At 37.5% G+C, this 125,015-nt stretch overlaps 3 protein-coding genes across 7 annotated transcripts; 2 read left to right on the top strand and 1 right to left on the bottom strand.

The window, feature by feature from the left end:
* Positions 1 to 23,286: 23,286 nt before the first annotated feature.
* Positions 23,287 to 59,710, top strand: MLF1 (myeloid leukemia factor 1). 5 transcript variants are annotated; one of them, XR_006207548.1, is made up of 8 exons: positions 23,288 to 23,464; positions 44,362 to 44,509; positions 52,294 to 52,377; positions 53,695 to 53,823; positions 55,523 to 55,682; positions 57,481 to 57,619; positions 58,370 to 58,432; positions 59,589 to 59,710. XR_006207548.1 is itself a non-coding variant. In XM_007086264.3 (7 exons), exons 1-7 carry the CDS (start codon positions 23,418 to 23,420, stop codon positions 59,692 to 59,694), a joined length of 789 nt encoding a protein of 262 aa, XP_007086326.2. In that variant the 5' UTR covers positions 23,287 to 23,417; the 3' UTR covers positions 59,695 to 59,710. The 5 variants fall into 5 exon arrangements, 4 of the variants coding, with proteins under 4 accessions (XP_007086326.2, XP_007086325.2, XP_007086327.2 ...); XM_007086264.3 differs by lacking the exon at positions 58,370 to 58,432 and having other exon boundaries at positions 23,287 to 23,464; positions 52,318 to 52,377; XM_007086263.3 differs by lacking the exon at positions 58,370 to 58,432 and having other exon boundaries at positions 23,287 to 23,464.
* Positions 59,711 to 67,108: 7,398 nt separating this feature from the next.
* GFM1 (G elongation factor mitochondrial 1) lies at positions 67,109 to 112,746 on the top strand. Its single transcript, XM_007086260.3, has 18 exons — positions 67,109 to 67,318; positions 68,558 to 68,710; positions 70,251 to 70,383; positions 70,822 to 71,026; positions 73,437 to 73,553; positions 76,807 to 76,957; positions 80,691 to 80,848; positions 81,426 to 81,510; positions 84,600 to 84,737; positions 86,769 to 86,870; positions 88,494 to 88,550; positions 91,474 to 91,611; positions 92,493 to 92,575; positions 103,480 to 103,642; positions 105,288 to 105,432; positions 110,359 to 110,519; positions 111,509 to 111,562; positions 111,718 to 112,746. Exons 1-18 carry the CDS (start codon positions 67,229 to 67,231, stop codon positions 111,847 to 111,849), a joined length of 2,265 nt encoding a protein of 754 aa, XP_007086322.1. The 5' UTR covers positions 67,109 to 67,228; the 3' UTR covers positions 111,850 to 112,746.
* LXN (latexin) lies at positions 92,607 to 98,643 on the bottom strand. The gene is made up of 6 exons (XM_015539315.2): positions 98,322 to 98,643; positions 96,931 to 96,993; positions 95,689 to 95,866; positions 95,259 to 95,395; positions 93,192 to 93,254; positions 92,607 to 92,930 (listed from the first exon to the last, which is right to left on the bottom strand). Exons 1-6 carry the CDS (start codon positions 98,448 to 98,450, stop codon positions 92,832 to 92,834), a joined length of 669 nt encoding a protein of 222 aa, XP_015394801.2. The 5' UTR covers positions 98,451 to 98,643; the 3' UTR covers positions 92,607 to 92,831.
* Positions 112,747 to 125,015: the final 12,269 nt, after the last annotated feature.

Below are 125,015 nucleotides of genomic sequence, written 5' to 3'. Positions count from 1 at the left end.
AAAAACATTTTTTTTTAATTCTTGACAAATAAATTAATGATTTTTGCTTAGAGATCAGCATTTACGAAGTATTCCTTTTTAAACATGTTAGCAGATCCCAGCTCATTCTTCTAGAAATCATATGTTCATGCTAGACCTCCTCAGTTGACCAAATACCCAAGATGGGGAAATCATTTCTGAGGAAAGTGAAAAAGAGCTCTCATTTCGGCCTTACTTAACCAACTGCTGTTCCCTGCAGAGGAAGCCAGCTAATTGTAATTTTGATAAGGCTGTCTGTCATTGTAGAATATCTTTCTCTAGTAGCTGAATGAAAATCAACTATGCAGTCCGTGCTAAACATGCCAGAGATAAGATTCTCTAGACCTTGCCTTACAAAACTGGTTTTCAACAACTGCCATGAATATTTCCTTTCTATTTTGTTCTGTTTGGTCTCACTCTAATTTAGCCTCTCTGGAGACTATAACTCAGAATACAAGATACACACGCAAAGTGTTTGGGAGAAGATTACCAATATTTAGGACAGTTTAAAGCCATCTTTGTTATATTTTTGAGACTACTACAATTCTAATTCCTGTTAAAATTTTTTTTTAAATATTAAGATTCCAGGTGCAAAAGGTCTGGAAAATAGACTGATGACAAAATACTTGTTTTCATACAAGAATGGTTCACATTCTAAAATAGATGCCTGGGTTTTTTTTTTCTTTTAGCTCTCAGTAAAAGTGCCCAGCATAAACTAAGGTTTGTGTGGTTTTTAATATAGATAGACACGTTTTTAGTGACTAAAAAAGAGCTTACAATTTTTGAAATATTTTGTATTTCATTCTTTGCATAACTTGTAAACAGTAAAAGTACACCCTTTTGGAAAGTATACCTTAGTGGTCTAGGCAAGACTCTGGGTTGTCATTTGGGCCACTAGTTATTCTCCAGAGAGCCTGGACTAGGCATTTTTTTCTCAGTATGCCTAATGTTCCTTACCTGTAATATAGTGAAAATATTATTATATACTTTAATTACGTTTAACACCAGTGTTCCTTTGTGGCAAGTAGCCCAAATACAGAAGTTTACATTACAATTGATTTGTATTTTAAAGCTAAATACAGAGATAAAGAATCAAGTTTTTTTTTAATTAACTAAACTTTAGTCCCTGCAGAAACTCAATGACTATTCCCCTCTTTCCTGATTGCCAGTATGATTCATTTTAATATATTATTAACTTCATTTACTTACATTCCTGTTGAAGCCTACAATATTACCACACAAGCCAAATCAAATTTAATGAGAAAGACCTCAGAGACTACTATCAAATATATCACCATACTCAAGCTAGGTGATGCATCCTGGCTTTCTTTAATATCCTAATATAATGAGTCTATAAAACAGAATAATCCCTTTCATGTCACTTGACTAATGATAACAATTTGGACTTAACATGAGACCTCAGTGTTTCTTGAAGCATTGATTTCATACAAAATGATGAGTGCTAGTAATATAAGTTGGTTTTTCATTTCTGACTGCATCCTCAGGGAAAATGGAATAAGAACACTAAGTCACTCACCTGCTTCACTTCATCCTCACATTAAAATGAGGATGCTAATAGTGGACCTGCTTTCTTTGGGTTTTCAGTAAAATAACATAAAAGAATGCCCTTTAGGGGCGCCTGGGTGGCGCAGTCGGTTAAGCGTCCGACTTCAGCCAGGTCACGATCTCGCGGTCCGTGAGTTCGAGCCCCGCGTCAGGCTCTGGGCTGATGGCTCAGAGCCTGGAGCCTGTTTCCGATTCTGTGTCTCCCTCTCTCTCTGACCCTCCCCCGTTCATGCTCTGTCTCTCTCTGTCCCAAAAATAAAATAAAATAAAAAATTAAAAAAAAAAAAAAAAAAAAAGAATGCCCTTTATAGAAAAAGTATACTATTTTGTCAAAATAACACTCTGGCATAGTAGCCACCTTCATGAAATACGGAACAAATAGTTGCATGTTATGGTGCAAAAGCTACACCTCAACATCCATGTACTCCACATGTATGCGCTTGAAATGCCACAGCCAGTGGATTCCATCCCCTCCCTCCCTGCCAAGAACACAGGAAATCCTACTTGCTCTGCAGTTAACGACCTGCCATCTACTTACTGGAGGGACCTCAGGTCTTCTTCAGTCAAATTTACCCACTTATTCATTAATCTTTTTTTGAATACCTAGTTTGCACTGGACACAGTGCGTGCAGGTGGGTATACACACGTGAATCTAGTGGGGATCCTGCCTCCTCAAGGCTTAGTTATGAAGCCCAGACATGTAATATGATATAACTAATAGAATACTTAGTGGCAGAGGAGAGGGCATGGTTGCAGTCGAAAGAGAAATTACTCCAAGTTAGAAAATTAAAGAAGACTTCATGGAAGAAATCCCAACTGACAAAGACTTGACAAACAAGATAGCTCCTGGAGCCACAAGAACTCACAGCCACCCCGCTCCATCTTCCTAATAGTTGATCTAGAAGGCTGGGAACCATCACAGTGCTAATGCAGGGAAGAATCTCTCTCATGAAAGACCCAAGTGGCCCTGCCTCTCAAGAAAATATTTGAGGGGTGCCTGGGTGACTCAGTTAAGCAACTGCCTCTTGGTTTCAGCTCATGTCATGCTCTCACCATCACGAGATTGAGCCCCATGCTGGGCTCTGCTCTGACAGCACAGGGCCTGCTTGGGTTTCTGTCTCTCTCTCTCTCTCTCTCTCTCTCTCTTTCTCTCTCAAAAATAAATGAATAAACTTAAAAAAGAAAATATTTGAGTCTTTACAGCAGAACAGGAGTAAAAATGGAGGTAAGAAAGAACATTTTGTGAATTCTCTAATCTTCACCTTTTATCATAGGGATAGACAATCAATATATTTAATTCATGGGGGTTTTTTTCTAAATCAAAGAAAATGCTCTATCATCTATATTTCCAAGTTATTTTTACTATCATTGGATCCCAGCATCTAGCCCATTCCTGACACAAACAAGTCTTTCAATAAATACTTTCCAATGAAGAAAGAATGGATTTGTCCATGTTGAATGAGCAGTCTATTTAATAGTCTGGCTATTTAAATGAATCAGGCTATTGGGGCACCTGGGTGGCTCAGTTGGTTAAGTATCCAACTTCGGCTCAGGTCATGATCTCACCGTTCATGAGTTCGAGCCCCATGTCAGGCCCTGTGTTGACAGCTCTGAGCCTGCAGACTGCTTTGGCTTCTGTGTCTCCTTCTCTCTTGGTCCCTCCCCTGCTTGCACGCTCTCTCTCTCTCTCTCTCTCAAGAATAAATAAACATTAAATGACCCCAGCTATTTGGAGCCAGTACAATTAATCAATCAAAAAAAATTCTATACCAAAAGAATTAAAAGTAGGGTTCAAAGAGATGCTTGCACACCCATGTTCATAATAGCATTATTCACAATAGCTAAAACATGGAAGCAACCCAAGTGTCCATGGATAGATGAATGGATAAGTAAAATGTGGCCTATATATACAATGGAATGTTATTTGGCCTTAAAGAGGAAGGAAATTCTGAGTGAAATAAGTCAGAGAAAGACAAATACCATATGATCTCACTCATACGTGGGATTTAAGAAACAAAACAATGGAGAGGCATCTGGGTGGCAGTCCAACTCTTGATTTCAGCTCAGGTCATGATCTCAAGGTTCATGAGTTCGAACCCCACATCGAGTTCTGTACTGACAGCCCTGAGTCTACTTGGGATTCTCCCTCTCTCTGCCCCTCCCTCGCTCACACCGTGCTCTCTATTTCTCTCTCACACACAAAATGAATAAATAAACTTAAAAAAGGAAAAGAAAAAAAAAAAAAAAACAATGGGCAAAGGGGGAAAAAAAGAGACAAACCAGGAAATAGACTCTTAATTACAGAGAACAAGCTGGTGGTTACCAGATGGGTGAAATAGGTGATGGGGACTAAGGAGTGCCCTTGTCGTGATGAGCACTGAGTAATGCATAGAACTGTTGAATCAGTATATTGTATGCTTGAAAATAATATAACACTATATGGTAACTAACTTAAAAGGAGGAAGGAAATTCCACAATATACTACAACATGGATGGACCCTTGAGGACATTATGTTAAGTAAAATAACCCAATCACAAAAAGACAAACACTGTATGGTTCCACTTTTATGAGATACTCAGAGTAGTTAAGATCATAAAGACAGAAGGCATAATGGTAGTTGCCCAGGCTGAGGGAGGAGGAAATGAGCTATTATTTAATGGGTAAAGAATTTCAGTTTCACAAGGTGAAAAGAGGGGTGCCTGACTGGCTCAGTCAGTACAACATGCAACTCTTCATCTCCGGTTGTAAGTTCAAGTCCCACGTTGGGTGGAAGGATTACATTTTTTTTAAAAATCTTAAAAAATTAAAAAGAGGAAAAGAATTATGGGGATGGATGGTAGTGATAGTTTCACAGTAATGTGAATGTATTAGTACCACTGAACTGTACATTTAAAAATGGTTAAGATGGGGGCGCCTGGGTGGCTCAGTCGGTGGAGCGTCCGACTACAGCTCAGGTCACGATCTCACACTCCATGAGTTCGAGCCCCGCGTCGGGCCCTGTGCTGACAGCTCAGGGCCTGGAGCCTGCCTCTGATTCTGTCTCCCTCTCTCTCTGCTCCTCCCCTGTTCTCTCTCTCTCTCACACACACAAATGAATAAACATTAAAAAAAAAAAAAATTTTTAAAAAAAGTAAAAATGGTTAAGATGGTAATTGTTACGTTTATTATACCACAGTAAAAAAATTCTAAAATAAAATGTCATCAGTAGGTAGAAAGTGCTTTCTGTTGCATTTGGGACTCTGACAAATGGAGCAGAGTTTAAGCAAGGATCTTCCTAGTTCTATCCTACACCAGACTTTCTTGTCTAATTTTTTTATTGCTTAAATGATATTGCAACTGATGTGGATGTGGTCATTCAGGGTCCACCCGCTGGCTCCTATGATTGCTGTCCTTGCAAGGCCAGTGTTCAAGAAATAAAGGCTACCAATATAGTAATACACACCGTAAACTCAACAATGTACCGTTTTATTTTTAGATCTTGAGAAGGAATGGCAAAATGATCCTGCTACAGCTCTCAGACTGAATGATGGACTGAACTGACCCTAACCCTCTCTTAGCATCTTGCAACATGGTACTTGGGCTTAAATCCCACAGTGTAAAAGACATAGTAGAGTGCAGGCTCCCTTCTAGGTCTTTTTTAAAAATTAACTGCTAAAATCCCTTGTCTTCCATAAACTCCATAACTACAGTCTATCTGCCTGTGCTTATTCCACAAAAATTGTGCCATAAAATGAAAAATGAAATTGAAATTTTAAATAATTGACAAATAAATAAATGTTTTCCAAATGCCAGCACAATGACTGAATGACTATTGTTAAAGATTAGTTAGGTTTTTTTAAACAGATTCTGTCACTGGATTGTTTATTTAGCAGCACTGTAGCTTTTCTCTTTTCTCTTTCTGCTGTAGTAAGTCTAACTGACCTGGAGAAGATAACTCCTATGGCAACTAATTTATTAATAGTTTGAAAAATACCTTTTTCAAAATGCTGTGTATATGGGCCCAGCACACTTCCACTGCATGACTCTGCTCAAAATGCTGTGTATATGAATCACCTGGAATCTCAAGTGTGTGAGGTGAAAATGGAGAGGCATCTAAAACGATGATCTCCCATAAATATGCTTTTCTCCATGTTTATTTCATTAAAAAGAAATTGTAGGGATGCCTGGGTGGCTTAGTCAGTTAAGCATCCGACTTCAGGTCAGGTCATGATCTCAGGGTTCGTGAGTTCGAGCCCCACGTTGGGATCTGTGCTGACAGCTCAGCCTGGAGCCTGCTTCAGGTTCTGTGTCTCCCTCTCTCTCTGCCCCTTCCCCACTCGCACTCTCTCTCTCTCTCTCAAAAATAAATAAACATTAAAAAATTAAAAGTAAAATTTGTATACCTTCCATAGAGCATAATCAGCCTGTCCTGTGTTACTTAATAGCTATTCCACAAAAACAATTCAAGGGGAAGCCCTATTCACATTCACACTGTTCTCCTTACAACCAAGCTTATGTTTTAAGGTCATGTGGGCTACTTTCAGAAAAGATGCTCAGAGACTTTTAACTTCCCTTCTTTATAATTAATAAGAACAAATGTGTTAGCATTCACCACAGCCTAGAAAATACCAGAGACTCCATTTTTATTTGTTGTCCTTCACTTGAAATTCCAATTTTAAAGCATTTTCATCTTGCTATAATACCTGTGCAATGTAATTCCAAAGAGACGTTATTCAATTAATTTCTAAATCCCTTCGAAAGGCATTTACAGCTTAGCTTTAAAAGAGTTATAAAAATATGTTTTTATCTCTTTTTATTTATTTTTTTTTTTTGAGAAGCTACCTTAAAATTCTCACAATCTCTGGAAAAAAATGTCTGTCCTCTTACCAGCAAAGACAGCATGAAATTAAAATGTATTTTTACTTTGGGAGTCAAAAAAAAAAATGATGTAATATTTAAATGTTATTGGGGGATTTGAATATTGGATTCTAGTTCAAATGTGGAATGTGTACATTAAATGAATGGCCACTATTTTACTAAACTAATTCTGTTTCTAAGTACTTAAAAATTTTCTCAAGTTTCATGTATATGTTTTCTATAAATTATATAATTTAATATACCCTGCTAGCAAATGGTCTCATATAATTTATTAAATCTGCTCATTTGCTAGCCTTGCATAAATACAAGCAACAGCCTGATAAAAGAATATAGATAGTGAAAGTTATATCAAGAATTAACCTTTTACAGGGCACCTGGATGGCTCAGTCAGTTAAGCATCCAACTCTTGATTTCAACTCAGGTCATGATCTCACAGTTTGTGAGTTCGAGCCCCACCTCAGGCTCTGTGCTGACAGCGTGGAGCCTGCTTGGGATTCTCTCTCTCCCTCTCTCTGCCCCTCCCCTGCTCACATTCTCTCTCTCAAGATAAATAAGTAAATAAAAAGAATTAACATTTTTCTTAAGTGATATGTTCAACATTTTTGTGATTTGTGAGTTTTTTTCATTAAAAAGATTTTTTAAAAACAAAAGGAAAGTCAAGCCATCCGTATGCAACCAGTTTTTTAATGTAAAGAAATGTCTGCCCCTCCTGTTATGCCACTGCTTTGTCTTTCCCTGCAAAGTGACCATTGTTAACAGTCCTTCCCAACCTTGCCCTATGTTTAAAAATATATATCTCTGTGGAGATATTGGTGCATGGGCTCTCTTTTCAGACCATGAAAACAGATTGGTCTGTAATTAACTTTTTTCCCTGATATGCCGTCAATAACTTTTTTGAAGCAATACATCTACATGCCTCATTCTTTTTTTTTTTTTTAATTTTTTAACGTTTATTTATTATTGAGAGACAGAGAGAGACAGACCATGAGCAGGGGAGGGGCAGAGAGAGAGGGAGACACAGAATCCGAAACAGGCTCCAGGCTCTGAGCTGTCAGCACAGTGCCCGACATGGGGCTCGAACTCACAGACCAAGAGATCATGACCTGAGCCGCAGTCAGATGCTTAACCGACTGAGCCACCCAGGCTCCCCGACATGCCTCATTCTTTTTTAATGGCTGCATAGATTTCCTAAAAGTGAAATTGCTGTCACAGAATATGCACATTTCGCATTTCAACTATAACAGCACCAGTAAGTAAACAAATTAGATTATTTTATGCAAATTAAGATTGTATCACTCTCTTCAAATAATTTAAGAACTAAAAATAATTTTATAATCAGAATACATTTTATGTAGCTAGTTCCTTCCATATTCTCTTCAAAATAATTCTTCACAGTGTCCCAGGAGACTGAACTTTACAGACTGCATCACCCAGTTTCCCTTGCCCTCCAGCTTCTGGTTGGGTTCAGCCATTAGGAAGCACCAGCAGGACTTCAGAAGAAGGAGGAGAGAAAATCTATACCTTTGCTGGGCCATGTTTCAGTTGTGGCTGGTTTCCTAAGGCCATAGCTCTTGTAGGCTAGCCCCTTTCCCAAAGGTGCATCTCTCACTGTGTTATACTAACAGCTCCTTCCTCTCATCCCTTCAGACCCAGGGGCTGAAACAGTTTCCTGTAGCTACTACTGCCTGATTGGGGTCCTTAACCCTGCCCACATCCCACATCCCACATCCCTGTATTTAATACCTTCATTAAACTCTTTTTAGTATGTCATCTGTTTCCTGCTGAGACCAAAGCTGATAAAGTTATCTTCAAGGGCAGTGTATCAATTAGGACTAATTAAGTATATCAGTTTCATAACAATAGCATAACAGCAATAGCAACAACAAACCGGCTCAAATAAGAAAAATGTTTCTCTCTCAAGTAAAGGACATTTAAAGGCAGCTGTGATGGACTCATATGTCAGGCTCTTGGGCTCTTGTTCCACCGTCTTCAGTAGATGGCTTCCACCACATGCTTCAAACATGGCTGAAGCTGTATCCAACATTCTCACATTCCACATGCCCACATTCCAGGCAGCATAAAGGATATACGCTCTCCCTTTTAAAAAGACCAAGAAGTTAAAGTTAAAAGAGACTTGGCCCACAACCGTAGAGTGAACTAATCTTTGACAAAGCAGGAAAGAATATCCAATGGAAAAAAACGTCTCTTCAACAAATGGTGTTGGGAAAACTGGATGGCGACATGCGGAAGAATGAAACTGGACCACTTTCTTACACCATACACAAAAATAAATTCAAAATGGATGAAAGGCCTAAATGTGAGACAGGAAAATGTCAAAATATTAGAGAAGAATACAGGCAATAACCTCTTTGACTTCAGCTGGAGCAACTTCTTACTAGACAGGTCGCCAAAGGCAAGGAAAACAAAAGTAAACATGAACCATCGGGACCTCATCAAGATAAAAAGCTTCTGCACAGCGAAGGAAACAATTAACAAAACTAAAAGGCAGCCCACAGAATGCGAGAAGATATTTGCACATGATATCCAAAAATCTATAAAGAATTTATCAATCTCAGCACCCAAAAAACAAATAACCCATTTAAGAAATGGCCGGAAGACATGAATAGACACTTTTCCAAAGAAGACATCCAGATGGCCAACCGACACATGAAAAAATACTGAACATCACTCATCATCAGGGAAATACAAATCAAAACCACAATGAGATACCACCTCACACCAGTCAGAATGGCTAAAATGAACAACACAGGAAACAACAGGTGTCGGCAAGGATGTGGAGAAAGGGGGACCCTTCTTGCACTGCTGGTGGGAATGCAAATTGGTACAGCCACTCTGGAGAACAATACGGAGAATCCTCAAAAAAAAACTAAAAACAGAACTACCCTATAATCCAGCATTTGCACTGTTTGGTATTTACCCAAAGGACACAAAAATACAGATTCGAGGGGTACATGTACTCCAATTTTTATAGCAGCATTATCAACAATAGCCAAACTGTGGAGAGAACCCAAATGGTCAATGAATTATAAATGGATACAGAAGAGGCGGTATATGCTAAGCAAAATAAGTCAGTCAGAGAAAGACAAATACCATATGATTTCACTCACATGGATTACTTAAGAAACAAAATAGATGAACATAAGGGGTTAAGAGGAGAGATAGAAACAAACCACAAGAGACTCCTTTTTTTTACGTTTATTTATTTATTTTGAGAGAGAGGGAGAGCATGTACAGGGGAGGAGAAGAGAGAGAGGGAGAGGCAGAGAGAATCCCAAGCAGGCTTAATGCGTGTCTCGAACTCACAAACCGTGAGATCATGACCTGAGCCGAAACCAAGGGCCAGATGCTTAACCAGCTGTGCCTCCCAGATGCCCCACCACAAGATACTGTTAATGACACAGAACAAACTGAGGGTTGATGGAGGGAGGTGGGTGGAAGATGGGCTAGATAGGTGACGGACATTAAGGAGGGGACTCGTTGTGATGAGCACTGGGTGTTGTAAATGATGAATCACTGAATTCTACTCCTGAAACCAATATTGCACTGTGTATTAACTAAAATTTAAATTAAAAACTTAAAAGAACTTCAAAATTTATACCACACCAACTAAAACTTAATCAAATGACTACTTTCCTAGTGCAAGAAAGATTAGGAAATGTAGTGTGTTAGCTCATCATAGTAGAAAATACTCTGATAATTATGAATCATAAGATAATATTTCCCTTAAAAATATAGTAAGATCCTAAAATGGACTCTTAACTATAGAGAACAAACTGATGGTTACCAGAGGAGAGGTGAGTGGGAGGATGGATGAATGGGTGATGGGAATTAAGGAAGGTACTTGTCCTGATGAGCACTGAGTAATGTATAGAATTGGTTAATCACTGTATTGTACACCTGAAACTAATATAAATATAGTAAAATCCTGAAAAAACTCAGCTACATAGACCATCTACACATTCAAATTCCCATTAATTTAGAAAACAATTTTAAGGAACACAGCTGGGGGCGGGGAGGGGCATGTTCCCTTTCCCAGCTCTCCAAAGGCTAGATACCTTTTTCGTGAAGTTATATTAAGCAGTAACAGCAATAGCTTTATGTGCAAACATCTCAAATATGAAGTAAGTGGCATTTAGAGCCCAAGAATTCCTAATCACTATTGCTCCTTAGCTTTCTTCCAGGCCAATACTAATCAGTTAAGAGTAGTTCTCTGAGCCTGAATGTATCACCTTAAGAGAGATCTGGCATGCATGTTTCGGCTTGACTTTATGTCATAATGGTATGATCTCTTGGGTGAGGGTCCAGGGAAAGGAGGCACCAAATCATCAATTTAACTCTGGTTCCCAACCACCTCCTTTTACATTTAAGTACTTTCCATGTCTTTATTCAACTTTTTCTCCTCTAGAGGGGGGAAGAAAAGCCCTTTCATTCATCTTATATTGTAAGCACATGGAAAACGCTGAATTCAATTCTAATTCTACATTTATCAAGCAACCTTCTATCGGTGATTTCTGTCTTCACCAGCAGAGTCCTGTCAACAAGTATTTTAATTTGCTAAAGATTGAATTAACCAGTTGCATGATTGCATGTGAGTGAAGCAATAAATTTGAATTTTTTAGACTTCTCTTGCTCCTGAGAAACCAAGAGAAACCATCTAAGGTAAATGAGAGGCACAGTCTGCCTCTTTCTGTCCTTAGAAGAAATGGTTGAAAACAGGTCTACTAATGCTTCTACTTTTTCCCAGTCAATGTGTCAGGGGTAGCAGATCGTTTAGAAATTAGGGGCAGAAGCCCCAACTAGTAATAGAGGCCCATTTGCCTGAAGCATGCCCTTGCTTATAGGTCTGGAAACCAAGTGAATTGACAGAAGGGGATGGGGTCCAACAAGGGAAATAGATGAGAACCCCAACTCCAACATGTAAGCCAGAAATAGCAGCATGTAGTAGAGTATTTGTTTCCACTGTGATGGCTTTAAAACATGTCTGCAAATTCTTTGATACATTTCCTATTGAGGAGTGAGGGGCTAAGTCCCCTTCCTTGAATCTGGGTCAGTCTTAGGGACTTGCTTTTAACAAAAAGAATGCATCAGAAGTATCACGGCATAACTTCCAAGTATCCTAATTCTCAGGATACTCACCCTTGGAGCCCTGAGCTGCCATGTAAGATGACCAACTACCCAGGAGCTGCCCTGTTGTGGGAAAAGCCGGGCAATATGGAAAGTCCACAGGTTGGTGTTCTGGTTCTTAGTCCCAACCAGTCAATAACCCACCTGTAAGTGAATTCCAACATCTGAATCACCCTAACTGGGGTCCAGAGATTAGCCATCATCATTTCCCCGTCTAAATTCCTTACCCATGGAATCTATGAGTGTCATAGAATGGCTCTTCTATACCACACAGTTTTGGGGTGGTTTTTGCCTAGCAATAGTAGTCAGAACACCAATGCTATTGAGTCACTGAAAATCTGGTTGAACCACATACTGGAAAAGCACTGATGTTTATATGCAGGTCTGCCGAAAGCTGGGTGGTTGCCAACGTTGAGGCTGCATGGCATGGTGCTATGAACATGAGCTATCGAGTTAAATCTCTGCTCTGCTTCCTAAATCTCTGTTTCACGATCTATTAAACAGAAATGGTAATTCCTATCTTGCAGAGTTCCTATGCGGATTAGAGTTGATGTGTTATAAAACATTCAGCACAGTGCCTAGCAAAGACCCAGAATCGATTAAAAAAAAAAGTTTAAAATAGCAATGCTATTTTATGTTTTCATGTTTCCTGTCATTTCACTTAGAATGAAGCTTTATTCTCTTGTGAGTGATCTTACTTTATAAAGCCAACTCACCATATACAGCTAAGTTGGGACAGACAAACCTATAAGAAGGTTTGGGTTAAATGATAAATATAATTAGAAAATGAGAGTGCCATGTGAAAACAAATACAGGGTTATTTAGTGCCTTTAGCTAGAAATCAGCATGTCATATAAAACTGCCATGTGGAAGAGTGAATGAACCATAATCATCAAAATGACTGAGAATTAAGAAAGAAAATTAATTCCCAAAGGAAATCACTGTAGATCTCATTAGTTCAGGGATAACCTACCTTAGGACTTTAATTAAAAATAATATTTATTCCAAATAAATGAGTGCTGACAGGTTTCTGCAGAATCCACAATCTTGGTTATGCTAAATCTTCTTATATTAAGGCAGACATCATTAATCTCATTTGAGATGCCCTCCAGTCGGACAGCTCTTACAGCACTGGGGCAATTTCTTGCAGCAGCCTTTTTATCTTCACAAAGGAGTTATAACTCATGCAGATACCTAATGCAAAAAGGTCTAGGCAATTAGAGACATCACTCTGAGATCCACACTGGCATTTTATCACGTTAGAAAGCATCTCATAATGAGTTTGTTCTCAAATGGAGGCCAGTATCTCAACACTACCATCAAATTAACAGTGGTTATTTTATTATTTTATTTACTGTTACCATTCTTGCTTCCAGAAAAGCATCAGGTGTTCTATGAAAATTCATAAAATACAGCAAGATAAAAGAGAAATTTTAACAATTCAATGAATAAAATAGAGCAAAAGAGATAATGAGAGTGGAAAAGGTAGGAAGAAGTTGGAAGAAATCACGTTAATATCCAAAATGCCTACCATAAAGTTTTATGAAGGTATGCACTTTCAAGCTGCCAGCTCATTGTTGGCTTTTATTTCAAGTCGTGTTTAATGATTAATTTTAAGAATTTTGTTTTGTACCTATTCTGATTATTTTTGTAGAAATTACTAATAGATGTATGCACTGGGTTGAACAGTGTTTCCCCGAAATGCGCGTCCACTTCAAACCTGTGGTGCCCTTTTGGGAAATAGGCTCCTTGCAGATGTAATCAAGTTAAAATGAGGTCATTCTGGCTTAGTTTCGATCCTAAATCCAGTGACTGGTGTCCTTGTGAGGAGAGAGAGATTTGGATCCAGATACAGTGGAGAAGGCCATGTAATGGCAGAGGCAGAAATCGATGCAATACAGGGATAGCCAAGGAACACTGAGCACTGTCAACTAGGAAGAAAGAGGCAAGGAAGGACTCTTCCCGAGAGCCTTTAGATGGAACATGGCCCTGCTGACAGCTTGACTTCTAACCTCCAGAACCGTAAGAGAATACATTTCTATTGTTTAAGCCAACCAGTTTGTTGTTAGTCTGTTATGAGAGCCCTAAGAAACTGGTAACAGTGCTTAAATATTTTTTCCCCTAAGAACCTAGGATACATGCCCAGTGTGAATATTAAGATCTGAAAGAAAAAAAAAAAAAAAGAAGTAAAAGAAACAAAATTCTAACCATGTTGCCTAGTAAGCTTTTTGTTTAAAACCTATGGCTTTCCTATACACCCTGGCTAGAGACAGAACAAATGTAAGTAAACAAGTGACAAATACTAAGAGGAAAAGAAATCTTGGAAGCATCCAATCCCATTTAGTTTAACAGATTCTTTTTATGTGGATAAATGGGCTTTTGAAATTGTATTACCTACATTGTTAGATTCTAATTTTTCCAAAGCCATCCAGGGAGGATAGTCTTCAAAAAAGGGAAAATTGGAATACAAGTAAATAGTGCACAGGCAAGATGATTTCAGGACCACTTTAAGACTGCACAGAATTAGAGAGGCACCTGGGTGGCTCAGTCGGTTGAGCGTCCAACTTCGGCTCAGGTCATGATCTCGCAGTCTGTGAGTTCAAGCCCCGCATCGGGCTCTGTGTTGACAGCTCAGAGCCTCCAGCCTGCTTCACATTCTGTGTCTCCCTCTCTCTCTGCCCCTTCCCTGCTCACGCTCTATCTCTCTCTGTCTCAAAAATAAATAAAAACTTAAAAAAACATATTTAAAAAAATAAAAAATTTTTAAAAAGACTGCACAGAATTAGAAAGTTAATATAATACCCAGAACCTGATAACTTTATGCTGGACTTTTGCAAACCAGACGAAAATATTAGTTTGCAATCTAAAGATCCTGCAGAAATGAAACTACTGCCTCATGGCCCTGGTATTTTAAGATATGGGTAGCCAGCGATGTGGTGGTGACTGGTGTCCACTCACAAAGGCCTTTTGTGAGGAGTCAGGACACTTAGCTCTCACAGCACAAGACTTGCTGTCAACACAGTTCTGAGTTACGTTCAGAAGACAATATGTGGATGTTACCGGGCTCGGGTATCCTTTCATGCCATGAAAACTCACACTCTCCGTAACTAGATCACAGACTCAAAGCCTGCGGGCCAGATCCAGTCCACAGGCTTGTTCTGTTTGTCTTGCTCAGGTATTTTGTTTTTAATTAATGGCTAGCTTTTAAAAATTGGGAGATTCCATATGAAATTCCATATCACCAGTGGGCATGAATTTCTGCAGGGCAATCATCTGGAGCTGAATAGCAACTTCCCCCTTGGCTGGGGGGCAAGCCCCCCAGTGCCCCACCGTGCCCCCCTCCAGGAGCCCGTGGCCCTACAGCACAGGGTTAAGAGTGCGGGTTCCCGGTCCAGACTCCTGGATGTGTGACCTTGAGCAAGTGGTTTCTCCTCTGTGACCCTCAGCTTCCTCTCATGTAAAGTGGGTGTAATAACAGTGTCCATCCCATTAGATGGTTCAGGGGACTGAGGGAGTTAAAACACGTAAAGCACTTCGAGTGTGCCTGACACAATAGTGTTTGTTGTTATTTTGATTATTAATTCTTACCATCTTACCTATCCCGCTTCCCTCATTTTTATTCCTTGCCTGGCCTTTATTGTTGTGTTTTTGACTCCAGTTCCAGGTCATAGCCTTGCCATCATCTGGAGGGAAAGGAGACAGTCTACCATGTGCCAGCAAAGGTTTGCGTGGTGTATTAATAAGAGCCCAGAGTCTACAGTCAGACAAGCTGGCTTTCAATCCCAGCTCTACTTCCTGGCAATATGTCCTTAGACAGATTACTTAGCTCTCTAAAGCCTGTGTTTACTTACTTCTAGAAAAATAACAATGGGAGATATGAATGAAGGGGAAACTAGGTATCACTTGGAGCCACTTATTAACCCCCTGACGCCACTTCATCTTATTATCCCAAAATATATGCCCAGGATAATATTAAAACTTGCATGGCCTTGAAATTAAAAACAACTCTTCTAGGATGGAAGCACATTTTTTCCCCTACCATTTCAAATAGTAGAAGTATCTAAGCATAAGACAAACGGATGAAGGCATTTCAAGTTCTTGATGTTTTCCAAAGTAATTCCCTTAACCCCTGGACAGACTTCTCAAATCATTGCCTTCATAGTGAGACAGCCACCCACAGCTTGAATTCTCTCCAAATCTTATCAAAGATTTAAAAATAACTTTTAAAATAGCACTTTAGACAGTCACATTAAACAGTTCCTGAGAACAGATGACCTCAACAGTATTTCTTAAAGAATACTTTCTACTATTCAACTTGTTTTAGGCTCTATGATTCTAAAATTTTTCATTTTTTAGAAAAAGCAGCAATGTGTTTCTTCTACACACAAAAGAAATAGAGACAGTCACAAACATCAAAGTGTTGACTCAATAGAAAAATCCTTATAAAATTATTTCCTGTAGAGAAAAGTTTCCCAAATCTCAATGATGATAAGATTAAAAAGAGCTGAATGTTAAACTGATTTTTAAAATGAATCAAGACATGCACAAGAATGATCATATCAGCTTTATTCTTAAAAGCCAAAAAATGAAAGGAAGGAAGGTAGTAAGGAAGGAAGGAAAAGGAAGAAAGAAATGAAGGAAGGAAGGAAGAAAAGGAACAAAACTTGATCAACAGTAGGTGAGTAACTTGTAAATGCGTACAATAAAATACTTCACAGCAATGAAAAAGAATAAAGTACTGCTATATGTAACAACATGAATGATTTGCAGACATGATGTTAAGCAAAAGAAACAAATCTCAGAATACTGGTTACCTTTGAGAGAGATTGACTGGGAGGGATCATGAGGGAATTTCTGGGGTATTGGAAATGTCTTATATCCTCAACTGAGCTGTGTTTTCATTGTTTTATTTGTATGTAAAAATTTATTGAGCTGTATACTTAAGATTAGTGAACTTTGGGGCACCTGGGTGGCTCAGTCAGTTAAGTGTCCGACTTCGGCTCAGGTCATGATCTCACATTCCGTGAGTTGGAGCCCTGCATCGGGCTCTGTGCTGACAGGTCAGAGCCTGGAGCCTGCTTCACAAAAGGCCTCTCCATCTCTCTCTGCCTCTCCCCCTCTCACACTCTGTCTGTCTCTCTCTCTCAAAAAAAAATTATAAACGTTAAAAATTTTTAAAAGATTAGTGTGCTTTATCACATTTAAATTATACCTCAATTAAAAGTAAACTTAAAAAATGAATCAGGTTTTGGATGTGGATGTTTATCAACTACATATGGATCCATTAAGAGCTCTGTAGAAAGTTTGAGTTTTGTCACTACAAATAAAAATTAACATATTTGTATTTTACATTGTCATTAAAATTGCCCTTGGAGCAATAGTCTTGGTTTTATTCATTAAATAATATTTTTGTTGTTTGTTTTTCAGGAAAACCTCTTCATGTACTTAAACCAAACAATCTACATCAAAGTTTGAACAATCTTGGATGCCTCATGTTTATGTACTTCCATACTATTGAGTCCTTTTTTGTTTGAGAGCTGGCTATGGGTGTAGTGAGAAGAAAATGACCTTGAAATTGTTAGATCAGTATTGGAATCCTTAGGGGGGAAGCAAATCACTCCTGTCTGAATTTCTGTGTTCTTATCTGCAAAATGGAGATGATGCCTCCCTCATAGGGTTATTGAAAGAGTCCATTGAGAGAAAGTTTGTAAAACTCTTGGTACACACTTTTTAAATGGAAACTACTGCTAAATGAAAGAGAGCATTTATCTAAGTCTTTGTTTTAAAAAGATCATGATATATAGTCCCAAGTATCCAAGCCTCAAAGATTTACCTCCGAGAAATGTATGAAAAGCCAAAACTTTTCCCCACATATATTAACAATAGTATAATCTTTGGCTCAGCCCTGAGCCTACAGTGGGTCTTCACTTCCTCCACAGCCTTTTCTAATATCTCCTTCCTCTCTGGCCTTCCATTACTAAAACAAAACATTCCTTTGCTTCTCTCCTAGGAGCTTCCTGTCTACCACCTGAATGTTAGTCCCATTCCAGGGCCCGGAGCCTCTGCTTCTGTCCCCAAGAGGCTGCCTAAAAGCATCTTTCCACCAAGGCAGATAGTAGTTACCAATACTCCAGAAAGTGACATCTTCTTTACATTTTTTTCCAATAAAATAACTCAATTACAGTTTGTGAAAAATAAACAGCCAGCCATGAATGAATGTACACGTCCACAGAAATGGAAAATAAATGTAACTGAAAAAGTCTGCTGCTTGTTTATAGTTCAGTGTGAATAAAACTCCAGCCCTAGGCTCCGTAGCAGGCACCAAAAAGAAGTGAACATTGGAAAATTCTTTCTGTAAACTCAAACTTGCTTTGGATTTTTATGGCACTGGAGGATAAATGTGAGTGTTATTTCTCACAGAGATGGTCCTATTGGCATTTAGGGCAAGACAATTCTTCCCTGTACTGTATTGCGCGGCACATGGTGAGGTGCTTAGCGGCCTTGGCTCCAGGCAGTGAGGGGAATAAAGGACGCCTTCAGGGAGGCAGCATGGTTGAAAACCAACTACAGCTTGGCATTGTCTCCCTGGGGGTGGGGGATGTTACTGCCAATGAAATGGGAACTCAGAATGTAAATTAAGTTTAGTTGCAGGAAAATACATAATTTTTTTTTGTTTGAGAGGGACAGCGCACAGAAGGTGGGGGGGGCGGTGGTGGGGGGAGAGAGAGAGAGCCCATGAGTTTGTGGATGGAGCTTGGTACTCATTAACTCCCGTCTGGTGGAAGGAATTCAGGCTTGGGAGTGGGGCTGCCATGGGCAAATGTGTAACACCTAAGGGGACACCAAGCATATCATACGCACTGCAGGTTTGTGTATTTATTAAACAATTTTACCGTCAGTAAAGGTATCTTGAGAGAGAGGCAGCTGTTCCCAATTTGGACAATGATGCCATACTGACTAGAGTTCAAACTCCTGACAAGGTTTGAAGACCTTGGGATCTATGCTCTTATTAGATGTCACGTCATTTCTATGCACCATTCCCCCATCTACCATAAGAGGACGATGTAAACCTATCAGAGGCTGGTAAGACAGCTAAATGAAAAGAAGAGAAACGCTAAGAAGAAAATTAATCCCATCTTTTAGAGAAAACGTATTCATGACACAATTTTCAATTTAAAAACAGAAATTTGGAAAAATAAAAATCCTGGGGTTAGGACAGAGGTTTCCAAACTATCTCAGTCCATGAGCCCTTAGTGCCTCAGAGCTGTTTGGAAATACCAAACAATTCTGTTTACTATGTAGTAAGGTCCAAACAACTTAAGTCCTAAAAACTCAGGAGTATTTTTAAAAATAATGCACATAGGGGCGCCTGAGTGGCTCAGTTGGTTGAGCATCTGACTTCGGCTCAGGTCATGATCTCACAGCTTGTGTCGGTTCGAGCCCTGTGTCGGGCTCTGGGCTGACAGCTCAAAGCCTGGAGCCTGCTTCAGGTTCTGTGTCTCCCTCTCTCTCCACCCCTCCCCGCTTGCCCTCTATCTGTCTTTCTCAAAAATAAATAAACATTAAAAATTAAAAAAAAAAATAATGCACATAAATTGAAAGAAAAATAATTTTATGTCATTTTTTAATAATCATACTTACTAACAGATGTGTTCTACTCTAGCACAGCTCGCCTTCTCAAACTTTGGAAACAGAGTAAACTCTGCCACCGGCAATTCCTGTTCCACATGGATTTCCATGGGGTACTTCCTTTTTATCATAGTAATTTTTAAAAACCTAGCTTTCCAAAGATACGCATCATCTAAAGGAATATAGCACAATCTAATATTGAATGTGAACTATTTCAAGCTACTAGTTTGTGCAGTGTCCAAAAGATGTCAAGTTTCTCAAAATTTTAAGTGTCTCATGATGCCCCCTGTGAATTTGCTGTAACATCTCATTCCTGGAACACAGCTGAAGACAAATGGATTAGGACAATGAAACCCTAGATACATTGAAAGTAACTGCGGTAAAGGTGTTTATAATGACCTACCACTGATGGCTCTGGTGATCTATGATTAAGTCTGAAAGTCCAGCACTCAAGAGCCTGTTTATTTCTTCTTGGGCACTTGAGATAATGTCTTTGAAAGCGTTTTAAAAATTCTGAAGTGCTGTAACAATGATAATTGCAGAATTAGCTGCTGAAAGAGCTGTCTACTAGAATGTAAGCTCCAAGAGGCCAGGGAGTTTTGCATCCTCAATGCCTAGAACAGTGCCTGGTATATAATTGGTCCTTAATAAATAGTTGATGAATTAATGGATAAAAGAAAAGAGAACTCATTGACATTTTGACTCTTGGTGTTTTTAATAGCGTTGTAAGGTTAGTGTTGGTCTTATGCTTTTCTCTGTATTTTCTCAATTCAGTTAGTGATCTTCCTAATGAAACATAAGTTGAGGTGTGGTTAAAGATTACATATGTACATAGAAGTGCTCAGCAAATGATTGATTTTTTTATAGGGAGGCAAAGTAGGGTGGTGGCAAGGATATAAGCTTTGGGGTTGGACTAATCTGGATTTGAACTGACTGGACATTCACCAGATTTCTATGGGTCTCAGCTTTTTCACATGTAATATGGGTATAAACATCTTAGCATATAGGACTGCTGTAGGGCTTAAATGAGAAAATGTATGTAAAGAACTTAATGCAGTGCCTGGAACATAGGGACGTATACATAGGAGCTATTATCCCAAAACATAATTTTCACTTTACTTAGCTCATCTCATTCCTCTGAAGGTAAATTTCAGGACATATGAATAGATCGTATGTTATATATACCAGACTACCTCATGTTACATACACATGCTACCTCAGGACCTTTGCGTTGGCCTGGAGTGTTTTTCTGATAGATGTCCATTTTCTTCCACTGAGTCTTCTCAGATTTACCTTCTTGATGAGTCCTACACAGAATTCCCATTCATAATTCACAAGTCCATCCCCTTACACCTATCACCTTTTAACATACTACTTTCTATGCCATTTATTTTTTTTTTATTTATTTTTTTAACCTTTATTTATTTTTTGAGACAGAGAGAGACAGAGCATGAACGGGGGAGGGTCAGAGAGAGGGAGACATAGAATCAGAAACAGGCTCCAGGCTCTGAGCAGTCAGCACAGAGCCCAACGCGGGGCTCGAACCCACGGACCGCGAGATCATGACCTGAGCTGAAGTCGGCCGCTTAACCGACTGAGCCACCCAGGCGCCCCAATGCCATTTATTTTTATTCTGCTCTTGTCCTGGAATATAAATTCCAGGACAGGGATTTTTGTCTGTTTTGTTCTCCAATACCTTAGTGTCTAGATCAGTGCCCAACACAAGGTAAGCCCTCAATAAATATTTATAAAAATTGAATTGTTGGTTTAAATATATTTCCACTGAATCTTATGCTTTTTAGTTTGGACCCACTATTTAGTTTGTCAGTATGATTCTGAGAAATTATTACCTGCTTTCATTCTGCATCTTTCAGTGTGACCAGTCACCCACATTTCATGCGACCAGCCACACGAGGGAAAGTGCCAGGAATCCATCCCTGTTCAATAACTAGCTGTGTGAATCTTGGCGATTTACTTAGCCTCTCTGTTTCTTGGTTGCCTCACTTATAACTGAATATAAAAACCATCTCTACTCCACAAAAATCTTGTGAGGATTCAATGAGTTAATGCACATGAAGTGCTTACAATTAGCTATTGTGATTCTATTTATAGTCAAATCTAGGCCCCTCTCCCCTGTAACCCTGCTCGAGCCTCTACTGCTCCCTGTTGGGAAATTCATCCTCTCGTACTTCTTTCATTTCCCATATCTTACACATCAGGTCTGAAACTATGAGGTCTCTTCAGCTTCAACTCTTCTCCATTATTATTATGTTTTTTTAAAGCATTTGTTATTAGGCCCAAATTGCTTTTTGGATCTCCAGGTAACTCTGTCACTAACCTGTGCCTGGAATAAAGCTTTCATGTTTTAACAATGTGGGCCTAAGGAAAACCCCAGTGGAAACAAGGGGGAAATTTTTCCTCCAAGTAGCTTTATTCGACTTTAATCCAAAGCTATTTTAATACTTACTATCCTTTATCACCAATAATCTACCCCATTTCATTTAAGGGGGTTTTTGTTTTTAGATTTTTAAAAACCCTGTCCCTCCTTAACATCTTGGGTTGTACTATTTTAAAGAGAAAATAATTTCAAGTCTTCTAAAACATTTTTTTTTACCGTGAAACTAATTTATAAAATCCCTAACATGTATGTGCTCTTTGAACTTCATTCTGAGGCCAGAGGAGAAGAAAATATCCTCTTCCTGGAAGGGCTACGCTATCTTAACTTGGACAGCGTAAAATCTGCCTTACCTCACACCACCAGTCTCAGGAAAAGGAGGCTGCCAGCGAACTTGGCTAAAGGTGGGGAGGTAAGAGGTCCAAAGGATTAAATTTCCAGCTCCCAAAATAACCTCTGAGCACTCCTGCCACCTCCAAATCAGGTCCTGCATGCTTCTTCATGCTGGAAGAGTGCCACCTCTCTGGCCTGGTCCCAGGAAGCCCTGTGGAGCCCTGGATGGCCCTCTGTCTCCACAGAACAGCCCCCTAAAGAGTCTGGGGTGCGCACTGTATTTAAGGTAGACATACAAAGTGCATCTCTTCTTATACTCTTATCATTCTTCACTTTCTTTAATGTCCTCTTTTTCTTCTACCTTCTCCTCCACCTGCCTTTAGACTAGTGGAAGGTCTCAGGACAGTGTTTTCCAAAACTCAGTAATGTGAGTACCACTGTCCTACATCCTTCCCCTGCACCATGTCCGAATCCCACCTGTATTATTTCTTTAAGTTAGCTCACTTTTTCAGTTACATTTGTAGACACTAGCTATTAATGTATTGCACTGTTTTAAATTTAAAACCATTTTCCTTTGCCATAAACAGAAGGTTCACATGTAGATACAATTAAAACAAAACTATATAGTACTGGAATTTTAGTTGGATATGGGGGCTTGCTTCAGGCCTTATGACTGGGTCTACTCTGTTAGGTTAAGGAATTCTGGAGACGTATTAAAGACATATTAGTAGCAGAGTGAGACTTGTGCCTTGAAATGGAGACTGGAAAGAAGACCAAAACGAGAGCAACTCTCATCTTCTTTTGAAATGCCATATCTACATATAACAAGCATTCCCACTTTGGGAAATATTGCTTTGTTGAATTTTAGACTCACAAAAAGCAAATAAGTTTGTGAAACTTGATAAGTCTCATTTCTTTCAAGCACTGAGTACATTATTTATTAACTGTACTCAAAAACTTGTTGCACATTTTTTCTCATTATTTGTGCCCAGCTTTTGACCAACTACCACAGTGTTTTTGCATAGGACTCCTGTGGATCACAAAATGCAGCAAGTGAATGGATCTTTGGAAGCCATCCAGCCCGAATGCCGAGGACGATTTGCCCAAGGTCACACAGAGAGTGGTCTAATTTTTGTGTTCCTTGTTCCAAGGAACAAGCTATCTCGTCCCTCAGGAGTCTTCATGAAGGGCTGCCTGACTGGAGGGAAGCCAAACCTCTCGCCTCCACTGTGTTGACTACAGTTGCCATGGCAACGGCGCATTGTTCCACGCCTCGTCTTGGTGACGTCAAGATAACAGCATCCAATGGGAAAGCAGCTCGGCGTCATGCACCGCCTTTCCCGGCGGGCACCGCCTTCGCAGCCGGGAGAGAAGCGTTGACTGTGTGGGGAAGGCTGGCTCGGGTCGCGGCCGCGGCGAGTTACATCCTTTTCCAACCTGTCCGCGTCCGCCGCCGCCCGTGACGGAGCCGGGATGTTCGGGATGCTGAGCAGCAGCTTTGAGGATGATCCCTTTTTCTCGTGAGTGGGGAGGGAGGGGAGGGAGCCCACGGTTGAGCGGGAATTCAGGGATCTTGAAGGGAGCTATTTTAAGGGACAAGAGCGAGTTAAAACTCTGAAGAGGACGAGAGGGAATTTAACTCCGGGAGGCGGTCTGGAGAAGAAAAGGACTCGAGGGCGTGAGAGGGAAGGGAGAAGAGAATTTAGGGGTGTGGGAGATTGGGGAGAGAAGAATTGGGGGGGCTTGGGGGAGAGAGAGGAAGACTTGGGGGTGTATGGGGGGAGAAGACTGGGGGGCCGTGGGGAGGGAGAGGACTTGGGGACGTGCGAGGGAGGAGAGACAAGGATTTGGGGGCGTGAGGTGGGGAGAGGTGCGAGCCGGCCCCTGGCACTGGACTTCGGGTGCCCGAGCGAGTTCCCGCGTTCAGAGGTCCGCCTTGGCAGCCGCAGAGCTTTGCAGGTGACGGTAACTGCCGTTTAGGTGGAATTTCTGGTGAGAATTATGCTTAGAGGACCCTTTTCACACCTGTTTCGATCCCAGATGAGGGGCAGGGAATGTCTTACAAGATGACAATTGTTTGTAAAGGGAAACATTTTTAAAATAGCATTTTTCATAGTATGTGTTTATGAGAGCACAAGAAAGTTGGAGAGTTATGCTGTCCCTCACCACGGAGTGGTTGGAAGTTGCCATGTTCACTGTTTGGTTTGCTTCTGCTTGCTTTGCCACAAAGCTAGGCTTGTTTGTAAAGGGACTCCTTTTTCTGTCAAAGTGCAAATAGGACAGGGAAGCAGAGGGTGCATTTAACACCGCAGGTAAACAAGCATCAACCCTGTGGACAGTCCCAAGTGAATTAATGTGATGCCTTAGGAAGAAGGCATCCAGAACTTAGTTACTTCATTATAATGTAGTTTTCTTGGGGGTGGGTAGGTTGCCTGTGGGTTTTTTTAGTTCTTCCTTTGGCGATTGTATAAAAGTAGTACAATCTAGTTGAATTCCCAAGACAGGATGATTTGTGATACTTTTTTGCCCAAATGTTTTGCCAGTTTGAATTTTGACTTGGTGTCCTAATTTATTTTAATCAATTAAATTCTTTATGCAACTTGGAGACATTTTTTAAGAAGTTTAAAATGTTGACAGTTTACTACATAGATTGTTTCATTGTTTTTTAAAAAAAATATCATGGTGGCTTAAATGTGTTAGTAATATTTCAAACCAAATAACATGAAAATAATAATTGAAAGGATAATTAATGGTAAAAAAGATGAAATGATTAACATAGAAAAATATAATGATTAATATTTTATTCTAAAGATTATTCATTAAAATTAAGGAGTGTATGGATTCAGGCAAATTTATTGTGCTGTTGTAGTTAACTTGTTTGGGAGCTGTTGGGACATTTACAATTAATGTCATTTTAACAAATTTTAAATTTTGTGCTATATTATGATTTGCTTTTGTAAAAGCCTCTGAGAATAGGGACTAAATATATCCATAGATTAGTTGAGCTGTTGAAATGGTTCCTAAGTGATTGTGACAGCAGTACAATGGGTAACAGTTAAGAAGATTATGGTAGACAACTTTTGAGTTGTATTATGTCCTTGATTATATCAAAAAGAGCAATGGCCTTGACTAAACCATGAGTGTATAATTAGTACCTTCTTTAAAACGTCTCGCAAAAGTGTAATTTAAACTCTTGGGTAACTGTCTGAGCAAAAGCAATGAACCCAAGAGTCAGGGTCAGAAATAGTAACAGATCACAAATAGTAGGCATACATCAAAGAACACTCTTCTCCATGCTTAGGATGGAAAGGACCATCAGTTATAGCTCTCCATAGACTTTGTCAAATGCAGGCAGCCGTTTCATATAAATTGAGGATAAAACTATTGTAATTAACTTTATAAAATAGATGCATGCTTATAATTTCGTTGCTCCACATTTAACTATATAAAGAGTAAACATAATTGGGTGGGTAGGGGAGTAAAGAAGAAAGAGAATGTGAGTTCCTATTTATTTCCAGTAATCTGTCATTTGACACATCCCCTTGACCCCAACCCCAAACAAAATGAATATCCATTACTCAATATAAGTCAAACATAAGGAATTCATAAAGATGGCAGACTCCTTATCAAATCATCCACTGACCTTAACACAGAAAGGTTCTATGCCCACCATCTTTTGTACAAATATTAGCCCTATTACTAACATTATGTGTCATTGGGGTCCTTTGTTGCCAATTTAATGTCTGACATGTAGAAAGTATTCAGTAAATATTGTTTAATGATAATCTGGTGTCCTTTTACACTGTTTTGTAGTTAATCTGGTATTTAGCTGATTGCTGAAAGTATTTGCATTCAACATATGCTGTTGTTGATGTTGACACTCCCTACTTTGAACACTACCATTGTCTAAATAACCATTAGTTCAGTATCAAGGATACCAATATAAGCACACAGTCTAATTTGCTAATTATTCAAAAGTGAGCAAACAAAAAATACTTTTTGGATATAAAATTAGAATTATTAAATAATTTGAGACTGGTAAAATAGTGTAATCAAATTGTCAAATGTTTAAAAGATTTGAGTTAAAAAAACAATTAAAATCTATAGTCTTGATTCAAATATGTTCATTTTAATTTTTTTAATTTTTTAATTTTTTAGAGAGAGTGCAAGAGAGAGTGGGGATAGAGAGAGAATCTTAAGCAGGCTCGTGCCCAGCGTGGAGCCTGACTCAGGGCTTGATCTCATGATCTTGAGATCATGGCCTGAGCTGAAATCAAGAGTCAGACGCTTAACTGACTGAGCCACCCAGGTGCCTCCAAATATGTTCATTTTCAATGTTTACTATAAATGGTGTGTCTTAAATGTTTCATGAGAAAATTAGAAGGAAACTTTAAAAGTGATATGTTGAAGCTTAGTGTTTTATTTGGAACTTTTTTGGGGGGGGAATATCTGATGTTGCAAAACTGAAATTCAGTGAAAATTGCTGTTCCTTCTTAACTGAATAATACTTGTAATTTGGGTCAGAACATAAAAGCTGAAAACTGGCATTTCTGGCATGCAGTTTGCTTTCAAGAATGTCACTTTCCCTTCTCACTTATGTTTGCTTAATAAGAAATAGAAATACGTATGTATGGACAGGAAAATTAATTTGAGGTTAAAAGGGTTTTGGCATCTATACTGTATTCTAAAAGCATTGATTATTTAGTACAGAAGTTTACATATATCTGGTATATAGGTCTACTTTGTGCAGAAACATGAACTTTGAATCTTCTGAACTACAGAAGGAAATTCTGATCATGTAAGTCTACAAAGAACAGCTATGTTACCACATATCAGCCGTTAGATATTAAAGGCTCAGAAACAAGTTGGCAAATCTGTTGGCCTTAGTTTTAATTGTAAATGTTAGCCTTTCGGGGTGCCTTGGTGGCCCAGTCGATTGAGCATCCGACTTTGGCTCATGTCATGATCTTACGGTTCATGAGTTCGAGCCCCACGTCGTGCTCTGTGCTGACAGCTTGGAGCCCGAAGCCTGCTTCGGATTCTGTGTCTCCCTCTTTCTCTGCCTCCCCACCCCCCCCCCCATCATGCTCTGTCTCTCTCTGTCTCTCAAAAATAAATAAACATAAATAATAATAATAAATAGTTAGCCTTTCCTTTAGGGCACCATATGTGTTATGACCAGTCTTTGGTCAAAGAACTCCTACATATTTTCACAGGATGTTACTTCTTCCCATCTCTTTGCTCTCAGTAAGAGCTAAAACTTACATATCTATAATCTCTTTAAATAAAAAAAATTATTTTGCTCTTTGGAGGTAGTTGAAGGAAGTTGAAGGCTTTGACTTTTTTTTTTTAATGTTTATTTTTGAGAGAGAGTAAGCATGCATGAGCAAGGGAGGGGCAGAGAGGGAGGGAGAGAGAGAATCCTAAGCAGGTTCCACACTGTCATCATGGAGTCTGACATGGTGCTCAAACTCACAAACTGTGAGATCATTACCTAAGCTGAAATCAAGAGTTGGCTGCTTAACCAACTGAGCCACCCAGGCAGCCCAACCCTGGCTTTGATTTAGTCACTGAGTTGAAAGTGAATACATTCCATGGACATTTCATTGACTGATATTTTCTTGAATAAGAATATTGTCATAAAACAGGCAATAAAATAAAAGCACCTTTCTAAATAAGCTTTTGTGAACAATGAATGTTTGGGTTAAGGTTTGGATTTTCAGGATCCCATTTTATGTTAAGACCTAACAGCTATTGTGATTTTTAGCACCTAAAAGTTTGTTCTCAGAAATATTTTATTATAGACATTTAATATAGATATTATAAATGAACTTCACAGATTTTAAGATCATATTTGATGGAATGAGACACTATGAGCCTTGAACTGAAAGAATTTCTAAGGTAGACTTTTGGGGCATTCTGTGATTCATTAGGTACAAACCATCGAATTAGGAGCTAAGGAGCATAACATGATTATGACATAGTTGCTGGGTCAAGAAATGGCATTTGGTAGCATCTAATCATATCATAATGCTTAGTTTTATCAGTAAACATTGTAAAAATCCACACAGAAGTAGGGGAGTACTTAAAGGATGGGAGAGGCCATAGTCGTTCCTACAACCCTTTTAACATCAAAGGCTTCTGCCACATCACCATTTTAAACTGTGCTTCTAAACAGTGGGGAAATAAAGACTTGCCTATGGAAATGTAATTCATTCTTCAAATATTTCTTAGGTTTCTATTATATGCCTAATGCTGTGGACTGTATTATAAATTTGTAGAAGTCATGGCCCAAACCCTCAAGATTCTCTTTTGAGTGTAATATGCATTATTTCTAGTGTTAAAACTTGGATCACTTTTGGATTTTCTTTATGGACCTGTATACCTCACTGGAACTAGGGAACATTTCTTTGTTATCAAGAGAGCAGTAACAATCTGCTGATAACTTTTTTACCATCACTGTGTATAGTGGAAGGAAGGCATTCCCTTGATGAATGGAACTGCTGTGTCAATTATCTGAGACCCGTATGTTTAAAGAAAAATATATTCCTTTTTACTATATTATTGTACTGGCCAAATAAAATTGTAACTGGCCATATACATATATATATGTGTGTGTGTGTATATATATATATATATATATATATATATATGTATGTATGTATATGTATATGTGTATATATATATACATATACACATTCCTGAGAGAGAGAGAGTCTTAAAAACAGGAACTTATTTTGAAGTAAAATATGTTATCCATTAAAAAAAAAGCCTTTTGGGGCACCTGGGTGGCTCAGTCGGTTGAGCTTCCAACTTTGGCTCAGGTCATGATCTTGCGGTCTGTGAGTTCAAGCCCCACATCAGGCTCTGTGCTGACAGCTTGGAGCCTGGAGCCTGCTTCAGATTCTGTGTCTTCCTCTCTCTCTGCCCCTCCCCTGCTCATGCTCTCTCTCTCTCTGTCTCTCTCAAAAATAAATATTTTTTAAAAAAGCCTTTTATGTTGAAATTGTTCCCAATCTAAAAAAAAAAGAAATTATTCCCAGTCTGAGTTAAGTTAATTATGGTCAGGGGGCAAAAATTTATTTTTCCTAGCTTGTGATAGATAAATAATATGAAGTAGAAAAAGTACATTTGGTGCCAAACATCATTCTGTTTGGTTGTGGTTTGTGTTAGCAATCTTAAAAGAGGTAGTATGGCCATCATAATAGCATAAGTAAATTTTTTCTTATTTAAATGAAAATGTATCCTCATGGAAAATCTGAAAACTATAGAAAGTTTGGTAAAGGAAATCATGCAACCAAGATTTTAGCTACTATCATTTTGGTGCATTTCATTTCCATTTTCCATATGTGAAAAATATTTTCCAATATTAGAACAAAGCTTTATGGTCATAAATACACTCTTTTCCTTAACATATACCACAATCATTTTCCTAGTCTTTAGATATTCTTTAAAGCGTGAATTTAGTGTCTGCAAAGTATTGCATCCTGTGGATGGACAAAGAATATTTTTAAAATTTTATTTTAGAGAGAGCGCAAGTTGGGGAGGGAGTGGAGGGAGAGAGAAAGAGAAAGAAACAGAGAGAATTTCAAGCATGCTCCACACTCAACATGGAGCCCGACATGGGGCTCGATCCCATGACTCTGGGATCATGACCTGAGCTAAAATCAAGAGTTGGATGCTCAACCGACTGAGCCACCCAGGTGCCCGTTTGTATAAATCTTTGACCACGTTTCAAATTATTACTTTAAACTAGTTTATGTATATGAAATGACCAGTTTGTAATATATGAACTTTATAAGGCTTCATCATATTTCCAATTTATTTTCCTAGAATGAAACATCAGTTTTCAAGAGAATAATATGAATAGGTAGAAAAATAGAAAAGCAATTGACTTCTCACCTGAGAAAACAAACTCTGCATTAGGTTAATTTTTAAAATCATAAAATAGCTCCTTGCTACCACAAGAGATTTCGGCTTTAATAAAAAAGAATTTAAGGTTGAACAAGAGACCTTTTAAAGTCTTATCTCTGAGCAGCTGCTGTTCTGGGTAGACAAGAATTGAACTCACTTCAGGGAGGGCCCATCCAGATTTCTTCCTGAATGGTTCAGACAGGTGCAAAAGCCAGACTGTGAGCCCAATTTTGTCTTAATGCTTTTTCCAACAGGCAGCCTTTTGTTCATGTCACTCAAAAAACAAAGACGTTTTTAACAGTTGTTCTATATATAAATATATCTACTTTATTTAAATAAAGAGATATGGACAACATATTAAATGAGCCACATTTAGTTATTGAATTTGTAGCCCAATTATAATGCAATCAGAATAATAAATCTTACTAAATTTTATGTTTCTATAGGAAAATAATAGCTGTTAAATACTTATTCACAGAACAAAATCTAGTATTCTCTGAAGTATTTTTCTTTTTTTTTTTAAGGCTATTTTGAGAGAGTGTGTGCTCACATGAGTGGGAGAGGGCAGAGAGGGAGAGAGAATCCCAAGCAGGCTCCGTGCTGTCTGCAAAGAGCTCTGTGCTGTCTTCAAAAAGCCCCACGGCGGGCTCAGTCCCGCGAACCACAAGCTCATGACCTGAGCCAAAATCAAGAGTCGGACTCTTAACCAACTGAGCCAGCCAGGCACCCCTGAAGTATTTTTCTTCATTGCAGTTCAAGCTCATCCACGTATCTAAAGGGAAAGTTGACTGGTTTTCTCAAGTGACTGCATATTAATAAGAATGAATATTTTAATATCTACACTTGTACCCATGTTCTAAGCTGTAAATATCCAGTGAATATAGAGCTCTAAGAAAAAGGACTGTCTTTTGGATCATCCACTTTAAAACATCAGGTAGTGTGAAATCCTTTAACTCCACATAGTTCTTTTTCTTTTTGTTCTTCTAAGATTTTTTTTAATGAAAAATTTCAAACACATACTACAGAAGTATAACAATATTGTGTATTGGGGCACCTGGGTGGCTCAGTCAGTTAAGCATCTGACTCTTGATTTTCTGCTCAGGTCATGATTATGCACAGTTCATGGGATTGAGCCCCGAGATGGGCTTTGTGCTGACAGCGTGGAGCCTGCTTGGGATTCTCTCTCTCCCTCTCTCTCTCTCTCTCTCTCTGCCCCTCTCCTACTCACCCTCTCTCTTAAAATAAATAAACTTAAAAAAACTTAAAAAGCAATTCTGTGTATTTGTCACCCAGAATTTCAAAATTTATACCTGCTTTATCTGTCTCTATTGCTGCTGGTGTCTCTAATGTATTGTAAAGCAAATTCAGATTTCTTGTCATCTAACCCCTATGTATTTCCAAATACATTTCTGAAAAATATGGTCATCTAACATAAACACAGTACCATATCACATGTAATAAAATTAAAAGAATTCCAATTACTTGGTATCATCTGACATTAAGTATCATCTAGATATGAAATATTTTGGAATAACCTAGATTTTGAGCTAAGAATTAGAAAATCGTTTCTTAGACAACTCATTTATGGGTCTTAGAACTACTTGAAACTTGGGGCACCTGGGTGGCTCAGTCTGTTAAGCGGCTGACTTCGGCTCAGGTCATGATCTCACGGCTCATCAGTTCGAGCCCCGTGTTGGGCTATGTGCTGACAGCTGGGAGCCTGGAGCCTGCTTCGGATTCTATGTCTCCCTCTTTCTCTGCCCCTCCCCCACTTGCTCTCTGTGTCTCTCAAAAATAAATAAATGTTTAAAAAAAAAACGACTTGAAACTCTGTTCTTTTAAGTAAAAAGTGGAAGATCCAGGCACCAAATTCTGATTCTTTAATTATGAACTTAACTTGATCTTCATATCTTGTTTTTTGAAGCATAAAACAACTCCCTTTCTGCTCTCCATTGTGTTAAAACCTAAGGTGCTCATTGTATAAAATTGATGTATTTAATTTTTAAATTGTTACAACTTCCTTATAATGCTAGTTGCCTATACTGTTAAAATAGTGATTCTGAAATCCTTAACAGGTGGAAAATTTAGGAATAGTAGTCTCTAATTTTCTGTGCCTATCACTCTTGTCAATAAGACAGAAATCCCAAACTAAAAATGCCACAAGAATTCATGGAAAAATTACCTTATTTATGATATTTTCCTGCATTGTATGTATGATATCTTTACTTGTTTGTTTCTTATTATGTTAGTGTGTTTTTAGTTGGAAAGGATGAAATATGTATACTATCTAAATAAAGCTAATGTCTGGGGTCTTCATTTTATTTTACTTTCTGAGTGAATTTGGTACAACTGTGTTTTTTAAGTTACTACCTATCATTTATCTAAAACGACTATTCATCCTGAGCGATTCATTTACTGATTTGGTTAAGAATAGTTTAATTTTCCTGTAAAAATTTTTTGTATTCTGTTTCATTAAGAGTAACCTTAACCTGCACACACTGGAAAAAACACTTTCTTTTAGGACTTTGCATAAAATTTGTCAGTGAGCAAGGAAGAGGCTGGAAAATAGAGCAGTGTTACCAAGTGGATCGGTATGTAAAGGGTAAGAGAGTTATGGCAGGAGAGTAAATGGAGAAGTAAGAGTACTAACATGTTACAATTTTTTAGCATATGGATTTGTCAAACATGTTTTGTAAAGTGGTTATCAATCATCTAGACCAGCAGTGGTCCTAATGCAGAGATGGTTGGAAATTACCATGTTGGTAAGGTATGTAGAGGATCTGCTATTTTTCTGCTATATTTTTCTGTTTAACTGTCTCTTTACTCATTTGATATTGGGCAAGAATAAACAGATCTGTAGAATAAAACAGTCTGGAAATACTCTCATATATAGCCTCCGTATAGGTTCATGTAGACAATATTTATTACTTATTATTTTTAAGACTTTATTTTATTTTTTAAAATTTTTTTTAACGTTTATTTATTTTTGAGACAGAGAGAGACAGAGCATGAACGGGGGAGGGGCAGAGAGAGAGGGAGACAGAATCGGAAGCAGGCTCCAGGCTCTGAGCCATCAGCCCAGAGCTCGACGCGGGGCTTGAACTCACGGACCGCGAGATCGTGACCCGGGCTGAAGTCGGACGCTTAACCAACTGAGCCACCCAGGCACCCCTTTAAGATTTTATTTTTAAGTAATCTCTACCCATACCCAGCATGGGGCTCAAACTTAACCCCAAGATCAAGAGCCACACACTCTCCTGACTGAGCCAGCCAGGCGCTCCTCATCTTTTTATTTTTAATATTTTGTAATATTATCAAGTGTAGCTGGGCAATGGCACTGCTTTCTGAGAAGATTAAATTGTGATTATGGGATTATTGACACCTTGTTATTTTTAGTAAAACTTCACTGCTTAGATGTTGTGTTTCTGAACTGCAAAGCAGTGATCTAATTTACTTAAGCACAGTAAAAATCCTTTAGATAAGTTAAAAGCACTCACCTTTGCACCGTATATGGTAGAATCAATCATTCACAACATTCTGTGTAATAAATTTCTACATTCATTTTCTGGAATTATGTCCCAAGTTTAATTAAAGCAAAAAGGCCTCACAACTACATATTGTTTTGGAGTACAGTTTCTGCCTTAGCATATTTTTAAAACTAATGCCTAATTAATAACATCTGGGAAATATTAATTTATTACACAAAATTTAACAGCATCTCACCATAAACTTTGACAAGTTAATAACTTTAGGGTTTTCACAGAATAAGATAAATTGGCATACTTTATTTTACAGCATTTTAGTGGGATTTGCCAAGAGATAAGCTTTAGTACTATTAAGAAAGAAAAACGCATTTATACAGCCTGAAGTGAACATTTTCATTTGATTTGGAATTACAGAAGTCTTTTCTCATATCAATTTTCCATATTTACGTATGCACTATAAGACTTTTTAAAACTTTTTAAAACTTTTTAAATCTTAAAATTCAGTAACATCCAACATTTGGTAATTAATACCTTATTTTATAAAGTAGGTGCTTTGCATTTTCAAAAAGGTATTTTTGGAATATGTAATACATGCTTTTGGCAAAAACTCAAAATGTATAGAATACATGGACAAAAGACTCCCTCCTCACAATGATGTGAATATACTTAACACTAAACTGTGTGTTTAAAAATGGTTAAGATGGGGAAAAATCTCAGTAAATTTTATGCTTATGATATGTGCACTTTTCCGTATGTGTTGTCCTTCAATAACATGGCTTATTGAGACCTGGAAAAAAAAGGACTCCCTCTCACCTCTGGTCCTTTGTTACCCTCCCTGCATGCAACCACTGTAACCAGTTGGCTGCATTGCTTCCCAGGGATATATGCTATATATTTATAAGCATATATGCATGAACTTCTTGTACAAATGGAGGTATACTACATATCTTGCTAATGGAGGTATACTGTATATCTTGCTAATCCTTCCATGTCAGCACATAAACATCTGCCTTGCTTTTTTAAAGGTTGCATAATATTCCATTTAAATTCTTTTTAGAAGTGCTGAAAAGTTTTTTAATGACTTTTTTCCTATCCGTTTTTCATTATTGTTCCATCAGTAAAGAAACCTCTGTGTGCTAGGTAATTTTGGACAGGGAGTGAACAAGAGAGATCTGTTCCTTTTCCTCAAGAAGCTTTTAATCTAGTGGAAAAGACAAGCAATCTTTTCTGTATGTTATTTTGTTTCCAATAGTCTACTTATAAAGAAGGCTTTCACAAATAACAATACTATTTTTAGCATGAATTTTTAAAAAATGTCTCCATTGACTCTCAATAATGGTAACCTATGCCTTCTTTTTGAGGGAAAGAAAGTAGAAAAGAAGATAGTGAAGAGTACTTAAAAGAAAAATGATAAAATAGTTTGAATAGTCAATACTACTTAGAAGTGCTGGAATGGGATTAAAGCTGACGAAAGTAAATACCTACATTAGTTCAGTTGCAGAAAGCAAATTTACTCTGGTGACTTTAGGAAGAAACTTTAGGAAGAATTTATTACAGGACATTAAACAGCTTAGAGAATCGTTGTGATGGCTTAAGAAACAGACTCTAGATTAAACTTTCAAGAATGACTCCTAAAGCCAAGTCACAGATCTAGACCACCAAGGGCGTAATAGCCAATTCTCCCATTAGGAATTATTGAATTGGAAGGCTGCTGCTACTGCTGCTGGCTGCAAAGCCATGGTGTCCCTGCTAGGACCCATACTGGCAAAATGGATTTCCCTTTCCTGTTCCCCAATACTCATAAACTCTAGTGATCAGACATTTGGAGTTCTGCTAACACTGCTACGGAAAGACTGTGTACTTCTGTGATCATGAGTACCAAAAAAGAGAATAGTACATACAGACTCTTTTGCACTTCTACCTTCCAATTCTCAGATAATGGCCCGTAAGTGGCAGAACCTAAATCCAGAAACTTTGCTGTAGAGTCCACAAAATTGTCTTAAGCTAACACACACACATATATATATATATATATATATATATATATATATATATATATGTGTCTGGATATATATATATATATATATATATATATATATATATATATGTTTTATTTATTTATTTTGAGAGAGAGGAGAGAGCAAGGTGGGGTCAGAGAGAGAGGGAGAGAGAATTCCAAGCAGGCTTCACACTGTCAGTACAGAACCCGATGCAGGGCTCAAACTCACAAACCATGAGATCATGACCTGAGCCAAAACCAAGAGTTGGACACTTAACCAACTAAGCCGCCTAGGTACCCCAAGTCTTAAGCTTTCTAGTGTCTGAAGTATGGAAAGGCAGTTGATAAGAGGTTGAAATGTATTGAATGTGAAAAACTTTACATATGTCAGAGGATAGTGCAGTCATTTAAAAATAACCAGAGATACCAGAAATTAAATTTTTGATCTTAAAATGAACAAAAATGAGATAAGGAGAATTTTCACAAAGACTAGTAACATGGGAAACTGAGCCAAGGGATTTCTTCCAATATGCAGGACAAAATCACAGAGGGTTCAAGGTTCTACAAGGAAGGAATGGATAGAATGGCAAATATGCAAAGAAATATGTTGAGAGCAATTTCTGAAACTAACAAAATACTGAAATCCTTAGAACACATATTGAAAAGGGAAATTTGAGGGTTGACAGGATATATTTTTTAAATTCTATACCTGGACCAATAATAATGTAATTTTGATACATTAAAAAAATATATAAAGAATCATAGACCTTCCAGAGAGTATAGCTCCCTTAGAAAGAATGAGAACCAGATTGTCATCAGACTTCTCTTAACACTAAGTAAGGAAGATAATGAAGCAACATCCTCAAACTAGTGATGAGAAATGGTCAGATTTGTGTGCCCAGATGCCCATTGTTTGAGTGAGAAAGAAATCTAGACATGACTACTAAAAATATACTGTGGTCAAATTAATAGATGTTAGAATCCAGAAAAGAAATAGTAAAATTCAAGAAGTAATGATAATTAAGAAGCAAACCAACCTCAGCTTTTCTTGGTAGAGGGAGATTGATGGCACTTGCCATCTTCTTTATTCTTCCTATGGAACCAGAGTTCACCCTTTTCGTCTCTTGAAGCTCGCACAGGACAGATAAAAAACCCAACTAACATCCAGCCCATTCCTGAAGTTTTGAGTTTGGACGACTTGGAGAATAATGACTGTGCCTTTAATAGAAACAGGGACGTAAAGAGGAAGAAAGGAAAAAGTTGGGGGGGAAAGGCTAAGGAAAAAGTGTTGGAAATGTTAGGTTAAAGACTTACCAGGATAGAAATAGGCAAATGTCCAATAATTACTTTATCATTATTTGTAATTTATACTCCTGAGTATTTTGGAAAGTATTACAATGTCTTGGCCAATATGAAGTTGAAAATTGGCTTTAGCCCTACAAAGATCAGCTCTCTATCCCCACTGCCTGGCACAGTGCCTTTTACATAGGTATTCAGCAAATATTTGTAAAATAAATGGAGACCATTTGTATCAAAACAAGCAGAAATTGAACTTAGAAGTTCCTGATGAAATGGTTGAAGAGGATAGATTAGTGTTTAATTAGTGTTCATGTGAGGTTCTTGGAATGTCTGCATTAGAGTTAATAGAAATCCTTGCTTAAATGCAGGTTATTGGGCCATGCCCCAGATACAATAAATCAAAAATCCTTGGGTGTATGTTTCAGGACTCTGCATTTTAATAAGTACCTCCCGTGATTTTTAAGAATGTTCAAGTTAAAAGGAATAGTCCCACAGAAGCCAGAAAAAAACAAGAATGGATAAAGGGTAAAGCCTAGAGAAAGTACAGCTCTCCCTCAATTTACAGTGGAATTACATCCTCATAAACCCACTGTAAATTGAAAATAGTGTAATTTGAAAATACATTTCCTACACCTAACCCACTGAACACCATAGTTTAGCCTCCCCTATTTTAATGTGCTCCGAACACTTGCATTAGCCTACAGTTGGGCAAAATCAACTAATATAAAGCCTATTTTACAATAAACTGTTGAATATCTCATGTAATTTATTGAATCCTGTACTGAAAATGAAAAATGGAATGGTTGTATGGGTACATGATGGTTCTCAGTGTACAGGTTGTTTGCCTTCGTGATTGTAAGGCTGACTGGGAGCTGAAGCTGCTGCTGCTGCTGCTCAGCATCACTAGAGAGTATGGTACCACGTGTTGCTAGTTCGGGAAAGGATCAAAATTCGAAGGGCAGCTTCTACTGAATGCATAGCATTCTCACACCATTGTGATTCCAAAAATCGTCAGTCCAGCCATCATAAGTCAGGGACTATATGTCCTTAGGAGATGGTACTTTTCAACATTTTAATGTCATATACAATTAGAAAATATTTGCAAAGCACCTTGGGGTAGAAGAAGGAAAGTCTGATGGAAGCCGGAAGTAACCCGCGCCAGTGGCTTTGGCAGGCTTGGGTCCCACCCAGCTGCTTCAAGGCTGAGCGTGTCAACATCTTGACACGCTAGTTACGTTTGACTCTCTGGAAGCTCTGTCAAGAGTGAGAAGGAAAATGTTCAATCAAAGGAGAATTTAAAGGAGACATTTATCAAACAAGTCTCCAAAGTTAGATATGCTGCTGAGTATTCAAGGAACCGGAATGACCTTTGGGTTTCAGTAATTGGAAGGAAGGTTGAGGGAATCCTTGGCGTTTTAATGTGAAAGTGAAGGGAAGGAAAGAGGCATTTGTAAAAAAATAAAGCTACAAGGAAGTAAAGGATACAAGTATAGATGACTATTGGAAGATTTTAAGTGCTAAAGGGAAGAAGACAGTAGCTCAAAGAGTATCAGGAGTTGGGTTGGGTAGGGAGGGGAAGTATAGTAGATGACTTACTTTGCTACATTAAGAACAGAAAGTAGTTTTCATCAGTATGGATTTTGTTCTTATTTACTTTTTTTTTTAAACTTTGTGATCATTTAGTAGTCTTTTATTAAAATCTTTTTTAATGTTTATTTGTTTTTGAGAGAGAGCACAAGTGGGGAAGGGGCAGAGAGAGATGGAGACACAGAATCCCAAGCAGGTTCCAGACTCTGAGCTGTCAGCACAGAGCCCGACACAGGGCTCGAACTCCCGAACTGCGAGATCATGACCTGAGCCGAATGGATGCTTAACCAACTGAGCCACCCAGGTGCCCCATGTGATCATTTAGTAGTCTTAAGAAAGGACATCAAAAGTCACCTTGAATTATAAGAGGAAATAATAATTACAAATTAGGCCATTTAGTGCCGAGAGAATGCTGCCATTGGAGTGTACTTCAGGAGCTAATGCTTTCAAGATCTCTATTGACTTGTCATAATTTAGGTTTATATTCTGTATTACTATCTTAATCATCAGTCATAGAAATCCCATTCAGCATTCTAGTGCCAGGTTAATCACAGGCTGTATTTTCTAGCATTTTAATCTTCTGAGACTATTTTATGCAGACTAGGAGGAACAGTTGGAAATTGTTTTAAATACTGTGATTTTAGGACTATATCTGGACTGTATCTGAAGTATTTAGAATACGTCCCTTCCTTCCAAAGACGTCCATGTCCTAGTCCCCAGAATTTGTAAATATGTTATTTTATGTGACAAGGGGAATTAAGATTACAGATGAATTTAAGGTTATTAATCACCTTACAGTAACCTTAAGAGAGTAACCTTTATTACCCAGGTGGGCTCAGTTTAATCACAAGCGTTCTTTGAATGTAGAAGAGTTAGAGAGATTTAAAGATGCTTTGTTGCTGGCTTTGAAAATGGAAGGAAGGGCCACAAGCCAGAGAACATGGGCAGTTTCTAGAAGATTGAAGAGACAGGAAAGAAACAGATTTTCCCCTAGAGCCTGCAGAAAGAATGCAGCCCTGTCAACACCTTGATTCTGGCCCAGTGGTACCCATTCTGGGCTTCTGACCTCCAGAACTGTCAGAAAGTAAATTTTTTGTTTTAAATCACTAAATTTATGGTAATTTCTTACATTGACTAAACTAATATCCAACTTTTATAATCTTAATTTTAAAACATATAAGTCTCATTTTTGTGTCAGACTATATGTTCCTCTAGACCAGTAATCAACCTCTGTCCTTGACACTCAGTATACATGATAAATGTTTATTGAATTTGAACCATTCTGTATATCAGATGGTCTGTGCCATTTTTGGGGAGAGTTGTTTACCATTCTCCACTCACCTGGGTGCATGCTACGTAGAGAAGCATCTGTATTGCAATCAATATCTGCAGTTCTGAAGCTTTTCCTTAGTGACTTTTGATTGGAGAAAGGGTATTCATTTAAACCAGAGTTGGTTTTCTCTGGCTCAAGTGCTTTAATACATGAGACTTGTGTCTTCTAATCAACAGTTTCAAGGGCTTCTTGTGTCTGTTTCAACTGCTCTAGAGTAAGACCACCTGTCCGAGAAACCCCATCCTCCTGAGGTTTGTGGAAGTTTATATTTTAATTCATACCATCCCAAACATAGTCTCAAAATTTGGTGAAAATCAAAAAAAAAATTTTCATGATACCAAACAGACCTACAGACAAACTATTTTTATAGATTTGCATTCATTTTGCTCCTAGTCTTTAGATAAAACCAACAAAATTGAAGAATTAGAATGAGGATAGTTTTGGATGTGTTATATGCTGTGCTTTGGGATGTAATAGGTATTATTTATTGCTGCTATAATTTAGTAGCTTAAAACAACAAACATTTATTTTATCATTTCTGTTGGTTAGAAATCCAGAAACAGCTTTCTGGGTTGTTCTGGGCTGGGTGGTTCTGACTCAGGGCTTCTTAGGAGGCTGCATCAAGTTGTGAGTCAAGGCTGCCATCATTTCAAGGCTTGACCAATAGAGAAATTACCTCCAAATTCTTAAACGTGGTTGTTGACGTCTCAAAAATCTGCTTCTAAGCTCATGCAGGTAGGCCTGTCCACAGGGCTCTCTCACAGCATAGCAGCTGCTTGCCCCAGAATGAGTCATCATGCTAATACAGTGCCCAAGCAGAATCCACATTCTATTAGGGGCAAGTCAGTAAATCCAGCCCATACTTAAAGGAAGGGGATCACTGGGGGCCATCTTAGAAGCTGCCTACCACACATATAAATTAGTGAGTTCATTAGTTTACCAGAGACTAGATAATCAAGTTTATAATATTCCTAACTGAAATTAAGTTCAATAATGTCAAAAATTTTTGTAAGAAAACCTAAAATAAATTTCTCATATTAGAAGATATAAAATACAAATAAGCCTTTTAACTTTTAGACAGGAAATTCAGAAGGTACATTAAATAATCAACACAGTTTACTTTTTTTAACTATACTTCCCTCAGATTGTCTACTTCTATCAAACTTCCTGTTTCAATTCTTCCCTTCATTTTAAAAATTGTACTTATGCCTCATCTTCTAAAAATAATTGAAAGCAGCTTATAGAAATATATAAAATGTTTTGAGAATGGAAATTAGTTATGCAAAGATGATGACACAGAAAACTAAGTCAGAAATAAAACTACTACGCAAAGGTCTGGCGAAACTGAAGACCTAACAAAGATCCATGTGGCTGAATGAGTTGATGTTAAGAGAATGAAAAGGCAAGTCCAAGACTAGGAAGCAATACTTACAAGACAAACATCTGATAAAAGTCTTATGTCTACAATATATAAAGAACTGTTACAAGTCTACAACAATAAGACAAACAATCTGGTTTTTTTAAATAGGGAAAAAATTTGAACACATTTCATCAAATAAGATATATGAATGACACACAAAATAAAACCCCAATGAGATACTATTATACCACCATTCAAATGAATAAAATAAAAAAGACTGATAATACCAATTATCAAGCAAGAATGTAGCACAACTAGAACTCTAAGTTCACATTTTTTATAAAATTAAACAATCACCGCACAACTCTGAAATCCTATTGCTAGTTATTTTACACAAGAGAAATGAAACCATAGATACATAAAAAACAGTACATGAATGTTCATAGAAGCTTTATTTATAATAGCAAAAAACTAGAAACTGTTTATTATTACATTGTGACATAATCATATACATACAATGTACCTAGCAATAAAACTGAATAAATGGAACAACGTGGATGAATCACAGAAGCATTATGCTAAGTAAAAGAGGCTAGGCACAAAAGACAACATAATGTATGATTCCATTATATGAAATTCTGGAAAAGGTGAAACTATAGTGACAGAAAGCCTGTCAGTGGTGGGGCGCCTGGGTGACTCAGTAGGTTAAGCATCCAACTCTTGATTTCAGCTCAGGTCATGATATCATGGTCTGTGAGTTTGAGCCCCACATCGGGCTCTGCGCTGGCCATGAGGAACCTGCTTGGGATTCTCTCCTGTCTCTCTCTCTCTCTCTGTCTCTACTCCACTTGCTCTCTTTCAAAATAAATAAATAGGCTTTCTTTATCTTTTCTTTTTTTTTTAAGTTTGTCAGTGGTAACTAGGGTTAGAGGGAGCTAATTATCTGCAAAGAGGCAGGATGGAACATTGGGGGTAGAAATGTTCTACACCTTTGTGGTGGTGGTTGTTACTATATGCATTTTTCAAAATTCATCAAACAGTATGACTAAAATGGATAAATTTCATATTTAAATTAAACCTAAACAAAGCTGAATTAAAATGAAAACCTCTTTTATAACATAAGCATAATCCAGTTGAGTGGTTTACTAATCATTTGCACTTGAAGTTTTTATTATTATTTTTTTAACCTCCAAGGTGACAATATGACTCAATCTGAGCTCCTTTGAGATAGGGTTATGTATACAAATACTGCACAATTCAAAGGAAAGCTCTTTCTGCCTGAGACTACTGAAGGAAGACAGAATTTTTGAGCTTCCTCATGATGACATTAGAAGGTTGGAGTTTAGAATGAGAAGTGGGAAGGGTAACCCCAGGAGGATGAAACTAAGGTGGGGAAGTCTGAAAGGGGGACAAACTATTAGGGGGCTCCAACAGACTACAGGGAAGAGTAAGATTGCCTTGATAAAGTGCACTCCAGTGGTGATGTGCCTTAACTTCTAGAGTGAGCAGTAAGGAAGTGACCAGTGGGTCAGTGATTTTCAAACTGAAATGAAGTTAAGAAACCACTATAATAAGGCAATAAAATTTTACATTCTTTTTAAAAATGTTTTAATGTTTATTTTTGAGAGAGAGAGAGAGAGAGAGAGCGAGCATGAGCAGGGGAGGAGCAGAGAGAGAGGGAGACAGAATCCAAAGCAGGCTCCAGGCTCCAAGCTGTCAGTCCAGAGCCCGACACAGGGCTCAAACTCACAAACTGTGAGATCACAAACTGTGAGCCGAAGTCAGACACTTAACTGACCGAGCCTCCCAGGTACCCCTAAAATTTTACATTCTTGAATGGGACTTGGGGTGATTGGGATAACATCAGATTAAGAACACTGATATTTATACAAATAGAAAACAGCCTGGAACATGGTTATTGCTATATGTATTTTTAAATAAAATACATATCTTTTCTCAATGAGAGGTATTTAATATTAATAATAGAATAATAGGAAGTAGCATTCATACATGGGCTAAGAAGAGGAGAAGGTAAGGGAGATTAACATTTAACATATTATATGGGCTAGATACTGTACTTTGTGCCTTCAGATTACATGCTTTAATCTCAGCAACAGGGATGTGCAATATTATCCTCATTTTACAGCTATGGAAACAGGTTCAGAAAGCAGGCTTGGGTTCTAATTAATTTGGGTACTGTGTACACAGAAAGGATACTATTCCTCAAAGGTTGGTGAAAGGACTGCTTGAGTTAAGATCACCAGGGATGCATGTCCACAAATCACACCCAGAACTAATAAATGTGATTGGAATGTTGGGGGGGGGGGGGAGGACAGAAATCTGCATTTCAAACCTCATTACCTGCTTGGTAATTTCAAAGTTTGAGAACAGCTATCTTAAGACTAGAAAATATTTTTACTATGCAGTGATTTCTGATATTAAGAGTTCTCAGCAGGAGCACCTGGGTGGCTTATTCAGTTGAGCGTCCGACCCTTAATTTTGGTTTAGGTCATGATCCAGGGTCGTGGGATTCAGCCCTGCATCGGGCTCCACGCTGAGTGTGGAGCCTGCTTGGGATTCTTTCTCTCCCTTTGCTCCTCTCCCCCTCTCATGAATGGTCTCACTCTCTAAAACTAAAAAAAAAAAAAGAGTTCTAAGAACTTAAGAGTTCTTAGAAACAAAAGTTAGCCTCATAAAGGTGATCTGTAGCTTTGACTATTAAGATAATGTATATTTACAGTGTTGTAACATAGCTATAGTTCTCAATGCTCATATTTCATAAATAAGAGTTAAAAAATAAGTCAGCATAATTTTTTTTATGTTTATTTTTGAGAAAGAGGGAGAGAGGGAGACAGTGTGAGTGGGTGAGGGGCAGAGAAACCGAGAGACACAATCTGACGCAGGCTCCAGGCTCTGAGCTGTCAGCACAGAGCCCGTCACCGGGCTCGAACCCACAAATCATGAGATCATGCCCTGAACTGAAGTCAGATGTTTAACTGACTGAGCCACCCAGGTGCCCCAAGCCAGCATTCTTTATTAGTTCTCAGTAGAAGTTATATTGGTGGCTACCTAGAATGACCTCTACCTGGTAGCAAAATTTTCCAGTCCTTTTTTTTTTTTTTTTTTTTTTTTGCCATTTTTCTTATTGCTGGCTTAAGCTACCCAAGATGTGTCAGTTTGTGTTTGTCATTTTTATACAATAAAGGATAAATAAAGGTGTATTTATACATAGATGAATTATAGTAGATAGCAAATGGAACAGTTTCTGTATTTATGAGTTAGTGGGTCTTAGCGAGATAATTCTACTTACCTAAACTCTTCTTTTGTCTCTTCAACAAGAATATTAGACCAAAATAATTCTTTGTAGTATTTAGCTGCCTACGTATTAATTATTTAAATTCCAACACTTACTCTTGAATGATTATATGTATTTTCAACAGCGATTCTTTTATTGCACACCGAGAAAGTATGCGACAGATGATGAGAAGTTTTTCTGAACCTTTTGGAAGAGATTTGCTCAGCATCTCTGATGGCAGAGGAAGAGCTCATAATCACATGAGACATGATGATGGTGAAAATTCTTTGACTGTAAGTTCTTTATTTTAAACTTAGCGAGAAAGTCCTATGGGAATTTGAGGAAAATTATTACAGAAGAATATATCTATGATGTTAAGCTATTAATAATGTTTGTGTTATAGAGATAATTGTTATATATAAAAGGGGGAACCTGTTGGAAAGCTAAATTTTTTAACAATGAATTAACTCTATAGAATTCCACTGTGCTACCAAAACTTTAAGACCATAGGGTTATATATTATAAGCCAAACTTAAAGCAATATGTGCATATAGTTGTCATCTTAGAATTTCCTCCCATGTCTTAAGTTAGAACAGGTGTGGGGACTATCCTTCCTAACCTATGCAACACTTTTTTTTCCCACTTTAAAAAAGCAGCAAAAGCTATGGTGTAATACTTTATAGGACCAGGAAAAAAACAGACTTCTGCATGGCTTCCTTGGACCTTCAAAACTTAGATTAACTTTTAACTGTATCTAAAAATCTTGCGTAACTGCAGTATATTTTCATAAGTCTTATCTGAGAGCAAAGCTAGGGGGTTACAAACGTACTGAACTAAAAAATCTAGGATGTTTACATACCTTAACTACTTTCTTCCCTGTTAATTTCGTTTCTCTTGCTTTTTCCTTTAGAATGGCAGTTCTAGAATAAAAGTCCACAGCAGTTTGTTTTTGTTTTCTATTAATTAAGTTTTGCTATTACATAAGTCTTTCATACTTAGATATAAACATATCATATGTGTCACAACCTGGGGGAAAAAAGTGAGCCATATCTCACCAGTATAAATTATAAATATGTAGTAAAGAATAAGTTTTGGCTAAAAGAGAGGCTGAATATTTCAAGGGGTTTGAAGGATAAAATTACATTTGCCATTTTTTTTTTAATTTTTTAAGTTTATTTATTTATTTTGAGAGAGACAGAGACAGTGTGAACAGGGGAGGGGCAGAGAGAAGGAGAGTGAGAATTCCAAGCAGGCTCTGCACCATCAGCACAGAGCCCAGTGCAGGCTCAAACCCACGAAACCATGAGATACCATGACCTAAGCTGAAACCAAGAGTGACCTTAACTGACCGAGCCACCCAGATACTCCTACATTTACCATTTAAATGAAAATTTCACATTCTTTTTCATCTTATTCCAATATATATTACTTTTATTCCAATTTGTTTTTTTTCATTTAGTGAATATATATATGTATATATATATTTTAAAAATATATAAATATATATACATTTAAAATATATAAATATATTTTAAATATATAAATAATATATACATGTAACATACATTTTAAATATATATATATACTTTACTTTTAGGGTTATCAGTTTCTATGAAAGTCTAAAATTAAGATCAAAGGAAAAATTATCAAGGAGTGCAGAGAAAATCAATTAACACATTCTGAAATTTTATCTTTCATATGAGCATTGAAATATTTTGTATATCTGCTATAACCATAGCAAGACAAGAATAGGGCTGTATATAGTACTTTGTATGTATGTGCATAAATGAGCTATTTGTAGCTTTTATAGAAGAAGGAAGAAGTGGCAATTTTATTCCCAGTGGAGAATGACATTATATCCTATCAACTATCTTAGAATGCTAATACCAATCCACTTTTTGTTGTTCAAACTGTATAGAAATCCTTTGCTAGCCAAGAGTACTGAGTATTTTCCTAGGGAAGTAATAATTTTTAAAATATTACAATTTATAAGTTGTAATATAATTATAAATTATAAAATTGGTTACAGCAGATTTTTCCAAGGAACATTTAGCCTCTCTTTTAGCCAAGACTCATTTTTTTGTGTGTGTGCCTTTATAACTTATATTGGTGAGGATTGGCTCTCCTTATATCCTGTAGGGTGTATATATTTGACACGTGTATGTCTAAGTGTGGAAGACTAAATGTAATAGCAAAAATAAATTAATTAAAGCAAAACCAAACAAACAGTAGCAACAAAAGACCTCTCTGTCAGCTTGAACTTTTCTAAGTCAGTGTTTTATAACTATATGTGAAGGTAGGAACAAATAAAAATTGACTGCAGAAGATGGAAAAGACTGCTACTATCTGAAAAGAGCACAGCCAAGAAAACAGTAGGCTTTTTGAGCATGCTAGCTATCCTAGTCCATTTGAACTTTCATCAAAATTCATATTAAGCTTCTCTCTCTTCTCATGAAATTATAAATTTTTTTGATTAAGCAGTGAGCCATTAGCTGTTGCTTTTAAGCATAGTAGATGAAAATCTACATTTCAGCTAGACATCTTGATATTTTTTTTTAATTTTTGGCCCATTTCTTGACATTTGTCATCTCTATCAGCCATTTTATGAAGAAAGCAGAGACTCCTACAAAAGTAGGTGAAGCTAACTATGCTGTTTTCTTGTTTATATTATTAGCATTTTCTTCAGTTCGTGATAATTTTATGGGGATTTTTTATTTTTTTTTAAGTTTATTTTTGAGAGAGCGAGCACATGAGCAAATGGGGGAGGGGCAAAGAGAGAGAGAGAGAGAGAGAGAGAGAGAATCCCAAGCGAGCTCCGCACTGTCAGCATGGAGTCCTATGCTGGGCTCGAACTCAGGAACCTTGAGATCATGACCTGAGCTGAAACCAAGAGTCGGACACTTAACCAACTGAGCCACCCAGGTGCTCCTATGGGGATATTTTTAAGCCAGTTGTCCATTTTGGGAGGATTAGTTTTGTTTAAAACTAGATAATTTAATCTGTAAATATATTTAATTAAGCAATTTATAATTCAAGGTATGACATGTGACCATCAGACATTTAGATTGAGTGATGGCACCAGAGTCAATCTAAAATGTTTTTCTTTTAGGGGCGCCTGGGTGGCTCAGTCGGTTAAGAATCTGACTTCAGCTCAGGTCATGATCTCATGGTTTGTGGGTTTGAGCCCTGCATAGGGCTACTGTGCTGACAGCTCAGACCCTGGAGCCTGCTAAGGATTCTGTGTCTCCCTCTCTCTCTTTCCTTCCTCTGCTCTCACTCTGTCTCTGTCTCTCAAAAATGAATAAACATAAAAAAAATTTAATATTTTTCTTTGAAATGAAAAGAAATAGAGAAATTTTATTTGTGCATTCAGTGCACTTTGGAGATTACTCTTCTAAATATATAGTATACATATATATCATCCGATATAATTTATTATACAATTTAACATAAGTACACATTTTCTCTATTTTTCACCATAACTTACATAGGGAGAAAATTATCACTGAATGATGGTAAAACCTTACATATACCATTTACCCAAAAATTCAAATTTTACTTTCAATATTTGAAACCTCCAAGTAATGAAAATTTTTAATTTTTATATTTATCTGCCTAAATTTTATTTTTAATTATCTGTACATACTAAGGAATACAATTTGTGAACTATTAATTTTGATAATTCCATTTATTATACTTAACATTTTTTTATCAAAGACCCTATATATTTTTAAATCTGTGTTTGTGATCCTTTCTGAAGTCTATATTTTTTATTCTATATATTAGTTCTTGGGAGATTCTCATTAATTTTTTTGCCCAATGTCTCTACTTATCTTTTGAAATGTTATTAATGTAGGTAATTGCTTATTTTTAATCAGTTATAGGTAGGTTAACTCATCTTTTTTTTTTTAATATTTATTTATTTTTCAGAGAGAGAGAGAGACAGAGTGCGAGCCAGGGAGGGGCAGAAAGAGAGGGAGACACAGAATCTGAAGCAGGTTCCAGGCTCTGAGCTGTCAGCACAGAGCCTGACACAGGGCTCGAACCCATGAACTGTGAGATCATGACCTGAGCTGAAGTCGGACGCTTAACCGACTGAACCACCCAGGCGCCCCAACTCATCTTTTAAAAATATGGAATAGTTGAGCAAAGGAAAGATGATACTTTAATCATTATACCTTTGGTGTGAATTTGCATTTCCTTTGAGAAATGTTTGTCTTAATCTATAACAAAGACTTTTTCTTTCAACGGTTTTTGGTAAATAGTATATAGCAGTCATATTTAAGAGTGGTATATGGTGTTGAATAACAATAATAAGCAGGTAATTTTTAAAATCTATGTTGAGGATTTTTTATTAAATGGTTTAAAAATTTTATCAGCTCAGAACTATGTGATTATGTAGTATATTTCTTTCTTTTTCAGGGATTATCATTATACATATCATAACCAAAATTAATTGGATTTTTTTCCTAGGTAATGAATTCTCTTATGCCTTTTGGCAGTTTTGGTGGTATGGTTCGTATCATGAGACACAAACCATTTTAGCAGTATTTTCTGACAAGTACTTTTCATTAACTCAAGCAAAGTGAATTGGCATGCAGTTTCACTTAATTTCAAAATGGCTTTTTAGAATTTGTACTGAAACCTGTTTCATGTGTTGATCTTAGAGTGTTCAGGCATGTTTTTTTCTGAATTAAGTCATATCAACATAAATAAAATCAGTCTTCAAAGAGAAAAAATGCATTTTAATAGATGAATATTCATTTGATTTACAAAAGGGATCCCCATAGTTGTGTTTGAGAGTTTGGACACTTCCATATGCTGTGGTGACTTTCCAAAAGATAAAAAAGTACCAAACTGTAGCTAGAAGAGCACATTTGCAGAAGCTCAGATTGGCTGCTTTTTCTAGCACTCTGTTGTTAACTTACTCGTGCTGCTTTTCCTTTCCCATGTCCAAGTATGGCTACTCTGCAACCAGCTTTTCTTCTGCTATTTCTTTGTTTTCTGTGATGCTAGTTTCTAACATACTTAAAGGCAGTCTAAGGAGTAGCAGAGAATAGCATGACCTTAGAACATTTCCTTTGGACGCATCTATGCTCTTATGCAAAATTTGTTTATTTTCTTTTTTAGACTTTAGCCCTTTGTCTCCTTAAAGTTTGACATACAATATTTGTCCTTCCTCACCAGAGTTATTAGTGGGACAAACAACAAATTAACTCTGTGCTATAACTGCTCACTTATCAGTAAAATGATCAAGAAGTTCAGCGTGCTGTGGAAGCACAGATAGAAAAAAGCCTGGTACCTAGACCTTTTGTGGTGTTGGGGTGGAAGTTAATCAGAGATTTCCAGAACCTTAAGGATTATTAGGAGTTAGCCAGGAAAAGCAGGGAGAGGGGGAGAACAAGGGTGTTCAACACAGAAGAAAACACATGTGCAAAGACCTGTTAGCTAGGAAGCTCAAAGATGTTTAGGATCACTTGGCCCTGGAGCATGAGTTGGAGAGTAGATACAGATAAAGATACGGAGGTAATCAGGGACTTCTTTTTGTGCTGGTAAGAACTGGGGATATTATCTGAAGAATAAGGAAGCAGTTGATGAATTTTCACCAAAATGGCAATAGAGTCAGGTTCTCAGTTTTGAAAGATTATTGTGCCTATAGGGGAAAGAAAGACTAGAAGGGACCACAGTGGAGACAGAGAGGCCAGGAGGCTGTTAAAGTGTTCTGGGAAATATTACTAATGGCTTCTACTTGGGTAATGGCCGTGGTGATAAAGAGAAATAATCTCGTTTGAAAGAGAGTTAAAGAGGTGAATGGGTAGAACTTGGGGATTTCTTGTGTTGAAGGAACAGTAAAGAGAGAAAAGGAAAGTATTATGCCATTTTTTGACATGAGAAATTAGCTAGATGGGAATGCCATTGAGCTAAGGAACAGAGCATTCATACTCATATGAACAGATAAGAGAACAGGGGTGGTCAAAGGATCATTTCTGTTTGGGATATTTTGCATTTGAGGCAATAGTTTATCTGGTTTACAATTTATCTGGTATCAATTGAATATATGAGTTTGAGCTGAGTTAGAGATAGTTTGTTCATTTATTCATCAAATGTTTAGGGAGTCTTCCGGTGTGCTAGGAATTATTTTGAAAGTATTGAGAATATAGTAGTGAATAAAACAGAGAAGATAACCCTACCTTCACAGAAATTATTTCTATAGAAGGAAGACAGGCAATAAATAACAAAATAATTTCAGATAAAGTACTTTGAAGTACACTAAAGGAGATGAAGCAGGGTAATGATATAGTGACAGATGGAAGGTGAAGCAGAGATTACTTTAGACCGGTTGCCTTTCTGAGGAGGTAATACTTGAATCATGAGAGGATATGCTGAGAGCCAGTATAAAAACATTAAGGGCAGAGAGAAGAGCATGTGTTCAAAGTTCCCAAAGGCCTTAGGAGCTCACTGGAATCTTAGCTCTAATTTGTACCCCCCACTTTTTGTCACTCCAAGGTGTTGGGCCACCCCACAGCAAGTACAGATAAATTTTTAAATGGCTGATGTGACAGTGAATTGAGAAAACGGCAGAATGTACCCAAACATCTGATCTTTTCTTCCCTCTCGTCTTCTTACTTGGGCTAGTCCTTCTAACGCTCATGAATTTTGTCTTTTATACAGCCCTGATTTCTCAACCTGGTGTTGAAACAAAATATTCGGAATGTTTCCTGAATTGTGTTGAATCCCTGAAACGCAGATTGCGCATTGTGTACCCAAAGATATATGTATCAGTATCTCACAAATGTGTCTTTGTTCCCTGATGTGATAAGTGCAAGTTCTAAAGAAGAATTTAGTTTTCCTATCTATTTCCCATTGTTACAAGTAATAAAAACCCAATGGAAGGCAGAGATAGAGACAGGCCTTTGATGATTCTTTATTGAGTCCCAGCTTGGCATACAGCAAAAGAATCTCCAGAGGGACTGAAATACTAGCATTAAACTATAGTCCCTTACAGGATTCAGAAGACTCCCGTTTAAGTGGAGAAGTTCCTTGAATCAAACACTTCTGTTTTATAATAGTAAATAATGCATTGGGTGACACACTAAAATGTGTGCTTCATTTTTTAAGTTCTGGTGAGTGTTCTAGTGATAAAAACTAAAATCAGTGACTGATTTTTGTAGAGCAGAGCTTCTCAACCCGACACCATTGACATTTGAAGCCAGATAATTCTTTTTCTAGGGAGTAGGGGACTGTCCTATGCTTTGTAGGATTTTAGCAGTGTCCCTGGCCTTTACTCAGTAGATGACAGTCATACACCTCCTTGGTTGTGACACACAAAAATGAGTATAATTATTGACAAATGTCCCAGAGAGTCAAAGTCAATCTTGGCTGAGAAACCACTAGTCTAGAGCAATTCTTAATTATTCTAAAGAAGCATATGTCATGCTTCAAGGGAATGCCCTACTGAGCCTTCCATGGTAGGTGGCAAATTCTAGGCCTACTAGTAGAGTGAATTAATCTCTATCCCTTGGATCCTCTTATGATGTAAGGACAGCCTGCACCCTCAGGCAGTTTCTGTCACCTGTGTTGTACTAGTGGAAGTGACATTGGTATCTTATACCCAAGTTTTATTTATTTGCATGTTGATGTATTGAGAGGGAGGAAGGAAAAACTTGAAAACTATTATATTCTAGACCTGTCCCAGCCCAGACACTGCTCGGCATTTAAATATTAACTAAATTGTGTTTTGAGAAAGTTGATGAATGTGTGTTTATCTGTATATGTTCATGTATTTATATATGTGTGTGTATATGTATATATACATGTATGTATGCATGAATTTATAGTGTTGCAACTCCCTAATTATTTATATGTTGGTTGTTTGGGATTCTGTATATATGCTTCCATTTTTTCCTTAACAAATCACTTTTTTGTATAGTCCTTAAATTATCTTTGCCTGGTCGATTACTGCATGAGATCCCACTGCAAAAATCAAGAAAAAAAAATTTCAGCTGTTTTGGGAAGGTTGATTTGCTTCTTTTGTGTTGTACATATAGTTAATAACATACTTCCTAATATCCTGTAGCGTACAGATGTCAACCCTTTTCAGGCAATGGACCGAATGATGTTAAATATGCGAAACAGTATGCAGGAATTACAAAGAAACTTTGTAAGTACTAAAAAATTGATGCGAACATTATTTTCAGTTATTGGTACCCATATTATAATGGCTTTCAATTTTTTTTTTAATTTGTTAATGTTTATTTATTTTTGAAAGACAGAGAGACAGAGCATGAGTGGGGGATGGACAGAGAGAGAGGGAGACACAGAATCTGAAGCAGGCCCCAGGCTCCGAGCTGTCAGCACAGAGCCCGACATGGGGCTCGAACTCACGAACCATGAGATCATGACCTAAGCCGAAGTTGGACGCTGAACCGACTGAGCCACCCAGGCGTCCCTCAACTTTTTTTTAATCATGGTCCACAGTGGTTGAAAAATATATCTTACAGTATGACCCAGTACACAATACTTGTGTACTATAAAAATATACCTGAAATAAAAGTTTTGCGAGAAAATGATCGTACTATTTACAGAGTGTGCCAATATTTTCTGTTTTAGTTCATATTTTAAAAATCCTGGTCACAACCTACCAAATTGATTTTACAAACTATGAGTTTGAAAAATATCATTAATTAACTTTCAAAATTAAACAACCTCAAAAACATTTGTTCTGCTGAAGGTCACTATTGTAAATGGAAATTTTATATGAATTTAGATTTTTTAATTATTTGTAACTTGTCTACTTAAAAGGATTTGTAGCACCTAGGAAATTTTTAGTGTTTTGTATTGTTTTTTTTAAAAACTGAAAACAGACATTTTAGGAGTGATGTTAAGCACTGGATTAGATCCATGCAATCCAAATAGTTACAAGCTAGTACTAATACTCTTACTTTTCTACTTGTACTATTAACATCAAAAAAAAATAATAACTTCATATTGATGAAGAAGACTCATATTATTTTAGTCATCCAGTTTAGAATCTAAGGATCATTTCAGAATGTCCAAATCTAGGGCATTATTAATGACATTAGTAATCTAGCAATCTGGTACCCACAGGAGGTGTAAAACTTCTTGGTATATGGCTAGTTGGTTCACTGTTGGCAAAATTACACACAAGGGTCAACCACTAACTATAATAGCATCATAAGCCTCAGGGCACAGCATTTATATTTAAATCTAAGCTGCAAGTCTGTGATCTCAAAGACTTCGGGATCTATGAGTGAATCACTTGTTATTATTCCTCACAAGAAGAGTGAAAATTGGTACCTACAATGGAAGGAGATTAGGACCTTCCTGGAGGTGCCATTTGGATACACCATAGCCTTAGTAGAATGTCTAGCTAGTATTGTTACTTACCTGAATCCTCTGACATAAGTCTTCATATTTGACTAAACTCTCTGGATTTACATTTTATACTTACCTCTAGGGTCACCTTTCAGTGGATCCAAATGAACATTCATTTAGTTCTTCCTCAATTATGACTTATTCCAAAGTAGGAGATGAACCACCAAAGGTTTTCCAGGCCTCAACTCAAACCCGTAGGGCTCCAGGAGGAGTAAGTATTTTCTGAGCATTCTTGGAGCTTTATAAAATTTGGAATGATACATCACCTATGTCATATTTTAATTATTAAAGCTTGATACAGTTCTTTGGGAGTAGGGATGAGGGGGAGAAGACACATATCACTGTGAAAAACAGTAATGCTAGTTGCCTTTCCTTAGTTTAAGGCAATTTTTTGTCTCCCCATCCCCACCTCAGGTGCCTTTTTCATGTAAATTTCTATTATTGATGTTTGTTATTACCTTTACATCTTGACCAGGTAAGTAGACCTGAAAAAAGTCTTTGTTTTGTGAAATAAGTGTCAATTTTTAATTTATATCTGAAGTAAATGAATTTTTTAACTCATAAAATACATCAAGTGTACAGAAAATATATAGAAAATAATATAATAAATATCCATATTCCTTCCACTCAGTTTAGTTAAATCATAAAGTTTTTCTCTATTTGCTTTACGTTGTCTCTTGCTTTGTTTTCTTTTTAAGCAAAAATGTTACAGATGCAGTTTAAGTTTCCATGCACTCATCCCTCCCTGGTTCCTTTTCCCTTTTACTTTCTCCCCCAAAAAGAACCATTTTCCTATATCTGGAACTTTTTCTGATGTATATTTTTACAATTTTATTACTCACGTATGCTTCAAAAACAATATAATGAATTATTTTACGGGTTTCTAAATTTTATATAAATGGGTTCATGCTGCGTGTGTCCTCTGCAACTTGACTTTGCTCAGTAAAATGCTTCTGAGATTTATTCGAGTTGATACGTGCAGCTGTTTATGACTTCTATATATTATCTAAAATATGAATATACCACAGTTTTGAATCTATTTTTCTGTTGATAGATATTTCTAATTTCTCTCTTACTTATCTTTATACATGTCTCCTTGTGTAAAAGGTCTAGGAATGTTATTGTTGGTTTGTAGGAGGTGAGTGCCTTCATCTTTACCTAGAAATTACGAAGTTACTATCACACAGCGATTGAAAACAGTTGGCTCCCAGAAAGTCTGATAATGAGTTCCCATTTCTACACTTCCTTGTTAGTACTTACAGTAAAAAAAAAATTAAGTTTGCCTATTTAATAGGTGTGAGTAGTTCATTTTTTAGTTCTTACATATGAAGACATACCTTTTAATGATGCTCTTGCCATAGGGCAGACATTTTCATTTTAACTTGCTATAAGTGACATGCATCTTAAATGTAAGCAATTTATTTATAGACATCCTACAGCAAACCATGCTACTATTAATAGTCTTTGGCTATCACTAATATTCTAATGACCCATAGAGTTGATATGTAGGAGCCATGAGATTTCAAGCCCATCAACATGACTACTGAATAATTAGTTGCCTTTATTTGTAGGAATGCTAGCATGTACTCCTAACTATTACATTGTTAAGGACAGTGTTGAAGGCACTAAGTTTTATATAATTAAGTTATTTGTTTTAATATTTGATTACAATTTAGAAAAAAAGGTTAGATTATATTGGTTCTATTTGCCCTAGACATTTTAATTTTGAGCAGTCCAGGAAATATCAGAGAACTATTATCACAGTTTCACTGCAACTTAGCAGGGGAACTGAGCACCCGGTATTTTTGCAGCTGTAGGTTCATGGTATTACCTCTATAGGTAAAGAGGTCCTGAGAAATTTAGAACTATAAATATTCTATATATATTTAAATAATAACTCACTTTTATAGATAAAGGAAACTAGGAGAGCATTGAGAGATTCTGACAGTGGACTAGAAAAAATGGCTGTTGGTCATCATCTTCACGACAGAGCTCATGTCATTAAAAAGTCAAAGAACAACAAAACTGGAGACGAAGAGGTCAACCAAGAGTTCATCAATATGAATGAAAGTAAGTTGTCACAGAAAGTAGCATTCTTCCTCTTAAAACAGCAGCTGTACTGGTAGAACTTGAATGTTTTCTGTAGAAACATTTCATAAGATGTCCTTTTGAGGTAGGTTATGAATAGTACGTGTATGGACTACCTTATCAAAGTAATAAAATTGTGTATTCATTGTTTCATAGTAGATCTGTTTTTTATAGTGGTTTTGGTAATGTTACTTATTTTTTGTTTTATACTTGGAAATGGAATCTTTTGAATTGTCATTTGGTAAGACTGTCAGTAGGCAAAATGAGTTTTTTAATATTTCTGGGGTATATTTAAAAAATGAAGAAAGGGGGCGCCTGGGTGGCGCAGTCGGTTAAGCGTCCGACTTCAGCCAGGTCACGATCTCGCGGTCCGTGAGTTCGAGCCCCGCGTCAGGCTCCGGGCTGATGGCTCAGAGCCTGGAGCCTGTTTCCGATTCTGTGTCTCCCTCTCTCTCTGCCCCTCCCCCGTTCATGCTCTGTCTCTCTCTGTCCCAAAAAAAAAAAAAAAAAAAAAAAAAAACGTTGGAAAAAAAATGAAGAAAGAAGAAAATTAAAATTATCTATAATCACAACCTCAAATAACCATTATTACTGTTTTACTATATTTCTTCTTAATAGTTTTATGTATATATAAACACATAAACTTTTTTTAATTAGTATTTTATTGTCTAGTTTATATTGTGCTTATTTTAATTCACCATTATAATTGTGAAAGCAATTACCTATGATGTTGTCTTTCAAAAATATTCTAAATGGTTACCTAAAAGTTTTATCTTGAATAGGCCATATTTTATTTAAACCATTCTTTACTGGCAGACACTTGAAGTTTTGTATAGATAAGATTTTAATTCCTTGTACTGTTAGATAGTATATCATGTATATGTCAAATAAGTCTTTACATTTTCTAGATTTTATATTCATTCTTCAATGCATTTAAGTCCTTTCAGTGTCCTAACTCTTGTCATTGTAGTTTTTGGGTTATATTCATCTCTCATTTTCAAAAAGCATTTTCAAAAAGTGTTTTGTCTTAATAAAGGGTTTAAATTACCATTTTAGTAAAAGAAATTCTCTTAAGGTTGGGTTGATAAAATTATTCTTCGGCGATGAGATGGAAGTTACATCTTAACCTTTCTTAAATTTTAACCTTTGTAGTTTTGTCATAGTTAAACATATGAAGAGTATTTCACAATAATTAACATGTTGAGGAAAAATTTAGTGAACGAACACATACATTATAAAGGCCATCTGGAAGAACAGTATTACCATTTAACAGCTGTTATTATCAAAGTCAGGTTACCTACTTCATAACAACATAAATTGACAGTCAAGATGTGCAACCTATCAGGAAACTGACAACAGAAGCTTGTGTGTTAGGCCAAGTTATGTAGGAAAATGATGAGGTTAATAGGAAGTGCTTGTTATTGAAGGAGTTTCCAAGTACAGAGGAAAAGCATGTTCACCAGGAGATGACCCCCCAAAAAAGACTGTGAATCAGTATGATTTGGTCAAAGGGTCCATTGGGTGGAATAATATGATATCCAGGCAGATGCATGAAAGACCAGATCGTCAATAACCAAATTGTCAATAGGAATAAAAGAGGGACAAACAAAAAAGGAAGTATTACCCTGAGTCAAAGACCTTTATATTTGGAGCACTTACCTGCATCTATCTTGAGGTTAGATGATAGAAGCACAAAGCCAGAATCAAGTATGTGGAAACAAAGCATTTACTGACAATTGATATCTTAATACTTGCCCCTTTATTTTGATATTTAATGTAGGTGATGCTCACGCTTTTGATGATGAATGGCAGAATGAGATTTTGAAGTACAGACCAGCGGGACAGTGGCGCCATGTGGAAAACCCTAGGATGCGAAGTGTCGGTCATGAGAATTCAGGCTCCCGAGAACTTAAAAGAAGGTAAAAGTTATTTCTAAAATAAATTGTGCTTTTTAAAGAAGAATTAGAAGAAAAGTTATGAAATTTTACCTCTGTATAAGGAAGTTTTGATTAACATCTGTTTATATCAACAGTATATTTTGTGAAGAATATAATAATTTTACATTATATCTGAGTATGCCACACAAATTTGAATTTGTGTCTAAAAACCAATAATATTTTAAGATTGTATCCCTAGTAACTCATTAGCAAATTATGCCTCAGAAGATAGGGGCTAAAATCCTTCTAAGGAAGTGTGATATATTATAGTTATTTTTGTAAAACAGTTTTTAGTCTAGATAGAGTAGGAGTCATATATTTCATGCCAGGTGAACATATTGGTGTCTAGAGATATGATAAGGGGAGAGGGGCTCTATTGGAAAGGCTTAACAAACTTCCCTAACAAGTCAATGGCAAATGCATTTTTAGACACTTGTATAATAAACAATATCTGCACCTATATTAGGTATTAGATATTAGATATTTTGGAAGAATTTTTCAAAAACTTTAGCCTTCTTTGGGATTACCTTTTGGAATAGCTGTGAAATATAAATGTGCTGAAGCCATACCTTAAAGATTAGAGATTTTTGTACATTTAATGTGTATGGTAGAGTTAGAATTTAATTTGGTTCTCCGGGGAAAAAATGGAAAACAGCACCTAATTCCTATTAAAATTACACTTGAGAGAGAGAGAGAGGCTTCACCAGGCCTTAAAACAGAAATCTATTCTAGGCCATAAGAGAGTGGAGAATTGCTGCAGAAGGTGGAGGGCTTCACAGAACCAGCGATGGACAAGTGGGTACCAAGTAAATCTGAAGCCTTGTGCAGAGTGTCATGTGCCAGCATCTTTTATTTTAAATTACTTATTTAGGAACTTAGAGCCCTAATATTTTCTATAGAAAATTTGCTCCCATGTTACTTTTAGACAATATTTGTCTCACTTTGAAAAGTTTGTTGATAAAAACTTTACAGTGCTAATTATGATTATGAAATCCAGGTCCCTGTTAGAGAAAACATGTTCTTTTTTTTTTTAAATTTTTTTAATGTTTATTTATTTTTGACACACAGAGAGACAGAGCATGAACGGGGAAGGGTCAGAGAGAGGGAGACACAGAATCTGAAGCAGGCTCCAGGCTCCGAGCTATCAGCACAGAGCCCGACGCGGGGCTCGAACTCACCGACTGTGCGATCATGACCTGAGCCGAAGTCGGATGCTTAACCGACTGAGCCACCCAGGCACCCCGAAAACATGTTCTTTATAGATGATCTTACATCTGTGGCCCCATCAGTGGCATTTTTTGTAAACTAGTATTGTCTAATAGAACTTTCTGAAATGATTTCCTGTGATGACAAAAATGTTATGTATCTATATCATACAATATGGTAGCCTCTAGCCACATGTGGCTATTAAACCACACTTGAAATATGGCTGAGACAGCTGAGGAACTGAATTTTAAACTTTATTTTATTTTAATTAATTTAAATTTAAATAATGTGGCTAGTGGCTAGCATGTCGGATAACATCTCAGGAAAGTAGCTGTTGCTTTCTTAAATGTTAATGAAATAGTCTCCCATGTGTTTTGCTTTTTAAAAAATTTTTTTTTAATGTTTATTTATTTTTGACAGAGAGAGTGAGAGACAGAGCATGGGTGGGGGAGGGGCAGAGAGAGAGGGAGACCCAGAATTCGAAGCAGGCTCCAGGGTCTGAGCTGTCAGCACAGAGCCTGATGCAGGGCTCGAACTCACAGACTGTGAGATCATTACCTGAGCTGAAGTCGGACGCTCAACCAACTGAGCCACCCAGGCACCCCTCCCATGTGTTTTTGAAAGCTATTATTGAATTTTTAGATAAAACTCTCTATAAATTACAGTGGTTTTATCATGTTTGTATTGAACTGTAAACCATTGGCCATTTAAAAAATGGTATTAATGTTCATATTATATTTCTCAGGGAGAAACCTCATCAAAGTCCAGCCATTGAACACGGAAGAAGATCAAATGTTTTTGTGGACAAACTCAACATCAAAGGATCACCTGTGAAAATCAACAAAAAATAAATAGGCTTGCAGTTGATTTGTTTAGTTTTGATTGTTTTAACAGAGAAAGTAATGGTGCTGGGTAATACACATAAGACCAATCCCTTGTTAAATCAGTACTGTACTTAACAACTTTCTTCTGATATCTGAATGATCTTGGAAGTGCTAGCTTTATATTGTCCCTACTTTAGGAATAAAACTTTGATTTTCAACAATTTAAGTAAGTTGCTAAACTTTTATAAAACTCTTTATTTTAAAACATACTGATTTTTAAAGCTGATTTTGCTTTCTCAGTTATCTTCCTATTGGCTATGTGTTCTCTTATATGTTCCAGATTGAATTTAGAACTAGTTTTGTCATATGTATTAATTATAAGAAAGTAAAATGGTAAAAAAAATAGTCTTGGTTTTCACTAACAGTACTACAGTGATGTTAATAAAGATAAAATTATTTAAATCAAATTTTATGTGTTATGTAGCCAGCTAGCTTAAAGATTTAAAAAAAAAATAAAGCAAAGCACCCTAGTACTGTTTTATGAGAAATTAGTTATTATTTTCATAAATTACATGAAAAATAATCAATTCTGAATTTCAAGAGATTTAAAATTGCTAATATATATGAGTTTTAGGCTTATAATTTCTTTTATAGTATATTCTTTTTTGTTCTAGATTACATTTTTAACATTCATCAGACTTTATATTGACCTTTCTCTTTAACTTATTAAGGTAGCATATTTCTGCTCTTCTTTCCTACAAACAGCTTAATCTGTCTCCACAGTTAACATTCTGAAGTTGGAGTGTCCTTGGAGAAACTCTATTCAGCCTTTTGTGACATTTAGAAAAATGCATTTGGTATTCTGTAAACTTGAATGATTGATTGTCTCAAAATTTCTTAGACAGGAGATTGTGTGTTTGAGCAAGGTACTTAGTAAATCAGTTGTTCCCTTTTATACCATTTAAAAATTCAGCTTTAGCTCTTTTATTCTAGAATTAAAACATTAATCTGTTTTTATAGAAGTTAGATTTGAAGTTTATGAGAATATAAAATCTTAACTCTTAAGTTCTGTTTCAAGGGGGAAAAAAAGAACAGAAAATCCACTATCACTTCATAATCTTAACATCTTGTTTTTTTTAACTTTGGAAGTAGACCTATGTGATTGTTCTTATGCTCTCCTGATTGTATTATATCAGTCAGGGTGTTTCATACTTTTAATTAGTTACCAAAATAAGATGCATACATGTCAATTCATTTTTATAACAAAAAGTGAGTGTGTATTAAAGATGTTAACATTCTCCTGTTATGCGTAATTTAGTGTACTAATAATATAACATATTGGGAAGTTGTCATAAGGCATAAATTCGAAATAACACTTTTGCGTAAATTCAGTTGATAGAGCAAAATCCCAATAGAATCGACACTGTAATTATTCTCCTTCTGCTTAAATCTTACATTGGTGATAACTTTAATCATTATATTCAAGTATGAAAACACATTTTAATAAATACATTAAAACAGTATAACTTTTATACATCATATAGCAATTAGAGCATCCATACCTATTTTTTTCCTCCCAATTTGTTTACCATAGAAAGTAAATAAAAATTAAATTATATATTTCTTCTTATGCCACAGTGCTTCATAAGGGGCCACTTGTAAAAATATGTGACATATGGAGATTAAATGTCAATTCTTTATGTTCACATGATGCTGAAATCGCTTTTTTTCAGAATTATTTTTACCATATACTGCTGAGGCCAACCAGTATAGGAAGGAAGGTTCTCTGTAGCTTGTAGTTCATATTATTTTTTCTTTGTGGATGACAATTGATCTTTCTGGAACCCTGGATCTTTTGGGAATGGAAAGATAGTAACTATTTGGTGAATGTGGCCTTGACAATAAGGCCAAGTTGCTTACTTAGGCTCCTTGCCACATTAGAGTTTTTCCTGGTACCTGGCAGTCTCAGTAATAGGTTTTCATTACTCTGCCTTCATGACTCCATTATCCTTTATTACAGGGCAGGGCAGGAGCACACTGGAATCAGATGGTGCCCTAAATGTGGCAATATGATGGTATTTGGAGATCTTGCTTTGGGGAGGAGACTAAGTCATGAGGGTACAGACTCATGAATAGGATTAGTGCTTTTATAACAGAGACTACAGAGAGCTCCCTTTCCCTTTCTATTAATTTCTGTTTCTATAAGCCAATATATTGTTTATGGTATTCTTTTAATGTTTATTTGTTTTTGAGAGAGAGAGACCGAGTGCCATCAGGGAAGGGGCAGAGAGAGGGAGACACAGAATTGGAAGCAGGCTCCGGGCTCTGTCTGTGCTGTCAGCACAGATCCTGACATGGGGCTCAAACTTGTGAACTGCGAGATCATGACCTGAGCTGAAGTCAGACACTCAACGAACCGAGCCACCTGGGCACCCCGACTGTTTATGATATTTTTATCGTAGCAGCCTGAATGGACCAAGACAGTGGTCTTAGGCTGATTGGGCTAGGGCAAATTGGAAATTCTACTGAAGTGTGACCAAGACCCTGACTGCAGTGTATTAGGACTTTCAATTTGGTAATAATGTTCATATCTGAGACCTCTTGAGAACCCTCTGTCCCTGATTACATGGATCTTGCAGTAAATTCGCGTTCTGATGATCTCTTAGTCTCCAGTGTTATGCTTATTGTCTCTTGGGGTTTGGGGATTCTGATCAGACTTTGGTGTCCTCTCGTGAATTTGACTTTAAACACCATCTCCTATCTTCTACTTGCCCACCATCTTATATTATTTGTCTGTGAAAACTTTCCTCAGTCTTGTCAGTTGCATGAGAAGTTTGCTTTGGGAGAGACCTTCTATCCACCCATGTTGCCTTCTAACCATGTTTCTCAGGTCAGTAATGTGGTTTAACATTAGGGTTAAAGCCTGAGACAAACATAGCAGTGTTTTACATTTGATAGAACACCAGGCAGTTTTTCATGGGTTTGTCACCTAATAGACTTGTACTACCTCCTGGCATAATTTAGGAGAGAATTGTAATGTCCATTCTGGGGAACTTGGATATAAACAAGACTTGCACTTGAGAGGCACCTTGAAGAACAATATCAAAGAAACAACAAAGAAACAAAACCTCAGGAGAGCCTTTGTGTTATTTGTCTAAAGGAGACCACTTTGTTAATGTAGAAGACTGGCCATCTTTTATTTCCATACTTCAGAGCTTTGTATGGCTTATATTTAAACTTTATCCTGTATTGAAGAGGGAAAGTAATTAGCTTTTACAGGAATACTTTCATATTTATATTATTAATTAAACAAGGAAACTATTAGACTGAGGCTTTAAAGCTTTAGTAGTACATGTAAGCAAACCAAAACAAACCTATAATGCCTCAAAGTTAAGAAATTGAAACCTAAAGACATCTAATCATAGCCAACTAGGCTTTCCCATATAAGGCAACCAGTTAAACTACAGCCAAACAAATAATTGCTTTATAAATAATAAATATAAATAATAAATAAATAATAAATAATGTAAATATAAGTAAATAATATATAAATAATATAAATAATTTGCCTCTTCTCTATAAGTCTCCCTTAGCTCTAATTAGTGGAGACCTTCTAACCACTTCCTGTTTGGCCACTGCCTAATACCAATAGATTATTGCTCAACCTTGATGAGGGAGCATAAGGCAAGCTGACAGTCCACAAACACCCCACCCCCATCCCCAGGTGGGATATGTGTGATATTGCTTTGCTAGAGGGAAAACAACCTTAGCTTGACAATAGCTAGGTCTCCAGTATCCTGTGAGTTTTCTTTAGCAGATGAAAATCTCACTGGAAACTTCCCCTGGACTTTACCTCCCCCCAACTCCATAGTATAAAACCAGTCTCTCTTCATGGTCCCAGGGCAGCTCTTTCTGCCCAAGGGACCTGTCCCCATGCTTTAAATAAAATCACCTTTTTGCACCAAAGACGTCTTCAAGAATTCTTTCTTGGTTGTCAGCTCTGGACCCCACGAATCCGACTGTCACCCCCAAAAAACCTCATCAAACCTCACATTTTTTTTAAGATTTTTAATTTTTTAAAGTAATCTCTACACCCAATGTAGGGCTCAAACCTACAACGCCGAGCTCAAGAGTTGCTTGCTCTACTGCTGAGTCAGCCAGGTGCCCCTCAAACTCAAATTTTTTAATATGCCATCTGGCTCACCATCTTTTCTACTTCTCTCCCTATTTTTTCCTCCCATTTGAAAATTTTTAAAGATGAATTAAAAAAAAAGTCATTCTGTCATATGTGCAATCTAGGAATATCTACACCAAATAATCTAAAATGTCTAAGAGAAAAAAGCTAATAAACTATTTGTGCTGCTTTTGCATAAAAATATGGACAGTTTAAGTAATAGCTTTTGTTAAATAGATTTTGTTAGTATGATTAAAGATAAAAGAGGAGCTTTTAAATATGATTTAATGAGGGGTGCCTGGGTAGCTCACTTGGTTAAGCATCCGACGTCAGCTCATGTCATGATCTCACGGTCTGTGAGTTTGATCCCCACGTTGGGCTCTGTGCTGACAGCTTGGAGTCTGGAGCCTGCTTCAGATTCTCTGTCTCCCTCTCTCTGACCCTCCCCCATTCATGTTCTATATCTGTCTCAAAACTAAATAAACATTAAAAAAGATTTAAATATGATTTAATGATTATGAATATAAGGTTTATAAAATGTTTTTTTAAAAAGCTTTATGAAATATTTCTGATAAGTGGATGGATCTGGGTAAATGAATGGCTATTTAAAATCAACTATATGTCTTCTTCCAGTTTTTATTATATAAAATTAATGCTAATAAAATCTACTAGTTTATATAAAACTAAGGTTGAACTTCTCATTTAAAGTTTACAAATTTCTGGGGCACCTGGGTGGCTCAGTTGGTTAAGCTTCCAACTTCAGCTCAGGTCGTGATCTCACGGTTCCTGAGTTCAAGCCGCAGGTCAGGTTCTTTGCTGACAGCTCAGAGCCTAGAGCCTGTTCCAGATTCTGTGTCTCCCTCTTTCACTGCCCCCCCCCCGCCCCCCCACTCACACTCTGTGTGTGTCTCTCAAAAAAAAAACCCAAAACAACTTTACAAATTTCCTGTATTGGTCTTATGGGTCAAGTATAAGTTATCATTGACTCCATTAAGATTACAAAATATAAAATGATGTTTAAATAAAATTGTAACACAGATGTCTTCTAAGGGGGGGGGGTTAATCTTATAAGATTATGATAATGCTATCAATTATAAGGACTGAATGTGATAGTTAAAAATGTAATTTTTCAGATCCCCAGTTAACTTTTCCAGACCTAAGAAAAAATTAAATTAATTCTTGGATGAAACTTGGACAACTTCTAAGTAAAAATGGATACAAGGTTTTGGTCACTAGAGATAGTTTCAATTTTATTATACATTATAAAATGACTATGAATTAAGAGTGTGGAAATGCTTTGGATGATATTATATATGTGTATTTTGTCACTTTAAAACTTTATAATATGTACTCAAAAATTTAGCTAGACAGCTCTTGGTTTTCTGCCTTTCAGTTTTCTCTTTGGAGTAGAGAAAAGTTGATTACTTTGGTTAAAAATGCTTAATTAAGTATATTTGGTATAGTAATTACAGAAAAATGAATATATATGTATACACACAAGATAATGAGTATGAATTTTTACTTAAAGAAACTATTAAAGTTTAATTTTATTATAATTTTCATAATTATGTATTTAATTTATATATTTTAAACAAATACATATAAAGGTTTATAAAGAGTAAATTTTTGAAAGTCCATAAAAAATGTTTTAAAGTTATGTTCAACGTTAATGGATTTATTCCTCAAATCAGCTTACAAATCCTTTATTGCAAATTAATACATGGATGATTTACAAAAAGTAAATTTGAAATTCATCATTGAGATTTTGGTTTTTCTTTTCTTGGCTCTTGTAATTTGATTTCTGTTTATTTGTTCTCATTCACACATTCATTTAACAAATACTTGTGGAGCACCTAACACATGCTAAGGGATACAGCAATTAACAAAACCAAATCACTCTGCTTATGGAACTTATTCCCATTGGGAGAGTCAGACAATAAACAGGTATAGGAAGGAAGGAAAATGAAACAGCATCGGAAGATATTAAGGGAGGAGCCCTCTGTTTTAGAAGAGTTCCTTATGGAACACCTCATTGATAAGGCTATTTGAACAGAGAAAGAAAATAAAGGAAAAAGCTACTACACTATTTAGGGAAGAGCAAAGTCTGGTCATATGAGGACCAGCAAGGAGGCCAATGTGGCTGGAGCAAAACCAGCAAGGGAAATACAGCCATGTTAGCCTGGCTGCTCAAGCAGGGCCCTTGGCAGCACTTTCTCTGAGGGGAAGGGGAAACCATTGCAGATTTTTGTTTTTAATTATGAAAAATTTTGAACCTACAAGTAGAGATAACAGGAACAATGAACTCACTGGAGTATTTTCATCAGAGAAATGACATGGTCTGGCTTAAAAGGAGCCCTCTAGTCACAGTGTTGAGAATAGACTGAACTGCCTTGGGGCAGAAGCAGTGAGATCCTTTAGGAAATCTGTTATACAGCAATTAGGTTGAGAGATGGCAGTGTTGAGAGGTGGGGAGACAAGGTCAGGTTCTAGACCTAGTTTTGAAGGTGGTGCCTATAGAATAAACTGACAGATTACACCAGAGCTGTCAGAGAGTGGTGTCGAAGTGACTAACATTTTTGGTCAGGGCAACTCGAATGGAGTTTCCATTCACGAGATAAAGACTGCAGAAGATTTTGGGAGGAAGAGCAGAAGCTCTGTTTTAGACATACAGAGTGCGAGATACTCCTAAGACATCCAAGTGGAATCGCCAAAGATGCGGTCTTCCATAAGTACTGAACATGTAACATTTAACATCAAACAATGAACTTCTTGAAATGAGAAAAAAAAAACAAACAAAAAAAACCACCTGTAATTGATAGTTAATTTTTCCACGTTCTTTTCAGGTCATGTCTTACAGGTCATTTTTTTTTTTTTTTCGTATTTGTAATGACATAGATAATAATTTTGCATTTTTTTCCACTTAAAATTCTGTTGCAAACATTTCTCCACATTGCTATCTTGGTGGGGCTGTTCAAGCAGGACCTTCTAGGCACTTTGATGGAGGGGAATCTATTTCAGATTTTTTTGAAGTTATGAAAAATTTCAAACCCACACAAGAGACATGACAGCAACAATGAATACGCAAAACAACCATGTTTAAAAGGTTTCGTCCTTCCGGGAGCATGCAAATGTTTGGTTAGCTGGTCAAAGCGACGACACTTTCTCTTCCAAGTCTACAGAGGGCGCCCAGGTGTCGGAAGGCGCTGTTCGGCTCTGAGGTCCGGAAGCCTCTCTTTCCCTTCCTCTCGCCTCCCTAGCGTCCTTCGCCCCGGATGCGCTCTGCCGGCGCTGATTGCCGGCGTGACTTTGAACGCTTCCAGTTGTGGAGCTGGTTGCTGAGCAGACCCAGAGCCACCGGACCTTTACACCAGTTCTGCGCTCGCCTCAATGAGGTTGCTGGGAGCAGCCGTCGCCGCGGCTCTGGGGCGTGGGCCGCTCCCGCGGGTCCCCGCCAGCCTGGGATGGCAGGGGAAGCAGGTACTAGAGCCCGGGGAGGCGAGACCGAACCAGGGACTGCGGACGGGACTTTGCTGTTCTCCAGGGCTAGGGAACAGTGATTTCTTCCCTGGGACCTCCTGACAGCTCCGGAAAGGAGCTGTCGTGCCTCAGTGCTGAAAAGCCTTTCGGTACCTGCACATGTTCTCGTTCGTGAGCTGCGTCTCAGTACCTTGGGAGAGTGGACAAGGCCACCGATTATGGTTAAGCCTCTTTTTGGTATACCTTAAAGAGAAGTGACTGGAGTGAAGGTCAGACCAGCTGAAAAATTAGTGTGCTCAGGGTTCGAACTCCGGGCTTCTGACTGATCATCTAGTGCTCTTTTCACTGCACAGTGTCCTTGGGCTGGGTTATTTGATTTGGCGTTCAAACCTCCCGGTACTTTTCTTTGCATTTCTGTCTTTTGCGGAGGTTGCAGAATGGAGTAGGATTGGGTAGGACCTGAGCCTTTACTACTATGCAAACATCGTTTGCTTTCCTTGCTGATATTCATGGAATTTTGTCTAAGTGTCCACCAGAAACCATTTAGTATTTGCCCGCCTTTTCTAAGGTCTCCTGTTTTCCTTTCCTCAGAAGTGCTGCAGTACATTTTGGATATGCAGTCCTATAGATAGAGGCTTATATTGTGTCCTGATTCCATAAAATGCAGGATTCTCCCTTACCCTCACCCCCACCAGAATAAAATAAAGTTTTTAAAGAGTGATTGTTTTTGTACAGAAGGAATTGGAAATTTTTTCGTAGGCTACCTTGGAGACTGCAAACATCCTTGCTAGCTGTGGACTACACTACAGTAAGGGAGAAGGGAGAAAAAAATCAAAGTAAAATTTAAACTAAAAACTATTTCTTATTAAAGTACTTGTTGGAAATTGTCTTTCTGGTTTTATCAGCCCCAGCGTATAATTTCAAACCTGTAACATTTGGAAAAGTATCTGTCCCCTTTTATTTAATTAATTAGCTTCTTTGATACCTGTATATCTTCTCAGATTTATTTATTGTTAAGAATGTGTGTATCCCTTCTGTCTTCTCTTGTAGTTTCTCCTTTGGTTACAAGAGTCATAGGTTGAGGCATTCATTCCTTCTTTTGCTTTTCCAAGCTATCTCAAATGATGTTTGGTGTCCATTGAGATACATTGGTAGAAAGATACCAACCAACCAAATTCTAATTGCCCATTGTTATCTCTTACAGAAAGTGCGTTGATACAAGCTCTCCTATTTTTTCAGGTTAATTGGAAAGTCTGCCGATGGTGTTCATCAGGGGTGATTCCTAATGAAAAGATACGAAATATTGGAATCTCAGCTCACATTGATTCAGGGAAAACTACATTAACAGAACGAGTGCTTTACTACACTGGCAGAATTGCAAAGATGCATGAGGTATGTGGTTCATGGTTGATTCCAGGTTAGCGAGAGCTTGGTTTTAATTGTTTGGTCGTTACGATTTAATAAACATTACAAAACCTGAAAGATTAAATGAATGGTAACAGTGGACCTTTAGTCAGAGACCTGCCACAAACGGGATAGTTCATACTGGCTTGCAGTGTGGTTGTGAGGAATCCTCCTAGAGACCATCACTGTGTAGATTGTCAGTAAATTGTCTTTTAGGAATGTTAAGTCCCCCTGCAACTAATGTAACATCGTTAATTATACTTCAATTAAAAAGTCATGTGATGTGTTAAGCAGCTGTTAAAGTAGTATTTACATAATTTTTAATGTTATGGAGAGATGTTTATAAAGTGGAAAAGCACTTTAAAACTGTATGTAGTATGATTATAGTTACAAAATATACGTGTCAAAAAAATTTTTTTTTGGATTTTGTGGAGCAGTGGTGACTGGTTTGGGGTCAGATTTAGGGAGTCCAGCGGTGGCAAACTGGACCCGGGGCTCAGCATGGAGCAGGTGAAGGTGCAGGTTGCTGTGGCTATGGGGCAGGAGCTGCTGTGGAGGATGCAGGACAAGTGTTTCCGGAAGTGCATCTGGAAGCCAGGGCCTCCCTGGACAGTTGGGAGCAGAAGTGCCTTGCCACCACATGGACTCCTGGAACACTGTGTCCGAGCCCTGCAACTCACAGCTGCAGCGGGAAGACTCTGCACCAGCCTCCACCCCCCTCGTTTCCATAAATGCCCTTTGTGAGGCAGGGGCCCCCTTGTGCTTTCTGCCTGCCTGCTGTGAGGATGAGGCCTGTGCCCCCACACTTGGGATGCAGCTCCCCTCCCACCTGCCAATGAGTGTGGCTTGGGGCTTGGGGGGTGGCCCTTGGGACTTCTCAAAGTGCTGGCAGCCCAACAGCACTTCCCCTGGTGTGCCCAGGCTCACCTGCTGCCTTGGGCATAGAATCCACATTTGGATCTGGAGGCGTGGTCAGGCCCCACCTCAGCTGTGACCTGATGGTGGGCAGACAGATACATTACTGAGAGAGAGGGGAAAAGAAAAGAAAAGAAAACGATTTTTTGTAACTTTAAAGTCTCCTGAAGAAATTACCGTAACATTGAATAACTTTCCATTTCTTCAGAGGAATCTCATCTTGTTAAATCACAAGTACGTGGAAAGCTGAATCCTTCCCACCTAGGACTCAAAATCCACATGTAGTAGAGCAGGGAAAAATCTGTTCTCTGAACTTCTGCTCATGGACTGCCACAAGCCTGGTGGGCAGGAACAGTGTGAAGGAAACAAGGTTGGCTCTAAGACTGAGGTGATAGCTCTATGTTAGTAGTGCTGAGAATAACAATGAAAAGAGAGGCAGTAAATAGAGGGCAAAACCTGGAATCACTCTTCTATTTCACAAGACATGGTTTGGTGATAGCCTTCTCGAAAAATTGCATCAGTTAACTGTGTGTGTTCTAGTTCCTTCTCAGTAAAGATTTCTCTCCTTGGGATGCAGGGACAGGGAAATCTGAATTGCTGTGTTTGTGTTTAGGTGAAAGGTAAAGATGGAGTTGGTGCTGTCATGGATTCCATGGAACTAGAGAGACAAAGAGGAATCACTATTCAGTCAGCAGCCACCTATACCATGTGGAAAGATGTCAATATCAACATTATAGATACTCCTGGTGAGTTGAATTCTTGGTTTTATTGCAGCTTGTTTTGACAAAAGCACATTTAGTTCTTTATTATGACCCAGCTTATTTTTGAGTGTCAAATAATACTCAGAAGTGTGACTGTGAATTCCTGTTAGAGAAATCTGACTTGGGACCTAGAGCACTTCATCCTTATGCGGTTCCCTTGAAAAATAGTACAAATAAACTGTGAGTTATAAAGGTTCTTGCTTGTTACAAGCTGTAGCTGATTTAAAGGTGCCCCGTGCCCTAGTAGTTTTTTGGAGAGTTGGGTCCCTGGACCTCATGGTTAGTAAATGGTATGGTGGTTGAAAAAATCCACATTTTAATTAGAAGGCTTATGTCCTGAGCAGAGATATAAAAACGTATAATTGTGCATGTTATAAAAATTCATACTGCTCTTTAAGACCTCACACACTTTGTCTCATTTAGGACACGTGGACTTCACAATAGAAGTTGAAAGGGCCCTGAGAGTGTTGGATGGTGCAGTCCTTGTTCTCTGTGCTGTTGGAGGGGTGCAGTGCCAGACCATGACTGTTAATCGTCAGATGAAGCGCTATAATGTTCCATTTCTAACTTTCATTAACAAATTGGACCGAACGGGCTCCAACCCAGCCAGGGCCCTGCAGCAAATGAGGTACTGAGCCTTAGAACAGGAGGGGCTGGGATGATCTGGATAAGAAAGTTTATGTCCAGAAGGACAATTAATTCAGTGTCATTAAGCTTTATTCCTATTTTTTTTTTTTCTCTAAAAAATATATTTATGTGAGTCACTTAGTAAAAGAAACACTGAAGTCAGGGGTGCCTGGGTGACTCAGTCAGTTAAGCATCTGACTTCAGCTCAAGTCATGATCTTCAGCTCAGGTCATGGTTCAGGAGTTCAAGCCCTGTGTTGGGCTCTGTGCTGGCTCAAAGCCTGGAGCCTGCTTCAGATTCTGTGTCTTCCTCTCTGACCCTCCCCACTTATACTCTGTCTCTGTCTCTCTCAAAAATAAATAAAACATTTTTTAAAAACTTAAAGAAAGAAAGATTGATGTCAATAGTTTGTTTTGTGGTTGTAATCTCATCAACTACCTTCTCTGTAAAACGGGGAAAATATGACTTAAACTGTAGGGAGGTTTGAGGTGAGTTCAGAAAACAATCTGGCAATTCACTGTTTTGCTGTGATTAGAGAAATAATCTAGAGTAGATTTTGAAAGTAGTTTATTTAGACAAACCTAGAGAATCATCACCTATTTTAACCTTTACATGAGGAATTTTAATTAACATCCATAAATAGTATGGTATATAGTCCCTTGGGTTCATATGGTAACATATTTGCTAAGAGTAACACTTCCTTTCTGTAGCAGATGTAACTTAGTAGTAGTTGTAGCATTGTACCTTTTGCCCAATACTGTATATTTCACATAGCCTTTGAAAAGAGTTGAAGTTTCACTTTGCACTTTTTGTAGACGTGTAAATGTAGCTGCCAAGTTCCTAGCTACAATTCACATGGCAGAGCTGATGAAAATAGACAGTCAAGTTTGAGTAGTAGAGAGACAAAGAGTGATGTGTCTGGTGACAAGATCGGTATTGAGGAACTTCCAAGTGAGAGCATTGCTGTGTGTGCCTGATGGAAGTGATTGTATTTGGGAATATGAACATGAAATTCTTCTTTATTGGGTATTTGTAATATTTTCCTGGCAAAACACAGTGTTTTCAGTTTTTGTCCTTATTACTTCTATTTTATTTGTGCTTGGCAAGAGATGGACTGTTTCCACCAAGTCTTTGTCTGAATTCCAGGAAAATTCTCTTTTAGCATTTGACTACTGCGGCTCTTTTTCTGCTCTACTCCCTTTTATCTGCATTCTGTATCTCTCATTAAACAGATGTTAGAAATTCTAACATCTGTTCTTCTGGTTCCGGTGTCCATGTATTAACTTTTCTACTGTACATTCTCCTACATCTTTTTCTCTTCTCATTTTGGATTGGGTTATGAGAGAATTCTTGAGGTCAGTCTTCCAGATCATAAATCTGATAGTCATGTGTGTCCCTTCTGTTATTTAGCCTGTTGTTTTTCTTTTTCTGCAATTGTGTAATTAATTTCCATAATCCTTCTCTTTTATCGCAACATCTTTATTAATAGTGGTGATTACTTCTCAGGTCTTTACATTTTCTTTCCTTTTAGTAACTCTCTCCTTGGAATTTGGTACTGGTTTTTGAGCTCACACCTCTCTTTTAAGTTATTGGTAACCTTCAAATATTTGGTGATTCTTAGTTACCTATCCATAGCTATACATGGGAGCCTAGAGCGTAGACTTAACAATGGTAGCTAGAGCGTATTTCTTCTTGAGTGAGAATTCCTGCTACTGAATCCCTTCAGTGATCGTGTCTGATAAAGGGTACAACCTAGGGGCGCCTGGGTGGCTCAGTCGGTTAAGCGTCCGACTTCAGCTCAGGTCACGATCTCGTGGTCCGCGAGTTCGAGCCCCGCATCGGGCTCTGGGCTGAAGGCTCAGAGCCTGGAGCCTGCTTCCGATTCTGTGTCTCCCTCTCTCTCTGCCCCTCCCCTGTTCATGCTGTGTCTCTCTCTGTCTCAAAAATAAGTCAACGTTAAAAAAAAATAAAAATTAAAAAAAAAAAGGGTACAATCTAACGGTGAGTGTCTGATTTTTAACACACACACTCAGAGGTCTCCTGTAAGAATTTCCTCTTCAGCTAGCTATAGTCTGCTTGCTAAAGTCAGCTGGTCTAAGAATGAGAGTTGGGCAAGGTGATCCCACTTCCCACTGTGCTTTAATTTTCTGACCAACCACCATTGACTTGTTCTTCCCCCTTCTGTTTTTAATCCAGAGTATTCTGGGGGTCTGATGGGAAAACACTTATTTTAGAGTTCTTTTGTTGCCTAAATAGGGTTTTGGCTTTCTGAGCTTGATGAGTTTGGCTGTTCCCAACTGTTTTATATCTTCCCTCCCAGTTCCACAACATCTGCCATTGATGTATTTTTGTTGTTTCAAAGGGATTTAGGGAGAAAAAAATGAAGTAAACTATGTATTTTTATTTTTCAGGTCTAAACTGAGTCATAATGCAGCATTTGTGCAGATACCCATTGGTTTGGAGGGTGATTTTAAAGGTGTAATAGATCTTATTGAGGAACGAGCCATTTACTTCGATGGAGACTTTGGGTAAGTTAGAAATATGTTACTAAAATCTTACATTTTAAAAAGCATCAAAGAAAAGGAAAAGGATGAGTTCTTTAAACACAGAGAAAACATCTTTTTAAAATGTGGCTGGAGGACTATACTTCAAAATGACTTTGTTTTAATGCCTTTAATCCTAGTTGCTTCCCATTTTGCTTAGTATTTATTCCAAGGGAGAGTATGTTACTTTTTGGGTAATTTGTATCATGTTGTGACATGCATGGTATGGTAAAAGGAGGCGTTCAGCTCCAGCTAGTAATAGATCTCTTTTTCTACTTGTTCATTTTTGTTCATTCTTTCTGCAGAGTTTTATGGAGCAGCTGCTATGTCCTGGGTATTGTGATAAAATCTGGGAAGAATACATGGATCATAAGTGCTCTACCTACTTTATGAGATTATAAAGATAAAAGGATAATATGTAGTAGCAGTTAAAAATAGTACATATGTGGTTTGGGTAATATAAGAAGCAAATTGGTAATTTTTTGACCTGGTACTTGGTCCATCAGTCACCTTTTGAGTGGCCTCTGCATACAAAACACTGTAATTTCCCAGTGGTTTTCAAACTTTGACATTCAGAAAAATCACCTGAAAGTTGTTAAAGCACATTCCTCGATGCACCTCCAGAAGATTCTTATTCAGTAGATCTAGGGTGGAGCCTGGAATTTGCATTTCTAGAAAGCTCCCAGGTGCTGCTGCCATTGTAGATCTACAGACCACACTTTGAGTGGCACTGTTTTGGACAATGTGGGAAATCATAAACTACCCTTCCTTATGAGGAGTGGCCCCCCGTGGCAGTTTCTCCAAACATAATTCCTGAGAGGTTTTCCTTCTCTGCTGTGAAACTGGGATTGCTAGGCTGGCAGGTGGGTGAAGGGTGTTGTGATCAGTTAACTATCATTTGTCCTCAGCTGTCTTGTAGGCAGAGAAAGAATATAGGCGGTTCTCTCACTTTTTGTGTGACCATCTATTTCTTAGGATGTGAGGTCAAGAGAACAGAGATATTTTAATAAAGTTTATTCAGTGCTGTGTCCCCAGCCCTAGAACTTCCTAGTACATAAGTATTCAAAAAATATTTGTAAATGAATGAATAAATCCACTTTCCCAGAATTACCAGGGCACACATTTGTCTTCTAAAGTAGAGGCTCTTAAACTTTGTTGTATGCTCCCACCACAGATGAAATTTCTTAACATACCTGAACCCTCTTCCAGCCCTAGACCACTGGGTATGTAAATTTTGAAAACCCTCCACAGATGATTCTGACCCCCAAAGAGTAAGAACCAGGGAGCTTGACAGGAAGGATGAAATTACGATCTGAAGGCTGTGAAGACCATTCTTTAGGATAGTAAGAATTATATTCTGACTATTTGCAGTTGACTTCTTTTATTTTTTTTAGGAACATGTTTTCTGAAAAGCTTACTTTTTTGAAATTAGTTTCCATTTTTAAAGAAATACTTTGAAAGTCTTTGAGACTGATGTTTTTAAACATCAAGTATATCCATTTCTCAGTTGTGTATATTTTATTTGTGAGTCTTACCTATTCATCCCCTAGAGGAATGGAGAACCTGGGGTAAAGGTTGAAGAGTTTGTCATATTTACTAACCTTTTTTTTACTGCAAATTAATGTATTCTGTGTTAATATTCTGTAATTGGGTTTGTTAATAATAGAAAGAGAGGTCTCTATTTCTGCTTGTTAGTGACTACAATGTTCTGGTTAATTTGGTTAATAGAATTTTCAAGAGTCATATGAGCTTTGGAGTCAGATTGGCTTTGAATCTTGGCTCTTACATTTACTAGTAGTACAACCTTTGTGTAAATTTTAAAGTTAGTCTTTACATTTCATTTTAATGCAAATATATCAGAGTTCTTTCTCATCTAAAAAAAATTTAGCCATTAGGGTTCATCTTTTTCATTGGTGCTTTTTATTTTTTTAATTTTATTTATTTATTTATTTTAATATGAAATTTATTGTCAAATTGGTTTCCATACAACACCCAGTGCTCATCCCAAAAGGTGCCCTCCTCAATACCCATCACCCACCCTCCCCACCCTCCCACCCCCCATCAACCCTCAGTTTGTTCTCAGTTTTTAACAGTCTCTTATGCTTTGGCTCTCTCCCACTCTAACCTCTTTTTTTTTTTTTTTTTTTCCTTCCCCTCCCCCATGGGTTTCTGTTAAGTTTCTCAGGATCCACATAAGAGTGAAACCATATGGTATCTGTCTTTCTCTGTATGGCTTATTTCACTTAGCATCACACTCTCCAGTTCCATCCACATTGCTACAAAGGGCCATATTTCATTCTTTCTCATTTCCACGTAGTATTCCATTGTGTATATAAACCACAATTTCTTTATCCATTCGTCGGTTGATGGACATTTAGGCTCTTTCCATAATTTAGCTATTGTTGAGAGTGCTGCTATAAACATTGGGGTACAAGTGCCCCTATGCATCAGCACTCCTGTATCTCTTGGGTAAATTCCTAGCAGTGCTATTGCTGGGTCACAGGGTAGATCTGTTTTTAATTTTTTGAGGAACCTCCACACTGTTTTCCAGAGCGGCTGCACCAGTTTGCATTCCCACCAACAGTGCAAGAGGGTTCCCATTTCTCCACATGCTCTCCAGCATCTATAGTCTCCTGATTTCTTCATTTTAGTCACTCTGACTGGAGTGAGGTGATATCTGAGTGTGGTTTTGATTTGTATTTCCCTGATGAGGAGCGATGTTGAGCATCTTTTGATGTGCCTGTTGGCCATCTGGATGTCTTCTTTAGAAAAGTGTCTATTCATGTTTTCTGCCCATTTCTTCACTGGATTATTTGTTTTTCGGGTGTGGAGTTTGGTGAGCTCTTTATAGATTTTGGATACTAGCCCTTTGTCCGATATGTCATTTGCAAATATCTTTTCCCATTCCGTTGTTGCCTTTTAGTTTTGTTGATTGTTTCCTTTGCTGTGCAGAAGCTTTTTATCTTCATGAGATTCCAATAGTTCATTTTTGCTTTTAATTCCCTTGCCCTTGGGGATGTGTCAAGCAAGAAATTGCTGTGGCTTAGGTCAGAGAGGTCTTTTCCTCCTTTCTCCTCTAGGGTTTTGATGGTTTCCTGTCTCACATTCAGGTCCTTTATCCATTTTGAGTTTGTTTTTGTGAATGGTGTAAGAAAGTGGTCTAGTTTCATTTTTCTGGTGCTTTTTATTTTTAATTGAATATCCTTAAAATAGCAACACAAAGCATTTCTTTTCTTAGTCAAATTGTTCGATATGAGGAAATTCCAGCAGAATTCAGGGCAGCAGCAGCTGACCACCGGCAGGAGCTGATTGAATGTGTTGCCAATTCAGATGAGCAGCTTGGTGAGATGTTCCTGGAAGAAAAAATCCCCTCAATTTCTGATTTAAAGGCAAGTGCTCTCAAAATAAGTCTTACATTAACCAGAAAAGGCGGTGGGGTTTTTTGTTGTTTGTTTTTTGTGGGAAAAAGACATGATGCTTTTATGCATGGCTTTTATTAATGAAATCTGAGCAAATTTATTTAACATTGTTGATTTTTTTTTGAAAAATACTTGGCGGTGACATATAACTCTTTTTTTTTTAAGTAAGGAGTTCTGTAACATCTTAAAATGGGAAAGCAGTTACAGTTTGTTATAGGAAAAAAAAAAGATATTTAAACATCCAACTTCTTGGGTATACCTTAAGAAAGAGGAAGATAAATATAGAAGCGTTATAGCAATAAAGACAGATTAAGAGACAAGGCTGTTAAATGTTTGCAGACTAAATGTTGATACGTGTAGTATTGTACTATTTAGAAGGGCTGTATAGATTTCTTCACTTGATCAATTAGTTCTATAAAAATAAGATATCTGTCTGAGACTGGTATTTATTTTTTGAATAGACAATTTTTCCACAGGAGACGTACACATGGTCAATAAGCAACCAAAAAGATGCTCAGCATCAGTAATCATTAGGGAAAGCAAATCAGAACCATAATGATATTTCACTTTATCTATGAGGATGGCTATTTAAAAAAAAAAACAAAACCAAAAACCCAGAATCAATTTTTTTCTGTTAATATTCTTTTCTTTCTTTCTTTTTTTTTTAATGTTTTTATTTTTGAGAGAAAGAGAGTGCGAGTGGGGGAGGGGCAGAGAGAGAGGGAGACAGAATCCAAAGCAGGCTCCAGGCTTTGAGCTGTCAGCATAGAGTCTGAGGCGGGGCTCAAACTCACAAACGGCGAGATCTTGACCTGAGCCAAAGTCGGACACTTAATCCACTGAGCCACCCAGACATTCCTGTTATTTTCTGGTAAATAAAATATTTTCAGGCATCCCTAGTTATTTTCTGTAAAATGACCAGTATTGGCAGGGATGTGGAGAAATTGAAACTCTTGTGCATTGCTAGTGGGAATGTAAGGTGATGCAGTCACTGTAGAGAAAGTATAGCCATTGTTTAAAAAAAAATTAAACCTAGAACTACCATATGATCCAGGGATTCCACTTCTGGGTAATATCCAAAATAATTGAAAGCAGGGACTCAAACAGGTATTTTGTACACCTGTGTTGATAACAGCACTATTCACAATAGCAAAAACCAGTAAACAATCCAAATGCTTAGCAGTGGATGAATGGATAAACAAAATGAGTATGTACATGCAATGGAATATTATTCAGCCTTAAAAAGGAATGAGATTCTGATACACATTATAGCATGGATGAACTATGAAGACATGCCAAATGATACAAACTAGACACAAAAAGACAAATATTGTATGATTCCACTTACATGAGGTACCCAGAATAGTCGTAATTCCTAGAGACAGAAGTAGTGGTTACCAGGGGCAGTGGCAGAGGGGTGCGTTACGGAGTGGAGAGTTTAATGGGTCAGAGTTTCAATTTGAGATGATGAAAAAGTTCTGGAGATGGATAGAGGTGGAGGTGGCATAGCATAGCAGTGTAAATGTACTTAATGCCACTGAGCTGTATACTGAAAACTGATTAAAATGATAAATTCTATGTTTATTTTACCATTAAAAAAACATTCATTTTACCAAACCACATGGTACACTTAGCAGAGATCAGGTAAATAATTATTGTGTGTAAGACCTTGTACTCATGGGGGTTATAGTAGATCAGATGCACAAGGGAAGAACCCTATTGAAGCTGAGGATGCTTTAATATATCTCATAACTTGAGTCCTTTAGCATTCACAAACTATGTAGGAAGGTATAGGTCAAGCATTGTGTCCTGGGAACCTCAGTGCAGAGTTAGGATTTTATCTATTACTGGGGTTGTGTCAGAGATCCCCAAGACCATTCCCTGGTTCAGTGATTCATGAGGATCACCCAGGGTTCTCAACACATTATCATACTCATGACTATGATTTAATACAGTGAAAGGATACAAGGCAGAACCGGCAAAGGGTAAAGGCACATGAGGTAAAGTCCAGAAGAAACCACGTGTAAGCTTCCAAGAGTCCTTTCCCAGGGGAGTCATGGTGGGGCAGGCCTCATTCCTCCAGCAGTGAGTGGTGACCTCACCTGTGAAATCCCAGCTACTGGAAACTCAGTGCCCTGGGTGTTATGAAGGGCTGGTCACAGACATCCTCTGCCTAGTGTGTACCCATATTCCAGACTCCCAGAAGGAAAGCAGGTGTTCAGCATTACACCACACTGTGCAAACACTGTAGGCCCAGCAAACCATTCATGGTTCTTGGAATGCTGGGAACCCTCCTGAAATCCAGGTTCCCAGACACCTTCCAGGGGGCCAGCCTTGCAAACAGGCTTTTCTAAGCCTAGTCGTTTCAGGGCTGCTCTGTTTACTGTTTTCTGCATAGGATACATGGGTATACTTTATGTATTATTGGATATATTATTAGGGACAGTGGAAAGGCAATAACTTTCAACTGTGCAAGTGATTCTTATGAAAACAAGAAAAATTTTTGGAAAAATAAACCTCTTGTTAAATCTACCACCCTCAAGTTTTTCTCTATTCAATTAAACTAAACGTGGTAAGATTCTTTTACATCCCTACTTGCATATGAGAGAGGGGCAGAAAGTCTGAGTTGTGATCATGTGGCATAGGGATAATCTAAGCCGTTAGTAAGGTAGCCATTTCTGGATCCTAGCAACAGCAAAAACAAGCTTTTGTGATAATTTCATATAGCAATTTCTTTCTTGTTATGCATATTTTCCCCTATTTTATACTCCCTTTATCGTATGCAGCTGTTATGCTACTGTTCACTGTGGTGCTGTTTGGAAATTGTGATTGTACATGTTTCTTGGAGTAGCTAGTTTTCTATTTTTTCATGAGGACTGAGAAAGACTTGTACACTGGCTCTGTATTTCTGCTGTGGCGGCTTGTGGCTACAGCACTGCTGTTGACCTCTTCCGGCTGCTAAGACCTACAGCTCCTCAGAGGCCTGCTTAGCTGGGAGGGCCACCTGGGGCATACAGCTGGGACACATTAATAGTGCTTGCAATAGAGTGGGGTATGACCTAGAGGTTGTTATTTTAGAGCCTGTTACAATCATGGCCCTTAATTTGTGAGTGATTTGTACCCTTGGCTTCCTGTATGTATGTTATTTTTAAAAAAAGAAAAATCTGTTAATTAAACGTTTTTTAATAGATGCTATTTTTCATTGTTTTAAACATTTAAAAACATACAAAAGTATACAGTAAAGAAAAAATCTCGCATGTGATTCCCATTTGCCTAGTTCTCTGCCTCTTCCTGATAACAGGTTACCAGTTAATAGATTGTGGTGTATCTTTCCAGAGATTGTGTGTTTTACTTTTCCTTATGTTTTACATAATTGTTAGCGTACTGTTTATACAATTCTGTGTGTGTGTGCCTCTTTTTTTATGTGTATGTATGTATTTTTGGTCATATTGAAAATTAGTGACACTGCAAGAGTGTCAAAAGTGGTTATACAGTGAATCGCTTCCTAGCCCTGAAAAAGGAACTGATTTTTTTTTTTTCTTGTATTTTGACCTTAAGTTATAGAGGACCTGATTCTAGTCTGCACAATAGCCTGTACTCCAACGAGTACCAGTTCATTTTATTCACTTGTTAGTTTGTAATTGATTTGAAATACAAAACTTTTTTTAAAGTTAGTAATTATTAAACTTTTTTTCTTTTGTAGCGTGCAATCCGAAGAGCTACTCTAAATAGGTCATTTACTCCTGTCTTTTTGGGAAGTGCTTTGAAGAACAAGGGAGTTCAGCCCCTTCTAGATGCTGTTTTAGAATACCTCCCAAATCCATCTGAAGTCCAAAATTATGCTATTCTCAATCAGGACGAGTAAGTCTTGGAAATTGAATCTTAGTTTATACACAAATATTTTAACACGTACTATGAAAGAATTTAAGAGTGGTTCTTTTGATTAAGTTGTGTTTGTGGTTTTTTCCCTGTAATTTACTAAAATCAATCTCTCATTTCTATTTGGATAACACTTTTGACATCTAGAAAAATTTTATACCACTTTCCATATCATATTCTGTTTGTGAGTTAGAAAGAAGTATGGTTTATTATCTACCAAGGTTTGCATCATTAGTAAATTTTTTCATTTGGGACCAGCTGGTTTTGGTCATACCCCCCAAAAAAAGCTTTGAGAAACAAACTTTTTAAAGGTCTCATTGATTATTTTTCTTTTCTTAAACTGGCACTTCTGTGTTTTTAGTCTACTCTGGTCCTGTCACAATGTAGTAATTAAGCCCTGAGAAGTTATTCTTACTCATCTCTTTCAGTGAAATTTCAGTTATGGGAGGTATAAATGTTTAGCATGCATGTGCTTTTGCCCAGGTAATACTCTGATGAAACAAATTGATATACAAGAAGTATCAAATACTGCATCTCACAGATTTACTTTTCTTTTAAGTGACTCAAAAGAGAAAAACAAAATCTTAATGAACTCTGAAAGAAACAGTTCCCACCCATTTGTAGGCCTGGCTTTTAAACTGGAGGTAAGTGGCTTTCTAATGTATTTAATTGCTATATGTAGAAATATTCTTTTAAGGTTTTCTTCCTATTACAAAATGACTATGAAAGATTTGGTTACAGATTGCTCTGCTAAAAGGCTCCCCCCTCCCCCCCCGCCTTCCATACAGCCTCTTTAGAAGGAAGTTACTGTACACAGCCCATGCTTAAGGGGGGAGGAATTATGCTCTACCCCCTTGAGGGAACAGTATCCACTGTCAGTTATGTGGGTGTTGTCTTCTTTCCCCCATTTATATTTTTATTCAGTCATTCCTTTATATCAATATGGCCTCATGGATATTTATTGTGAGATACAGTGAATAGTATGTTATTTATTTTGTTGCCCAGGTTTGGCCATTGGAGCTCTTTCGGTTGCTCCTGTGTTCTTTCGAATACTTCCTGACTTTGTGGCACTATAGGATCCCCCATGCTTATCATGTGTACTCCCTGTCCCAGCTCTAGAATCAACCATTTCTCTAGGTGCTTTGGTTCTTTTAAATCAAGAATGATATTAGAAACCAAGATTTGAGTACGGGGGTGTACTTTTTGTTAGGGTGTCGTTGCTTCTATTCATATGCTGTAAGTGGAGAAAAAAGGTAGATAATTTCGAAGTGTTAAGAGTGGTTATTTCTGTAACGGGATTATATTTTGGAGGCGTTTTCTTAGTTTTCATTAAAAAATTTTTACAATACACTTCTTGTAAAAGAAAAAGATAATTTTAAATTAAAAAGTACAAATAACATTGCAGTGACAATTTTTATGTGTAAAGCTTTTAAAAATATATATATGTAAGAATGTCTTCTTAGGATTCCTGGAATGGTGATTACTGAATTAAAGGAATGAATGCTTTTTTGCCAGATTCCTGTCATACTCTCAGAGTAATGTATTATTTCAGTGCATCTTTATCAGCATTGAGTATTATTTATTTTAAGAATTTTTTTAAATGTTTATTTTTGAGAGAGAGAGAGTTTGGCTATTGTAGTTAATGCTGCTGTAAACATTGGGGTGCATGTACCCCTTTGACTCTGTACTTTTGTATTCTTTGGGTAAATACCAAATAGTGCAATTGCTGGATCATAGGGTAGTTCTATCTTTAACTTTTTGAGGAACCTCCATACTGTTCTCCAGAGTGGATACACCAGTTTGCATTCCCACCAATAGCACAAAAGGGTTCCACTCTGCATCCTTACCACCACCTGTTGTTTCTTGTCTTATTAATAAATTTCAGCCATTCTGACTGGTATGAGGGGATATCTCACTGTGGTTTTGATTTGTATTTCCCTGATGGTGAATGATGTTGAGCATCTTTTCTTGTGTCAGCCATCTGGATGTCTTCTTTCGAAAAGTGTCTTTTCATGTCTTTTGCTCATTTCTTAACTGGGTTGTTTGGTTTTTAGGTGTTGTGTTTGATAGATTCATTATAGATTTTGGATACTAAGCCTTTATCAGATATGTCATTGCAAATATCTTCTCCCATTCTGTTGGTTGCCTTTTAGTTTTGCTGATTGTTTCCTTGGCTCTGCAGAAACTTTTTATTTTGATGAGGTCTCAGTAGTTCATGTTTGCTTTTGTTTCCCTTGTCTCCGGAGACATGTCTAGTAAGAAGTTGCTATAGCCAACGTCGAAAAGTTGCTGCCTGTGTTCTTTAGGATTTTGATGGCCTCCTGTCTCACATCTAGGTCTTTCATCCGTTTTGAATTTATTTTTGTGTCTGGTATGAGCAAGTGGTCCAGTTTCATTCTTCTGCATGTTGCTGTCTGGTTTTCCCAACACCATCTGTTGAAGAGACTGTCTTTTCTCCAGTGGTTATTCCTTTCTCGCCTTGTCGAAGATTAGTTGACCTTATAGTTGTGGGTCCATTTCTGGGTTCTCTGTTCTGTTCCATTGATCTATGTGTGTGTTTTTTTGCCAGGACCATATCATCTTGATGACATAGCATTTTCATGTAGCTTGAAATCCAGAATCATCATGCCTCCTGTTTTGTTTTTGTTAAAATTTCAGAATTGCCTTGGCTATTCAGGGTATTTTGTGGTTCCATACAAATTTTAGAATTGTTTGTTCTAGCTGTGCAAAGAATGTTAGTGACATTTTAATAGTACTTCTGTACTTTTTAAGTTTGGAATATTTAATATATTTTTATATCAGTCGGGGTTAGCTTCTTATTGCCTTAATTCTTCAGAAATTTCTATTTTTATCCATTTATTCTTCTAAATGAATTTTAAAATCATTAATCAAATGTTTAAAAATTCCTCTTGGGAATTTTTTTGCTATTGTGTTAAACCTGTAAATTAGCATGGGAAGAATTGGCAACTTTTAAAGCATATCTAATTGGTTAGTGTTAAGATTGAGGAGGAATTGATCCTTGATTATTTTATATTCAGTTATTTTAAAGAATGCTTCTTTGTGGGCATCTGGGTGGCTCAGTTGGTTAAGCATCTGACTTTGGCTCAGGTTGTAATCTCACGGTTCGTGAGTTCAAGCCCTGCTTTGGGTGACCCCCACTTCTCTCTCTCCTTTCCTCTCACCCTCTCTCCCTCTCTTTCTGTCCCTTGCTCAATTGTGCCCTCTCTCTCTCTCAAAAAAAAAAAAAAAAAATGCTTATTTGTATAGCTTTCCAGGTGCTTATCAAAGGTTTTCTAGGTGTATAGTACAGCTTTACCATTTCTGATAATATTTTTGCTCTTTCCAATATATATTGTCTTTCCAATAATTATAACTGATTTGTGTTTGCATCTTAATTGTATTAAACTGAACTTATGAAATAATATTAGAAGGCAAAAGGATATTTCCTTATTACATATACAATTTAAAATTATTTTCTAATTTTTATTTCAGAAGAATCAGAAGTAATATCTTGGATTGTGATACCAAAAAGACCAGCAACAACCATTTAACTCATGTATATTCAAAGCTGATATTTTTAAGTATTTTATGGCAATAAACCAAAACACATATATAAAGTATACTACTAAAATTGATAGGGAATAATTGGAGGTTGTTGTGAAGTTTTTCTCCTAATTTTGATTCTTACATCTCTTTTTTCTTCTTTCTGCCCTTACCCAATCTTGACTTCTAGGCTGGGCGATTTGGACAGTTAACATATGTCCGCAATTATCAAGGAGAACTGAAGAAGGGTGACACCATCTGTAACACGCGGACGGGAAAGAAAGTGCGGGTGCAACGGCTGGTTCGCATGCACGCCGACATGATGGAGGCAAGTAGAGGTCCTTGTTGGGAGATCAGAAATATCGCGAATGCAATTCACATGAAATAGATCTTCCTTCTTGGTATGCTGAGCCCCACAAGAAAATCACTTCTACTTGAATGTGTTTTCCTAACTTCTTCCTTTTTACTTAGATATGCTATAATTCTTTTTTTTTTATTTTTTTTTAACATTTATTTATTTTTGAGAGAGAGAGTGTGAGCAGGGGAAGGGCAGAGATAGAGGGAGACACAGAATCTGAAGCAGGCTCCAGGCTCCGAGCTATCAGCACAGAGTCCACCCTGGGGCTTGAACTCATGAACTGTGAGATCATGACCTGAGCCGAAGTCAGACACTTAACCGACTGAGTCACTCAGGTGCCCCTGCTATAATTCTGATGTCGCACTTTGGTATGGGCTAAATTACTAGATGTTAAGGACACATTTTATGCCACTGTTTGTGATTAGCTGTATTTCCTCAATGGCCAAGGTTAAGGAGAAAGGACAATTAGTTCCCTAAGACTCAGAACACAAGATTCAGCACCTTTCTCAAGAACTGCCATCACAAAGAGTGTGTAATAGGTGTTAGGACAACGTAAGTGGTTTTCAGAGGCAATTGAGAGTAATTAGTTCATACACAGTGTCCAACATTTCAGGGAATTAACTTTCACAAGTATGGCCTGTGTGAAAGCCCTATTTAACCCTAGAGCTTTTTATTCCTATTATAGAACCAGCCCCCCAGAAGGACCTTATTGGTGCTGAAATCCATCTGAAGATTTAGAGCCTCTGAAGATCTTATCTGGGAAATAAACTTTGGTTTATGGCTTGAATTTTTGAATTGGTTCTGAATCTATCCATGCCTTCTGTGGTCTTTTAGGATTAAGTCTTGGTAGAAATGCTAAGTGTGTGAAGTTGTCTCCTCCTCCTGCTCTTTCCCAAGTCACTTCTATTCCTAGAGAGGTTTATTTGTCAGCAAAAGCTTATGACATTCAGAAATTTGTGGTAACCATAACTTTGTCTCTCCTGGAAGGTGAGTGAGCAGTCTTTCAAAATTGGATGCAATTGCTGTTTTGTGAGATAGGCAGCAGGGGGCATTATAGAGGGATTGGTGATTGTCACAGCTGTTTGTTTTTATGGGCCGGCCAGAGGCTAGGAGATGTGTTTATCTGTGTAAATGTTAGACTCAGGCACACTTGCTCATTCACAGCCACAGCTGTTATGAATGAACTGTCAATATAAGTGGACAAAAACTAGGAAACTTAAGAGGCACCAGTGCTTTGTTCTTGATTTCCTGTGTTTACTTGACTGCTTGCATCTGTGAGAAATTAAAATTATTTTAAGTACATGAGCTGAATTCCCCTGCCTTTGTTTTCAAAACTTCCTTTGCAGTTTTTCCTCTTACGTCTTTGTCATACATATGTCATTGTTGGACTGTGGCAACACGTATAATATACATCCTTTTTTGTTTGTTTTTTTATTTATCTTGCGAGAGAGAGAGCGTGCATGCACACAAGTGCAGTGGAGGGGTAGGGAGAGGGGGAGAGAGAGAGAGAGGAGAGAAGAGAGAGAAGTAGGCTGTATGCTGTCAGCACAGAGCCCAATGCGAGGCTCGATCTCACGACCATGAGATCATGTCCTGAGCCAAAATCCAGAGTCGGACACTTAACCTACTGAAGCACCCAGGTGCCACCCAGGTGTAATACATCCTTTTTAATCCATAGAAATCACTTTAGAAGTGTGAGGCTCTGTGTACTGTCACTACTACATATCCTCCAAATAATGATGCCATAGCTCTAAATGTCCATTTAAAGTAAAATCTTGTCAATCAAGATACGGTTTAAATAAAGGCCCTATTCAAGCTATATCTTGCTGTGGTTGATTGTTGGTATTGCACTGGTTCTATAATTCATTCTCTGTAGAATCCATGGTGAGATGCTGCCATACTTGTTTGTGTACAATGTGTTTATTGTGTAATTACTTTTTAGTTACTATGTCCTGATTTGTATTACTTGCAAGCATTATTTTGTGTTATTTCTTTATTTAGGATGTTGAGGAAGTGTATGCTGGAGACATCTGTGCATTGTTTGGCATCGACTGTGCTAGCGGAGACACATTCACAAACAAAAATAATAGTGGCCTTTCTATGGTATGTCATTTCATTTCAAAGCTGTTTGTCATTTGAGTTTTAAAAGTCTTTGTTTTTATATAGTACATTTAGTACTTCAGAAAAAACAATCACAGAAGTTTTTATTTATTGCCACAGGCATCAGTAGATTTGTTGTGGGTGACTCTTTGGATGTCAGACAAATGCTCTATGTAAGTTATCTGGTTTTTCTTAGTAAAATAATTCCACGGTCCTGTTAGGTTTAGCATGGAGGGAGAACTCTTCACTAGATACACCAGGACTGTGTAGTGCCGATTCCTCTGCTCTTGAGATCTGCCTCCCCATAGGGGATTCCCTTCTAATTCCTGTTGCCATAATCAGGCCGGTCCCAGTGGAGTGCCCCTTACTTACTAATCTAGCAGCCAGAGTGGACCCTTGCCTCAGTCCCCCAGAGAACTGGAACATGTAGACTAGGGGATAACAGAGTGGAACCCTGCTTGAAGGCAAAGTGCAACTAAACAGTCTTACTGCAGACAGGCTGCCCTGTGGAACTCAATGGCTTTTCGTCGCTGAAGGATCCCAAAGGAAAGAGCATGCTTGAGCAGTTCCTGCCTGTGAATCCCCTTCACTCATTTCCCTTTTTTGCGCCTGTAGGAGAGCAGGCTCTCTGACAGTAAAATCATCTGTTCAAGCTGAATTCAGTAAAGAAAGAATAGGAATACACAGGGGGATAGGAATTTGCAGTGAAGGAATTTATAGTGGGTTCTTTACATAAGAACTGGTCTATCCCTAATAGATGAGCACTATAATAGTTCCTGTATTATGTGACTCAGTCATAATTTTATAATTTAGTTTTTCTGTATAAAATAAATATTCTCTAATATCTATGGTTTTACATTTTGACTTAAGATACTACAAAAAAATCAATCTGTACAGGTTTTGGGGGGGATCTAGAGAAGAGGCATGTTTTGTAAACAAATATTATTGATAAGGCCTTCTCTAAATATTTGTCACTAATAATATGAGGGACTGGAGGTTGTGGGAAGTGCTTAGGCTTTGAAGCAAATAGACCTTGATTAGAGTCTCACCTTTGCCCTATACTCCTTACTGACCCTTGGCCAAGTTATTTTGTCTTCTTTCCAAGCCCTTAATAATTTAATTTGTAAAATGGGGATAATAACATCTGCTTGTCAGAGTTGTGATTGATTGAATGAGGTATCATATGTATAAAGAATCTAGTGCCCTTTCTCTGTTTTATCAGTGGTCATGGTATATTTTGATTAAATAAAGTAACTTATCAAAAGATGGCAACAGTACATGTAGCCACTAGCCAATAAGAAATTCCACATCTTGGCATTGGGTTCATTATGATTATGTTTAAACTGAATGTGTCAGTAAACTTAGAGGTCTTAAACAGTTAATAAATAATTTATTTTTGTTATTTGGGGAGGGAGGAGATAATGTAAATGTGTGCATTTATTAATGTATTATATTGATATATTTAATATGAAACAGACCACACTATATATCACACTATATATCGTCTAGCCTAAACATGTTGACTAGTATTTATACTTTTGTAAGTAGCACATTAAAATTAATTCATTCCTGGACCAAACAGTACTGTATTTGAATTCTTCTCTGTTCTTTTAAAAAATATTTTAGGAGTCAATTCATGTTCCTGATCCTGTCATTTCAATAGCAATGAAGCCTTCTAACAAGGTAGGAGATGGGTGTCAAACTCAGTATATCACAGTAAAAACTTGAGCTCACAATGCATATAGTATCTTATGATAACCAGCAATCTCATGGTCTCTATTTCTTCTTTTGGTATTGAGATTACCTTTTTTTTTTTTTTTTAATGTTTATTTATTTTGAGAGAGAGCATGCATGCATAAGCAGGGGAGGGGCAGAGAGAGAGAATTCCAAGCAGGCTCCACACTGTCAGTGCAAAGCCCGACTCAGGGCTCAATCCCAGGAACCCACAAGATCATGACCTAAGCTGAAATCAAGAGCTGGACGCTTAACCGACTGAGCCACCCAGGCGCTCCGAGATCACCTTTTAAAACTACCAGTCTGGGGGCATATGGGTGGCTCAGTTGCTTAAGGGTCTGACTCTTGGTTTTGGCTCAGGTCATGCATGATCTTGTGGCTTCGTGGGTTTGAGCCCCACATCAGGCTCTATACTGGAAGTGTGGAATCTGCTTGAGATTCTTTCCCCCCCTCTTTCTGCCCCTTTCCCACTTGCTCGCTCACTCTCTCTCTCTCTGAAAATAAATAAATAAACTTAAAAAAAAAACAACCAGTCTGTTGGTAGTAATTACTTTTCACACTATATCTGAAAAAATTGGTGGTATTAAAATTGGTACGAGACTGTGCTTTCCAACTCTTTACAATATCACTAGCTCCAAAGTAATAAGAATATTTTCCTAGATTCACATCATAAAGGAATGAAAAGGGGAAACAGGGACATTTGTCTTAAGTTGTAGTAAAACCCCACTGAAGTACATTAGATTACTGTATAGAATAATTGCCTCATGGATTATAATACATCTCTGGATTTGTGGTAGTTAGGAAGTACATGTCTGGTTATAATGTGGAAAGCCTAAAACAAGACTGTTTTTCTTTCTATGATTGGACTTGATGTCATTTGCTTTTTATGTAACCTGAATTGCTTGAATAGGTTTAATTTGCATTGCTGTCATAACTGAGTCTTAAAGTTGCTTCGACATTCATAATAGTCATGTTAATATCGTAAATTGAAGTGAATTCATTCATGCATTGAGTGAACATTTTATGACCTCTTGTCATTTGGGAGCTATTGTTTACAGAACATACTCTGGTTTATTGTCTTGTGAATACATTAACAGGTACTACTTCCTCTTTTTTGAGGAAATGAGATTTTCCAGACCCTTCTCGATACAGAAAAGAGGATGTTGAGGGAGTAAGAAACATTAAATCCTTCCATATCAGAAATTTGAGAAAAGGCAAACCTTGCATCTTACCACACAGTGAAATGCCACAGTTCTAGGTACTTTGCAAAATTGTTTGCTTTTCCCTTCAGAACGTTCAGGGACAGAAGTTAATGATACTATGCTTCTTCATTCCTAATTTAGAGTCTATGTAAGGTATTTAACTGTTGATAGTTCACAACAGTGGAGGGAAATCAAAGGCATCAGTATCTAAAAGGTTTTTTGGTGTCTTAGGGCCATCTGCTTGCTGGAGTAAAGTCAAATTTAATTCAAATAATGAAGTCACTGCATAAAGCTGTGAATCTCGATAGTGGGGCAGGGATGATTTTCTAGTAAGTTGAAAATACATAGTGTAGCGAAAAGGCAAGAGACTTCAGAGATCGACTGACCCAGGATTCAGTCCCAGCTTTGCCATGCACTAGCTCTGTGGCCTTGAGCAAGTCACTTCACCTTTCTACACCTAGTTTCCTCACCTGTGAAATGTGGATAATTCTGTCTTGCAGCATTGTAGTTAGAATTTGAGGAACATACACAGAGTATACACATATAGAATGATTCCATGCACATGTGATAGCTGTTAAATACTGGTGATCCAGGGTGTGTTAGTTTCCTATTGCTGCCATAAGAAAGTACTACAAACTTGGTGGCTTAAAATAACACAAGTATATTCTTTTACAGTGTTAGAAATCTGAGGTAGTTCTTAATTGGCTAAAATCAAGGTATTGACAGAGCTGTTTTCCTTTCTGGAGGCTCCAGGGGACATTTTATTTTTAGCTAACTCAGATTGTTGGCAAAATCCAGCTCTTTGTGGCTGTTAGAACTGGGGTCCCCATTTCCCAGATGACGGTCACTAGAGGCTGCCCATCTTCCTGGGCTTATGTCTTGTCTTCAGTGCTGTCAACCATGAAATGAGTCCCTTTTGTGCTTCAAATGTCTTCTGCCTCTTCTTCCCTCATTCTGTCTCCCTGACTTAACCTTCTGTACTCCTCTTCCTTTTTAAAGATTCTTCAGATTCTTCATGGTAATTTCCCCATCTCAGTGTCTGTAACCTTAATCATATCTGTAAAGTCCCCTTCACCTCATAAAGTAAATTCACAGGTTTGGGAGGATTAGGGCATATCCTTAGAGGACCATTATTCTGCTTACCATGTATGGAATTACATCTAAGAAGAATAAAGGCACATCCAGCCACATCCAAGCAGGTTGTTTTGAAAGGGGGAAGTCCCACTGTGGCATTTGCCTTATTCTTGGTCTTAACTGTTCTGCTTGAAGCTACAGTCAAGTCTTGGTAAATATACTGATTCCTTTGATTGTGTATAGGATTTTTAAAACGTAACAGTAACATAGGTTCTTCTTTCCCCTTCATGGGCAGTTTTCCCCACAAGTGGATAGTTTCTGTGTATCTGAGAATAGGAAAGGGCATAGGTAAGTCTTGGACTCTTGTTTTCTATCTTGTTATAGAAAGAATTCTATCAGCCAGCCATTCACTGCTGTCTTGACTGTGTGGTGTCCAAGCTCAAATAAATATTGAAAGGGTATGGCCTAGGAGCTAGGTGGGGATCATTGTTATTTCCTAGCTGTTAATGTATTTGATTTCATTCAGTAAAGTTCTTTCAACAGTCCTATTGCTTATCATGCTTAGTAAAATGTGTAATGACTTTCTGTTTTTAAAGAATGATCTGGAAAAATTTTCAAAAGGTATTAGCAGGTTTACAAGAGAAGACCCTACATTTAAAGTCCACTTCGACACTGAGAGCAAAGAGACAATCGTATCTGGAATGGGGGAATTACACCTGGAAATCTATGCTCAGGTAATGAATAACAAGAAAATTAACTTAAATTCATTGTATTTATGTTTCTGTTTTGTTACAAGTCAATAGTTCTCAGTCTAATGACTGTAAACTAATAGTAGTTCTTCAGACTTCATTCTGGTTTCTATCCAGATGTGGCATACTGTGTTACAAATGTTACTATGTGTTACAAGTTAATTCTTTTTGACTTCTGAATCCTTTTATTTTTAAAATATTGCAGACTGCTAGAATCAAGGCTCAGTATTTGCGATAAGACCATCCATCCATTCCCTATGTCATTGTTAGTTGGGTCAGGTAAATCCTGGACCCAGCCTTAGGGAGACCTCCTGTTGGGAGAGACCTGCTGAGGAAGTTGGCCCATCAGTATCCACTCTTCAGGCCATTTCTTGCCTGTTTTCTTTTCAAGTTAGTGCTTGAAGATCATTAGAATATAGATAATAGAGTAGATGGGCCATATTTTCCTAGGAAAGTTCTTCTGTATCTGTGAATGAAAACAAAAGCTGTATGACTTACGATTAAAAATTCTGGTTGTGATCACATTTTAGAAGTTAAGACAGTAGAAAACTGACAACATTCCAGTGAATATGTAATAGTATAGAAAAAAGGTGTGAAGTTTTAGTGGATAGATTAGAGGTAAGTGTAAGTTCATGAGTCTTAAGTAGAATTCATTTACATAAAATCTTTAAAAGCAGTTTGTATTACTTAATATCATGTCTCTAACCTTTCTAAGATACTTAAGTGATTTAAAGTTTGTCTTTTTTTTTTTTTTATCTATTATGTTTAGACAAGTGCTTCAGAGGTAGTTAAGATTCTTAAGATTGTTCTTCTTTCAGTTTATTTTTTTAAACATACCAAAATATTATCTCCCCTGTTCTTTTTAGAGGATGGAAAGAGAATATGGCTGTCCTTGTGTCACAGGAAAGCCAAAGGTTGCTTTCAGGGAGACCATTACTGCCCCCGTCCCGTAAGTATGCAACACAAACATACTAGGAGACTGGGACTGAAGCTTTTTATTATGGGATATACATACCACTATTAGTATTGGGACACTTTTACATCATGACACCGTTACAGAATCTGTATAGTTCTATACTGTAATGAAGACATTTATACAGAGTGACACTTTGCAATTTGGCCCCATAAGCTAGGGATCCATGAAGATCTGGAATACACAGCATTTATAAGCATGTTGACACTTCATCCAGCGTTAGGATCTTCATTTATTCCAGTTGAGCTTCCTTTGGCAGACGGCTGTTATGCTTTACTTTAGTACCGTATTGTGGATGCCAGAGAACTTGCATTTGCCAAGGAATAATCTCCTGCAAGTAAAGGAAACTAACGCTGTGATAAAATTCAGAAAACATTTAAGAAAACAGTGTTGGGTTTATAGGACAAAATAGTCTTTACAAAGAACAGCATAAAAGAAGTTAAATGGCTACCAGTATAATATACTTCAGCCTGGTATCTATTTTAATTTACATGAATTCTTACTTAGAGTCAGAATTATGACTTAGGCATACGCTGTGGCTACAAGTCTCCGTTTTCAAAGTCCCAACAGATAAAGGTAATAGGTACTTTACCTGAGATGCAATGTCATGAAGTAGAATGGTGTAGTCGAATTCAATGAAGTCATCATTTCTTTGCTATCATAAAAAATAAAAACCTGGTGTTTGAAACTTCATATCTTTGGCAGAAATGATATGTTCATTTTAAAATTGAGCTTTCATTACTAGATGATTATAATACTTGCATTTAATAAGTAAAAATTAAAAAATTGAATGTTATAATTTACTTAGCCTGATCAGATAAACTGTGTTCTTATAAAGTAAGTTTTATTTCAACCTACATTTTAAAATCATGATTTTCCACCTGGTACTCTAAAAGTTGTGTACCCTTGGGGTGCCTGGGTGGCTCAGTCTTTTCAGCAGACGACGCCTGATGGTTCGGTTCATGATCTCATGGTTCGTGAGTTCAAGCCCCGTGTCGGGCTCCACCCTGGCAGTGTGAAGCCTGCTTGGGATTCTTTTGCTCCCTATCTCTCTGCTCCTCCCTCACTCACACACACTCTCTCACAGAATAAATAAATGAATTTCGTGTACCCTTTTTAGGTTCTGGGCTGCGGTAGCTGCTTTAGAGTATTATGATTAAAGAGTGTCATTTAAGATTCCTTAATGTTTCCACTATGCAGAAAAGCATTATTTAAGGGATAAACTACTGGAATGAGTGTTTACATTAAAGGAAACCAATTTTATAATAGAAATTTTCTTTTTAAAAATTGAGAATAGTGAAACTTAATGAATGTAGTTATCTGGTTTTATAATTAAAGCTTTGTGCTGCTTATTGCTTTGGACACACAAAGTATTTATACCATGTACACCATATACACAGAAATACTGCATCCACAGACTTTAAACTACATTCACCAGAGATTTGCTGTACAAGGTTCTTGGCTTATCATCAATGTATTGAAACAAACCCTAGCCTCCGAGGGACAGCACGAGCTGCTGTGGCTCCTTTGGTTAACAGGGATTATAAATGTGCAATAAACCTTTCTGCTGAAATTTTAGTTAATGCTTTAAAACTTGGATGAACGGTTACAGGAGTTTTCTTTCATAAAACTACTAGTACTGTCTTGTGTATATTTTGCTACAAAAACATGCCTTGAAAACCATGATTATGACTGTATAATTTCTGTAACCTGGACCTGTTACTCAATTATTTGAGGCCTCAGTACCCCTACAGGAATGTTGTAACCAAAGTTGATATCTACAGAAGTGCATTAGAAAAAGGCTGTTTCTGAAAATGTTGTTGTAGATTTGTTAGGGATTTGGCATCATGTTGTGACAACTGTGATAGGGTGTTCTGCCCCCCAGTGCCCGTAGGTATCATGTGGTTACAAAAGCCTGTGGAGCAAAGGTGCTCCAGTTGCCTTGCAGTTTGTTACCAGCAAGCCAAAACAAGTCATGTGGAAAGTCCTTTTCACTGACAGAGCTCAGACTGTTTGTTGTGGTTTCTTTGTACTGTTTTTCTTTGTATCTTTTACATACCAACAGTTGACTTTTTAACCTCTTAATAAGGCTAAAATGTAAAGCTGACTTTATCTCCTTAAAGTCTAGAAAGAGGCAGTTCTCAATAGTCCTATCAGACTTGGAACACCAGGCTATCAACAAGAAACGGAGGTTGTAGATTATGGCTAAAGGGGTTATAAGAGAAACTTATATACAGCAAGCCTCACAAAGATTAAGATGGTAATATTTTTGTTCCGGCTGATCCCTGGGGCAAAAAAATGCCAGCATGTCTCTGAGTAACACTGGCACCACCGTTTCAATAGAGGAGGAAAACAGAGGTAGTTTCAGTATTGCATACCTATAGAAATTTGAACACAAAATTTAGATTGCCAAAGATATAATGTTTTAAGCTGAGCACAAGAACTGAATGCTGTACTGCCTATAACTCAATATTTCACTCTCTTGGAAACTGCAGCTTCACTGTTTTTAGCCTTGGTTGTAAGTCTCACTCCTTCAAAATAACAGGCTCACTATTTTTAATATAAAATGACTAAAGGAACACTGTTTATCCAATTATAAATCATCACACTTTCTGTAAAATGAACTTTGTTAATAGTATATGTTATACAAATCACTTACCACTTGCTTGACAGTTTGTATTTTTACCATTTTATACCATGTGTTTTCAGTAGAATTCTGCCATATTATATAACCACAGGCAACCCAGGCTAAATGTCGAACTGGCTTCATTTCTGGAGATACATTTCCAAAACTGTCTGGGGAGGGAAACATTTATATGATAAATGGAATTACTTTATATATGCAGTATTAACCTTTAAGAAAATCTAAATCTAAGTCATGTCTTTGTTTCCTTCAAATGTGTACAGAATATAATTTAAGCCCTGGATCTACAAAGTTGCAAGGCCCTTTTTTGTTGAATTAGATTGGTAATGAATATTTTTGCAAAGGCCAGTCTATTTCCAACATAATGTTAACATCTAACAGTTTTGAGGATAATTAATACTGATCTTAAAGTTGAAAGGAAATTTTCCATGCCATATTTATATACCTGGAATATTTTGTGCTTCAAGTGGTTCCTTCATAGTCTTGAGTCTTTGATAAAATGTGTTATCTTCTTTATCTGGGTTCTTTCCAATTTCTCCTTCAAAAGTGAAGTTGACTTCTGGTGCAGTATCTTGTCCCGTTAGAGGGTAAAGTACTTCAGCTGTACAGTTCAGTGTAACTTGCTGTTTGAAACATTTTGCAAAATATCTTTACATGTAGAAGGCCATCCATCACTAGCTGTCATTCTTGAGGTACAACATTAAAAGTGTTGGCCTTCTAATGGTGTTTGAAACTTCAGAGTGTCTATTACAGAGGTATCTAATTGGGTGTGGCCTACAGTTTTCTTAAAGATATCTAAAATAGATAACTTATTTTGTAACTTACAGGGTTTCATAATCTTATAAGTTCTTCTTAAAACTTTAACTATTTCAGTATTAATGGGGTGTCCACTTGGAAGGCTAGATTTTAGTCTGATTTTATATACTACCTCTAGCCTTTGGTTACTTTTTAAGTCTTTCTGTTACTCCACTCTCTGCTTCTGAAATAACAGAAATGTTCTCAAACCCAGATATAGTAATCTTATCTACATATAAAGTTAGAAAATGTAGCATTGGTTCTGCTTTGAAAGATGGCTGTCTAGCAGCTTAGATGTCTTTTAATAAATCTCATGTTAGCCTGTATCTCTTCTGAATTATGCTCAATAAAAGGGCAAGCTTTTATAAAATTTCAAGATGGTCATGTTACAAATTGCAGTTCCTTTCTTTTAAGTTTGTCTCACTGATTATTTGGCAGGAATGTATTTTTTTAAAATTTCCTTGCCCCATTACTGAAAGATTCTTATCTGACATGGTGGTATCATTTGGTCATTTTATTGCTCATAAATATCTTTCAAATAAATCCAAAACAGAATGAGAAAGGCAGACATATAAGAAAGTGATAATGACTGGAGAGTAAATTACTTCACTTGTTCATATTAGGCATAAGTTCAGACTGTCCTATGAGTATATAACATTTTTTAAGGGAATTTATTTGAACTGAAATGTGTAGAGTCTTTGCTAACTAGCTCAATAGAATTACCTCATGTATCTCAATGTATTTTAAAAAGCATAAAATCTGACCTATGCATAGTCATTATTTTTTTCAAGGCAGGGATTTCACAACAACTTAATACGATTTTATCAGCAAAGGTGATCTAAAATATTTCTAGAATCAAATTTTATTTAATAATAAAGGACATTTCACTTACTTTTTGGATAATTTCTTCCACAGAAAATTTAAGGCAATACTTATGTCCTCTTCCTGGAATATCCTATTAAGAAAACGTGATGAGTTATTACAACAGTAACTCAGTTCTTTGTATTGTTGGAAGAATACACTCTCATTTGGTTGGGGGCAGAGGGCTGACTGGCGGGGGGTAAATGATCAAAGCCTTAGACCTTGAAAAAGGCATGTCACCATGTATAGAACTTCAGATTCAGGAAGTCCTCTATCAGGTTTATTTTGGATGAGAACAGAGAGGGGATTAAAAACATATATATATATATATATATATATATATATATATATATATATATATATATATACAGGTTATAATTCACTTTTAATCATCAGAGGACTTCAGCCTCTGGATCTGTGATCCTAAATTCTCTACAAAAGAAATTGTGAAACATCTTTTGATTCTAAGACGAAAAACAGGATATACCAAAGAAAAGGTTTTCAGAAAGCCCTGTGTACCTTCCAAATCGTGTTCAATGAAGGTGAATTCCATTTTGGGGCAGATTACTGCAAAGTGGCTAGAGATGTTAAGTATTATTTTTACTTACACATTAGTGGACCTACAAAATGAAACTTTAGCAAGTAAGACAAATGTTTAGGTATTTCACTTTTGAATCAAAGATACAATTAAGAGTTTATACCTCATTATCTGGTGCAGTTTTGAAGTAACATCTACTCCCTGTCAGCTCTTATAGCCTATTAGTTGTATTTTATATCAGATAACTAAGCTTTTAGTAAAATGGAAACAAGGCTGGTTAGTGGTAACTTTGGCCGTAAGCATTTAATGTAACCCTTTGCCAGAGGGAGCACATCTTTTACAGCAGTCAGTGGCAGTGGTGTTTGGGTAATTAAAGAAACGCTTCAGCCCAGAATGCTTTTCTCTGACTTTGGTTGTCGGTTTCTCTTGCTTTCGCTTCCCCTTCATTTCGGTCAAAGGGTCTGGTAAGGATTGTTCTTAAATTTTAGGCAAAGAAGAATCGTTTGGAAGACGAGTTTTTGTTCAGATTAGCGTAGTAGATGAGAAACACAGTAGCAGTTTTAAGGTTCTTTTGAATGGTTCCTACAGGTTTCACTCTGTAAAGGGTAAAATGCCGCCCCACATTTAGAACATTTTCCCATTTCTTTGTAATAGTGCCTATTAAAAAATGGCCTCTGCTTTGCCAAGAAAAAAACAAACCGCCCTCACTGCCCTGGAGTGGCAACTATCTCCAGAACTGTTAACTTCCCTAGACTTGCCTAGTCCCCAAACGGGCAAGGGTGAAGTGGAAGGGAAGTCGCACGAAGAAAGAGGCTGAGACCCTCCGGAGTGGAGGGAAAGCGAGTAGGTGCGGGCCCCCGCCCGCTGCCGTCTGCTGGACTCACCTCCATGCTGGCTTGTTTGATAGTCTGCACCATAAACACCTTGTGGGGGGTCCCCTGCTGGTAGTTGATGCAATTCTCCGCCACCGAGGCCGCCCTGGAGGCCGGGAAGTGGGTCGGGGGGATTTCCATTCTTGGTGAGCGGCGGGTGGGTGAATGCACCGAGGCTCTGAGGCTCTAGCTTAAGGGACGGGACCCAACCGGTGCACAGAACCGGGGCTTCGCTGGTCCAGGCTCCTGCCGGGTAGCTGAGGTGGAAGAGTCGGCACGCCTGGTTCGGGCTGGGTGTGGGCAGGCTCACCAGCTCCTACCGCCCCCCCCAAGCCCCCCCCCCCTTTCCTCCTTCCCTCCTTCCGATTCGGGAAGCTGCCGCGGGGCGCTGGCTCCTGCGGCACCGCCCTTTTGCTGCCCACGTTTACTCGCTGGTTCCGGCCAGGGCGAGGGTCCTGGCCTCCTTTCCGGCTGGAGGGGGTGGAGGTGTGGGGAGGTGGGTTAGGTTGGCAGGAACGTCTTCCTTTCATTGACCTTTACTGAAGTTCCAGGAGGGCTTTTCTATCCTTTTCCTTTATGGAGCGCCTCTGGGGATTCCGTTTTCCTCTCCATGGAAGAAGTATGGTTGCTTCACAGCCTGGAGCACACCTTCCTTGTGTGCAAAGGGACAAAGTGCAAAGGAGCTCTAGGTAGTGAGTTCATTACTACTTTCTTCTTCCCATTCTGAGAGTCCAAGAGCCGGCTCTGTTTAATCCCCCCTTTCTGTGGGGTTTGCACCAATGCTGCCCAATCAGGGTATGAGAAACTGCAAACCATAGTATTAATGGGGATCAGGAGAAATAAAAAATACACCCGCACCCCTCTCTCCCTTACTAACCTTAGAAAAATGAGGTTTTGCTATAAACCATGCTTCTTACTTTATTAATCACTTTGAAAATTTTACTTTAAGAATTAAAGCATAGGGGCGCCTGGGTGGCTCAGTCGGTTAAGTCAGACTCCTGGTTTCTGGTCAGGTCATGATCTCACCTCACCATTTGTGAGTTTGAGCCCTCATAGGGCTCTGTGCTAACAGTGCAGAGCCTGCTTTGGATTCTGTCTCTCCCTCTCTGCCCCTCCCCTGTTCGCTTGCTTGCTCTCTCAAAAAAAAAAAAAATTTTTTTTTAAGAATTAAAACATACTTAAAGCACTGCACTGAAGTAATTTCTAACAAAGGCAAGAGTTTTTAAAGCTGCTTAAGCAAGCACAAACTTTCAGTAGACAGTGCATTTTCATTCTCCAGTTTTCTTAATTACCTTCTTGTTTTAGTTTTCAAGGGCCTGGCTGTTGTTTGGATTTGCTCTAGATCAAGAAGTTAAGGTTCCTTTTTATCTGTATGGCCAAACCTTCACTTTAGCTTGTTGGCTTGGAAATAAAGATTCTTTGCTTTTTTCCTCAAAATAGATTTTTGAAGATTCTTTGGGTAATCATATGTGTTGTGGCACTTTTAAAAATAAGTTTAAAAATGTATTTGTAATGTATTGTCTTCCTCAAATACCCTCTTTAATTTACTAATAAAGTCCTTATTTGGAGTAAGTGTATTTTTAAAAACGTAAGGAGTGAGGCATTTCTGTCTTTTCTAGTTATATTAGCCAATAGCTGTCAAGTAAGTAGGGGATGAAGGGTTAGTTTCTCCTCTTAAGGCTTTTTCTCAAAAAAATTGAAGGTTGTTTTCCTTTTTGCGGGGTGAGGAGGTGAGTCATTCATCTATCAGTCAACATCTTAGGTTTTCATTATGTGTGTGGGGGTGGGGTGTGTGTGTGTGTGAATTGTTTGAATCATGTGTTTCTATGATAATGTCCAGGAAAGAAAGGCTGAGTACATTCTGATGATACTGAAAGAGCTTGTTGCTGATAACATTTTTAGTTTCACAATTGCTAGTTAACATCTCCTGGCTATTACCTGTTAGAGTTGTGAGAAATACAATATGTGAGTTTCCTAGATAAAGTCACCATTTGAAGCTTCATGAGTATGGTTACTATCTTTGCAGGTCAAAGCTAATTATGTAGGTTGTAACATATTAGACATTTACTAACAGCACACATGCTAATTTATGTTCTTTTGTAAGTATAATTATCACTTTAAAACTTAACTTTAAATTATCACTTTAAAATGTTTTAACATTACTAAAATCATTTAAATAAAACATTTATTTACCTGGATGTTAAATAAACTGCATTAAGAGACTCTCATTCCTATATTTGAGTCCTTCAAATCTTATTTACTAAAGCTTTATGAATGGTTAGTCAAAAGTCTGTTATCCTCAGATTTGAATAATGTATGGGCTACCTTTAAAGTAACAATCATTGTGGCCCTCCGGGATCAGGTAAATTATTATAATTTTATATAACTACATGAACATAAAACTAAGTAAAAATGTTTATGGCTTGCAACCTTAGTACAACAATAAAATCAAAATAAATCTACAAAATAGAGATAAAACCAACACAGTTCTAACTAACATTAATTTTATCGTGAGAGATGATGTTTTGCCAAAACTAAATTGCCTTTCACAGCATGCTAGTGGTCTGATGGCAGGTATGGGTTCTTTTACCTTCAGCAGGCCTATTAGCTGCCTGCCAAGTGATGTCTTAGTTCTCTCACTTCTTTTTTGAGCTATTATAAAGTCTGTCTTAGTGTACCAGCCTCTAATACCTTTTGAAGTGAATGCATCATTTGCAGGTTACATAAGTTTATATTCTTGTTAGCCTTCTAGGAAAATGTTTGATTAAGAGTATTGGTTTTGGTGCAAATCCTGGCTCTGCTGCTTAATAGCCGTATCATGTTGGGCAAGTTGTTTAGCTTCTCTGACCACAGGCTTTTCATCTGTAAAATGGTGATAGAAATTGTACACACGTCATAGTTTGTGGTGAAGAGTCAATAAAACAGTCCATAAAAACTGCTTAGCACAGCCTGGTACCTACATGTTCCATTATTTGGCATCTGCTTAGTTACGATTCAGACACGGTCCCTGCAACTGCATAGATTACTTGTTTGTGAACTGGTCCTTCAGAGCAGTGCCGTCCAATAGAACTTCATGCAGTGATGGAAATGTTCTGTCTGTGCTGCCCTGGACAGTAGCCACTTCCCACCTTTGACTGTTAACCACTTAAAATGTGACTAGTACAACTGAGGAACTGGATTTTTAATTTTTAAAAAATTTTAATTTAAATGTAAGCATCCCTGGTTAGTGATTAACCTATAGATAGCACAGGTCGAGAATATATTTGTACAGATGTTATATTATTATGTCAAGTTGAAAACAAAATTTTAAATGTCTGAGAGAACTTGTGCATACCCAAGAATTTGTCAGTGGACCATGGTTTTGGAATCCCTTCAGTAATTCTGTGGTGCTTTGGCAGCTGTTTCTCTTCTGCTTCTGTTCTCTTAGTTCTGAAAAATGGTTTTTTCCCTCCCAGGAAAATTAACCTTTCAGCATTTTGTTTTTCACAGCCCATCCTGAAAGTCTTGGCAGCTGGAATATTATATAAACGCAGTTTATCAGGCACATTCACACTTCACTTAGGCTTTTAATGAAATCTGCGTATTCCAAGCTGGCATCTCCTACCAAAATTAACATTTACTTCTTCCAAACCACTCACAGATCTGTATGTAATACACTCATTAATGTCCATTTACCTGCAGTTATCTGAGATAATTTTGATAGCGGCTGGCCTCCTTCATCTTAGGGTCTTGAGGAAGGTTTCATTAAAAAAAATTTTTTTTTTAATGTCTATTCATTTTTTTTGAGAGAGAGCGAGCAGGGGAGGGGCAGAGAGAGAGACACACACGAGAATCCGAAGCAGGCTCCAGGCTCCCAGCCACCAGCACAGAGACTGATGGAGGGCTCAAACCCATGAACCGTGAGATCATGACCTGAGCCGAAGTCGACTGCCCAACCGACTGAGCCACCCAGGCGCCCCTAGGAAGGTTTCATTTTAGAGGAAGAAATGCCCTGCAGACAGTAGATACTCATGACATTTTTTTTTTCAGTGAAATAGTCTATGTTTACAAATGTTTAATATGCATATAAAGTGCATATTCTTTTTACGTCATCATTAGTGGTTTGAAGTAAACACTGAGCTGTCTATATATGTGTCTCTTTAAATGACTTACTTAATGTTGGTCATTATTTTGCCATTATTCTTTTTGGGTGTTTATCCATCTGCAACTCTCTTCTCTGGTGTTCTATCACTCCATAACTTCCAAGTAGTAAACACAAATAGAAACCATCTGATTAAATTAACTGCAGAGCTCCTATTTTCAAGTGACTGTTTTCAGTTGTGGAGATTTAAGAAGAAAACACTGTGTCCCAGGAAAGGGAGGCATTCCAAAAGAAGAGGGTGAGTTCTTTGGAATGTAGGTTACAAGAACAAGAACCTGAGATGGACTTTTAATACTTTTACTTTCCTACTTATGAAGTAAAGAATTGGCATAATTAAACCCATGAATTACTTTGGTGTTGTATGCCACCATACTTACTCCAAGTAAAAACAGGAAAGAGAGAACTTTTCTTCCAATTTATTTTATTTTTGAGAGAGACAGAGAGACACAGTGTGAGTGGAGGAAGGGCAGAGAGAAAGTGAGACACAGCATCCAAAGCAGGCTTCAGGCTCCGAGCTGTCAGCACAGAGCCCAACGAGGGGCTCAAACTCATAAACCGTGAGATCATGACCTGAGGTGAAGTCGGACACCCAACCGACTGAGCCGCCCAGGCACCCCAGGAAAGAATGACTTTTTAAATAAATTTTGTAATGAAGTTTTATGGCAAGGTCATTATGTTCAAAGGAAGAAGTAAAGGGGCGCCTGGGTGGCTCAGTCAGTTAAGTGTCCGACTTCAGCTCAGGTCACGATCTCACGGTCCGTGATTTCGAGCCCCGTGTCGGACTCTGTGCTGACAGCTCAGAGCCTGGAGCCTGCTTCCGATTCTGTGTCTCCCTCTCTCTCTGCCCCTCCCCTGTTCATGCTCTGTCTCTCTCTGTCTCAAAAATAAATAAAAACGTAAAAAAAAAAAAAAAGAAGAAGAAGTAAAAATGGTGAAATGCGGTTTTTCATTTAAACCAGTAGGAGTTATTTCGTTTTGGTAATTACATAATGCTGTCTTAAATTTTTTTTCCTCCCAAATCACTTTCAGGTTTGAATTTACACATAAAAAACAATCTGGTGGTGCAGGCCAGTTTGGAAAAGTGATAGGTGTACTGGAGCCTCTGGACCCAGAGAACTACACTAAGTTGGAATTTTCAGATGAAACATTCGGGGCAAACATTCCAAAGCAGTTTGTGCCTGCAGTAGAAAAGGTAAAAACAAAAATAACTTTCTTACATTTTTTTCAACAAGCTTATTAATAAAGGTATGAAATCATATATTTTTTAAAAGTTTTATTTGTGTAATCTCTGCACCCAGCGTGGGGCTTGAACTCACAACCCCGAGATCAAGAGTTGCATTCTATTCCGACTGAGCCAGCCAGGCACCCCTCAAATCATATTTCTATCACATTGTCTCCCATAGTTCATTTTAGTTACAGTCCTGCTTCTTTATCTGATTGTTAAGCTTTCCATCTGATTTAGAATCTCCAATTCATTAAGTTCAAGAGCTATAAATATATGCTATGACAATGTGGGGGAAGTCATTGTTTCTTAATCATAGTTATTATATTTCTTTTGATAAATTGAACCTACCTCATTAATTGTAATCAATAATTAAGTTTCCCAACATCTCGGTTCTCCTGTCATCTCTGCTACTTATTAATGTCTCTTTGGTAAATCATGGTGTTCAGAGGCAGTTTCTTCAACTGAGAGTAAATAAAATACTTAAACCTCAATCCCTCACAAACTTGAGGACCAGATAATACTCTATGACATCTCTTTGTAAATTGCCAAGTGCTTTGCACATACAAGGGTTTAGTGCTTTGTTGGCTTATCAGGTCACAGGCTTTAAGACTGTTGTAAACCTTCAGCAACTGTCTGTTCTCATAGATTGAGATTTTTAGGTTTTCATTTACCCTTTTAACTTAGAAATATTTACTAATAGATTTTAATTTTGGCTTTAGTGGAGGAAGCATTTTTTGGGGGGATCAGTGTATTTCATTCATTATACTTAATTTCAAGACAATATTTTGTCATTCTCATACTTTTAAGTTGTCTTCTATTCTCCAAGATAAATGTAGGTGAAGGAGAGCATATATTTTTTTCAACATACAGAGTGTACAGTCTTGCAGTGTCGTAAATACCTTGTATTGCATGTGCAGCCATGTGATTGCCAAGAAAAACTAACTTGAATTGGGGGAGCTCTACAAATATTTAAGTGAAATGACTGAAAAAGAATTGCAAGCTTATCAAATTATACCTTTAAAATATGTTTAGTTTATTATTTATCAGTCATACCTCAGTGAGGCTGTTTATTTTAAAAAAAGAACTGCATTAGGAAAAATAAAATTACTTTTGAATTCTGGTTCTTACTGACGTATATAATGCTAAAGCTATAATGTATGATCTGCCAATGAGGCGCAACAGGGATGGGTGTATGGTCGGAGCTCAGGTCATAGCTGTTGAGCCAATGCCAGTTTTGATGGAGGTACTCTTACTTGCCTTTCCTCTGTTTCCTCCTTTTAAGATTAAGAGCAGACTGTCTGTATAATGGGTTATGACAGGTATGCAATTCCTGAAGATGGTAAGGGTTAGCACTCTCAGCATCATTTTTAAAACAGCTCACACCTTTAAATGATATGCTTTTCCAAGGTATTGTTCATCTAGATGCCACAGTGATAAAACTTAAATAGTTAAGGTGTTGAACTTTTTAAAACTTTTCTTTTTTTCTTGAGGGATGAAATGTAGTATTCATAAAAATGCTTAACTTCTAAACAGTAAAATGTTTGGGTATTCTTGGTAATTCATCTGCAAGTGAAATCCATTCACTCCAGAGGTTGTGTTCATTCATTAACAGGGGTTTTTGGATGCCTGTGAGAAAGGCCCCCTTTCTGGTCACAAGCTCTCTGGGCTCCGGTTTGTTCTGCAAGATGGGGCACATCACATGGTTGATTCCAATGAAATCTCTTTCATCCGCGCAGGAGAAGGTGCTCTCAAACAAGGTATTCTGAGTCCTGGCACTTGTTCCAACACTGTGTCTGTTTTCCTGATAGACCTTCAGAGCCTCAGAGGGCAGCCCTGCCTTCGGTTTCAGTCTTGTCCCCCCAGAGCACTAGGCAACCCACCAGGGAACATGGCACGTTCTGGGCATATATTTATAGAATCGAAGTGAGGACAGGTTGCTGTGTTCTCTTTCTTACAAAATTAAAAGCCTACCTTGTTCTCATAAATTATCTAGTAATTTTTGTCTGCTTAAAATTTATAGATAATCTGTAAGTTCTGTTTTTAATAGGGAAAATAGAAATGATCGGAATTCTAAGAAATATTTTATAGAAACATTACAGTCATGCTATTTTTAGTGACTTATTTAGATGTCAGGAATTCCATAATTTATAAGTAATTTTCTTATGTATGATATTGTAGGCTTTTAGGTATTTTGAGGATGGCAAAGTATTTTGAAAGAACTCGGTAAACTTTATTTACAGTGCAGACCTTGTGCAAAACTGCTAACATTGTGACCCTTTCTCGCACAGAATAAAGGTGTATTAAAACCCTGATGAACCAGAAACCTAAACAATGGCAAATATATCTGATCCATTGCTTTTTTTTTTTCATGTTTGTTTATTGTTGAGAGAGAGAGTGCAAGCGGGTAAGGGGTAGAGAGAGAGGGAGATTCAGAATTGGAAGCAGGCTCCAGGCTCTGAGCACTCAGCATAGAGCCTGACACGGGGCTCGAGCTCACAAACCATGAGATCATGACCTAAGCCGAAGTCAGACACTCAACTGACTGAGCCACCCACGCGCCCCTGACCCATTGCTTTTAAAAGAGAAAAGCAAGTAACACAGCAATTTCACATCGGGGTTATTCAACAAAGGAACTTGAAACTTGTATCTTGAACCCAGAAAGTTTATTCTCTTTGTCATCTCTTCTGTAGTCATTATTAATAATGTCCATAAGTGTCTTAACACAGGGCAATTATATTATGATTCACAAAACATCTCAGAAATATTTTTATCAAAGAGTATCAAAATGGACAGTGGAAAATCAGATAAATCATAGCACATTTTTTAAGCATTCTATAAATCACAGTTTTATTGATTCTGTATGAATTTTGGACTTCGATTTCATGTTGTTCTTCCATTTGCATCTATGATCAGGTGTGGGGCAGTGGTTGGAGAAGGTCGCTCATTTCTTGACCAGGCTCTAATTCCTTATATTACTTAAACCAGTGGAAGCCATTCATAATTTGTGTTTTAGTTTTTCACTTGTGAATCGGAGAGAAAATCCTTCATTTTCTTTATTAAAAAATGCAGTCAAAATCTGTGGTTTGGAAATCTTGTCATAATGTAAAGATTGTGTTGATAGGAAAATGGGAAATTAAGTCACAAAATAAGATTTTGTTAGGCATGATTCACATTAAAACACCTATCTCTTCCCCTCTAGGATGTTTATCACTTTAATATATATTAAGATAGACAAATTAGTTATAATCACTTTATGTACTTTTTTCAGCTTTGTTGCAGTATAACTGACAAAATTGTAAGATATTTTAAGTGTACACATGATGATTTGATATACATATATATTGTGATACATTCTACAACTACAGTTAAGTTAGAAATCACCAATTGTTCTATGCTGGTTCTTGACTGGAAATTGGTAGCTTTCCTGAAGATAGAATTTACCCAAAGCCAGATAATTGGTATGGTTGTCAGTTAACAACTAGCCTTATCATCTTTTTTAATTGCTCCTGTATGAAATATAATTAAATGTAGATATATATGCCCATTATATACACATACATATCCATGAAAACAGTCTGTATGTGAATATTAACTAAACAGTTGAATATGTGCCATTTGCTTTTTTAATTATTTAAGTGTGATTAACTGCCTGGTGGGTGTGCACTAGATGGTAATTGGGAATTTTGTTTTTTGCCAGGTAAATGTGTAAATAAGCAGGATACTGGCATGAAAATTAATTACTTTGCTGTTTCCCCATCTGTTACTTAATCACCCATGACTAAAAGACAAAAGTGTATGAGGGTAAAAGGAAGTTCTTAGTTCAGTAAGAAAATCAACTTTTCATTCACATTCCTCTGTTGAATGCCATATGAGAGTTTGGGGGTAAAAACGTTAATAAATGAACCCCGTATCAGGGTAGCTGAGGCTTATGAGCTATTCTCTGTTATCAAAATTGGAAGAAAAATAATTCAAATTCTCAGGTATGTTTTCATTAAAAAAAATGAAAATTGGAACTGTGTTGAGTCACAGTTTAAACTTCGTCCCGGAGATTAATCAGTGACGTAACTAAAACTGAAATATAAAATTGGAGGTTCTGCTTGGCCACAGGTGTGACCATTGCCATCATTTTCTGTGGCCAGGTTTTACAAAAAGAACTATGCTTGGTCTCCCCAGAAACATCACACTTGTGGCAATCTACAAGAGAAAAGCCTGGAAATAAGGGTTAGCTCATTTAACTTGACAGTCCCCTTTCTTTGATCTCCTGCCCCATTATGTGATGGGCTTTGAGTTTAAATCCCAACTCTGCTCCACATTTACTGTGTGGAGATGTGCAAGTCATTGGAACTTCCCCCAGGCTGCTTGGAGATAGTAATTCCACAGTATTAAACGAAAGAATGTAAAATTAAATATAAGAATGTATTTGAAAACACTTGAACATGCAGACTTGGGCAGTGAATGCTAATCACTCTTTCCTTCACGTTACCTTTGACTTAGTACTGTGACATGCCACCCATTCCCCAGCTTCTTGCCTCAAGTGGTCACAATAACATGTATCGATCACTTATGTGCTATGTATTATGCTGAGCATATCTTAATGTTCACAATGACCTTACAGTTGAGAAAACCTGGGACTCAGAGCAGTTAATTGAATGGCTCAAGGTTACATAATAGTGGCGGAGCTGAGAGTTAAACCCCAGACAAAAGTCCTAGCCTTTGACTACCGCCTCATATGGCTTCTTCAGAATCTGGCCTGGTGTTATCAGTGTTATTCCTGGCGGGCTGAAATAAAAAATAATATCCTGGTGTTATTCCTGGTGGGCTGAAATAAAAATAATATCCCCCCTGCCCACCACTTCAGGCTTAAAAGTTCCCACGCTGATACTGGTATCTTTACTTGTTATCGTAAAAAGCCGTAGACCACATACGTGGATCTGCTTGAAGAAAAAAATGCTTTTAGGAGTTGGCTGCCATGTGACTATTAAATCTAGCAGGGTGAATTATCTCTGGGGTGTTGTCACAGAGGGTTAGAAGAAGGCGTGAGTAAGGACAAGATTCTTTGGAAGTGAGTCAGCCGGTGAATTGAGGGAGGAAGAAGGGTGTAAAAGGAGAAAAGCAGGATGTGAGAATATGAAACTGAGAACTGGACAGGACATCCTCAACAACTAAGTATGGGCACTGTGTACTTAGCCCTTCCTTCCCTTTAAAACTGACCCTTTCACAATCTAGCTCTTTCATGTTACTCACCTATGGAAAATACTAGATAGTGTGTACTAAATCTTGTCTGCACACATCTTCCTGGGTGCCTTTTTCTGCATTAATTGCATTTATTTAGAGCCAAGGAAGCTCTGCTGTTGTGAGAACCCAAGACGTCATGAGAAATAGAGCTGTTTCTACTGCATAGAATTGTTAGTCTGCTGTTTTGGATGTCTGTATAGGGTTCTCCGGGGCTTAGATGATGGAGCTTAGGAGTCTGCAAAGTTCAGTTATTTCTCTTTTTTAGAACAAAATTCACTAATTAGGACTAATTAGTCAAAGATAGGTCTGAGCTTTGATTTGAATTAGAAAATATTTCAAAGAGATCCAAGTATATTAAATTGCCTTCCTTATAGTTATTGCACTTAAGCTAAGAGTGTCTTTAGTGCTTTAATTAATATACAAGAATGATTGCTAATTAATTATAAACAAATTAATGCTGGGAAAACTATGATTATCTTAAAATATTTTGACATCTTTTCTGTGTTTTGCTTACAGTTTTTATTTAGAGATAATTCATCCAGTCTAAGGCTGAAGTAATACTCCATACTATCATAACATTAAATTTAAATATGAATGTTTGAAATTTTATTCTATTCTCTTCACATTGTTACAGTTAAACCTCAGTCAGCATTTGTCACAGTAAGAAGTATTCTGGTTACATATTAAAGGGGATAAAAAAGCAGCCTGGACACACACATTGGACATACACATTTTAATGCTTCAGTGTCTCTTAGCATCCAGGGTCTTTATTTTGCAGGTGAAGAAACTTGAGGCCTGGTTTCTTATTAGGGGCAGGGCAGAAACTTATGAGGGGCATATAACTTATTAGGGGCATATAACTTATTAGGGACAGGGCAGAAACTAGAACCCTGGTCTTCTGATTCTCAATACCATGTTGGAATTGTTTAGAAAAGGAAAGACAGATCTCAGGTGTGACTTGATAATTTTCTCCAAATATGTGATAAAAGTTATTTGATGATAAAAATAATCATCTTCTAGGGACCAACCATAAAGAATCAGTTTATCTGGTCAAAGACTTAACAGTTAGTTGTCTTTATTCCTGAAAGTATTCAGAGGGAGAAAATAAGTAACCCTCAACTGGATAGTTTAGATGGTAAAGGACTTGATTGAATGTTGCGTGAAGACCTCTTTTATATTATTCTCTGCAGCTTAGTAATGTTTAAGGATGAAAATAAAGTAATAGAAATATTAGTACTATAATTATGTATTATCTTATTGGAATTTCTGTTTAGGAGAGGGACTATTACTGCTACTAGAAAAAAGTCCAGGTCAAATATTTTAACCTTGTCACTCATGTGTATACCTTTGGAGGACACCCTCTATTTCCTTTTTGTATATCTAGTAGAAAAGAGTTACCATTTGTCTAAAGATTAATAAACTAATTTGTAAATTTTTTTTTAATCCAGCTTTGGCAAATGCAACATTATGTATTCTTGAACCTATTATGTCTGTGGAAGTCATAGCCCCAAATGAATTTCAGGGACCAGTGATTGCGGGAATTAACAAGCGCCATGGGGTAATCACAGGACAAGATGGGATTGAGGACTATTTCACGCTGTATGCAGAGGTAAGTACTATTGGTTACTGACAATCTTGCTTTTAGTAACTACAGAAGGAAATGAAAGTTTGTTTTTGGACAGTGTAGAGCAAATTGACACATTATCCTGGTTACTTGAGTGTTGTATTTGTGGCTTAGATATGTGTGGCAATTTTTATAATTTGCTATTAGAGCAACTCTTAAGTTGCTAAGCTAAAAATAAGATTTATGTGTGCCTTTATGAATATGTCGTTTTCTTACATAGTTATGTGTCTTTCTCATTATAAGCTTTATTTGTATAGCTGTTTTATCATTTTCTCCCTGATTTACTGGGATCATATTGAAGTCCATTGCCTGCATATATCACATTACATAAGGCCGCCTAGAACACACTACTATCAGCATATTGAGGTGTCCAGAGGGAAGCTGTATTGACATTTTTATGGGAGAAACACTTCTCAGTGCTTGAGCTGCAGCCAGAGTGTGGAGGTTCTGAGGAGGGAAGGCCGTCAGTAGTGTCCACCCTGTGAAACAGAAAGATTTGGTTTCTAGTTGTGACTGTCAGATGAGTGTGTGTGTGTGTGTGTGTGTGTGTGTGTGTGTGTGTGTGTGTGTGTGTTATTTATTTTGAGACAGGGAGGGAGAGAGAAAGAGGAAGAGAGGGAGTACGCCTGAGCTGGGGAGGGGCAGGGAGAGAGGGAGAGAGAGAATCCCTAGCAGGCTCCACGCTGTCAGTGCAGAGCCCTACATGGGACTCTGACCCATAAACCATGAGATCATGACCTGAGCCAAAATCAAGAGTTATATGCTTAACTGACTGAGCCACCCAGGCACCCCTCAAATGAAATTATTTTTAAATAAGGCTTTTACTTGCAGTAAAACAAAAATAGATTTCTCTGTCTTTTAATTCTTTTAAATCAAGAGTGGTTAGTAGAAATCTAAGTCTAAAGGAATTACAAATCTTTTCTAAAATATTTTTCAATAAACAATACTAAAATATCTACTGTGTTTGTTTTCAGGTCCCTCTAAATGATATGTTTGGTTATTCCACTGAACTTAGGTCATGCACAGAGGTAAGCAGGTGTTTAAACTTTACTTTAGTGTTCTTTAAGAAACCACCCTACACAGCACTCAAAAATGTGAAATCTTGTCTTTGCATGACTTTTCCTTGGTAGTTGTACCACAACAAACAAACAAAATCTCTTTTGTTGTTGTTTTAATTTCTTAGGGAAAGGGAGAATACACAATGGAGTACTGCAGATATCAGCCATGTTCACTGGCCACACAAGAAGACCTCATCAATAAGTATTTAGAAGCTACAGGTCAACTTCCTGTAAAAAAAGGAAAAGCCAAGAACTAACTTCCCTCACTTTAAGCTTACTAGCTGTAACTGAATCTGCAAGATTTAGATACTTTAATGGATTCCAGTGGAAAGAACTCATGCTGGAACAAATTTTAGAAGCCCTTCCTATTATATTCAGGAACTTCTATTATATTCAGAGACAGTTCTATGTATATCTCAACTCTGTTGATTGGTTTTATAGTTCATTGAAACACCTCAAATAAAATATGATTATTACTGAAATATATTTAATATTAAGGGAAGAGACTGATTTCAGTTATACTTCTAAACTTAGAACGGTATGTCAACTTCCTTTCTGAATTTTTTGTCCTAAGAATTTTCAGCATCTAGAAAAGCTAAAACAGTACAAAGAACAGGCCTGTACAATCCTCTAGACCTTATAATAATGAACAACCTTGTTAACAGTTTGTTCATCAAGTAATTATTTTGTCATATTTGCTTTATCTGTTTATATCTCATACCTTTGTATTTAATTTTTTTAAATTATTGTTTTGCTCTGAACAATAATTTGAAAGTGAATTGCATGTATCATGACACTTCTTGGGGTGTCCTCTTTTAATGAGCAGGCTTTTTTGTGGAAGGCAGCTGTGCTCACCACTGTACCACCAACGCACACTTGAACAAACTTTTTTTGTTTAAGAGTGGATTTCATATGTTCTTAATAGAGAACATTTCTCAGATTCTTCATGGGGATATTAAAATGGCTAGTAAATTTCTAGCTGTTTTATATATAGGTGATTGCTTCAACTTGTGGCTTCTGCACACTTGTAACTGCCTGTTTTTATGTCAGTTTCTTGTGGACCTTTGAAATGAAAAGCAGATGCTTGCATATTTTATTCTTACCTATTTTAATCTCTCCGAAACTCTGAATAATAAAATATAATTTACATAGTTGCTGCCTTGTCAGTTTCATTCACTTGGTAAATGCTAGTTGAATTGGGGTCTGTTGGAATTTATCATATATTGTATTCACTGACATGGTGAAAGAACAAATGTTAAGTTTTTGTTTCTAGAATAGGTGGGACTTTCCCAGACAGTTCTACCATGTTGTTTAGAATTACTTCATCCCCAAATCATCTGATGTGACAGACATATCCTGGTCCTTTCCCTTAGTGGATGATAGAGATAAAATAATTATGTTAAATTCCTTTTTATTCTTGACTTATAGGTTTGGCTTTATAACTTAAGGTTTCTAGAAAAAGATTTTTTCAAGTATTGAGCATGTTTTCAAGGCATCTGCTAAATGCTTTAAATGCACTATCTAATATAGTTTTCACAACCCTATGAAAGTTAGTACTATTACTGTGTCTGTTTTGTAATAGAGGAAGCAAAAACACAGAGAAGGTAAGTAATTCATCTAAAACCACACAGCTTGTTAAATTTTCAAGTTGATAAATAGCTGTATTCATCAAACCAAGTTCATTTTCCCTATGAATATGTGTGTTGCTGTATAGTAGCATCAAGCCTGAATAATACTGTTGCTTTGGCATTTCATCAGCCTCTTGTACCATTAATGATGACTTTGAAAATTGTTCCTGATGAGGAAATACCTTCCTAGAATTTAGCTCAGTTTCTCTGGCTATTGCCAATAGTTAGGAATATCGGAACTGTGATGGATAAATTTTGATGTGTTTTTAACTTGGTAAACGTTCTGCTTATAAAGACAGACCATCAGAAAAGAACCTAGATATTTAATCTAACACCAGCATTTCATAGGCAAAAACACAGGCTGGCTGATGGGAGTAACAAGAGTGGGATCACGTAGGGACAGATGTAGGAACAGAACCTGCATCTCTTGCCATCTCTTGCTAATTAGTTTGGTTAAAATTGGAAGAGACCGCATCCGAACCAAAGTCTGTAGCCAAAAAAAAAAAAAAGAATATTCTTAAATGAGCGTTTTTATCTATTACTCTAATGAAGGATAATTGTTGGCTAATATTTTTTTAATGTTTTATTTGTTTTTTTGAGAGAGAATGCAAGCCGGGAGGGGCAGAGAGAGAAGGGGACAGAGGATCCGAAGAGGGCGCTGCAAGAAAGACCGTATCACTTGTGTTGGAGACAAGTAACAGCTCTAGGCAGTCAGTATTGCAGTGATTCCCAACCCACTAATTCTGACTGCACTTTAAAAGTCACATGGGGAGTTTAAGAAGAAACTCCCATTTCCAGCCCCTAGATACTTGGATCCTTTGGATTCAAGATCTAAAGTTTTCCACCTGAGAGGCGCATGGGTGGGTCAGTCAGTTAAGCCTCCAACTTCGGCTCAAGTCATGATCTCATGGCTCAAGGGTTCGAGCCCCGTGTCATGCTCTGTGCTGACAGCTCAGCACCCAACTCACTCTCTCTCTCTCTCTCTTTCTCTGTCTCTCAAAAATAAACATTAAAAGTTAAAAAAATCATTAAAAGTTTTCCACTTCATTCGAATATACAGGAAAGTTTAAAGACCAGTATATCTTGCACCTCCAAGACATGAAATGGAAGATTTGTTTAGATGTGTTGTATTATTAATGTTCTTTTGTATGATGTTAGAGTTTGGGATATAGGTTCTCAGTTTGATAACTTTACCTTTAAAGAAATATGGTCAATTTTCCGCCATTTCTTTCCTCCTTGCTCACTTGTTTAGTTTTAAATCACTAAAATTTTATCAATTCTGAAGTGTTAGACTTTTTCATCTTTAATATTTTTAAAATCCGGATGAGTTTTTAAATTGATGCAAATGGAACCAGACATCCACGAGGTAGTAGTAAATTGTGACATGCAGAAGTATATCCCTTTATAGAAGACACCTATTTGCATTGCTAACACTATAAATTGTTGAATGAGAGTATTGTTGCTTTTAAAGTGTCTTCAAATAACTAACACTGGAGTGCATCCTTGAAATAGTCTGTTGTATTTACAATTTATTGTGAGCATTCATTCATTCATTTATCCATTCAAATAAGTGCCAGGAAGCAAGTTAGGTGATAGTATGACTTTGAAAGCTAGGAAAGGTCACAGAACAGGTCATAAAATTTTCTAACCTGAGGGAAACTGTAGAATAAACTCTTATGTCATGAAGAACTGTCATTCAGGAGCAAATATAGAAACTTCCAACTGACTTTCAGAATGTGTTTCATTTCTAACAATTCATAATCCAGGTAAGAAAAAAGAAAGTAGAAGTCAATGGAATGCAGACAAAATCCTGGTATTATTTTGTGTGTCTTAAAATTTTGAAAGTTCTAGAGATAAGGAAAATAAATGTGATGTTGTATATACCTGTTATTGGCTCAGTGACTTGGAAGAATTTAGACTTTTTTTTTTTAATTTAAGTTTATTTATTTTGAGAAAGAGCACAAGTGGGGGAGGGTCAGAGAAGTAGAGACAGAATCCCAAGCAGGCTTTGCAACATCAGTGCAGAGCCTGATACAGGGCTTGAACTAACGAACCGTGAGACCATGACCTGAGCTGAGATCAAGAGTCGGACCCTTAACCAACTTGCACCATCCTGGTGCCCTGGAAGAATTTAGGCTCTTAATGAAAACAAGACTTAGGGATTTTAAGAGTTTTTCATTTTATGTCAAGGCAGATGAAGTAATTTTTCTCTACAGTTAGCTGACAAAATCAATACTAGTAAAATTTGGTCAGCAATTTAAGATGTTCTAATAGTGATATTAGGAATAGTTGGTTTAAATTTTGGATGTTTTATAAATTTAGACAATTGTGTTTGTGTGTTGTCTGTATGTGTAGAATTCCTCTTCATAATCTGTTATACTGAAATCTGTAAAAGGGTTAATATCTGATTGAATAATGGTCATTTGTGAGCTTAATCTCACTAATTTAAAAAAATGCCTTTATGAGGAAGAGGACTTTGAGATAAGTGAGACTAGAAAGCTGAAAGCCCTTTCTGGCCCTTAATGTGATACTAAAAAGTTGATTTAAGATCACAGGACATTGAATATGCTATTACTATAATGCTCTCCAGACCTTTTTTGAAGATTACTTAGAGAACTTCAGGTAGAGGTTTTGGTTTTGACTTGGTCTTGTCATGATTTAATCGTTGTAGACCGATATTTTAGAAAAGGTCTTTTCTTTGCATTATTATATAGGTGGGAGATCTGGTGTTTCATTTAAATGATTGTTTCTGGTGCTTCAGAATACTTAACGGTTCTTTAAATCAGGCAGATTTTGGGGCGCCTGGGTGGCTCAGTCGGTTAAGCGTCCGACTTCAGCTCAGGTCACGATCTCACGTTCCGTGAGTTCGAGCCCCGCGTCGGGCTCTGGGCTGATGGCTCAGAGCCTGGAGCCTGCTTCCGATTCTGTGTCTCCCTCTCTCTCTGCCCCTCCCCCGTTCATGCTCTCTCTCTGTCCCAAAAATAAATAAACGTTAAAAAAAAAAACCAAAAAACTTTAAATAAATCAGGCAGATTTTGGGAAGGTGAATACAAAGGATTGGGGTTTAAATAGATTAAACTAGATCTAAAAAGTAAAAATATATAAACTAGATCTAAAAAGTGACTGTATCATCCTAGTTTTTATTTTGTGATAGTCCATGTCTATAAAAATTTTTTGCTTCAGTATAAACTCTTCTAATTTTCTAACAGTGTAGACTTAAAAGTAATATTTTGGTATATTTTAAAGCTGATGCCTCCTACTCAGTTACTGGCCAAGGAACCTGGCTAACAAGTTTTGAGACCGATATAAGCATTCCATTAAATGGCCAAGGGCAGGCCACCCCACAATGTCCCGCTTTGGTATACTGATTATTTTGAATAAAAGTTGCTTAAGGGACAGACTATGCACAAGGACACTTGGACCATACCGTCTATGCCCCTGAAATCAGGAAATAAATCATGCAAAAAGGCACCCTCTCTATAACACAAGGTAAAGACACAGCCTATCACCAGAGATAGGAAATTTAGAGCCAAAGCCAAGAAAGCTATACAAATAACCCTTGTTACTTGTTACTAATTTACTACCCCAGCCCAAATTCAGTTTAGAATTCTTTACTAATTGAAGCTCCCAAAGTTTTCTTTATCCCGTTAATTCCTCACAGATTGTTTGTTTATAAACTAAAAAAAAAAACAAAAACAAAAAAACCCAAAACTGCCCATATTTTTAGGTCTCAGTTGCATTATTGGGCCTCTCTGCACATGTAAAAAAACCTTTTTTTTCCCCCCTCTTGTTAATCTGTCTCATACCAATTAAATTCTTAGACTAGCTGGAAGAACCTTGATGGATAGAATAAAATTTAAAATCCTCCCCTACAGTTGGCATATTTGGCAGGATCAACTTCCACTGGAGAATTGCTCTGAAGATTGCAGTTTTGAAATATTGGGACATCTGATCAACCAGCAGAAGGTAAGATTTTTTACCATGTTAGCCTCCCAGAATCTGCAGAATCTAGTGGAGTGAGAGTAATGAGAATCTTTTTTTTTTCCTTTAGATTAGCAGGAAAAAATAATGTGGAACTAAGTCATTGGGCTTAGCAAGTCTTGGTAAAAATGTGGGTGAGTACTCTCGGTTTTAGTGATCCGTTTCCTCCCAGAGATGGTCTTGGTTTTCCTTTGTCTCTTTTGTGTCTTTTGTGTCATTTGTTATGAAAACAATCATAGGGCAGAAAGCAGGCATAGGTTCTAGAAGCCTGCTGTTTGAGCCAACCTCACAGAATGATGAAATAATGGTTCTTATCAGACTGCTGTCTGTTTAGATAAACTTTGCTGTGGGTTAATGTGCACATGAGGGAAAGGCTGTTGCCAGAGGAAATCTTGGAAGCCAAAGCTTCAAAATGGGTGGGCATGGGTTGAGCACTTAAAAGCTGCTAGAGTGCTCACCACCGAACTCAGGGACTCCCCTATGTTAGGAAAGTTGGTCACAGAACAGGTTAGATTGACAGTAAGTCATCTGCCAAACACTACACAATCCACAACCGCACGGCACATCCCTCCTGGGTATTTGGCTCTGAGAGACCCAACACTAAGCTAAAGCTTAGAAACACCAGACGAGATTTTCCCTTTTATTCTGTCATATGTCCTAAGAGCTTGACTTTGTGGTCAGTAAGAATATTCTCTCTGGTCTTCGCCGCCTAGATGGTACTTACGGGGGGCACCTTGGTGGCCAAATAGACCTGGGTTCTGATATGTGCAGTTACAAGCAGCACTTTGTACTTTTTACAAGAACTTTGGCTGTGCCAGTTCTCAAGGGGAGTTTCTCATAAAACGTCCTGGTCCATAAGGTCCTGAGCCTTTGTCGTCTCGTCCTTCATTGCTTGTCAGTGTTGGAAAATTCCATTGTAGTTGTGCCTGCCTGGTGTCACAGATTAGCAGATCTATTCATTTTTGTGGGAGACCGGCAACACCATTTTCACTACAGCATCCTTACTGCCTGTGCAACAAAGTCCTTTGCTTAATTAGATAATTTGGGGGAGTAAACTTTTGTATGACAGGGGTTGCATCATCTATGCCCTGTCTCGGGACACATCTTGTACCTTTGATTAAGCCATAAAAGGTCTTATTGTTTTGAGTTGCTACTGAAATTAATAAGATCCTACTTGTCAGTGTCCAGAAGAGAGATCCTTTGAATTGGCTGAATTTGAAAGAAAAAAATTATTTATGGAGAGTTCTTATCTGATTAGTGTAATGACTAACCTGAGGGACTCCCTGGATGAAACGAAAAAAAAATTAGACTTAAGACATTAATGTCCAGGGGTGCCTGGGTGACTCGGTTGAGCGTCCAACTTCAGCTCAGGTCATGAGCCCCCAGTTCACCAGTTCAAGCCCCGCATCGGGCTCAGTGCTGACAGCTCAGAGCCTGGAGCATGCTTTGGATTCTGGGCCTCTCTCTCTGCACCACCTCCCACCTTACTTGTGCATATTCTCTCTCTCTCTCTCTCTCTCTCTCTCTCTCTCTCTCTCTCTCTCAAAAAAAAAAAAAAAAAGGACATTAGTGTCCACATCCAACATAAATTCGCTTTTTAAAAATCCAGCCCCATCTGCCTGTGTTAACTTTCCCTAGAAGATTTACAGAGAACAGTCTGGTCTAATCTCTAGTTTTAAAGTAGGCTACTCAGGCTAGTTGTGCAAACGCTGAAAGCTAGAAAGGGAATTCAGCAGAATCACCTGGGACAGGCCATAGGGCTCGCTTTGCTGCAATCAGGCTCTTTCAGCTTTAGGCATTTCTGTGCAGTGACCTTCACAGATGTATCCTAGACCCCGCCATTATAAAAACTGCATGTCTCCTGAACAGCAGCAGATCCTGTGAATTAAAAAGCCTTTTTTCCTCCACTTTCAGAAGATCCTACCAAATTTAGAGAAGAATTAGATTAATGGTTATTTACAACCCCACTCACAGAGACCTTGACTGGCTTCTAAGGTGAGTTCTACCACCCCATGATTATACTATGGTTATTAGTCCAGGCAGTCCCCTGGAGAAACCCTCCCTTCAGAGAGGAAACAGAAGACCAAAATTTCTCATGGCCCTCCTACAAATGAATTGGGGAAGACCAATTTTCAGGCACTAATAGAAGCCAAGGTTAAATTCTATACTCAGAAAAAAGGCTTTTGTTAAAATGCTTGATACAGATTTTACAAAGGCATAATAAATCTTTTGATTCCCTTTTTAGTTGAAAATCTTCCTGCTATGAAAAACTAAAACTTTAATTAAAAAGGCAGATCAGGGTGCCTGGGTGGCTCAGTCGGTTAAGCGTCTGACTCTTGATTTTGGTTCAGGTCATGATCTCACGGTTCATGGGATCCAACCCCCCTCTGACAGCACAGAGCCTGCTTGGGATTCTCCGTCTCCCTCTCTCTCTGCCCCTCCCCTACTTTATCTCCAAATAAATAAGAAAATAAAAACTTTTAAAAAGGAAAAGGCAGGTCAACCCATAGATATTTAGGCTATAATTCATTTCTTTGAGGGACTTGGAAACAACAGTCTTTGTCTTACACATTGCTACAAAACCAGAAATGGAACTCTAGAAACCATTCAGGCCCACCCTGGGTTTTTTTTTTAGGTTTGAATTTTAATTCTAGTATAGTTAGAATATAGTATTATATCAGTTTCAGGTGTACAATATAGTGACTCAACAATTCCACACATTACTCAGTGCTCATCATGGTAAGTGAACTCTGAACCTATTTCACCCATCTGCCAACCCACCTTCCCTCTGGTAACCATTATTGTTCTCAGTTCTCTAAGTGTCTGTTTCTTGGTTTGTCTCTTTTTTTTCTTCTTTGCTCATCTGTTTATTTCCTGAATTCCACATATGAGTGAAATCATATGGTATTTGTCTTTCTCTGATTTCTCTTAGCATGATACCCTCTAGCTCCACCCATGTCATTGCAAATGGCAAGAATTCATCCTTTATTACTAAATGGTATTGCTACGTGTGTGTACTACCTCTTCTTTATCCATTCATCTTCCAAGTGTTGGCTATTGTAAACGATGCTGCTATAAACATAGGGGTGCGTGTACTCTTTTGAATTAGTGTTTTTATATTTATGGGGTAAATACCCAGCAGTGCAATTACTGGATCATAGAGTAGTTCTATTTTTAACTTTCTGGAGAAACACCATAGTGTTTTCCAAAGTGGGTATACCAGTTTGCATTCCCACTAACGGTGCACAAGGGTTTTTTTTTTCTCCACAACCTCTCCAACACTTGTTGTTTCTTGTGTTTTTTATTTTAGCCATTCTGACAGGTGTGAGGTGATATCTCATTGTAGTTTTGATTTGTATTTCCCTGATGATGAGTGATGTTGAGCATCTTTTCATGTATCTGCTGGCCATCTGGATGTCTTTTTGGAGAAATGTCTGTTCATGTCTTCTGCCTGGTTTTAATTGGATTATTTGTTTTTGGGGAGTTGAGTTGTATCAGTTCTTTATATATTTTGGATACTAACCCTTTATCCAGTGTGTCATTTGCAAATATCTTTTCCCATTCAACAGTTTGTCTTTTAGTCTTATTGCTTATTTCCTTTGCTGTGCAGAATCTTTTTATTTTGATGTAGTCCCAATAGTTTATTTTTGCTTTTATTTCACCGGAGATAGAATTTTAAAAAGGGAAAAGAGGCTTTTTTGAAATAAAAACTGCTAAAAAGGCTGTTATGCTGAGACTCTGGCACCTGTGATAGGAAGCCAGTATATCTCAGGGTGCCTAGGTGGCTCCGTCGGTTAAGCGTCCAACTCTTGATTTCTGCTCAGGTCCTGATCTCGCAGTTGGTGAGATAGAGCCCGCGTCTGGCTCTGCGCTGGCAGCTCCGAACGTGCTTAGGATTCTATGCGCCTCCCCTGCTTGCTCATGTTCTCTGGCTCTCTCTCATAAATAAATAAAATTATTTTTTTAAATGTTGTGAAAGGTTTATAGCAAAAGAAGCTCTGGAAAGGAATTTTATTTGTGTCCAGTACTGGCTAAGATTAAAATAAATTTCCTTAAGGATGTGTTTTATCAAAAGTACACTGTTGCAAAATTAGAATTTGGTTTTTCTCTGTTGAAAACAGGGGCACGTGGGTGGCTCAGTAAGTTTGCCTCAGGTCATGGTCTTGTGGTTCATGAGTTTGAGCCTGGTGTCAGTCTCTGTGCTGACAGCTCTGAGCCTGGAGCCTGCTTCAGCTTCTGTGTCTCCCTTTCTCTCTAACCCTCCCCCTCCTTGCACTCTCTCTCTCTCAAAAATAAACATTAAAAATAAAAAAATTTTTAAAAGGAAAACCTTTTCTTAAGTTCCTGATTTGCTTTTTATAAAATTTGTATACAAAGTTTTCCTTTACTTTTAATGTAATCTGCCTAGAAAAACAAAGATTCTATGTTTTGTCTCTGTTGGGTCTTTGATTATCAAAAAACCCAAGTCTCGTCTTACTATTAAAAGAGCTAAGCTTTACTCACAACTATATAACCTTCTGCACTTGCCTTTGAAATCTTTTATCACTTTGGTTAAACAGACAAGTATGGTTTCAGAATGATCTGTGAGCCTATTTAATCAAATGTTCAAACCTTCTGCTATTTTTTGAGAAACTTGCCAGGATTAAAGTCTAAAATGAAGTCTTTTGACCACAACCTTTTTTTTTTTTTCTCCTTAACATTTATTTAGTTTTGAGAGAGCATGAGCATGAGCGAGGGGAGGGGCAGAGAGAGGGAGAGAGAATCCGAAGCAGGCTTCAGGCTCTGAGCTGTGGCTCGAACCCACGAACTGTGAGATCATGACCTGAGCCTGTCTGACACTTAACCGACTGAACCAGGTAGGTGCCCCTCTTTTGACCACAATCTAACTGAAATATTCCAGAGGGCCCACGGAACATTTCAGAAGATCTGTTCTCCATATAAAAAAGTAGGTATTAAGCTAATTGGGCTTATTTATCATGTTCAGTTACATTGGAAGAATTGTCAAAGAAGTGATACTAAACCCTCTTAGATTATATTTGTGTAGATATGTTATTAAAATGTTTTAAAAGTTGAATGAAATCTTATATGTGCTAGTATGTTATTATCTTGATGTGTTAGTTGTCACAGCAATAACCAAATTTATTCGTCAAATGCATTACAATTCATTCTAATCAGATATTTTACCATGGCCATTTTTTTTCAACATTTTTTTAAATGTTTTTATTTTTTGAGAGAGAATGAGAAAGGGAGAGGTGGAGAGGGAGGGAGACAGTGGATCCAAAGCAGGATCTGCACTGACAGCACAGAGCCTGATGTGGGGCTCAAACTCACAAACCATGAGATCATGACCTGAGCTGAAGTCAGACACTTACCAGACTGAGCCACCCAGGCACCCCTCCTCATGGCCATTTTTAAATCTTTTCTCATATACAAACAATTCTACTTTTACTTAGATGCTTTTACAAAAGCTTCCTGCAGATGGGTTTCATCTTCAGTGAGACTTGTGGAAACAATTCTGAGTACAGGTTTCTGATGACCTTAAGATTATAAAACTGAACTGGGTAAGAAGTTCTGGAACTAGTGGAAAAATTGGATTCAAGCAGCAGAAGAAATAACATAAGCCTGAATGAACTGAAGAGGATGATTATAATTTCTATGACATTTTTATTAGAACCATTAGTGATTTTTTTAATGTTTTGGGTTTTTTTTTTTTTCAAATTTAAGGGAAGTTTTTCTCTTACACTATGACTTACAGCAATTTGATAAATGTTTCAATTTGTTCACAAAGGTATATTTTATCTTTTTTTCCCCCTACCTGATTGTTCCAGAGTTCCTAAACTCTCAGTGAGTATTCTTACATTTTCATAACAATTTTTATTTTCATAAGTTCAGTAAAAATCTGTTATCCTTGTAACAGGACACAATTGGAAACATTGGTTGTATTACCAAGGTTTTCACTGAAATGTCATATTTGAGGGAGACATGCATAGACTCAGACATGACCAGAACAGCTTTAAGGTTGACTGTATGGAATAAAGCTCCTTAGAAAAAGCTGGATACAGGTTTCCCAAGCAGTCTTTCTAAGTGAGTAAAGAAGGTCACTTCGTTGCAAGAACCTCAGGATTCTTTGGGGACCTCAAGAAGAGAGGACTTAACCCCCCAAACGATAGGTATTACAGGCGAGGTCTGATGGCAAATATTTGGCTTGGCCTCTGGGCCTTCAAAGGCTGTTAAAAGTTCAGTCAGAGATTCCTTACAAAAAGTTTAAGCAAAGCAGATTTAAAAGAGCCGGTATGATCCATCACTATTCTTGCTGTACTTCTGTAAATAATCAAGCCAAGTTTATTGAAACTATATTTATTCTGCAAATAAATTAGCCTTACTCTGGTAAAAATAAGGGTGAATATAGAGGGAAGAATTTTATTTCACTAACACACCTTTGTGTAAATTAGATTCTAATACAGTTCATTATAAACTGGACTAGATCCTGATTCCTTTTAGTTTCCTCTAGTGCCTGGCTACCGCCCTTCAAATGAGTGAATGAATGTCTTCTGTTTTTTTCCCATCCTTTTGACTTGGAATCATTTGAGAATTAAAACTTCTTTTTCTTGAAGCCCTGCCAACTGAATAGCAGATCACCATAACAGCTCATATATAATCTTCATGCCTGTTCTATGGGCCACTCAAAACCATCACCAGAAACATGCAAACTACAAAGAAAATCTGTCACATTGCCAGACCTGCCCTAAAAGCATCTATCTGAAGATGCTTTAAGCCTGCATCTAGAAATCCTCTTGACTAGCTACCCTCAGAACTCAGAAATGGGTTCACAATTTGGTTCAATCGTTAACCATTGTTTTTCTTTTATTTCCATAGAAGTGCCTCTTATTACATGATTATTTGAACCATAGGCTTAACGTTAAGACACCTGTGTTCTGAAATGAGTTTAAGTTGGTTGACCTATTGTCAGTATTAAGACACTGATTCAACAAGAAGGAATAGTCTACCAGCTCAACTTGTAATGTGTGAAACTTCCAGGGAAGCTTCGGTGGAAGGAACTGTAGGAGCCAAGGACAGGCCGCCCCAAAATGTCCTACTGTGGCATATTATTTTAAGTAAAAATTACTTAAGACCATGCAGGAGAGACACTGGGATCCCCTTCTGTCTTCCTGAAAGCAGGAAATAAATTCCCCCATGTGAAAAGGAAATAAATACCCTTCCTATATCACAAGGTAAAGAGACATCCTTATCAGAGATAGGAAATAGAGCAAAGAAGTCTGTACAGAAAACGTTTGTTACTTGTTACTGACTACCTGAACCCAAATTGTTTAGAATTCCTTATTAATTGGGGTGCCTGGGTGACTCAGTCGATTAAGTGTCCTACTTCAGCTTAGGTCATGATCTCACAGTTCGTGAGTTCAAGCCCTGCATCTGGCTCTGTGTTGACCACTCGGAGCCTGCTTCAGATTCTGTGTGTCTCTCTCTCTCTGCCCCTCCCCTGCTCACACTCTAACAGTTAAAAAAAAAAAAAAAAAAGAATTCCTTAGCAATTGAAACTCCCAAAGTTTTCTTTGTCCTGTCAAGTCCTTCTAGATTTATACTCTGTCTTTAAAGGATAAAAATTGACTGCCTTCATTTCTTTAGGTCTCAAGTGCATTATTGAGCCTCTCTGCACATGTAGTAAAACTGTTTTATTTTCCTCCTGTTTATCTTCTCCTTTAATTCTTAGACCAGCTGGAAGAACCTTGATGGGTATAAAAAAATTTAAATTCTCCCCCTACAAAGGATAGGAATTTTGAGAGGCAAATGATGGC

Source organism: Panthera tigris, chromosome C2 (genome assembly GCF_018350195.1).
Source record: "Panthera tigris isolate Pti1 chromosome C2, P.tigris_Pti1_mat1.1, whole genome shotgun sequence".
NCBI classification, from domain to species: Eukaryota; Metazoa; Chordata; class Mammalia; order Carnivora; family Felidae; genus Panthera; species Panthera tigris.
This window is presented reverse-complemented; position numbering and strand designations above follow the sequence as displayed.

Coding starts and splice junctions, on each gene's coding strand:
- MLF1 (XM_007086263.3), top strand. CDS start 23,418: ATGTTCGGGATGCTGAGCAGCAGCTTTGAGGATGATCCCTTTTTCTC. Junction 53,824..55,522: donor CCCGTAGGGCTCCAGGAGGA/GTAAGTATTTTC, acceptor TCACTTTTATAG/ATAAAGGAAACTAGGAGAGC. Junction 55,683..57,480: donor GTTCATCAATATGAATGAAA/GTAAGTTGTCAC, acceptor TATTTAATGTAG/GTGATGCTCACGCTTTTGAT.
- GFM1 (XM_007086260.3), top strand. CDS start 67,229: ATGAGGTTGCTGGGAGCAGCCGTCGCCGCGGCTCTGGGGCGTGGGCCG. Junction 80,849..81,425: donor GCTATTCTCAATCAGGACGA/GTAAGTCTTGGA, acceptor TTTTCTTTTAAG/TGACTCAAAAGAGAAAAACA. Junction 110,520..111,508: donor ATTTCACGCTGTATGCAGAG/GTAAGTACTATT, acceptor GTTTGTTTTCAG/GTCCCTCTAAATGATATGTT.
- LXN (XM_015539315.2), bottom strand. CDS start 98,450: ATGGAAATCCCCCCGACCCACTTCCCGGCCTCCAGGGCGGCCTCGGTG. Junction 96,994..98,321: donor TCAAACAAGCCAGCATGGAG/GTGAGTCCAGCA, acceptor TTTTCTTAATAG/GATATTCCAGGAAGAGGACA. Junction 92,931..93,191: donor TTCATGACATTGCATCTCAG/GTAAAGTACCTA, acceptor CTTTACTTGCAG/GAGATTATTCCTTGGCAAAT.